At 43.4% G+C, this 144179-nt stretch overlaps 5 protein-coding genes and 1 long non-coding RNA gene across 9 annotated transcripts; 4 read left to right on the plus strand and 2 right to left on the minus strand.

The window, feature by feature from the left end:
• The first annotated feature begins 5384 nt into the window (after positions 1 to 5384).
• On the plus strand, positions 5385 to 31701 carry LOC126543153 (mast cell protease 4-like). Its single transcript, XM_050190290.3, has 8 exons — positions 5385 to 5536; positions 8420 to 8447; positions 8541 to 8614; positions 10755 to 10855; positions 17166 to 17304; positions 18532 to 18649; positions 27641 to 27795; positions 31449 to 31701. Exons 1-8 carry the CDS (start codon positions 5459 to 5461, stop codon positions 31611 to 31613), a joined length of 858 nt encoding a protein of 285 aa, XP_050046247.1. The 5' UTR covers positions 5385 to 5458; the 3' UTR covers positions 31614 to 31701.
• A 16568-nt stretch (positions 31702 to 48269) lies between these two features.
• LOC126543152 (mast cell protease 4-like) lies at positions 48270 to 70032 on the plus strand. The gene is made up of 8 exons (XM_050190289.3): positions 48270 to 48482; positions 52199 to 52223; positions 52315 to 52388; positions 56387 to 56490; positions 57737 to 57875; positions 64511 to 64628; positions 67061 to 67215; positions 69742 to 70032. Exons 1-8 carry the CDS (start codon positions 48405 to 48407, stop codon positions 69952 to 69954), a joined length of 906 nt encoding a protein of 301 aa, XP_050046246.1. The 5' UTR covers positions 48270 to 48404; the 3' UTR covers positions 69955 to 70032.
• Positions 64650 to 104680, minus strand: LOC129380639 (uncharacterized). Its single transcript, XR_008608820.2, has 4 exons — positions 103855 to 104680; positions 70905 to 70970; positions 69003 to 69091; positions 64650 to 66418 (listed from the first exon to the last, which is right to left on the minus strand). It is a non-coding gene; the product is annotated as an uncharacterized lncRNA (long non-coding RNA).
• On the plus strand, positions 71964 to 100036 carry LOC126543402 (mast cell protease 4-like). The gene is made up of 8 exons (XM_055062294.2): positions 71964 to 72222; positions 78746 to 78770; positions 78865 to 78938; positions 82348 to 82460; positions 83126 to 83267; positions 90640 to 90757; positions 95352 to 95503; positions 99804 to 100036. Exons 1-8 carry the CDS (start codon positions 72124 to 72126, stop codon positions 99993 to 99995), a joined length of 915 nt encoding a protein of 304 aa, XP_054918269.2. The 5' UTR covers positions 71964 to 72123; the 3' UTR covers positions 99996 to 100036.
• A 2193-nt stretch (positions 104681 to 106873) lies between the features above and the next one.
• Positions 106874 to 121124, plus strand: LOC126543155 (chymotrypsinogen B-like). Of its 4 annotated transcripts, none has more exons than XM_050190292.3 (8): positions 106874 to 107117; positions 109209 to 109236; positions 109338 to 109411; positions 111095 to 111195; positions 116375 to 116513; positions 117745 to 117862; positions 120089 to 120234; positions 120845 to 121124. In XM_050190292.3, exons 1-8 carry the CDS (start codon positions 107037 to 107039, stop codon positions 121067 to 121069), a joined length of 912 nt encoding a protein of 303 aa, XP_050046249.2. In that variant the 5' UTR covers positions 106874 to 107036; the 3' UTR covers positions 121070 to 121124. The 4 variants fall into 4 exon arrangements, 2 of the variants coding, with proteins under 2 accessions (XP_050046249.2, XP_054918270.1); XM_055062295.2 differs by having other exon boundaries at positions 106874 to 107042; XR_011890492.1 differs by lacking the exon at positions 106874 to 107117 and adding an exon at positions 107346 to 107393.
• A 2456-nt stretch (positions 121125 to 123580) lies between these two features.
• LOC126543156 (chymotrypsinogen A-like) lies at positions 123581 to 138421 on the minus strand. Its single transcript, XM_050190293.3, has 9 exons — positions 138361 to 138421; positions 138070 to 138164; positions 137181 to 137208; positions 137025 to 137098; positions 135820 to 135923; positions 134301 to 134445; positions 133174 to 133291; positions 132126 to 132274; positions 123581 to 127472 (listed from the first exon to the last, which is right to left on the minus strand). The coding sequence occupies exons 2-9, from the start codon at positions 138145 to 138147 to the stop codon at positions 127230 to 127232; spliced, it is 939 nt and encodes a 312-aa protein (XP_050046250.2). The 5' UTR covers positions 138148 to 138164; positions 138361 to 138421; the 3' UTR covers positions 123581 to 127229.
• Between the last annotated feature and the right edge of the window lie 5758 nt (positions 138422 to 144179).

The raw sequence follows: 144179 nt of genomic DNA on the forward strand, positions 1-144179 counted from the left end.
TGTGGGACGAGTGTTCGAAACAAACGGTCTGACAAACTTGGTCACCACGTGCCACTTCTCAGCGAACCCTTTTCACGCCGACAGGGGCCGGTTACTGTATTTGCCGTAATTGGCAGGTGCCGCTGTTCAATTGAACTATTTCGACCTTACTTGAAGCACTGGGTGTGTACCATTCGGTATGTTCTCGTCTTTGGTGAACATTCTTTATGCAAAATAGGGTCACCGAGCATGTGCCGGTATGCGTGTGCCGCTCTTCAATGAACGTACGTGACGCCACCTAAGGAAAAGCGGTATGTGCCGCTGGGAACGTGCCTCACTACAATAAATATACAACACAGTAAATATTTAAGCCCGATTATGTATCTTTGCGTCTAGGTCATGTGAATAAGGTAAGATAAATAAAATGCAAAACCGAAATGCTAAGACTGTTTTTTTACCCAGGACGATTTCGAAGTGGAACAGGTTACCGCACGAATATGTAACAATTCTGTCTAACTATGCAGGTTTTCTTACTTGTTATAACATATCCTGTTTATGACTGAAGTTGTGGTTCAAGATCAATTTTGTCTAATGATGCGTTTGTTCCTTCCTTGTTATAACATGTTCTGTAGATGACTGAAGTTGCGTTCTCAGGATGTGAATGTTGTGATGTAAATTATTTTGCATTTATTATGGAATGACTTGTACTATTTGTTGCATATACTATTTCAATCCCCCCCCCTCCCTGTAATGCCACTCTGGCGCAGTGAGTTCTGTAATAAATATATAAATAAACAAAATAATCCAATGGATTTCTTGAATACTCAGGGTAATAGAACCCGCGTCACCAGAATTGCTCAAGGACAGCAGCCTGATACTCGAGCAGGCTGAGCCCTAAATGCACTGGAGTCGGCACTTCATACATAACTTGTTTCGGCGGTGGCAATGCATTGTGTTGAGATATACAGTGCTAAACGCATTACCGCCGAGACTCATCGCGGGATGGGTTGCAGCGAATTTTTTTTTCATTAAGAAAGAACTAGTTGAGGTTTATCCGGTACTGGCATGAAATGAACCCATGTCATATATATCCAGACAATCTTGTCTGAATATATGTGCACGCAGATAGCAGAAGACGGAATGGTAGTGCGGCTAGATAACGCAGTATGTCCAAAGGGAAACAGCGCCGCTAAAGTTCATGCCTTATATGTGTTGTTTATCACCGGTGACACTATGGCGTGTCAATTTATTACTTCAGTTATAATCCCACAAGCACGACAGTCATTTTCACATAGATTTAACCCAAACCTTTTTCGAATTCAGGTCAATGGTAAGCAAATAAAATTGATATCAAATTTCCATGCATGCTCGCGCGAAAATCAGTAGTGTAAATTGGATGATTATTTCTTCTGAGGCCGTGGGTAGATTCATGGCAAATTCCACAGATTTCATGGACAGATGTTTCGGCATTTGTAGAGACACTAACGATACGCCGTCGAAATAAAAAGGAATATGTTCGCAGCTGACAATGCCAAGCGTAAAGACGAGTTTTTAGTCGGGATGCTTTGCGTCTCACTGCCCTCCGGAAATCAAGAATACGAAAGCAACCTCGAGTTCACCGACGTAATGGCTTAGCACATCGACCATACAGCATGTCGTGAGGAGGTCTCGTAATAAAGAGGCAGCTGCGCACACTCTTTGAGCGTCACTACTCATTTCACCTTGCAGCTGCATCCTTCGCCAGGAGTGCGCTACGAGCACGCTGGGCAACGTTCTTTTGAAGCAGGAACCACCTGCACGCACTTGTCAATATAGAAGAGCGCAACTTGCGGCACAATCCATCTATCTTGTGTGACACGTAGGGGTAACGTCGTGACACACTCAGTAGCATTCACCTAAAGCTTGCCTTTGTCACCTCCATTCCCCCCCCCCCCCCCCCCCTTTTACACTCAGGCCGCCCTACAAAGGTGCGAAAGGAAAGGAGCGACAGCTTTGAACGTGATGAGAGAACGAAACGATAGGGCTACTAAAGTAAGAAAATACTCGCACACTTTGAAGTTTCATTTTTTGCGAACTCCACTTCAAGTTATAAAGCGCAGACGCGGAATAGTAGCACAAGACATTCTTATGTGGTAACTGAGGCTCCAAGCTCAATATTTTTGGAGTAACTACTTTGACCTTACCCTCACTCTTGATCCCAGATTTGTGTAGAAACAACTCTAATACTGCTTTGCGCTCACAAGTACACTTCCACGACGACCCGATGACCACGCCGACATGATGACAACGAAGATTACGATGACTTAACGTCGATGAATGCGACACGATGGCACGGTTATGTACGAAGCTGCTCGTTTTTTTAATGGCACCTGAGACAGTGAACAGCTGTTTTTCCCTTATCAAATATACGTATGACGGCTGCACTTAAACAGGCTGCAACGAAGTACTCCAGTATCATGTGCCTGTTTTAATGCTCGAACGCATTGCCTGCTGGCACCCAATAAAGGCATGCGCAGAAACTGACACTCTCCATTACGGCGCTATGTGTCTCTGGCGCGTGTTTAGTGACGTATACAAACTATATGTGCCACACTCTATGAGCTTCCACTGCTACGGCGGTAACAGTATTGCTGCAACCATGGCACGGTGTTCAAATACGGCAACACTCACTTCCTCACTAAGGTTGCTTACACGCAAAGGGAACGGCTTTCTCACTGCAGGCCGCTTAGTGAAGAGTGCGGGAGTAGCCACATCGTTATGCTTCAATTATACGGATGGTAAATATTCCCGTGTCCTTCCAGAAAATACGCAAAACTGGTATATGACCACTGCAGATGAAATGACCACTGATTCGGCCCTGTCCGGAGCCTCGGGATCGGTCTTGTCCTGAAAGCGCCGGTCACGAGACGGATGCGCAGATGCTGAATGGAGTCTGGGATTTTCAATGTAATTGGGGTTGCGGAATGATAAATTATAGCTTCGTTATCAAGAAATTATTGGACAAGACTGTTATAGAAGTTCAAGAGGCAATTTCAATCACCGCCCTGCGCTGTGCGCGACAGAAGTTTTAAACGGCTCACTGTCCTAAGGCATTTTGTCCTGAAACGCTTCAGACGAGGAGTAAAGATGAACTTAGTATCTGAAAAGATTCCTAGAAACGTATGCTCATGGCTCACAAAAACACATCTACATTGATTTCAATAGTTGGGATTGACGTTAGGCCTCCCTTGTTTTTCAAGGTTATGCAAGTGCTGTTCAGTGAGATTACCTAAAAATTATTTTCCTCTTCCAATTTTGGACAACGTGTTAATTCTAAACTGCACTTGTTGTTTGGAGATGGTAATATTACATGACTTTCGTTGATTGCGTGTGGCCATGACTTTGAGATGACCGCTTCAGGACATTTGCATTGCATTTTCACCCCAAACATGTATGTTGGGAATACCTTCCTCGGGAAAAAACTTCTCTGCTAGGTTACTCATCAGGCCGCTCTAAAATAATAAAGAACGGCATAATCACTTCTTGCCTTAAAGCGGCTATCTCCAAGTCTTGCCCACCTGTAACCAAAGAAAGTGTTGCGTCCCCCAGCCATCTTCAAATCTTATCCGCCTACAATCAATGAAAGTGTTGTGTCTCAGTTGAAAAAGCTGAAAGGGAGTTCGTACAATCCGCATGTAATTGTGGGAGACTGGAAAGATGAATAGAGGCAGGACCGCGACCCAAACTCCAGGAAACAGACCGTCGAAATGTTGCCCGGTATACAATACGTGCACAGATTGGCACATGGCCCTAAGAATATAGCAGGGCGTTACAACATTGCGAGAGTCCTTTCTGCTCCTCGAAAGTTGACGGAAATCTGTTCCCAGGTGCACAGGCAGAAGGAAGAAGGTGGCAGAAGGAAAGAAAGAAAAAAACTTATTGCAGTATCAAGCCCACATGCCCGTTTGTTCCTGGTACCAGGGGAGTTTTCTACAAGTTGTCATTATCTCGTGGGGCATTGTACATTGTACAGCGTTAATGGAATATTAGAATAACACCGAAGATTACTTGGGGGAGATTCCCTTGATAACCTCCCCAAACATTACCGCACATGTGGTAAAAACGATAAAAAAGTAGATCCAATACAAACCGCTCTTCGACGAAACAGCAAGTCTGTTCAGACACAGGGATCAACTCGTACCTGAGTTCATGGAAACCCTGCATATGCCGACATGGGGAGATAAGTGCGTCAGGATGACTTCCGTCTGCTTCTCTGATAGGTAGTTTCCGTTCTTGGCCAATTCAATCGGCTACAGCGGGTAACACGTCATGTTTAAAAAGATAGCTCAGTGTCCTTCTGTTTCGGTTTTCCTATTTATTCGCGCATGTGTTCGGAATAGAACTTCAGTTGTGACTTAGCGCTCGTCGTTGTTCTTGTCTCGGCTTGTCCTCGTCTTTCCACGCAAGCATTTTCAGCATGCACTTCAGCCTACTCGCTCAACCTTCTGCTCTCCTATGTTTGCTATACGCCTGGAAACATTGTTTTTGTAATGAAAACACTGCACCTTAACAGCGTGCTTGTTTTCAAGAGTAGCTTTGGAACAAGTAAGGCAGCTACAACTTCTTCAAGTTGCCACCTTTTGAGCTACTGTCACGTTTAACAGATTCAGGAGTGCATTAGTGAATTGAAGACGTATCGATGACTGGAGACACATGGCTTAGGATTTTTATGGTAAACATCAACTAGCGCTTAGTGCATACATGACTTAAAGAGCAAGAAAACAAGGGACAGATGAAAGGAAGACCAGGGAGGAAGAGCCCTACTGTTTTTTTGCACTTCAATTGCGCAATCCCCAAAACTAGCCTAAATTTCACCTCTTATAGCACTCAGTCCCAAAATATATAGTAATAAGCACTATCTTTATATGCAGCTGGTAGCCTTTAATATCATATCGAATAACATATGCAGTAACCGGGATACCTCCGACAAGTTTAGTCCATGGCTTGCGTGCTTAGAGCCCTGTCTATCTACATTTCGATTACTAATTGTCTTGACGGGTTCTGGTGCTAGCCTCGTAAATTCTTTGTGAAACTGCTCCGTGCGTAGTCAATAGGCGACAGGCTGTGAGAGAAAAGTCTCGTAAATCATTCCAGGTTGTCACAGACTCTTTCTACAGTCTAAAATTTATTGTTGACTGAGAGTGTATATGTGCACAGTGAAGATGCATTTTTTAAACGTTGTTTGGTATGTAGTGTTTAATGGCGCAAAAGCAACTACAGCTATGACGCGCCAGCCAAAAATTTTTTTTAAAGGGGGACCACCAATTGATTAGTTTTGCCGCGCAAACTTACGGACATTTTATTGAAGCGCACACAAGTGCGCCCTAACTACCACACCCCATGCTACTCCGTCGGATGGTAATAAAAGGCTTTACATAACATTGGGTGTCTCGGATCGCGAAATACGAAGACGTCTTCGAAGAAAGGTCACACTGGGGCGATGAAATCGTGCGACAAATATCGCGCTCAAATAGGTTTAACAATAGTAATTTCTCTATGGTCATGTTTTACGATAAAGGTAAGACCGTCTTGGATGCATTTCTTTCTTTGTTTCACCTTTTATATATACAAAATGTAGTTGTGCGGCCGCTGTGCCTAACAGCATAGAATATAGAGAACTCGAATCGGAACAACTCAATGCAGACCTGTGCAGAAAAGTGTTCGAGGTTAAAATTACGAGCGAAATTGGCGATTCCATATCTATTGCAATCGAATTAATTTTTCTATGGTGCTAAGAAATAATTAATAAACTGCCAAGGTAGACTCGAAAATAGAAAAAACAACGAAACCGAGTCAATAAACGCATGTGTTTGTTTTTGATATAATCACTTTAAGCATCCGTATGAATCCTTCCGGCAACGCATGGCAGCTGGCCGCTACGGCTTAAACATTTTGGTTATATATGCAAAATTATGACGAGGGTAAGACTAAACGATACCAAACACGCATTTTATGATCGCTAGCCCTTATTTACTGAAGTGCCGTGTACAATGGCCATTAGGCGAAAGTGGGCTATTCTAAGCGGTGCCCAACCAGCCAGCCACCAGAACATAGTGCAACGTCGCCACAACCGACCAAACATCTGTTTTCTTAAGATAAACACCTATCTAACAAGTCTGTACCCTAATTGTATCTTTTGTGCCATGCAAAAAGCCAAGCATCGTTGAACTACTATATGAACTTGAGCAGCAATACGACGCAGCTTCTACTCGGCACCATCGTCCGGAAGTTAGTGCAAGGTGATATCGTAACGTTCCCATTCCATGAGCGACTATGGATACCGTACATTGTGCTATTCTAATTTAGGCAACATAATACGCTTATGGTTAACCCCTGTCAATGGGAATAAGACACGATAAACTATTATTATATTTGAACATACCTGTACTTTAAGGATAAGACTAATTAATCGCTCACATTAGTTGTAGTGTTTGGTGAGATTATAAATTATTTTTCCTTTGCGAGGCTCTCGGTGCTGCTCTTGGATCTTGTTACGGTACTGATATCTGATCAACCGCTAATACATGGCTTCAGCATGAAACTTGCGATTACCGTAATCTTTACGTGAAGATCTCCGGCCACAACACAGAAACCCTAAGTTCATTATGGCAATTGAGGCTTTGTGTGGGCGTGGTGATGCGAGTGCGTGTGGAGCAACCATTGCATGCGTAAATGCTGGGTTCAACCATTTACCACACACATTGCCATGAAACCATCTCTGTGTGAGCTTTAGTAACTCCACTGGTGTTGAGCCGAAATAGACGTGAACAGAATGCTATTGTGCTGTCTATTCAGAGGTGAGCGAAGCGCCGAACTAGGAAGCTCTTTCCCAGCCACCTAGAACTTCACTGAAGTGGCGATAAAAGACCGGTTCAAAATCTAGTTCTAAATATGTCTAAGCAATCAGCAGGCAGCAAAATGTCATTTGGTGGAATTTTGTGAGGAAGTCTCTACGGCCGGGTAATAATCATTCCTGTAGAATAGGCAAACTTGGACGTTGACGATTCCGAAGAGCTTATTTTTTTTATTGGTGCATTTTACGGAAAACAAGGTACGGAGTATGGCAAAGTAGAAAAAGAACCTTTATATAACAATAACTAGACCATCAAACAAAGCGAAATCTCTTTAGATGCCTCAAAATGCCTAAATGAAGTTCCTGAAAAGGTTCTCTAGATTGCCTAGCTGCGGAAAGAAAGTCAACCCCTGAGTTCCTCTTTAGGCAGTATTTAGCAAGGAGGCCCCTTTGGTCGGTGGCAAATAAAGGTACATCTTGTTCCTAATGTTCACAATGTCATGTGTCTCTTTGTTTGAAGAGTACAAATAACTTTACTGTTCCTTCTCCATCATGCCTGGACCACTCCTCGACCAGAAATTTACATTTAACTGTCCCATCAACAATATTGCTTACTTCAGGCGTCTTGCATATGCTTTTATAAGAGTTTCTATATTTCAATTGTTATGCATATCTGCGTTGTGAAGAAGAAATGAAGGAATATCATATCTTTCACATCTTGCCAGTAACAAAGTTCAATGCAAGCCTTAATTCAGATGGTGCGAAAGTTCATTTTATTACACACAACATGTACGTCAGCGTCCCTGCATGCATCGAAATCAACAATTATTTTAACCACATGAATTGTACCAGAGTTACAATATATGTGCTCCCTAGAGAATTGTGGCTTACCTAATATAATATCCATGACTGGATATGCCTAACTTTTGGTGGTAGTCCTTCAGACGCACAGAAAAATCTGGCAAAAGAAGAGATCTCTCTCACTCTTTGATTAGGCAACTACATTTCAAAACGCAGTAGTAGGACCATACTCATAATAACGATATTTATAAGGGGATAACCCTCGACTGGTTGTGCTGCCTGTATTTACTCTTATCAAAAGATTCAGTGTCATCCGAAGACTAACTTAGGTAGGTTAGCCTAACGTAGGAATATCCAGCGTACTCCGCATACCTGTGTTTAAAATGCAACCAGTAATGCATGTAAAACTTCAAGAAAATTAGGTATTAGTCGGACAGATGAAAGCGTATCATACGATTTAACAGGTTACTGTTCGTATTTCTCGCTTTACCTTTGATTTAGCGGAGTCACCTAGCGAGAGAAAACATTTGATTCTTTCGGAATAATTGCTTTAATGCATACTCTGCCCGAGAAAAAAGGAAAACATTATTTTAAACATTGTGTCATGCTGCTCTGTATTTCTGATTGCTTTCTAACATGCTTAGCACAAGAGTCGTAAAGGTATCCTAATACAACAAATGTACGTATTACGATAGTTTTCTGTAGGTTTGGGGAAGCAGGCAAAGCGCAAAAGTTATGGAATTGTGCGAGATATATGTTCAAGCACAGAATATTGAGTTACCTGTTTTGACTTGCCACATATTTCAGGCCCAGCGCTTTCCAATCAACAGCAAGGGTGCGTAATAATATTTGATTTTCTATGTAACTGGGGATCGCAATAAATTAATATTGATATGCATATCTCCGTAAAACCATGTTTCTTGTTTAGAGTGCGGCCTTTCCCAACCTCTCGGAAGAGTAATCAACGGGAGCATTACATGGAGGGCTCAAGTGCCATGGCTGGTAAGGAAGAGGAAGGCTGACTTCCTCGTAGTTTAAAACTCAATTATATTGTGAAAAATCAATGTGCTTTTAAAGCAAGCAAAGAAAGTTCTTCGCACTGGTAAACTTCTCGTTGAATGATTAACAATTAAACATTATTTAGCAATCTATATGTTTTTAGTAAGTGATAGAGAATCACCTTTGGAGATTAACATTTACCTACACAGAAATCAGTGAATAAGAACGGCACAATTATTTTTCGCAGCCCACTTCGAAGTATCGTATGGTGTTCCTAAAGACTTTCCTTCAACCCAAGTTGCTTTTTGTCTTGAATGCAGGAAATAAACCAATCAATCAATCAATCAATCAATCAATCAATCAATCAATCAATCAATCAATCAATCAATGAAAAATTACATTCACCGTATACACTACACTGTTATGGTGAAAATCGGGGGCTGTAGAAAAAGCACCTGTGCAGCTTGACTAAGTTCTAGGGACGCGAACTTAAGCAGGCAGAGGAAAATTTTTTCTGTGATTAAGTCATAGAAATATACCAGCAGATAGAGAAGCAATCATGAACTACGATTAAATATGGGCAGTTACAAAAACAATTAAACAGCATGCATATTTCGATATGTCATTACACACTTCAGCAGTTCCCATACAGTTACACAACATGCCAAAGAATCTTTTCTTACTAATGGCTAGAACGTCAACATTTTTTGCTCTAGCTCATGTAGACATGGAGGCGAAATGCAAGAATCCTTCGTGCAGAGTCATTCTATACGGACGAACCTGGTGCAGCGCCGTGAACAGTGCACCTGAAAATAAAACTACGCGAATTGTACGCATATGTGCGAATGGGTCGTGAGCGAACGTGTCTTTGATGTGTACAGAAATTCATTCACTTTCCCATCACCACTCCTACGCACATCAACGCTCCCGCCAAATGCGGAATTGTGTCCCACCTTGCTCAATTAACCTCTTTCTTTGCACTCGGCTGCATTTGGTGACAAGTTTTTCGATATTGTGCCGCCTGGTTCTTCACTTCTCCTAGCTCTCTGCGCACTCTTCTTTGACTGTGTTACAAACTTCAATTCTATCAAAAGGTTCGGCTGCTTTTAATGACAGTTTTGATTCTCGACATTTTGTTGCTGATTTCTCCGTTTATGTTATTTCGTTCCGCTTGTCTATTCGGGCATCCACCCAGTGGCACATGCAGCCACATTTGGGAACGGGCCAATGTTGTTCACAATGATAAATCACATGCCCAGTGGTTGGCCGAATTTGGCCCGTATGCCCAAAGTGCGCCTATAATCGCCAAGAAAGCAGCAGATAGCACCCGGAAAAGAGGAGAAGGGGGTACAGCAAGATTCGTTGTAATTAGTAAATGTTATTCTCACTATGGGTTGTAGTCTAAGTTGCAAAGCGGGGAGACCGCGAAATGCCCAAACACCAGTGGTACGTGAATTGATTCCCGGCTTCGGCGGCGCTATTTTTTCGAGCTGAAATGACAAAGTAGTTTTTTTTTGTAATGCGAGGGTGAGTGTCTCAGGGCATACTGGCGTATGGTATGCCAGCGAATAAGGATCAATAAATGAATGAAAAGTAATTTCGTATTTATTTTTGCGTACGCAGTTAAAAATAAAACACGCACATGACCAATATACAATCGGGGCCTTTCTCTACACCGTATCTAATAGGTGTGATGTTCCTTGTGATAATAAAGAGCAATAATCAGTCACTTAACATCTGTTGGCAATGGTTTTAGTTCTATTGCGCACGTGGAATTCATGTATATAATGTAGGCTCCGCAGCATTTTATGGTTCGTTCTTGAAGTATCTGGAGTAACCAAAGCTTTGTATTTAGTTATTTATCCCTACGAACAAAAAAAAGCATTATTACCACAGTCCCACAACTGTAATTTTCCTACCTATATTGACCGCATGTCTCGACAGTTCACAGTTTAAAGAAGCGGCACATAAATCGAAGATTGCTAAACATTAGGAGATGTAGGCAATTTACGAAATGCACGGAAATAACAAGCATTCGTGCGCTGGTAACTCTCTTTCAAGGCTATAATTCTCGATATCATATTTTGTGCTGTGCAGTTAAATAGTATTTAAATACTGAATAAGAGATTATTATTTGTTTTAGGTTCACATCTTCGCTGTGTCAAGAAAGGGACATGGAACCCCATGTGGTGGAAGCCTTATAACCCGCGACGTGGTTATGACAGCTGCTCACTGCGTGTATAAGTATGTATAAAGCATTCACCTTTTTTATGCTTGATAAAAGAAAGCGCCTCTCCAAGTGAACCTACGTTTTTAGCCCATGCCCGGATATTCTTCAAAAGCTATTTGTCGTAAATTGGTGCTTTTCACACACCCCGTATATAGACAGTACTCTAAAATTACTTACGCGGCAGCGAAAATACATATTAAATAATGCAGCATATTAAACGAATGGAGCCAGTATCGTTCACCTATCTTTCTTCATGGCGGAGGTCACTATATCAAACGTGTTCTGTGGTAGTGAAACTTTTTATAAAATGTAGCACATGTGATATTGGATTTCACATACAAATTGTACCCCTCCGAAAACAGCGTTCGCCAAATAATTACTGCGAAAAATGGGAGAAATGTATAAAAAACGAAATACAAATAAATAAAACCGCGAAGTTACATCTCGCTTTTTTTTAAAGTTTGCTTAATACGCCACCTCTACGCTGTAATTACACAATGGCGAAGCACGTTTCACTACACGTTAACCCTATAGATAATACGAACAATCCAGGTAATTGTCTCACCGCGGAAAAAGAGCCGCCAACTACGAAATAAAGTGTTTTCTCGAAACATGGTTGTAAGGCTTTGTACACAAAAAATACTGGAGAACTTGGCTGCAGCCAAACTGCTATGCGAAAGCACAGGGTGGGAAATAAAATACAGAATAAAATTTACTCTCACTTAGCTATTCTTGATGATTGAAAAACATTGCACACGTTTCATATTCTTCTTTGCGCTTTTTGCGATAGCTGATGACACTTGCAACAGCACTGCTTGTTGGCCTAGTCGGTGCTTGCCAATTATGGTATGTATTCATGCGAATACAACATCAGTCACTCTCATGTAGCCTGCATAAATTCGAGTGAGGACGTCCAAACCATGTCCTCTCCTTTCCTTGTTGTAAAAGTATGTCACGAGAATTCAGTGGAAGGTTGTGGCTTTGTCATGTCGTTGCTCGGACGTTGAATCGTCGAGCAATGTGGCCTGCCCTCGCGTTCTCTACTAGCCCCTCTTGTGCGGCAAAGCATATAATGGTGCGGTGCAATTCTATATGATTGCCCAATATTTTGATAAATTATTGCGGTGCCGGCCCACTTAGAAACAGGCGGCAGGCGTCCTGAATAGCCAAGCCGATGGCTGTAGCCTCGTCCATGTATGCCGACTTGGTTTTGGAGGAGGCCGTTATTATGTAGTTCGGACACGTAGAGATTACGCTGAAGGTGTGTGAGCTGGTTCGACCAGCATCCGTAGAATACACTCCCGTACCCATGCCGAAACCCTTGTGAAGAGTCTTTACCCTTGTTTTGCGTTGTCAAAAATGGTACTTGGGATGCATGCTCTTGGCAATTGGGTCCAGCGCAGTTTGCGATGAAACGTTGAGGACTACCTGTGCGGTTTTCTCTCCGCTATAGTAGGGTCTCAGGGAAAAACCGAACCTCGCCAACACTTTCCTGCCCTGAAATATAGAATAAATCCCTATTTCTGAGAACTTAACGTCACAAATGCATGCTCGCAAAAGTACTGTGAAGACCTAGCCTCTCGTATCTCTCTGTATTACCGCATTTGGAAAGACTAAGGGTTGTTTTCAAGGCTTTTCTCATTATTGTGTTTGCATTTTTATCTGTTCATCCGTCCAAGTATGATATTGCTACACGCGTGTGGCATACAATTGTTGGAACGAGGCGCGTAGGTGCCATCACTCGAGAAAAGAGGAGGAGGAACGAACTGGGTTCGCTCAGTCAGTCTAATAGGTCAGCGCTGCAACCGCTGCTGTAAATATAACCTGTAAATAGTTGCTCGCCTTACTGACGTACTTGCTTCGCGTAACATAGTGGTGGGGGTGGAACATTCCCCGTCCTCACCACGGAGCTCTGAAGCATCCGCACTGTCGTTTTCTCAGCCATGGCTTCCAATGAAACCACACCGTCGCCACCTACACCTGCGGCGCCAAACTCAACGTACGTTACGGTTTCTAGTCTCTGTGATTCTGGGACATTCTCCCCCCAAAATGACGTTGACCTCGACGACTGGCTCAGCATGTATGAGCGTGTTAGACAAAGCCACCACTGGGACCCTAGCACCATGCTTGCCAATGTGATCTTTTATCTGGACGGGACACTGCGTGTCTGGTTTCACAACCATGAGGTCGATCTCTCCAGCTGGGACATTTTCGAAGAGCGGCTTCGCGACATATTTGGCAACTCGTCAGGTCGCCTACAGGCTGCGCGAGAAGAGCTTACCACCCGTGTCCAGTCGTCGAGCGAATCATATGTCTTCTACATACAGGAAGTACTCGTGGTTTGCCGGGATGTCCACGAGCACATGACAGAGGATGACAAGGTCGGCCATATCCTAAAGGACATCGCGGACGACGCCTTCAGTTTTCGCGTCAATAACGACGCTTCTACCGCCGCCGCATCGTCAAAGAATGCCGCCGCTTCGAGGTAGCCAAAAGCCACCACGTCGTCCCAGTTTTCCCGGCTCCCAAACGCCCCTGCCACGTCTTCTTGCTCCAATCTTACCGCCACACGGCCATTTGAAGATAACGTCACACGTATCGTTCGCCGTGAGATTGAAGCGGCGACTACGGCTCCCCTTCATCCACGACCTCCTTACGGTACCTTTGACCAAGTGGCCCCCACTATTTCCGTTATTCAAGCAGTTGTGCGGCAAGAAATTGCAAACCTTGACATCCCTACCGCCTGCTCTGTCTCCTGACCTGATTCGGCACCCATTCCCATGTCCAACACCAGTATTTCGCTCCCAGACCACTCAATCCAGCTGAATGGCGAACCCCAGACGACAAACCGATCTGCTTCCGCTGCCGCCGCATTGATCATGTGTCCCGTAAGTGCCGCACTACCTGGATGCCGCCATACTGGAGCTCATTCCCTGCTCCTCGCCTATACGCCGACGCTCGCCGTTATTCACCTCGCCGTCTGTATCCTACTTCTGATGCCCCTGACAGCCGCTCCTCCGTGCGATCGCCTTCGCCTCAACGTCGTCGCTCCCCGTCACCCCATCCTCGCCGCTTTTCTTCGCCAAACCGACCAACGGAAAACTAGGCCGTGCAACTCTTGGTGGTAGTGCTGCATCACGTTCGTCCTGTCCAAATCCTCTGTTGACGCTCCTCACCAACACGAACTTAATTGAAGTAGACGTAGATTTTGTTCCGTTGACGGCATTAATTGATATTGGAGCCCAAGTCTCCATAATGAGCGCTAACCTATGTCATTGCCTCAAAAATGTTCCTACGCCTGCCATCACTCGAGCCGTACGCGTCGCTAATGGCACTACTGTTGCCGTCAGGGGTATGTGCACTGCTCGCATAGGAATTGTTGGTCACCAAGTTCCAGTCTTGTTCACCATGCTGACCAGTTGCCCTCATCACCTAATATTCGGGCTCGACTTTCTGACGACGCATTCTGCCCTCATCGACTGTTCCACCGGTACGCTGTGCCTCGAGCTTCCTCTTTTTTCAGACGTCCGTCCCGGACAACCGAACGCCCTCTGCACTAGATAATTTGTTCGCTTACCTCCAAAGTCCTAACCTTCGTCGAATTGGCCTCAACATCAACCGTGCCTGGTGAAGACTACGTCGTCGCACCTATTGGTGATGTCCCGGCGCGCGACATCTCTGTGCCACACTCCGTCGTAACCCTTGCCGCTTATTGGATGTGTCTCCTCGCTATCAGTTTTAGCTTGACGAAGCAAGTGTTACCACGCTGGTGGTCACGCTGCGGTCAGTGACAGGCGACCACGTCACTGCTTTTGCAGCCGACGCGTCTCCAGATCCTCCTGGTTACCCGCAGGATGCCTTAAACCGCGACGGCGCATTACGTCCCATGGTCGCTCCGGACCTGACACCTGACCAAGCACTTGCTCGATATGGCATTTTGCTTTCTAACCACGACATATTTGACACTGACAATCGACCACTCGGTCAGACGTCCCTTGTTAAGCCTCGGATAAACCCTGGTGATGCTGTTCCCATTCACCGCCAACCATATTACGTGCTCAAGGCAGAGCGGCAAGTTATTCAGCAGGAAGTAAACAAGATGCTCGCCAGAGGCATTGTTGAGCCCTTGTGGAGTCCTTGGGAATCACCGGTCATGCTCGTCAAAACGAAAGATGACACGTGGCGTTTCTGCGTTGATAACGACCACCTAAACCGAATTACTAAAAAGGACGTTTATCCTTTACCACGAACCGACGACGCTCTTGATTGTCTTCACGGTGCCAAATACTTTTCGTCCATCGACCTTCGGTCTGCTTATTGGCAGATTTCCGCCGATTTCCGTCGGCTGTTCTCCACGAACTTCACGACCTTCCCACTGCCGGTCACCTGGTTGTGTCACCTACCTACGACTGGATCCGCCGACGCTTGTTTTGGCCAGGGCTTGCTCACTCCGTTCGAAGATACGTAGCTGCGTGTGAGAAATGCTATCGACGCAAGACACCGTCGACGCTCCCGGCTGGGCACCTTCAACCACTCGACATTCCCGCGGAACCATTCTTGCGCGTTGGTTTGGACTTACTTGGCTGTTTTCCTCTCTCTACCCCTGCGAATAGGTGGATTGCTGTGGCCACGGATTACGCCACGCGCCATCACCCGAGGGCTTCCTACAAGCTGCGCCACTGATGTCGCCAATTTTCTTCTACGCGACGTGATTTTATTACATGGAGCTCTGCGACAACTTCTCCCAGACCGTGGCCGGACATTCCTATCAAAAGTTATCGTGGACATCCTGCAGTCCTCTGCCACGAGGCACAGGCTATCCACGTCATACCATCCGCCAACAAATAGCCTCAAGGAGCGTCTCAATCGCACCATCACAGTCATGCTCGCGAAATATGTCTCTTCAGGCCACACTGACTTGTACCTCGCTCTACCGTTTGTCACATTTGCTTATAATTCCTCGCGCCACGACACAGCCGGTTATTCCCCATTTTTCTTTCTGTTTAGCGGAGAACTAGCACTGCCCCTCGGCACAACCCGTCCTGTTCACGCGGCACCGACCAGTGAATATGCACTTGACGCCATCGCCCGTTGTGCCCACGCAAGGGAAAATGGCCGCCTTCTGAAATCCCAAGTGAGTCAAAGGCGTTTGTACGATCGGCGACACCGAGACGTGCACTTCCTGCCTGGTTCTTTGGTGCTTCTATGGTCTCCGTCATGTCAGGTCGGCCTGTCAGGAAAACTGCTGTCTCGTTACACAGGCCCATACCGAGTGCTTCGTGCCGTGACTCCCGTCACCTACGAGATCACCCCTGACGGCCCATGTGCTTACCAGTCCAGTGATGTCGTGCACGTTACACGACTGAAGCAGTATCACCCTCCCAGTGACGACATTTAGACGCTCCGGGACGTCGCTTCTGCCTCCGGGGTTTATGCTACACGCGTGTGGTATTTGATTGTTTGAACGAGGCGCGTGGGCGCCATCACTCGAGAAAAGGGAAGGAAGAACCAACTGGGCTCGCGCGGTGAATCTAACCGGTCAGCGCTGCAACCGCTGTTGTAAATATAACCTCTATATACTTGCTCGTCTTAGTGACTCGTCCTTCGCGTAACAATATAGAATGGTGTATGTGATGCGGCTAATTACGAATGCGTTAACCAGGCTGATGGTTACTCACTACGTTGGGCCATTGCGGCTACTTGCCACTCTGCGTATCATTCTGACCGCGTTTTCTGTGACCCCTTTAGTTCTTGTAGGGTAGTACATGTCTCAGTGTTCTACTGCATCAAAATCCCCGATATTCTGAGCTTCTCCACCTTCAGAATCGGTGCCCCTTCGCGAGTCGGAGTTATTAGCACCCGGTCCCTCTTTTTTGTGCATCTCGTATTCACCCGAATAAGTTTCTCAGGCCCGCATGTCCTGTCCGCCGTCCTCCCCTGTTCCACGAATGCATCTAAAGCCTTTTGAAGAGTTTCATGCTTGTCCTCATAGGACTCCTGCTCAGCCCATAAAGTGATTTCATTGGCATGCGTCACACAGCCGAGATTATGGTGTTAATCTCCAGGGCTATCTTTCTTTTACCCCCATTAAATCGCAGTGGAGACGGCGTAGCTCCCTGAGGGCTGCTTCTGTCGGACCTCGTGCAGCCTAGTCCGACTGTGCCCTTGAGGAATGAACACACATAGTTATAAATTCGTGCTCCGCAGTTTACCAGTTCAAGTCCGTCCAATATAGTGTGGTGGAAGATGGTATCGAAGATGTGTTACTGATACCATGGTACATGTGAATATGTTATTTTTTACATATGTTACTCATACATGCAGAACATTTACTGGGGGAAGAGTAGTCGTCTACTACAACACGACTACACGCTATGATGATAAGCACATCGACGTGGAACAGGCAGTGATTCACCGGAAGTACAAGCACTTGGACTCTGGATATAACATCGCGTTATTAAAGGTATGTTTGCATGCCAAACGCATTCCGTATGTAACACGTTTCATAGCGCAATGAATAGCTACCACGGCACTAGGCTAAAAGTAAGGCAGTTGTACCTACTGAAATGCAGTGCAGTGCAAGAATTCTACATGTTTTAATTAGGATAACTATGAAAATTACACAGACACAATTTCTTGTGGATTTCGTAAGAGTAATGCGGAATTTGAGTGGTAAACATACCGAATAATTTTATTGGCATAAGGAAAGTTTTATTAGAGTGTATACAATGAATCATTGTTGCGAAGACGCGGAAACAATATTGAAAGTGTATTTGGTGTGCTCATTATGAAATTATACATGCTCAAGAGCAATGAAATCCTGCGACTTGCAGATGAAGATATATATGCGGCTGCAATATTTGGAACAGTGAGGGTGTTGTACTTATCCTAAACGGCAAGAGGATAATTTTATGGCGGGCGGGATTGGTATTTATATAATAATTTCTCTGTAAGACTGAAACGTTCAAACGGACCTTTTTTAAACAACAAGGCAATTTCCCACATAGATCGTAAAATCACATTATACGGAGCTATAGTACGCACATTTAACACTAATAATACGCAGCCCTGTGGAAGTAGTGGCGTGCGAATAATTTAATATCTAATAAAATCTAATAAAGAAGGACAAAAGATTGCACCTAATTACCATGCAGCATTGCACCTATATATATATATATATATATATATATATATATATATATATATATATATATATATATATATATATATATATATATATATATATTAGGAAACTTCTGTATACTTCATCAACAAAACTTTTTTACGAGATTCCACGTAGTAGAGAATTCTTGAGTTCAATTATAACGTAAATGTTCATGTGTAGTTGCTGATGGCTAGGAACAACCAGAAAAAAGATAATTGACAACTACCGTAAGCCAAAACCTTGACATATTTGTGAATGTTTATTAAGTAGATGCAGAGAAATTATACAGATTTAATATCGAGGCAGACAGAGGAAGTGCGGCACTTCGGCAGTGTTATATACTCAGATATTGTGGATAATGGTCTGACAAAACTTTCTGATTATGTGGCTTATCCTTTGAAGTCTGTAGTATTGATTATATTATGTGTTAAAACAGAAAAACCACTCACTGCTTGGATTCGGCACAGTTTTGTTTTGTTAAACGTTTGACCATTTTGTGAGATCGTAATATCCTTTCCTTTCCAGCTGGCTCGTCCTTTAATGCACTTTGACAGCTTCGTAAGGCCTGTTTGTCTGCCAAAACAAGGTGAACGTACCAAAGCAAGGAAAATGGTAATAGCAGGATTTGGTGATACCGATATGCGTAAGTTCAAACTGAACTCTCTGATGTGATGTGAATATTGCTGGCTTCTAAGACCCAACAAAAGAATGCAAACAAATGCAGGAATCTTCTTGACCTAGCAATAACGGGCGTTCCCGTGCGTGCTTTTTGTTAGACGCATTGAAATTTTGAGCATTTTGCTTTCGCTTCTTCTAGGTAACCATAGCAATGACATACTCAGTAAATATTCTGCAAGCGTCGCAATAATTGCAGTATACTAAATTTGGATCTTTTAGGTAATAAAATGCTTACCAGTCAATTATGAACTTTATGAATTTCTAAGCAAGCAAGGTACACTCATGTAGCAACGTCAAGGAAATGAATTTTTGAACTGCATTCGTGATTGTCTCGCTATGGTGGGCGCAGCTTAATAGGTATCACATGCCACTCGGGGAGACATGGCAATACCGAAGGCTGTGGTGACCGCTGCGGTGGCTTTGAGGTCATTGCTTTGCCTTGTTAAGGGTGAGATCACGTGATAATATTATTGCCATGGTGGTGGTACTTCCATAGGGGCCAAATTCAAAAACAGTCATGTGTCATGAGTGGGGTCCACGGTAAAAATCTCAAGCTGATGCAAATTATAGGGGAATCTCTCAATATGGGGTGCTTCTAAACAAATTATATTTTGGCTCGTAAAACCTCGTACTTTATTTTTTCATTCCATATCGTGCTACCACTCCACAAAAGTGTCACCAGTTATCACAAAGAACCGTAACCACTACTGAACATTTGGCGGGATATTACACCTGAGAACTTGCAGACAATTTTAAAATTGTTCTTTCTACTCTGCAATACCTGCAGAACCTCTGGGTTTGCGAGTGGTTGTGTGTGCGACGCACTCTGCAAAGTACTTCCCAAGCTGTTGCGAAAGTTCGCGATTTTACCTAGTGAAATTCATTTTAGCAGACGCCAACTACATTTACTGCCAGCAGTTATTACAAAGAAGTTGTATACGCCTAGGTGAAACGCCCATGGTCCGAGTCATAAACACTGTAATTAGCGACTTACGAAGCACACATGCGGAACGTAGCTCAGAAAGGCTTTGATGAAACCGATAAATTAACACAATGAACCACTGATTGCACCCCTCCATGATAGTGATCTTGCGAAACCACGTGTGCGGGATTTGAAATAATCACTGTGATAAACCCAAGCCAAACGCGTGCGAACCCTCATTAATAAATGCGGATGTAACGAATAAATGAGAACGAGTTTAATGAACCGTCGGAAGTAACCCAGCGATAAACACCTGGGCCAGACATTTCGGCTTTGCTGGTTTACCATCTGTACAGGGTGCATAGGCTGTGTTTTGTTTTACATTTCCCAAGTTTAAACCGGAAACTTTTTGCCGCCATATCAAGTGACCAAATAAATGAAGCGAATGCTTCAGTAAAATGAGTTCTTGGGTGAGTTGGTCACATATTGCAGGCATAACAGCAGCGCCAAAAACACACACACACAAAAGAAAGGAATACTGACAGATTGGCAGTGACAGCGATTGTCCGTATCTTCCCTGTCTGTATTTTTGGCGCTGATGTTATGCCTGCAAGAAGCAAATGCATACGTTGGCTGTTAGGTAGCTCTATTTTTTTCTCATAACAAATCTGTAATAATAATTTATTTCGAACAGATTTCAATAATTGTTTATTTCAAAATGTTTCGTAAACCTTCTCCTTGGGCATGCAGGTGGAATTTACTAAACGTGGTTTTTGGGCACTTGATGAGACATATCAAGAGAAAGACCAGTTTTGTGTGCGTGCGCGCGCGCTTGTGTGCGTGCGTGTGTGCGTGTGTGTCTCCTTCTGTATGTCCCATCTAGCGCCACAAAACCATGTTTATGAATATAATTTTTGCAACACATCTTTTGTGTTCTAGCTTGTTTTCTGCAAGCTTGAGTTTCTGCGATTCGACTGAAATGATGTCTTCATTTCTTTCCGTAATATTAAAGAATTTGTTTTGCCTATAATATTCCATTGTGGAAGTAACTTATGCTCTCCTCATAATTGCAGCTTTTATGCTGTACGAAAAACTGTTGGGATGTAGGTGTGACAAATCATACATGTGGAGATAAGCACGCTACGTAAAACAAATAAAATGCGACCACTGAAAAGACATATACGCCACTATGCCACACGTAGAAGTACCAGCTCTACGCGTTTATATAGCCATTCTCTTAACGGCATGTCTCGCCCTCACTGCAGCTAAAGCTTGTTCAGGCACTAAATACCTATTTGACTCGCACATACGAGTTCTATCTGGCTACGCTTACATGGCTGGTGAAGCTGCACGTAAAGGTAAATTGGAAATTGTAATGTGACGTTATGTTATTTCGCTCACAGCGTCAATGACAAGTTTGACACTTCAAAGTTACGTTAAAATAAAGAAATCTGCTTCGTAGCATAAAGCTCAAAAAAGTGATTTTCTAAAGGAACATCATGTCTTTTGGTTCTCCTTTTTGTGAAATTTTCTCTAATGTTATGAGAAATCTTTTTCCTTTCGTCACAGTTCATCGAATTTATTTTTTACACTGAAGAGTAATAACTACATGTTAGCCTCTCCTAACCTACAGCGATTTGCTGCGTTACCGAGCCTGCGATTTAAAAGCGCAATGGGTTTGTTTCTGTGAGAGAACGCCTCACCTTCGTGTCATTTGCAATCATCCGGCAAGAAAGTGTAGGCGTATCGGCATCTCTGATTGGGAAAATAACGTTCTGCAACTTGTATTTTCTACAAGGCTGAACACTCCCAGAAACTTGCGTGGCTGCATCTATTCAGCAGAGGAAAACGCCATATTAACCATTGAATCACAGACTGTATTCCTGGCTGCGATAAGAGGCACGACGCTTAGCCTTCCAATCAAGTTTGTGGAGCGCAATGATTTGTACTTACAAAGGCGTTATTCTGTGATAGATGGCGATTTATACATTCTTTTTATTCCCGAAGCACTCATATGGAAGCACGAGGCGCATTTACGCCGTCGCTGTTGGCGTCGGCGTAGTCGTGCAGCCCAGCTATCGCCAGATGAAGCCACGTGTACTGTACAGGATTAGCGCGCTTCGGAAGACGCGAAGAGCGTTGCATAAGAGCACTCCGCTGCACCTAATACTGGGGTCTGCTCGAGAGGTTCTGTTTGAGCTGGGGCAGCGTGTCGGCTACGACCGCTGGCATTATTCGCGTTGTGCGCATAGACAGTGGCGTTCCTGATGAGCCGCTGGGTGCACACCTCAACGTAGTGAACATCAAGCTAAATTTGTCTAATTCTCTTCGCGCGCTATAGGTGTTCCCTACTGGCACGCTCCTAATCACGTCAGCGCTTTCAGAAGCCTTCGGTGCAACGCTCAAATTTGACAACGCCTATAACCATGGAGGAAAAAAAGATATAGTAGGGGCATTACGTCACGCAGGAAGTCTCAGCAAGCGAACGCATCGTGAAACACGTATCGTCCCAACACGTGGCCTCTCGCATCGAGATCGCGGAGCAAGAACCGAGATTTGCTGAGACTTTGGGTCCCCAGTAACTATGCCAGTAGTTTTTATTTGGTGCGCCCTGGTCAGCTGCCCTGCCCTGGCTCCACCTGCAGAGCAAGAACATTAGAACCAACCACGCCACTGACGTGCCATCACGTGTTGGGCGACAACGGGCAAGCACATTTCGGCTTCAATGAAGTTGTGGTACGCTCCCGCCTCTCTTTTCCTTCATCCATGCCTATAGCTTTGAAAGCTCCGCACTCGGCGTAAGCGCGTGAACGCACTTGTGCCACTGTACGCGCGTTCGTCGTCATCGTCTTCTACAGCTGACTCTGATGATGCGGCTCATCATGCCAGCGTCCCCGTACTGCCGCTACCTCTGCGAAGGCGCTGATGGCAGTGTTCCGTTCCAGTAGCAGTCGGTGCTGTGATTTCGGCCTAGAATTCATTGCCTCAATATATCTTGACATGAAAACACGTATACAGCTGCGATCAGATTTCGCATTAGGGAGTATCGTAATCGTGGGAAATTTTTAAAGCGAGACTTTCTATGCCTCTTCCCTCGACTTTCCGGGCACTGCTCAGGCTGAGATGGCCGTGCTGCGCCCGCCATTGGTTTCCTTGCAACACCACTAGGTGGCGCTCGCCTCCTGGTCTTACGAAATCAGGAAATAAACAATATATGTTAACTCAAAGGGAAGCTCATTACTTTTCGAAGCGAGATCGGGTTGCCTTAGAACACGCACCTATAAAGCGAGATATAAGAAGGAAGAAAAAGCATGTGCTTGCTGCGGTAAAGCTAGGGAAACTATGGAGCGTGTTTTATTATAATGTGAAGACGTCAACCCAGTGGTGTATTTAGGCACCACTGGCCTCCTTGAAGCCCACGGGCATTAGTAAGGGGCGATTGGAGGATTTGGGAAGAAAAGTAGGGAAGCGACAAAAAACGGAGACGTACAAGGCACTGCAGCAAAGGTCTTGAACTGGTAGAACGTAATGTGGTATTTCACGCCTGACATATAGCATGGCACTTCAGTTCGGAAATGTCGGAATGCTTTGGTTTCCATGTGCGCCATAACCAGCAATTGATGTGGAACTTGGAAGACCAGCCTCCGACAGGGTCAATATTGGCACAGGCATGGTGGGTAAGAAAAGCGACAGTTCAGGTAAATGGCACGCAAGACCCGCACAGTTCCATTGCATAATAAGTGGCACCTTTGGGCGGGATGGTGAACATTGTGTCCTTACCGCATCCATATTGCTAGGTGCTTTAAGTAGAGGCAGAGCTCACAATCACTGACTCGAGAGCCAGGACTAGTTCGCGCATGTCTTTCATCGAGCTGGCCAGCATCTTCTCTATGTGTGATCGCAAGGCCTTGAAGAGAGCACGTAGCACCTGTTGACTGTCCTCCTGTGGTGTTTTTTCATCGCAACACGATTGGGGTCGCTGCATTGCCGACACATAACTTCGCTGTTCCGGCTGATTCGCTGATTCGACGTTACACAAGGAAACTAAGAAGAGATCAATGGGCAACATTTTGTGCAAGCCTATCCGTCTCCACGTGAGTTCCAAGGATATGGTGGGTCGTTAATAACTTTGCTGGAAACTTTCGACCAAACAAGCCATTTGAAGCCCTAGCATTGAAGTTAGGCAAGACGCTCGCTTGTCTTGCGAATGTCTTTGTTGAAATATACTTTTCCGGCAGGTCAGCCGGCACAACCAACCCGCCTCCACCGCTATCATCGTCTCTGATGGATGCTCCTTTCACACTCAGACAGTTGCAACTAGCTATGAGCAGCCTCCGACGTCGCTCTGCGGTGGGACCTGACCTTATCAGTAATCAGATGCTGACTAAGCTACCGGTGGAAAGACGACATGATTTGCTGGCATTTTTAACGAAGTGTGGGCCAGTGGGCATATCCCACATTTATGGAAGGTAGCATGGGTGGTACCGTTTCTGAAGCCTGGAAAGAATCCTGCTGCTCTGGACTCATACAGAGCGGTATCGCTGACCTCCTTTGCAGCGAAGCTTATGGAGAAGCTGGCGTGCACAAGACTCACTTGGTATGTCGAGGAGGGTCGAAAACTACCATCGTGTATGGCTGGGTTTCGGCAGCGTCTAAGCGCTCAGGACAATGTGCTGGACCTGCTAAGCCACTTAGAACATTGCAGTGCCGATGGCTTGTCGACACTTGCTGTTTCCATGGATGTTTCCAAGGCTTACGACTACGTGTCTCAAAGAGCCATCATCAGCCAGTTAGAAGTTATAGGCGTCACGGGTCATTTCTTGCACTTCATACAGACGTTCCTCAACGATCGTCGCATCAGAGTTCGTCTTGGCGACACTTTGAGCGATGAAATACGTATATTTTGCGGCGTGCCACAGGGGAGTGTTTTATCTCCCTTATTATTTAACATTGCCATGAGTAGCCTCCCAAGAGTACTAAACCATCGAACACCAGTAAAGACATTTATATAAGCTGATGATAGCTGCATATATCCGGCTACCAGCATCACCGCCTCAGCACGAACAGCCCAGGAAGCAGTAAAAGCCATTCAGGGCTACTTGGCAACGATTGGATTATCACTATCAGCAGCGAAATCGTCATTCGTACTATTTTCTGGAGTGAAAAGAAAATCTACACGCTTGACGCCGAATTTGAACGGCTACCAGATTCGACAAGTCACCAACGTCCGATTTCTTGGCGTTACCTTAGACCACAGGCTACTCTGGCGCCGCGGTGTTGACGACGTTGTGGCGTCATCGTCGCACAGGCTATATGTGCTCAAGCGAGTCGCTGCCATACGCTGGGGCAGCCACCCGACGTCGATGCTAGGGCTGCATACAGCGTTGGTTACCACTCGGATCCTGCATCAGCTACCTCTGATGTCACCTTCAGACAGCCAATACGAGCGCTTAGAAGCCATCCACAGAAAAAGTATCCGACTTTACTTTGGAGCCCCGCAGCCAGCGTCAAACAAGAAAGTGCTCTACGAAGCTGAGTCTCTACCCTCTGCGACTTCAGGCTTCCGAGGCTCTCATGATCCAGCTACTACAATTAACTCTACGCCCGGCAAAGCCCTGTTACGACGTACAGGTAACATGCCGTGCTTACATTTTTATGCAGCACTGAACACGCTTCGCGTATTAGTATTGCGTTGCTCGAGACAGAGGGAAAGGGTAGAACCACCCTGGACATTCGAGGACATTACATGCAACTTAAGTGTACCACGATTGCAGTCAAAGAGCTGCATTCCATCGGCAAGAGCCAAGTCATTAGTCCTGGAACATCTGTACACGACTTACCCGAATCACCTACAAGTATACACAGATGACTCTGTCAAGGCAGACGAAGACCGTTGCGCAGCTGCATTCTATATTCCCTCTCTAATAAATACGTAGTCTGGCCGTCTGGAGTGTACAGCCGCGTCGACAGTTGTGGAAGGCGTAGCAATAGCGTCTGCTCTGCGCAAACTTAAGACTTTGCCTGCGCAGAATGTGGTTGTCCTTACCGACTCAAAGGCCGCGTTACAAAAAGTATGCCATGGTCTGCCATTCCTCAAGTTCCCACGCAAATCACTAACCATCGTTGAAGAACTCAACAACCAAGGCTTCACAGTAAAGTTTCAGGGGATTCCCTCCCACATTGGTATCTCTGGAAACGAAAAAGGTGATGCGCTTGCATACGCAGAGCTCTATCATCCTCCCAAAGTCAAGGCTCCAAAGAGTAATCAAGTGAAAAAATCTGACATTTGAAAGCACTTTACGTCGCTTTGGGTTCCACCGCATACGGCCTGCCTAACCAAGAGATTGCACCGATGGGAAGCCTCTTTTTATATCGAATAAGGACAGGATCTGCTAATACACCGGCCTGGTTATTTAAGACGGGGTGAATCAATTTTCCGAACTGTACAGCATGCAACGAGACAGGAGACATTGAGCACTTTTTGTGGTCCTGCCAGAAATTCCAAGATGAGAGGGACGCTCTCCTAAAGAATCTGCAAAAAAAAGGACCTTCCGCATGCGTGCCGGCAACACCTTATATTTACCGAGTGATCAGTTATAGCCCGCAAAGAAACTTTACGTCTCCTTATCGAATTCTTAAAAGAGACTGGTTTGATGGACATATGGTGAAACCCTTCAGCGGTATTGTGCGAGACGCTCGGGCGGAGCAATTACCGGCCATGATCGCCAGGCCAAACCCGCCTGTTGCTACAATTCACCACCACCACGGAGACGTACAAAAGCAGAGTTCGCAATAGGGCATCAGAAAATTTGGGTGTGGTAGTTCATAGTGTTTCCTTTTTCTTTTTGATTGTTTAACCTAGATAGGACATTAGGCAGCATAATAGCAAGAGCTTGGTGGCGCAACCCACCGCCCCGTTCCAAAGGGGGCGCTCATAACATACATCTATCCGTCCATACTAGGGAGCCTACATGCAAGCTTTTGCATGTAGGCTCCCTAGGTGTTGTCGCGCGCGCTGCTGGGTTTCTTGCAGCACTATCAGATGGCACTCGCCTCCGCGCATACCGAGCGGCGCAGTCGCGGCAGCGTTTCACATTTTGTGCATGCGGCACACGCTGTGACTGCTTTCCTATGAGACAAAAATGCAGGTACTGGGCTGTGGAGGTCGCGTGCTGGGATACCATAGTGTAAACATTACATTCGGCCATAGCCTGAAAAGAGCGCTTTGAGATGGAGCCTGAACAGCATGCTGGCCACGTATGCAGAAAAGTACGTTAACACGCGCCAGAAAAATTACTCCAAAGCGTCAACTCATCATCGAGGACACCCAGGCCTCAAAGAAGCGTCTTCTCTACGCAGCGAAACGTGGTTCAGACTGCGAATGACTGCGAATGTATGTATGCAATGTATACATACTATTACAATAAATGATTGATTTATGTACAGCCCCATCTTTCAATTAAAGTTTAACACTTCTGCCGCAATTCGATGTTCTATGCGAGGCAATGATAATGCTGAACCGTCTGAGAGTTTATCAGCAATGATGCAAAACAGCACCTCAAGCAAACACGCCTCCCTGCATGTTCAGTGGACTACGAAGACAAACATCAGTGGTGCACGCAAGGCAATGTTGGCGTTTACCGCCAACTCACCACACTCGTATTGGACTAAACGCCGAAGAAATTACACATTCGCCGCTAACATTCACCACCTGTTATCGTCAATCGCAGCGAGCACCGCAGAAAGCTTCACTTTCATCGATTACTACAGTGCGTGGTATCCGCATATTTTTGTAATGAGCTCGCAAATCTCCCCCAGACATTGCGTACCAAATGGGAAACTAGTATTTCTATATGTACTATGCACGTTTTTCTTTCGCGAAAAAAAAAAGGAGATTGCTATATAAGAGGCCAAAGGGTATGTAGTTTATATATGTAAGACAACTCTTTGTGGTCATTTTTAAGTATCAGACTATATTGAACGAGACCGTTCCTTTCTAATGCACGCTTTTCTTTATTTGGTTCTTTTTTTCAGACCATGGGCCGCCGGATCGAATATTCTACTACAGGGCGAATGTTTTATCGGACTCTAGTTGTGCCCATGCCATTTCTAAGCAATGGTGGACTATTTCGCCAAGGGTTCGAAAACTGTTCATGTGCAGCAAGAACAGCCGCGAAACGGCGTACCAGGTGTGCCATCAGTCATATGCTTTGTTGCTATATTTTTGATAGCGATGGTTGTAAAGCCGCCTAAGTTTTTGTATGCTATATTTCTCCACATCAACAAGAGTCATCGCCTTTGCGGTCATTTTTATTATTATTGCACGCCAAGTGCGTGTGTGCATACGAACTCGGACAACCTTCTACAAATTTGAGAATTTGATAGGGAACAGCAGAGTTGTCTAGTACAAAGAAGGCAAGCCGTACTTCGCGCCCAAGATGCCGTGTCAATACATGGTTAAACAGCATACACTTGACGCCAGAATGTCTTTTTTTTCCTGGAACAATAGGAGTAACGCAGTGCATCAGCCAACGCAGACTTGGTTGATCAGTGTGATAAGACTCAAGGGGACATGCATTCTTTGCCACAAAGAGTAGGACTTGAGGCTTAGCGAAATTCACTCTCTATATGATTGGGCATTGTTGAAGAGTAAAATTATAAATGCGCAAAACCTGAAAGGCGGAAGATGTAAAGCTCTGATATCTAAAAAAAAAAGAAACAAATGTTGCAAAAAGGAAGCACAGAAACGTGTTCACGGTTCTGCCAAGCTACAGGTCGGGGCAGTAATATTGCGTTCTAAGGTAATGTAGTTTCAGTCAACTTTTTTTGTCGGCAAAAACATATCCTCTTTTTGACTCATGCTCTAGAAGCTGCAAAGGAACAGCTTGAGGAGGCCTATGTTTTTATCCGCTAAAATATACTCGCTAGGAAAACTCTTAACCTTTCGCAGCCATGTGCTTTTTTGCGTTCTTCTGATAAATTTCACAGGATGATCGCTCCAGTTTTGGAAGACGTTTGCGAGCCTAATACGTACTCTTATAATGAACGTTAATGGCCACACGCTGATGCTATTATTGTCTCGATTTCCTTTTTTTGTGTATGGTGAATGTGGTTGAGCCATCCAAAGGTGGACTTCCTATTTAAGGCCACCGCTGCAAGCGCCACGACAAGGTCTATGTACGATTTCGTTTAGAGACAAGCATATGGCTTTCAAATTTTCCATAGCCTCACTGCAGTGTCTACCAGTAAGGTGGTCAGTGTCGTGTCACGGGACGTATTTGCGAAAGTAGCGAGCGAAGGCGCATGCACGCGGAGCGTACTCCTCCGTCTGCGTGTTATGCAATTCAACCGAAGATAGCCGCTGCTGCTTACCAGCTTTTCTGTTGTTTGGATCCGCATGGTTGAACCACTGCTTGCGCACAAGGCCCACGGGGGACGACAGATAGGCACAGCAGTGGTAAGATACAGTGCGCATGCTCAGACGAACTTGAGATTGTTTCTTCTTGCCCGCAAAGGCAAAAAGCACCAGGGGGTATTTGATGCTGAATGAAGTAGCTTAGCAGTAACGACACCTTGAGGAGAAAGCCAGCCCCCATAAGCCTACCCTCGCCACTTATGCAGGTGTGTTCTATGAGAAGTCGATGATTGTCACGTTTATCGATGCTTCCGTGAAAATATCGAAATCATTGATAGCTCTGTGCTGGTTCAGTGAAATAGTTTTCAATGAACTGATGCAAAGGAAAAATAGAGAAATAAATACACGTTCACTGACCACCTGACACAAAACTGTGACACGTTTTGTCCCTCTTGTGTATGATGGTCGCAAAGTGAAACGTTGATCGCAGTTCGAGGCGTTTATATACTATCGAGAACAACTCTAGGGAGAAGCACTGATTCAATATTTGGCACAAAGGGGCACTCTTCACAAAAAATAGCTCAGCGTGTTCAGGGAATAACGACAACTTCGACGCCCCCGATACGCACCACGCAATTGGTACAGAGTGTGCTTACTACGCATGCTGGTCTCTCACAACGCGGTTGTTGACCCTGATTGTTAATCATGTATAATTGTAGAGCTGATGTTAAGCAACTACTTCTGAGTAGCTACAACAGGTTATTATAATTTTAGGCGTCCGGATCGTTGTGAAGCTCTGAGATGTTGCCATGATAGATGAACAAAAAGAGCAGCTTGTGTCATATTCCAAAACACCTTAAATATTTCTTAATTTATTCCATTAAAATAAAGGCGAATGGTACGTAGCCTAAAAGCGTGCAGACTATCAGTTTATTTGACACTGTATCTGTTTATTTGACACTGACACTGATGCTTTAATATAACGTGGCGGTGGCTCAGAGATCTCCACCTAAAGTGCAATTCCTGCGGGAACTCTGCTGCTAAGGACGCCTTGATTAAAATCGAGTGAGCACGTTGCAACGGTGAATTTTCTATAAAATATAGTTGGTGCTTACAGCAATATAGTTAGCATAATACTGTAGAGAACCTAAATTTCTGTGGCCGTTTTCGATTAGCAGAACAATATTCACGGCCTACGTAGTAGTCTTGGCATTTGCACGTTAGCAAGCCTACGTTGAATATACTGAACAAAATATACGATCTTTGAGACCCGTTTTAGTGTAACTTGCTATTGGTCCCATAAAGCTGATGTCAATAGTAAAATAAGCAAAATTTAGTCACATTTCTTTGACGGATTTTGAATATGAACTCGCAAAAAAATTATGTCGTTACCAATTGGGAGGACGGAACGAAAGCTTGGTTTTCCTGAGAATTGATCTCTACTTGATGAATATAATCCTGTTATTCCATACCATTTTCATTACTCACGTAAACAATCGTCAGACATAAACACTTCTAGAGGAATATAACAAATCGCATGCGCAAAGACAAAGAGCGCCTATTTCAGTCGGTCATTAGCATGACATGCCCTGTTATTCAAACGGCAGCAGATAGAATTATAAATGCAGTACACTTTCGTCAGAGTTGGCACTGGTGTGTTCCGCATGTCATGTTTTACAAAGTCAGGCAAAGGACCGCACCTTCTGCTTAACCAAACGCATGAACATATCCATTTTCGCTGTGACTGAGCAGGCGCGCTTGTTACTTCAAATACATCTTTATAGGTTCGAATTAACAGCATGCAAATTAAAAAAGGTAGTGAAGGTATGCACTGATATTTTTGCTTTTCAGAGACACTAACTTGCGCCACCAACGCATTAGGCGCCTACTATTCACCGTGGTCGCTTTATGAAGCGATTGCGACTAAATTGGCAATGCTATTGACGTATATTAGTGATAACCGAGGCACCCAAGATTAAATAAAGCCGGTGGTGCTAGGTTTAAAGATATTCAAGCTTCACCATTATGATGAACCTTTTATTCCTTGTTGCTCACAAATTTCGTCCACCAGGTTCAACGAATTGACACTAAATAGAAAATGTGATTCACTATGTGCCTTGAACTCTACCATTGTGCTCATTGAGAGCTAAGTGCTCCACTGCAACGCACCTCCATACTTCAACTGACGTCCGAAAGATTTTCCCCGGCGTGATAGCCTGAAGCCTCGCCTAATGTACTTGACAATTTTCAGGCACTCAACATTATTAAAAAATTCCACAGCCGGTTCGCAGTAAAAACTCGGAACCACTATTGGAGAACCATGGAAAGCTTTACGTTGTAGCATCTTGTAAATGTTGATTTCGGTTCTTTCATTGTGTGCACTCTCAGCATTTGCTATCATGTATTTTGGTCTTCTCAAACTATTTTGCACTTTTGTATGTTTCTATGTAAAATACTCTTCGCTCATAGATTTTTTACTTTTTGTAGGGTGACTCTGGAGACCCTGTGACGACGTACGTTGGGGGGAAGTCTGTTCAATACGGAATCGTGACTTTCGGACAGAAGAAGAATCGCGGTCTGGCACCTGTTGTACATACGCGGGTTTCTATGTTTATTAAATGGATCAATAAGGTGCTCCAGAAACTAGACTAATAGAAGAGCTTCCACTTAGCCTCAAAATCATGGGACGCCTCAAATTTTCTTGAAATTGGCGCATGAATAAAGAAGCGGAGCAGAATAAGTTGCCTTTTTGTGTCAAGAAATAATCAAGTGGCGTGAAAGTGATAGTTTCCGTCTTACTAATTCATTTTGTTTTATCTCATATTCAGTGTACTAAAATGTCCTACTCAAAGTAGCAGCTAAAGAAACAAATAACATGCGACAAATTTAACCTTGCTGCGTTGAAAAAATGTTGCAGAATATCAGAATATTTATGTCAATACTCATGACCACAAGTCATTGCATGTCCATAGTATGCTCCAAACAAAGGTACTGCAGATGTATCAGCTACAGCATGCTAGAATTAAATGAACCAAGTAACACTCACCCATACTTCGCTACGCGTACTTCAAAACAAGATATTTATGCTTCAGGATCAACATATCCATTACAGTTATTGTCATTGCATCGCACTAAGCAACGTTTTATTTGTATAGCGCTTAGTGACAATGCGTGTCGTCTTCGTCCTTGTTGTGGTAGTCAGCGTTATTGTCAATTTTCTGGCCAAGTGAAAGATATTCTTGTGTGGAATACAATTGTTTTCTCAAGGATCTGTCTTACTCGGCGCCGTACGCGTAAGCGTGTACTGCTGACATCGTTCCCGGCACTGTGCTGAGACTACTGCACTTGCACTGTGCCAGCAGCGCTTCCGGCCATTCTTTCACATGTTCGCTGCCGAGTCACGTGAAGTCTAGCAAAGGTGATAGTATCGCCGAGGGTGACCGCTGGAAAGTATGGTGACAGAAATAGAAACGTTCCTTTGTTCTGCAAGGTTCATGAAAAGCTCATCAAAAGATCGCTTAGATAAGATTTATTGTGCATGTGATCTGCATTTCCTCATAAATTCTAAGCCTAATCTATCCAATGCAAAAATAACTTCTTCGTCAGTCATCACCAATTATTTGTCTTTTTTTTGCCGGCTTTCATGCTTGCGACATCACACACCGTGCCTTAGACAACGCCCCCCCCCCCCCCCCAATACAACAAAATTATCAAAACAACGAAACGTTTCCATAACCGAGGCTAAACCCCTTAGCCTTTGTTCTGTGTTGTGACTCAAGACGGCAATCATCCCTTTATGAAAATCGCACAATAACGAAATTTGCTGAATATCTAGTCAAAATATTACCAACCCCTTGTAACCGCATCAGAAAATAGAAAGTGCTGAAATTTGTTTGAAACAATTCCAATTTTTCACGCGTGTGTGGTAAGTGCCGTTTTTATTTACCGTAACAGCAAACTGCCGCAAGCTATCACATGTGCCGGAAGCTCATCATGACCACCATCTTGTTTTTAGATTACCACTTTTCAGTGGCGACGGCCATATCGTCGACTAACCTGATATTTCACAACGATTTTCCTACTGCGAGTAGTGTGTGCGTTCCCTTACTACGGCGCGCTTTAAACTTAACATTCTGTACGCAGCGGAAGTAAAATATAGGTTCAAGTGGCATGGATCTTCTGCATGGCACTTTAGAGGGTGGCTTCTCGGAGGGTTACCATGCCGGCGGCGCGATTGAGTAGCGGCCGTATTGTCATCAAAAGTGATTATCCAAGGATACGACCTCTGGATAAAGCACGCTAGTTTTAATAAGGACCACAGGCCTCGTGTCACATTCGGCGTCGCGAGAGACACATTTGCCGGAAAGCGTTCGTATACTCAATTTATCGCTCCCTCCCCTTTGTGCAGGATAGCCAACCACAAACCCGCATCTAATTAACCCTCCAGCCTTTCCTGTTTACAGCCCTGTTTCTTTGGGGATACGATTTCTTTCGCAAACATTCGCCTAAGTTGGCAGCCGACGAGTGGGCGTCTATGGTTGACATGCTTTTAAGCAAGCAGGCCACCGGATTCTTGGGGCCATGACTGCGTGCGTAAGAATACAAGAACACTCTAACTTACAGGCGCTACTGCGCCCATCAGGAGTCACGCAAAGAGCATCAACAATACCGCTTCATGCCACTTCTGCCATGGATGAGCGACTCATGGAACGCACTTTATGCTACCGGCAATGATATTGTGAGTAGCCTCGAGGAAGTAGCGAAGGCAGGCTAGCGAAAGTTTCACATTAAGTTTTCATTTTCCAGGAATTTGATATCTGCGCTTTTGATTTTCGCAACAAGCACATTTTCCCAAAACATATTCTTTGTTTTGTTTATCAGAGGTTTTCACTGTAGAATTATCACTTGCTTTATTGATTTACCGCTTTCCATTTCATTTTTTACAGCCCTAATTCTGTTTTTATTGGACCATGGAAATACACTTCCAGCACTTGCATCTAAACTGCTTTTGCCGCCTTACCTACCATGCTGTTACCCAAATTCTCATAGAAAACGCCCAAATATTTTTAAAACTGCAATTGCAGACATGCTTTACCTCCCCACAAAGAATAATTTCCCCTCTGTTGGCGCTGTACCGTTGGCTGCATCCTCCTCTCTAACAGAAATACCACTATTAGCACAGATATCTACTAGGCTCGCGTAAGGAATCCCTAGAAAATGCAAAGTACCACTGAGGAGTCAAACTTATCCTTGACTTCTTTTACTAGAAAATCATCGACGAACTGAGCTCGTCCCAGGACGGAAGAGGTCGGCCTTAATAAAATGTTGGCCCAACGGCTCTGCGATCCAGCTTCTAATACCACTAAGATGATGTGGCCGAAGGTATCTGCGCACGAATTGCAGGTGCTGTGCCCAGCTTCCCCCATGCACCTATTCCCATTGTGTCCGAGGCACGCCAAGCAGAGAGGAGTATCCCGATTTCACTCGCGGACCTTGACAGTGTATTCGCGAACTATAAGGTTTTCGTCGTCATTGGAACCAGAGCGCGCAGATTTTCGCCACGTGGTCCACGATGCAAAAAGTGAGCTGCTCAGCCGCAATCAGCACTACTGGTACGACGTTGTGTTTCCTCAAAGATGGAACCTGAGGAGCTTCATCCCCATCATCAAAGCCGGATAGTTTCCACCGGACATATCGTTACGTCCGATCACACTTTCGAATTGCAGAAGCAAAGTTATGAATAGGATGCTTCTAGTCCTCGTGGAATGGTATCTCATGAACGCTTTACCACATACCGTGAAGAACGGAGAGCATTTGGCGGGCACGTCCTTTCATTCACAAGGCCATCAATCTTTTTACCTGCGTCCAAGAGCAAAATAATCTCAAGTGTGTACTGTAGCGCGATTTCGGAATGTCATAAGTGGATGCAATAACGTTGCCCATAAAGTAATCCTAAGCTCACTGAAAGCCGAGGGAGTTGGCGATCGCACAAATAAACACAACGCATGACTGTTTGCCTGCGAGATATTTATTCACGAAGAGTGAGTATGGTAAAACTTGGGTACGCTGCGACTGACACACTAGGATGACACTGATGCCACAGCACGAAACATACTAAACCGCATCCCCATTTATAATCGTGGTTTGATATCGCCTAGAAGCTCAATCAGCCACTCTTATCATTGCAGAAAAACCTATCGCTCATAAATTCAAGGTGTTGCAGATAACGTCATCTGCAGCGGCCGAAGATGCCGCCCTCCGTGCCACTCTAAGTTTTATCCCTGGCCAAATAGTAGAAAGAGGGGTCATGGTTATGTGACACAAAAGCTGCTCTTTATGCGTGAAATATAGCGCGAAACCAAAACTGCTTGATGTTCCTGAGTACCGCTAACTGCACTAAAAAGGCTGTAAAATTCCTGCAGTTCTGGCCCGAATCGAATAAGCATCACTCATACTCGGATAATCTTGTCCGAATATATCTTCAGACGTGTGCCGCGCGTAGCCTTCGGGGCGGGAGCACTACATGGTTCAACGTGCCAAGATTTATGTGCAAGAAGAGACTGCAGCTGCAGTGTACGCATTATACAAGCAAGCAAGTGCATGCCTTATCGCATGGGCAATAGAGTGAGTAGATCTATTGCTTCGATTACATTTGCCTTAGTGGTGACAGTCATGCGAAGGTGGTTTGCGCGAGCATTTTTCAACTCAGAACACCTAGCATCTGAAACTTGACCTTCACTTGACTTCACTTATGTCGCGTTGTGCCACTCCGCACGTCTGCTTGCTGCGTTATCTATATTATCACCAAGACGTGCCAAGTGCACCAAAAGCACTATTTGTGGTGTACCCTCGAACCCACCATAGCAAGACAATATATTCCATAACCGCACATAACTCGCACATTTTCTGTGCACATGTCCTTCTTTCTCTCATAAAAGTTCGGTGGAGTGCTCTATCTGATTACATTGTCTCCTGCACCGACCGCAAACAATCACACGACAAAACCTCTGTGCTCATTTATGATACCTTAATTCGGCCAACACTCCCAAACAGATACATCACGCATACTTTCTTATCACGTCTACATTATACATTGGTAACTACTTTATTATTTCCTAACCTTTATATATTTTGTTTATGGTAGCGTGCTGGGGGGGGGGAGCACTTTTTGCCGCTGAAGACATGCCGTCAAAACATGCTGCGTTATGATCTGCAGTTATCTTCGATGTAAATTTACTATCGGTTAATGTTACATTTGTTCAAATATTACAACTATTTTTCAGCCATAAATCACATTGGATACCAATTTGTTCATTACGGGCTTTTATGTCCCCTCATTGTGTTATCCATGTGAGACCTTAAGCAGAAATAGTTAAAAAGAAACGAAAATTCAATGATGTCATTTTCGTTAAGCGTAATCGTCCTTTATTGACAGTCTTTGACAAAAGCTAGCGTCCATTTATCTTTAAGTCTTTGTGGTCTATAGACAATTAACTGAGAAACGTTGCTGGAGGTACTACGTGATACATATACTAGGTTAAACCAGCAAACAGCATAGATACTTGTACTAATAATGTTCAAGACAAAGAATATATATGCGATCCTGTGAGCGTTACCTTGTGTTAGGTAATGGGTTGCCTGGTTTTAAAATAAGCTTTAAATCAAATCAGTTCTTTGGAAACGCGAAGGTGGAGGAAAGCTCGTGAAAGTGAACATTCCTTCATAGGTTCGCGCTACAGCTGGGTGGACGACAATACTCTTTTTTTTAATTTCACAAGTTTCGATACGCTTGATACATTGCCTACATCAATAGCAGCGGATAATCTATTGTATGTCGACATTATGCGAGATAAATAACTTCAAATCTATCGGCCTTTTCTCGCCAGTAGATCTGCGTGGCCGACAAACTGTGCCTCCCTCGTAAGCTGCTTGCTCTTGCTTATCACAGGACGAGCTCAATCATGCACTCTAGCAAGCGAGCAAGCAGTGCGCGCACAGAGCGGAAAATTTGTGTTGCAGTATTCTCGCGTATGTTTATATCAGAAATGCAATGACACTTTTTATGTCTATTTTGTTAGCAGCCACGCAGACAATTCCAGCGCCTCGTGTGGTTTGCTGCTGAAAGGCTTTGAAAACATCTGAGGCGAATGTGTAGACGTGTATTGTTGAGCACTGTACTAATGACTCTAGACCAAATACGAGACGAGTGATCGGGTCAGGTAGGTGCATCTTGAAATAGAATGCTTGTTTGCATCAGGTGGTGTTTTATCTGATTGGTATGTGTCACTCTTGGGCGCGACAAGCTGCATATAGATGGCGACTAACATAAGCAGATTTACTGACGGAATGGCGACAGTCCTTGATGGAAAGTTGCCATTGAGCTAACTGACTGGACACCATATAACAGAAAAAAAGCTGTGACCATCAGAAACGCGAACCTGTATAAACTTTCTAGCTTGCTATTTGCTATAGTTGTGCGCGTTTATTTGAACTCAGTAAGAATAATGTGCATCTGATTGTCTTTTGCACTGACTAATTTATGAGATTTTGAACCATGATACTACTACGCTTCACATAAACGTAGCTCCCTTTCGGAGTACAGGTTTTCCGGTGCACCATCTGCAGCAAGTTTTGGGCTGAAGTTGCCATCAGTGTAAGCTGGACATTTGGTAAGAGGAAGCTAAGGATGGGCTTCGAAAGAAAAATAAAACACGAAGAATAAAGTGCGTTTGACAACCTTTTTTATGCGTTTCTATAACTTAGTTCCACAAACTGCATTGATAAATCAATCAGTTACTACAAAAAATGTATAAGGAACCCCAGCTGGCGCAGTTATTATGGGTCTACCTGTATCGAGTCTTAGACTAGTTTTCACATTCGCTACGTTAAATCTTCGCTACATTCGCTACGTTAAATTTATATGTGTTTTAAAGAAGCTAAGAGGATTTTCACAAATGCAAATTTATGTGACGTAGAGCAAGTTTCTTCTTCCTAGGAGGCAAAGAAAAACCCATAAATGTAGGCTGAGACGATTACAACCAAAAAACGAGCTTTGGGGCAATCTTTATCTTGATATCTGCCTTATAAGCACTATTCTTTCACCTCCAAGGCATGTGACTATTAGGGATAAAATATACAGAATATTAGGTGGAGCTGCAGTAGTGAATGGCTTTCCTAAAAAGCCAATAAATCCCATATCGCTTGAGCAGAAGCACCGTAAGAGAGAAAAAATAATAGAACAAAAGATGGCTTGCGATGCTCCTTTAGGTTGCATTGTTCTAGCTTGGTTCTAGGTAAAGTTTTTACAGTTAAAATTCATAGTTCATTTCCAAGGCAGAAAAGACTAATCTTACTAAGTTTAGAGAACTTCTCCTGAACTACGCCGGCCAATATATGAGAGCACAAAAATTGTGACGTTTTGCTGACATACCAGATACGGATATCGTTCTGGTGCGGCATTCCAAAACTAGATTTTTAACATCATTTTTTGCATCGAGAAATGATTTGTTTGCAGAGATAATGAAAAAAGTTCCTTCTAGGGGTAATATTAGTCCTTTAAACTGATTCACCACGTGATTATTCGAGCTTACTTGATAGACGATTTAGGACCATGAAATGAAATGTTGAAGGACCGGTTACAAGGGCGTCAACCACATTACTTTCAGCTAGGCGATCCCATGTATGACATTACGTTAGACATCGTTCAGTGGAAGCCTTCGTTTCCGTTGGGGTTGTGCCTCTAATGGTCGAGCGACTGCCGCTCACCCTCTTGCAGGCAAAAAGTTCAATGTCCGAGCCCACGTGGTGTGCAATTCCAACCATAGCCAGTAAAATTTTCAAGAGCTTGCACTAGTTATTTTATTTTATTTGACAAACATTGTCTATTTTGCACAGGTTGTTACAGGGAGTGGGTTATTAGATGAGCACAGAAATACACGTTATATTTGTATATTACAACAATGAACAAACAAATCAATGAGCCCCTTTATTTCAAGAATACACGTTACACGGCGACAAGGTATATATGGTTATTATCACGCTGTACATATATCATATCTTACTATGTGAGCACGTTGGCTACAAAGTCAATTTTCGCGACATCCAGTTGCAAAACATTTCATGTCCTTAGATAATTATGGACAAAGGAAAATTTGGATGCATCATAGCCTGTAACGTGTGGCCTAGGGTGCTTATCGTGACAAGTTCTTCTGGTATGGAGATTGGGGCGGTTTGAGTGCTTGTGTATAGGGCTATTGATATAATTGTAATAAAACATGAAAAAGAATTTAGTTGCAGCCATTCACCGCGAAGAAGCAAACGTAGATATTCCTGCTGCATTTAGGACACCAACCACATATTCCTAGGGGGAGGAATTTGAATAAACGAACCGTACTGGCCTATTTAGGATGCTTTCATATCTGCATGGTACACCGGATGAGAATTCCAAACCATACTAGCGTACTCGATAATTGGTCGCAGTACTGTTCTATAAGTTATTAGCTTGACAGAATGAAGGACCTCAACCCAGTTGTTCTGATAGAAAGTGAGCGTTCTGAGTTCTTTGGTTCATAATTATCAATGTGAACGTTCCACTTGAGCTTACGTCTAATCGTTCTGAATTAATAGTTTCGGCGTTTGTTATTTTTTTTTATCAAAGCACATGAATTTTTAGCTTAATGTAATCAAGATCTTATGGCTCATACTCGTCTACTTTGTTTTGTTGATGTTAACCATGTCGCACCTATTGCCCTGTGGAGCGATTTTAGCTAGTGATGAGTTAATTTGTTTCTGCTCATTTGTACTGCGCGAAAAGGTGCCCACCATGAGATCGTCGGCAAATAACCGCACATTCCCTTCATTAGGAACGAAAGTAGCAACGTCATTATATATAAGTGTATATGACAAATAATAGTGGTCCAAGTACCAATTTCTGCGGCACACCTGGGTACGCAGTGGTGCGTCTGCGTTAGCAGGCGTTTGGTGTGTTGCGAAACCACGAACCTAAAGATATGAGGGTTGGACGTTCCCGCGTGTAGCCGTGCGCGGCTTAGCCGTGTATGGGGAAAGGGGACCATGCGGGTTAAGCCGCTGCCGGGCATTCGGACTTTTAAGGTACCACGACAGAGGCAACACACTACTTTGGCCCCCTCCTACTTTGGCCCCTGGAGGAAAACGGCAGTCCCCATTTCCTCTCTTTCCCCTCAAACCTTCGTCTCTCTAATATTTTGGTCTTTCCTGTCTTGTTCGTTCTTCCATATACTTCATTTTGCCTTGGCGGCAAGGGTTAGCCTTGTGTGGCTATCCTACCTTTGGTACACCATATTTGGTTATAGTGACAGTGTATGACTGACGTTGTGCAGACTTGTACGCAAGATCTGCCGCGTGTCCACGTGGGGCTTCGTGGTGCTATGCAGCACTATGAGCTATCAGCACTATCAGCTATGAGCACTATCAGCAGCTATCAGCTGCCTTGATTTGGCACTGTGTTCACCGTCTCTATTCACTGATCTCCCATGGAATGCAATCGCTAATCCCTATGAAATGACCATATGCCCTCATACATAAAACTAACATACACACTACCTATTCTACGTTCCTGAGCACCCTGTTGAAAACTCCACCTAGCAAATTGGCCTCTCGTTACCGAAGCAGCCAGTCTGGATAAAGTGACTTTAGATTACCTATAGACAAAGCGAATGAGAGGATTACCGCTTGCATAGTTGCTGCGGCGGAAGAGGCTATTCCCCAATCTACTGGATTCTTAAAGAATAAACCAAAACCCTGGTGGACGAACGAGCGCACAGAAGCTAAAAAAAACTTTAAAAATGGCATGGTGTATTTTTTGAAGGTACCCAAAACAAGATAATCTCCTGTCATTCAAAAAAGTGAAAGCGAAAGCAAGGTACATCCGCAGGCAAGCCGAAAATACCTAAAAGAGAAGAGAATGCAGGACGAGGTTCTCAAGCTTAGGGGGGATTAAGCTCCCTAAATGATCCCCATACTGTCAGCTCCAAGCGTGCAAACAAGTCTACAGGAACAAGCGCACATATTATACCTAGACTTCTGCACCATATCTACCTCAGCAAACTATTCCGCAACCTTCCTAAAACACAAACAGTCCGCAGAACACCAATAGCTTCCGGCAAAGGGAAGTTCAGATAGACCATTTAATGCCTCTTTAACACTTCATGAAATGAACAGAGTCATCTCTTCGGGCAAGAAAATAGCTCCTGGTGCTGACAATATACATCACACTATGCTCACCCACCTTTCCCGGAGAGCGGTGGAGGCTCTGTTGCGTTTCTTCAACGCGTTCTGGGAAAGGGGTAAAATGCCTGCAGAGTGAAGAAAGCAGTTATTGTTCCCTTCCCGAAAGCGGGAAATTCACCAAATACTCCCAGCAGTTATAGACCTCTAGCACTGACAAGTTGCCTGTCAAAATGATATGAAAGCTTAATATAAAAGGTTCATATATGTTCTCGAAACATAATTTACTACAAGAAAGGCTGCACAACAGCTGACCATGTTGCTCATCTCGAACGTGCTATATGTGAGGCTTTACTTTACAAACAATGATGCCTTGCAGTTTTTTCGACCTAGAAAAAGCATACGACGCCAAATGGAGGTATGGTATTTTACAATATTTAGGAGCACTATGTATACGCGGCACAATGTTCAACTGTTCAGCCGATTTTCTATCAAACCGGACATTTCAAGTCCGTCTGGGTGCAAAATTGCCCAGAGTCTTCGTCCAAGAAAATTGCGTCCCACAGGGTTGTGTATTAAGCACCACGATTTTCGTGGTAAAGATGAACTCCATAAATTCACTTACACCGTCCAACATTGTGTACTCTTTATACGTCGACGACCTTGAAATTGCATGACAAGATGACACAGTGGGCAGATAAAAATGGATTCCGGTTTTGTACACAAAAAACTACGGCAGCCGTGTTTTCCCTAAAAACGGTGTTACACATGGACCCTGCTCTAGCTCAAATTAGATGAGAGCCCACTTTCATATCAGAGCCCAAGTTTGTGTTGAATAATTTTTGATTATACGTCAAATGTCGTCGCCCACATAAACAGCCTGAAAACTAAGGCAAACTAACAATCCTCCTCCTGCTGCTCATCATCATCATCAGCCTAGTTACGCCCACTGCAGGGCAAAGGCCTCTCCCATACTTCTCCAACTACCCCGGTCATGTACTAATTGTGGCCATGTTGTCCCTGCAAACGTCTTAATGTCATCCGCCCACCTAACTTTCTGCCGCCGCCTGCTACGCTTCCCTTCCCTTGGAATCCAGTCCGTAACCCTTAATGACCATCGGTTATCTTCCCTCCTCATTACATGTCCGGCCCATGCCCAATTCTTTTTCTTGATTTCAACTAAGATGTCATTTACCCGCGTTTGTTCCCTCACCCAATCTGCTCTTTTCTTATCCCTTAACGTTACACCTATCATTGTTCTTTCCATAGCTCGTTGCGTCGTCCTCAATTTCAGCAGAACCCTTTTCGTTAGCCTCCAGGTTTCTGCCCCGTAGGTGAGTACTGGTAAGACACAGCTGTTATAAACTTTCCTCTTGAGGAATAGTGGCAACCTGCTGTTCATGATTTGAGAATGCCTGCCCAACGCACCCCAGCCAATTCTTATTCTTCCGATTATTTCAGTCTCATGATCCGGAACCGTGGTCACTACCTGCCCTAAGTAGATGTATTCCCTTACCACTTCCAGTGCCTCGCTACCTATCGTAAACTGCTGTTCTCTTCCGAGACTGTTAAACATTACTTTAGTTTTTCAGACCCACCCTTCTGCTTTGCCTCTCCAGGTCAGTGAGAATGCATTGCAATTGGTCTCCTGAGTTACTAAGCAAGGCAATATCATCAGCGAATCGCAAGTTGCTGAGGTATTCTCCATCAACTTTTATCCCCAATTCTTCCAACTCCAAGTCTGTGAATACCTCTTGTAAACATGCTATGAATAGCATTGGAGATATCGTATCTCCCTGTCTGACGGCTTTCTTTATTGGGATTTTGTTGCTTTCTTTGTGGAGGATTACGGTGGCTGTGGAACCGCCATAGATATCTACCAGTATCTTTACATATGGCTCATCTACACCCCGATTCCGTAGGGCCTTCATGACTGCTGAGGTTTCGACTGAATCAAATGCTTTTTCGTAATCAATGAAGGCTATATATAAAGGTTGGTTATATTCCGCACATTTCTCTATCACCTGATTGATAGTGTGAATATGGTCTATTGTTGAGCAGCCTTTACGGAATCTCGCCTGGTCCTTTGGTTGACAGAAATCTAAGGTATTCCTGATTCTATTTGCGATTACCTTAGTAAATACTTTGTAGGCAACGGACAGTAAGCTGATCGGTCTATAATTTTTCAAGTCTTTGGCGTCCCCTTTCTTATGGATTAGGATTATGTTAGCGTTCTTCCAAGATTCCGGTACGTTCGAGGTCAAGAGGCATTGTGTATATAGGGCGGCCACTCTTTCTAGGACAGTGTTCCCACCATCCTTCAGCAAATCTGCTGTTACCTGATCCTCCCCAGCTGCCTTCCCCCTTTGCATAGCTCCCAAGGCGTTCTTTACCTCTTCCGGTGTTACTTGTGGGATTTCAAGTTCCTCTAGCCTATTCGCTCTCACCATATCGTCGTGGGTACTACTGGTACTGTATAAATCTCTATAAAACTCTTCAGCCATTTGAACTATCTCATCCATATTAGTAACGATATTGCCGGCTTTTTCTCTTAACGCACACATCTGATTCTTGCCTATTCCTAGTTTCTTCTTCACTGCTTTTAGGCTTCCTCCGTTCCTGAGAGCCTGTTCAATTCTATCCATATTATAGTTCCTTATGCCCGCTGTCTTACGCTTGTTGATTCACTTAGAAAGTTCTGCCAGTTCTATTCTAGCTGTAGGGTTAGAGGCTTTCATACATTGGCGTTTTTTGATCAGATCTTTCGTCTCCTGCGATAGCTTACTGGTTTCCTGTTTAACGGCGTTACCACCGACTTCTATTGCGCACTCCTTAATGATGCCCATAAGATTGTCGTTCATTGTTTCAACACTATGGTCCTCTTCCTGGGTTAAAGCTGAATACCTGTTCTGTAGCTTTATCCGGAATTCCTCTAGTTTCCCTCTTACCGCTAACTCATTGATTGGCTTCTTATGTACCAGTTTCTTCCGTTTCCTCCTCAAGTCAAGGCTAATTCGAGTTCTTACCATCCTATGGTCACTGCAGCGCACCTTGCCGAGCACGTCTACATCTTGTATGATGCCAGGGTTCGCGCAGAGTATGAAGTCGATTTCATTTCTAGTCCTATCAATGAAGCATTGGGGCACCGACCGAACATGCCTGTTGCGTATTTACCGTACTGTCATGCGCAGCATTCTTGACTACCGCTGCATAATTAACGGGTCCACAAGGGAGTCGTACATCAAACGTCTTGATCCCACAAACAGTCACGGACTACGCTTAGGAATCGATGCGTATAGGACATCACCAGTAGAAAGCCTATATGACGACAGTAACGAACCCTCTTTGGAACACCGAAGATCCTTCCTACAGCTTACCGTTGTCATATATTCCACGCTCTTGTCACTTACTCCATGAATAGAGTATACTTTATAAAGAAACCACATAGCTTAAAACCACTTATTTTTCGTCTTCATGAAATGTGCCGAAACGGAAATGTTTCGAGCCAGGCTCTCAGGGTCACCAAAAGACCGAGCACACTGCCCCCGTGGTATGATTTCAGACAGCTCTGTGATTTCGCTCGTACATACGACTCGAAAAAAGAAACACCGCGTTAAATTATAATACAAGCTTTCTCATAATTACAATTAAAATACAAAAACTACACTGAGTTTTACACTGACGGGTGCAAGACAAATGAACATGTCGAAAGTGCAGTCGTCTTGGAGCATTGGGAAATTTGTCTTAGTTTGTTACAGTTTGCTTCGGGTTTTACAGCCGAAGCATACGACCTGCTTATGGATTTGCAAAACATAGTAACATGAGATTATTAAAAAGCAGTGGTCTACACAGATTCTCGCAGTTCACTTAATTCCCTCCATAGAAAAGCAGAGTCGGGAACCCCTTCTCGGCGGCATCCCGAGAATGCTTGGCGAAAGTGAAAATCATGGTACATTAATTCTTCTCTGTTGGGTTTGAAGCCACGTCGAAATCGCGGGAAATGAAAAGGTGGACAATCATGCAGCAATGACCGTCCATGAAAGTCAAACAGAATTAAATCTTCAATTCAAAGACACTGTCCGAGTAGTCCGTGCTTCGATCAACTCAAAGCGGCAAAAAGAATAGAACTGTCGAATTAACACTACAAATAGTAAAGCCTATACTACAGGAGTGGAAGCCATCGTACCACCAGGAGCATTTCATGCAAGTTATCCTGTATCGCGTTCGTATTGGACACACACATCTCACACTTAACTGTTTCATTAAAATATGAAGAGCAAGCGGTTTGTAATCATTGCCAATAAACTCTAACCATGAATCACATTTTGATAACATGCCCGCCGTCGGAGAATAAAGACAGAAATATCTTTCTGACCTTACGTTAAAACGCACTTGTCTCTCGAGACGATATTTTTAGGTTCCTAGAAGAAACAATTTCTGAAATGAGCTCTTAAGTAATAACGTTTGTTGTATGAAGCACTTCCATAAAATAATACATTCTCACCTTGTGCATGGCGCATCATAGCCGTAGTTGCTTTTGTGCCAGAATACCGTACATACCTAACTGGCTAAGCTCCTCGATCAGTCTGGAATGTACGACTTGAATAGGTGACTTGGAGAAATCAATAAATATAGCATCAGTTTGGAATCTAGAATGATTTAGTAAGTCGAAATTCTTTGTTATTTCTATTTATTTATTAACTGTTTACAGTGCTTCTCTAAAGCCGTGTTGCATTGAACAGTATTTTTTTAAAATATGCCGCGAGGGCTGTGCGTTTGATGTGCTCCTTTAATTGAAACAATAACTTATTAGTGTTAAGAGCCGTTATATTTCAAGTATGTTGTTTTTTGCGCCTGAATGGGGGTTGACTCGGCCCATTGTCAATGGACAGGAAGTGTAGCTGTTCTTAGAACAATCGCGCAAAAAGAACTAATTTTTGTGCATATCACTTCATAAGCGCAATTAGTATCTTACCAGGACCCTGCACATTTTTGTTATCGATTTGTATAAGTCAGTTCAATACACCTCGCTAGTATAATAATTTCTCGAATACACACATCAGCCTGAGCCAAAGGCTTATACCTATAGGTGCTGAACTTGGGGGCTAAAGGTGAAATTAATTGTGGAACGTATTCCCTTTCAAGGCGTTCATTTGTGACTACTGAGAAGCTTTGGAAATGTTAAATTTACCAACTCTCTCTTCTGGTTTTCAGAAGTATCTGTAAAGCTTTGGTGCTTGTTTCTTCATAAAGTAGTTGAATTAATAAATACTCTCCACCAATTTGTTTACTTCTTCAAATATACCTTCTCTGTATTGTTCTTGCTCTATTTTCCAATTTGCGCTTGAGCTGAAATATACAGCGTGTTATCCAATGTATCCCACGCCTAGTCCTCCTAAATTTGGTGGCACAACAGAAAAAAAATTACATGCAAGTTAATTTTATTATCATGAACAATTTGCTCCGTAGGCGTTCAACTATAAAAAAATACAAGATGTATCTATTAAGGATCAGAATGTTATAGTCCTAGACAAGAAGGGATGCACTGTATTACAGTAATATATTCATGCTAATAAAAATTTAGTATACTGAGAGCTTGTATGGATTTAGCATGGGAAAAGCAAATCGATAAAAACTTCTACCTGCTTCAGTAAGCTTGGTACTCTATGTACGTACATGCGCTACTAGGCTGCACGTAATGGTTTGAAGAGCGATTATTTACGTCGTCTCCAAAGAAAAAGCATCAAAATAACGTGACTAAGGCAGGACATTATAATAATATTAATGGCAATGTAAGCTTCAGGCGGCCCTCACAGTTTCCATCTCAGATGGGCTATAAGGTGTTGCTTTTTATGGAAATTAATAGCATGGCACCATGAAGTAAAATATTTTTCGTAATTTTTGAGTAATATGATGTACCCGCAATGGTTGCTTAGGGGCTATGGTGTTGGGCGGATAAGCAGGAGGTCACGGGAATGTGCCCCGGCCATGGCGGCCGCATTTCCATTGGGACGAATTGCGAAAACACCCGCTTAGGTTCAGGTGCAGGTTAAAGAAATCCAGGGGCTCGAAATGATTCTGGAGTCCCCCACTGTGGTTCATCTGATAATTAGATTGTGATTTCGGCACGTAAAGTCCAATAATTTAATTTGAATAATCTATGGGTTCATGGTCAACTTTCATTTTTGTCCCTTAATGTTTTCCTTACTTTTTATTCGAGGAATTCATATCTTGCATCTCGGATTCTGCAGATTTGGATTCCTCATTCAATTAACGTTTTTTCGGGGAAACGTGTGTTTTCTCCACAAGAGGGACGCCTGGCCTACATAAAAGCTTCGTTTCGCAGCCTCACGTAACATAACTATTTGCATGCCTGCAACTAAATATTTCCTGAGCTATCCAATTCTGTTTTATTGTATAGATATAGTGTCGGTCACGTTAGCGCCTAAAACGGTAAGATGCAGCGTACACATACCTACTTTATTGACTCAATATTGCTTCTGCCGAAGCTTTGCTGTTATAGTAAAATAGATTTTTTATTATTTGGCTACATGCGCTGTCAGTCAAACCACTCTTTGAGTGCTATTCTGGCACAGAGGCATATTCGTAATCAGCCCCTATTCTACGTCGTCTTAATGAAAGTTTGAGCAATGGCGTTTGGTTTCGTGACTAGTTGTCATCACTAGGCTGAAAAGTAATGACATCGCAAATGGCGCGAGCGTGCTTTACAGACTCGTTTTATTTGACTTCCTATTCAGCAAACTTCAGCACGGCATCGATTAAAAGAGCTACAGAGGAACTTCGCAAAGGCACGTCAAAAGTACGATGTCAACTTGCCTTACTCGCCATTTTCAGCTCAACACATTTGTAAGCAACACAGCCCAATGGTATATAGATTTTTTCGTGCTCCTTGACAGCAGCGCTGTAGAAGTCAGAAAATACTGCTTTTGTTCCTACCCAAGCGCACGTGGGAGTTGTTTGATTCGTTCGGTTCCTGCGTGCAAGTAGGTCACACTGCGAGCTGACATATGGGAGCCTTCTCGCTACCAACGATATATGAACATCGCGTTTTGTAGGCTAGGACCGCACAAGATGAAGTTACATAGAAGAAGCTGATTGCTGGGTCCGGCAACAGCAAACATGTGCGTTCATAATAAAAGGGCAATACATACTTGAGCATTACCCTTTTGCCAAGGGAGCGGCCGTATTACATCAACGGCACTTGGAATAAACGTAATGGCTCGCTATCCAAAAGCGCCAGTCGGAATTACCTTGCTGCTTTTCTCTCTTGCTTCGCTATGGCCAGAAGCTCAGGTGAGAAGTTTAAAAAAATATATATATTGCTCCTTTTGAATTAGCTCGTGCTAAATGCTTCGCTATGCTGCTTTTAAATTTTTGCTGAGTATATGAAGATGCGTGACAAGGTTATCTCAGACATCTGTTAATCTGCGCTGTGATATACCTCTGGAGAAATTCACTTAGAAACATACGTTGTGAGTTCCGTTATACATACTACTGATACTAAGGTACTTCACGGTGCTGCTTGCACTCGCTCTATCAATTTTCTTCCCTCATTAATGAATGTTAGTCAATTAGGTGATGTGGGCCGGAAAGTGTACTTTCTACTTACTTTTTATGCAAGTCAAACCGACGTCCTAAAAAGTTCAGTGGTCTTCATATAAATGGTGCATTTTCCGTGAAGAATATTATAAAGCAATACAATTAGATAGTCCCTATTTTACCTACGTCGTTGTGGTACATTATGTATGGTGCGACGCTGCTTCGCCTGAGGAAATTAATTTCACCCTTGACCATGGCGACTGCATGTCGATAGATGTAAAAGCAAAAACGAATTTTCATTTGTTGTCTTTCATTTCTGTAATTAATTTACCCTAAGGGACCAGAATTGGGCATTACATAACAATAAGAAACTTCTAAAGGTGGTAATATGCATGAAAAACAACGCAGAAATAAAATACACAAACGTTTTCCGTATTAGGGGAATACAGTGCATCTACTAGTAGTAAGAAGTACTGACTATAACATGCAATAATACAAGGTCGAGCTGCAACACTATCAGAATAACACAATAACTGCACGAAAGGGATCAAAGCAAGTAAAGACGCGCAAGCAACATTGTTTTCTTTTGTATAAAGGATAAGCTGGGACGGCATGTTTGCTTATTAGGAAAGGCTAGTAGAGCCGATTGGAAAGATCATTCCTTAATGATGCCAGTAGATTAAGGAAGGGCGCTCCACCAGTTTGTTGATAAACTGAAGGAAAGCGCAAGTATTTTGTCCCAGGGAGACGCGAGTATACCATGTGTTCGTGGTCAATAGGGGCGGAAACAGGGCTGCTGGATGAACGAATTTGCCTAAAAAAAGGCACTGTGACGGAAATAAATGCAGTGAAAATGGGATAATCGCGAACATTTTCTGCATATTGCAAGAGGTAAAATGCCAGTGTTTTTTTTATAGTTGACGCACTGTCATGCTAGACGCACTGTCACACTGACAATGCTGGTGTATTGTCAGTGCGATTACTCCATTGGTTAACCTATCCAGAGCGTTTTTTTTGGAGAGCTCCCTCAGGACCCTCTGTGCATTTACGGGAGGCTAAACACCCCAATTGAACTTTAAGTTTGTGTGGTGACTGCTTCACCGCCGGTTGAAAATGGCAATGCTTCTAAGATGGCAGCCTTCAAAAGACAATTTGATTCGTGTAACAAATGCATCTGCAGAGGTACAGCGCGTGTGTTTTTGATAATATTCGCCAGTCGCGAAATACGAATATCATATTGAAAGAGTTATGATAGTGCAATTATATGTTTCGTTGTCACCACCTGCTTGAACATGAGTCAGTCACATATGTCTCATAGGCCCACACATTTCTCGATGTTTATACGTGTATAAACATCGTGTATCTTATCAATACGTGTATCATAGGAGCAGCTTCGGGAACCAAAGTTGTATATTCCAATTCTCTCCGCAAGGCAACACCAAGGGTTTCTCCTGTACCTGTTTAAAATAAGGTTAATCAGTTTTTGATACGCCAAATCATAGCCTAAAGCATCTTCATGTGCTCAGTTTCGCCGAAAGCCTATTTCAGCAAGGCGCAGTGCTCATCTAGAAATATAAAACAATGTCCACGAGATGTTGAGGCCTTGTACATACAAAGTTTTTTGAACTAGTTTTACACAGGTGGCAATTACACGCCGGACTTATGAAATTTATTTTCTTTTGAGGTGCCAGAATTTGCTTAGTGCTATCTTTGGTTTCCGCACGTACAACAATTGCGGAGACGAAAACGAGAGCTAGATAGCAACTTTCACCAGGAGGAGCACTACACATACGGCCTCTAGAAGAAAAAAAAATGTTACACAAGAAGAACCGCTATATAATTATGAGGCACGCCGAAATGCGGTATCGAAGATTAATTTTTACCACCTGGGGTACTTAGCATGCACCGAAATGTGGGCAGACGAGCATTTTTTGCATTCTTCGAAACATCGAGGTGCGGTGGCCACAACCGGAAGTGTCAACCATGATCGCGTGCTTAGCAGCACAGGGTCATAGCCATTGTGACAGCACTACTTGCGTTTTGAAGTAAGAACTGGTCTAAAACTAAACATGCATAAATATAGGCTAAGATGCACTTTACACAGGTAAAGTTACGGCTGAGTGCTCATCCAACGTACCACGACAATGGATCAGGTCATTGGTACTACTGTATTTCATTTGAGTAGTTGTAGCACTGGTGGCAACAATTCGTAGGAAACATTTACGATGCTTTTCTTCGGTTACAAAATAAAATATCTTGTTTAGTTTCTATGTGCTATATCGCGAAAATACGTGAACACCGTGTTTGACTATGGCTACAAATTTTAACCATCACATTGGCAAGAAAAAACAAGAAATGTGAGTGGTCTTTGCCAACGATTTTTGCTGCTTAGTGGCATCTCCCATAATGTACACGTTTTCTCTCAATATGTTTTACACTCGCAGTAGGATACACTTAAGTAGGACACGGCATAACATAAAGCTTGAGGATAGATGCCAATTGTTTGTTTAGCGTTTGGAGTTACTCTATCTAACAAATAAATGTGCGTCAGAATGCATTTTCAAGCGCTGAAAAGATGAAATTTTCGATATGGACTGGGACAGGCCTTAAAGTACTTAGTATATTGCATGATGTCGGGTTAAACGCAAGTTGATGGAGTGGGCAAAATAGCATACTATGGCTGACAATAACGCATTGAAAGTATACAACATAAGCAGTGTTATGAACAAATACCACACATCTGGACGTAGCACATCAAGGCACGCCTCTCAATCACTCAGTCAATCCCTCAGCCATTATGAGCAAATTGAAACTTTATAGAAGTTCACTTTAGTGAAGCACAGGGCCACCGAAAGAACACTGACGCATTGCCTCTGCTAATTCGAAGTGGTAAACACTGCCTGGAATAATTCTGCCTTTCGAGGTCCATGTTTCGCGTGAGGACAACAGTAAAAATGTATCAATTAGGTTCCTACAAGCCCATAATCAGGCCGTTCTGAACATTGACAGATTAGATATCATTGCTTACTTCTGTTCAACTCATGAAAGTCGACATTATATCATGCCCAACCCTCTTCCTTCCAACTGGTGCATGATATAAAATAACCAATATAAGCTTTATGTCGAATTTACCGCAATGAAACTCCTGCAAATGTTTCTGCATACAAAAAGTGAGCGAACAACGAAAATTGCAGGTGTTACATGCGCTCTGCGGTAGGCTGTTGGACAACTATTACAATGTTATTCTAGACTTGAATTATACTCTTTTGATTTCAGCGATTTCTGTTTGAAAACTATATGGAAAATAAACAACATCCTGTGTTACTGTGAATTGAAATTTTCTTTGATAATAAATATCACAATGCCGAGAGTCAGTCTATTCTTTTGGTAAAGAGAACAACAAACGAGCAAATGCAGGACAGAAGGTTTGACTGAGTTCATATCTTTTGCTTACTTTGGATTCGTCACAGGCAAGCACATTCCGGAACTACAAGTGTGAGTAGCTTTTGATATGCAATATCAACTTTACTGCAAAAAAGCAACCAGACTTGACAATTTGACCCCAAACTGACTGTAAATATTTCAGATTGCGGCCTGTCAGAGCCAGTTCCAAAAATTATCAACGGGTCCTTCGTGTCAAGGCCTCAAGTCCCATGGCTGGTGAGATATGCGCGTTTGAAGATACGATTTAGTTAAGCTATCTGCTGTCTCCCTGCCCTGAATGGTTTATGCCGAATATACAAAAACAACTTTCCATATAAATTTCTACAACATTGATGGAGTCTTTTGATAAAATGATTATGGTTTTTCGTTAAAGCCTCGACTAACTTTTTGCAGTAAACTTGAATTTGAAAAAGGAAATATGCGAACGTGAACCAGGAGGGTATGCGAACTTGCAAAGACCAAGTTTCAATAGCATGTCTTGAGGGAACTTGCTTTTATATCTCGGGAACAGCCAGACATTGCTTTCTCCGTTACATAGGGCTACTTTCACTCCCCTCATGCATTCATTGGCTGACTGAGCGATTGTATAAACATGAGTGATTATGTTGTCCTTGGTACCAAGTGGGTATGGTTATACTTCGAGACTACGGGGCCTTCTGAAATAGTGCATTTTTAACACAAAATATTTTTACCTTCGGCTCTGCTTCATAACCTGAGGACAACCATGTGAATGCGCTCTATTTTTTTCCCTGATAGCAATAACTTGTGCATACCTGTGAAATTCGAAAGAGCTGAAGTTTCCTGAGGCCTAATTTTCAATAATAAAAGTACCGGGTGCACAAATTTTCGATATTGACAACAGAGCCAGATCCCATAGCCCAGTGAGTGGGAAAATTGCATCTTATTGGAAGTTATGCACTTTCACGATGTCCTCGAGTCAGCGTTTATCTGGATGCACTCGTTTCCACGTTTACTATTAAGTACAGTACAACTGTGGCATGTCCTAGCATGGCCAGTCAAGAGTGCGCGTCTGGCGTGAGGGCAGGCGCGCGCTCCACACAGGTCGAAGTCGCATGTTCTCCAACGCTGACGTGGGTCGGACAAAGCTTTGCTTGTTTGGTTCGAGCGATCGTAGAACGAGCGGACGTCTATTGCTGTTCCGAAAGTCATCTCGTTTCCGTCGTTACATAAACGGCTTGCTTTGGCAGACCTCGTAGGAAGCTCACAAAGCCACAATACCAGCCGGTTGGCACCCGGTACCCTTATCGCAGATATTTATTCAAAGCAAAGCTTGTATTGGCTCACAAGTGGCGTTGTGCTGGTCACACACACAAAAATGTTGCTCCAAGAACAGACCAGCTGCGGGAAAAGACAGTTTGATGAGTTGGTACCTGCGCCTGCGCCAGGGCGTGAGTCATCAGCAAGGATTCCAGCTGCATAGGCGCTCGCTCACGCCACGCGCGTAACCAATCAGAGACGTTTCGCTTCCGCCGAAGAAGGAAAGGGCAGCAAATGGTGTCCCGCGCGCTGCGCCAACTTCATTTCCATCATGTTCAGTCTTGGAAAACGGATGGGACGCCCATGCTTTCTGCGGTCCCCGAGGAACAGGCAGCCTTCGACGAGCAGCAGCGAGAAGTAAGGGATCACCGTCAGCAGGCCGATCCAGCGTTTAGAGCCGCCCGAGCGCAGGCAATCCGACAGCAACGAGAAGATCTCGAGCTGAGGGAGTGGGAGGCCGAAGCAATCCTGCACCATTACCTTCTGGGTTACTTAACCGTGAGGAAGGTAAGGTGTACGCAGGACTAGCTTCGCTTACCCGCATTTTGCGATAGGGGAAGGGTTGGTCATTTGTTTCACATTTAGGATGCAAGGATATGTATTAGTGCCTTCACACATACCACCTCTTATAGACACTTCCAATGGTCAAGTGCCAGAAAATTATTTCGCCTAATCGAAATTAATGTAAAATTCCAAAATTTATTTACCTTATTAGAAGTACCGTATCTCGTCATCCAAACGTGTCTCAAGGTTGTCTCGCAGAAAATAAGGAAATGTCTGAAAAAAAAAAAGAATTTTACATGTCGCATCTGTTATTTCTTTACTAAGCAAAACAGTCATAATGTTAAGCGTACTAGGTGTGGCAGACCTGAGTAAACAATCCTACATTGCTAAACACTATTTCCTTGTTCACAAAGGAGCTTCGAAGTGAATTCATTCATGTGTGACTCGATATGCCGTCATAATAGCAACAACGAACTCCTAATGATTTGTTGGTTGATTTATTTTCTACGTTTGATGCTCTGCAAGTTTGCTCTAGTAGGTATAGTAGTAGTATATGGCTTAATTTAAAAATATGCAGTAATGCTTTATTTTCCAGTCGTTCTCAAAAATGCCGAATGGTGCCTGACGTCACACTTAACAGCACTACCGATCTGTTGTGTAATGCAAGGTGCGTGTGTGGCGACGTAACATTTCTTATCAAAGAAACAGCGTGAAGACTGGCAAACCGCTTATGTTCTCATATATTTTGCTCTCAGCGTATCTGTTTGGATGTGGTATTTTTCATCGTAGAATGTTGCATATGTTTCGGTTGCCGCGAGAGACTATCCGTTAACACTCAATTCTGTCTTCAAAAGAGGTGACTGTGAAGTGCTTCAGAGTGGAAATTATACCTGCAATTATCTTGTGTCCTCATTTTCACATTTTTATAATTATGAATAGTTATATTGTCTTCTTGAATCAACCATGCTTAGGTTTACTTTTTCTTGTTTACTTCCGCGTGATAAAGAATTATTCATTTGCAAATACTTGCCACCAATATTTAAGGTATCGTTATGGCATTTGTTTACAATACTTGACGTGTATTTGTTAACCCTTCTGATTCGCGGGATAGTTTACGCCCACTACATAGAGTTATAGATGCTCTGGAAAAAGCACCCCTTCAGGTAAAGTTCCTTATGACACCATCGTTTGACGCTTCAACCTGAACTGACAACATATGGTCTTAGTAAATAGCTTGGCGTTGCGTAAGGAATGTCACTATTATCCCGCATTAACATTTGCATCTGAAAGGCTATCCTTACGCCCAAAGATTGCATTTTTAAGAAAATGTATGTGTTAGTATACTTCATAACGCCTTAGGTGCAACTTATTCACCAGTCTAAGGTGACAAAGGGATTTTATTTCGCCGATTTGGCAAGTAACATTATTGCGTTTGTTAGGCCTTTGGCGTGGCTTAGCATGAGTACGCTCCTATAGGAAAGGACTCAATTGTACTGATGCTCGACCCATGGATACGTGGACGGAAAGCGCACAAAACGGGTATTGGGCAGAAGTTTTCAGCAGGGGTAGTATTGTTTTAGACCTTCAAAGGAGTTCGGGCTAGATATTACAGTGCCGAAGGTAGCGCTTTAGAAATTATGATATGCACACCCTATAAATAGTTGCTATATCCATCCACATCGATACTGATCCTTAATGATGTCCTCAACACTTTCTAAAAATAACTTTATTGATGTTGAGAGCCCACGTTGGTGGTCTCATCTCGATATTATTTATCGCTCACCTAAGGTATAATAATGTATACAAAACAAGAAAATGGGTGACACCATCGACCCAACCTAGGACGCCCTCATGAATACTGAACGCAAACAGAAAATCTTGCTAGCTTAAATCTTGTTACCTCTTAACCCAAATCAGCAGGTTTTCACATATTGTATATTCAGGCATCAAGCAGAACAACAAAGTCAATGATGTTTGAAACGTTACAAACACATTATTTCCGCCATTATCTGGTAAAATGTATAGCCAAAAAATAATTTCTCGATAAAACTTCTGTGAAAACTTGTAACTACAGAGTAGTAAGTGTCTCTCACTAAGGTAAAGCTGTTCTTTAGAATACGGGATTCAAAATATACGAAAGCGGTGTTGCTAGACATGAAGTTAGCCTGGTGATAAAATATTGAAGCAACCTAGCTGCAACCAAATAAATATATTAGGCAAAGAATGAGTAGCTGACATTTCCCAGAAATCAGTTGTCGCTCATGTGTTACCTATTGCCACAATAGTTTGTTCATTAGCACTGAACAAAAACTATGTGATGCTTTTAGCAATGCTCTGAAGTATTTACAGAGCTCAATAATATTTTTTAGCCTTTAGCTCGTTTTCGTCGCTCTGCAAAAGGAAAATACTGACACAGGTGTTCTTTTTTATAGGTTCACGTCAAGCTGATACGTAGGAACGGAAAAGTAATAAATTGTGGCGGAAGCCTCATTACCCGGGACGTAGTACTGACTGCTGCGAACTGCCTAAAAGATGGGTAATGCATATACGACAAGTAGTGCATGAATCACAGATAAATACTACAAGGTGGCATATCTAAACAGGCATTCTAAGTGTAACTGTTGCATAGTATAAGAAAATTTAATAGTACCTAATGCGGTCGAACACGTGGCTGAATTTTATTTCATATAAATGCTTTGTGGCTTGTCTCTCATATATTTATGTCAAGAACTCTCGACAATCGCAGCACAAATATGGAATTTAACGCATATCACTACATCTTCACTCCAGTTGTGTGATACTTATCAATTTCATACAACTCGATGAGGCCAAATTTTTGCGCGCATCGTATCATAATTGATGCTTGTTGTCTTTGTATTTGCGGCTTTGGAAGGTTGCATCCAGTGTTCTCGTGTAGAACAGTACAATGCCTGCTTTGTGAAAGCCCACAAAGTGAAATGAAGTTTCACTCCGATAGCATTTGCTGAGGCATACGTACAATGAAAAATAAAAGCGAATCCTAGCTTTTGTGCTAGATAAAAGCCAATGCCTTAGAAAGACCTGCTATGATTATCATCTTGGATGAAGGCAAGAATATCTCCATTTGTAGGCATTGTACAGTGTTACAGACCCTCATATGCCCCGGAGAAGTTTATAACAAAATGCCGGAGAATACAAAGTGATACGATAGTAAGGCGGTGCTACCACAGTGAACCAGCTGCACGTTCAATATATTCATTGCTCTTTTTCTGAGTGCCTCCTTTATGTGTGTGGGTAACATGCGTTCAAGATTACACCTTTTAGTCTCCAATTTCGTTACACACAAGTTGCTGGACCCACATTGTATATCCTTAGAAGAAATGATACCGTTGCTGTGTTGACGCCATGTGAAAGGCAAAGCGAGAGGAAAAGGACTGAGCAGCAAACATGGGGACGCGGTTGTGGTGCCTGCTTTATCTTATTGGGACCATACGTTATTTTTCTATTTTAGCCTCGCATCTAGAGACACCAGTTTCTTAGTCGAACTAGCATGCTGGTCTTCTTGTTTGTGCAAGGTAACTTTGGCTTCATGCATAAGAGCATAACTAGTTCATCCTTCAAAGACCCTAATACCATATATCAATTTCTCTTTTGAAACAGCAAAATCTGGCCTTCTATAAGGTGTAAAAATGTAGCAGATACTTTTTGTGTTAGTTTCAATATGCGTAGAATACTTGGCGTCCAATGAAGTGTTCTCTGAGAATTCCACAAACTTCTTTTTTTTCAAATTTACGTTCTTCTAGGCACACATTATACCGCAAGATTTTGGCATACTACAACAGCACCGCACCATTCAGCGGCCGTTCTCTTGAGGTTACTCATGCGATAATTCATAAAAAGTATCGACATCCTTCTAAGGGATACGACATTGCTTTGCTTAAGGTGAGTCAAATCTTTAACAAAATATGAGACGCTCCATGTATTTATAATTTTACGTGTTCTTCCGAAACAACAATTTATAAAATGTTATTAAGGACGGCTGTGCTGGAACAAAACTTATTTTATGAAAACAAAGTGCCTAGGACATGTCTTCCTTTTCGGTTCCTCAAAAGATTGTTCAACATTATACAGCTTTGGCATATACAGTCCCCAAAAATCGTGGCATAACCATTCACACAATGACTGTCAATGGCAATGCGATTATCAATAAAGCAAACTAGTTGTCTGTAGTCTCTCAGATAGTTGCGTTGCTTCTGCTGCATTTGACATACCCTGTGCCGGTGTCGTCCCATTTTCAGGCCAAGCTTGTATGGGCTTACAAGTGACGTTGTCCTGGTCGCACAAAAAAAAAAACAGTTGCTCCCAGACCACAGCAGTTGCGCGTAACCAGTGAAACCCATTTCGCATCCGCCTGCTAGGGAACGGGCAGGAAAGGGTTTCGAGCGCGCTGCGTCGGCTTCATTTTCGTTCAGTCATTCTCGGAAAACGTATGGGATGGCCACGCGATGTACGTTCTCCCGAGGAAGCGCTAGCGTTCAACGAGTGGCGGGGAGTGAGCGAGTGAGTGTCAACGTTCATATTAGAAGGGCTAAGGGATAAGGGAGGCTAAGCTACGTTGGCTGCCAGGCTGTACATCACGATGGCGTCTTCAGCTCGTGCCAGGACCCGTGTTTGGATGTCTCGGTCGGTGCTGGAGAGAAGGGCCTCCTATTGTTCGTCGGTGGGGGGTGGCGAGACGAGGTCGGCAGGCGGGGGGTCTTCCTGGCAGCCCCAGAGGTTGTGGTTCAACGAGGCAACGTGGCCGCACAGGTAGCAGCGTGGATCAATGACACCATGGTGGATCTGCGAATACGCTAAGGGGCACGGAAAGGTGCGGGTCTGGATGCGACGCCAGGCGATCTCGGACAGCTTGGGAAGACTGCCATGTGGGGGTGGGTAGGCGTACCGTTCGAGGCGATAGTGCTGGGTAATGCCGTGGTAGGTAACCAGGGGCTCCGGCTCAGAGGGGCCCACCGCTCGGTCGACGAATCCTCTAGCAAGTTGGTGAGTCGACTCGTTGCCGGGGTGGCCCGAGTGGGCGGGGACCCAGACCAGTTCAATGTGACACGCTTCGTTCTCCAGTAGGAGTGGGCGAAGGAGCCGTAAGGTGCTAGGCGAGACGAGACGTCGGGCAAAATTTGAGATGGCGTGCTTGGAGTCGGAGAGTATGACGCTGGCTTCGATAGAGGTGGCAGCTAAAACGATGGCCGCCTCCTCAGCCTCGACGACGTAGGGCATTCGATCGGTGGCGGCCGTGATTGTCGGCCCCGAGGGCGCCGAGGAGGGCGAGACGGAGACGACTGCGAAGGCGTCCCCGGGCGATGCGTATCGTGCCGCATCCACGTAGGCGATGGCCGGGTGGTCGGCGTACTTGGCGTGAAGCATGGCCGCACCGGCTGGGCGACGGGCGTCGTGGTGTCCCGCGAGCATATTCTTGGGTAGCGGCTTGATGGAAAAGGCTGCCCGAAGAGCATACGGTAGTGAGATCAGGTCTGGCGGGTGAGAAGAGGTGTCATGACTGATGGAAAAGAGGGTGTAGCGACCGGTCGGCGAACGATGAAGGCGCTGCACCTGAGCGGTGCGGTGAGCTTCGATCAGTTCGTCGAGCGTGTTGTGGACTCCCACGCGGAGGAGACGCGCGGGGAGAACTCGCCCGTAAATATGCTATCCGTCGGCGCGCCGATCCAACCGATAGAGGCGCCCGAGCCAAGACAATGTAACACCGATGAGAAGAAGATCCCGAGCCGAAGGAGCGGGAGGCCGAAGCAATCGGACACCGTCACCGGTGGGTTACTTAACCGTGACGAATGCCAGGTGCACGCAGGGCAAGTTTCGCTTACACCCATTTTCCAGAAGGGGAAGGGTTCCTCAGTTTTTTTTCTGTGGAACTGGCTTACCAAAGTCACCCTTAAACATTATGGCATGACGAGGACTGTACGACGGAAGTGAAGACAATGGGGTGGCAATGAAGGAATGACGTAATCGAACGGTAAAAGCAGTGTGATAACGATGGCATCATGACATTAAGATCACGCTTCTGCAGGGATGAAGAAGACAACGGTATGACGACGATGTTATACCGACTGTACGAAGATGATGACATGGAGCGAGTGGAATGACGAAGTCGGAATGACAATAATGTAACGACCACAATGGCAGGACGACAATATGACATCGAGTGCTTAACGACGACCTCATGACGGCAATGACATGAGAACGGTGACAGGATGATAGGATAATGGCGATAGTGCAACGATGACTATATACCACAAACTCTACGGCAACAATGGTGTAATGATGACGGCGTGGCGAAAGTCCAATGACGAAGCTGAAGTGATCAAAGTAAACGATTCCGACGGCATCACGACAACGGTATGGCCTCTCATGCAACAAACAATGATGACAAAACTTACTAATTGATAACGACGGAAAAACGATATCGTGACGACGAAGGAACGACAGCAATGATATGACGACAACTCTGCGATGACGATGGCGTTGCGACGATGGCATGGCAATAGCCGAATGACAAAGCTGAAGTGATTGCGATGGAACGGCCTCAACCAAGCGTTTTTTACTTATTATAGTACCTGTATTCAACAAAAATAAAGAGTTCGTAGTTTTTACTTCGTTTGCCTGCGTCCTTGTTTATTTACACGAGACACTTTGGCAATGTAAAATTCATTAAAAGGTAATCATGAACAGTATGACAACTAATGTATGACTGTGTGACAAGTAAAGCTTAACATTGACGACATCCTGAGAGTCGCATGTCAAAGCAAAGGGTAATGACGATGAAACGACCACATATGCAGTGCCCACAGATGGCAGACAACTTAGGCCATTTGGTGGGCGTAATTGGCCCAGTGGTAGATAGATAGATAGATAGATAGATAGATAGATAGATAGATAGATAGATAGATAGATAGACAGATAGATAGATAGATAGATAGATAGATAGATAGATAGATAGATAGATAGATAGATAAATGGATAGATAGATAAATAGATAGATAGAGACAAAAACATTCATAATAACAGGTTTAAAACGTCTGAAGTTGGAAGAAAATGATAATTTCATCAAATCTCTCTATGGTCAAAGGTGTTAAAGTTAAAAACCCCCAACGGAAATTTCAGGTTTAGGAATGTAAAGGATATTAATGGACAGAAAATCATTTTTGTTTCGATGTAATTACCTACACTAGCAAGGCACTTTGAAGACAAGCTCTAAACTTGCTTTGCATGGTCTTGGCATACCTGGGATCTAGGTACCTCGTAACCTCTTCTCAAGTTGGACGGCTCCGTGACATATATACCGTATGAACAGGACGATAGTGCAAAACGATAGTGCTTCGAGCCAGCAACAGGCGGCAATAGTCATCAACAAAGAATATATAAAAGAAAAAAATGCGAACAATTACCCGTAAGCGGGTTACCTGTTGTGCGGCAGTCAAGTATCACCTAATGCAAGTGCCGCGTCCTCAATCACAAGGCGCGATGCGTCCGTGTTCTAACGGTATACCCAGAGTCAAACAATATGAATCCCGCGGTGTATGTATAAATGAAGGAAAGACCAAGTGAAGCATCCGCAAAGATAACCTAATATGCAGCAATAATATGGCATAAATGGCTATGGGACTACAATAAATACGAGGTGGTGAGACAAATTTGGAATACCTTAACGGGGCCAGCAGAAATGTTCGCACATGCATTTATGTGCTTTAAATCAGAAGTCTCGGCGGGCATGAATATTAACCAGAGGTAAGTGGCCCGACTGGTTTCAGGGCCTAGAGTAAGACCAGCAAAGAAGCAATGCAAGTGCACATAGGTTGGGCTTCTTATAATGAAAGATAAGCGCCGAGCAAAGTTAGTTTTGAAGAAAGGGTAAGGAACATTGAAGAGAAAAGCCAGCTGGCTAAACCGAACAAATGTGTGTACTTTAAAAGCGGGGATAGGGAATGCAGGCAGAAGAGATTTGGCAATGATATACAAGGTAACATTGAAATTGCAAATAGGGAACAAGGAATTGTCACAGAGAAAATTCAATATAGCCTTTAAGAGCAATGATAGTATAGCGAGCCTATTGGAAGGAAAGATGGCTGTACAGTGCAAGGGAACACTACACGGGGAAAAAGGACAGTACTAGGCGTTCGCAACATAGCAGTGTCTCGTTCTATCATTCTAGTAGAGCGTAAGCTGTTATGGGCTCATTCCAGTAGCCCTTTCGATTGGCAATGGTGTCCGCCGCCGCCTCCACCCCAGGTGTCTGGTGTCCGTGGCAGCTATCGCCGGGAATGAGAAAAAATACCCATTTCCCGCTGACATTGAACCCGGACCAGCGACGTGGGTGTTGGCTACTCTACAACTGAGCCACGGCAGCTTTTTTTTTTATTACGCAGTAGCATAGTAAATTTGAGGCAACTGAAAACACACATAAAAGGAAGGCAAGCACGTGCAAGCTTCCAATAAAGGAATCTAGCCCGGCGCTGTTTGCTGTGCAGCGTACACACTACGCATGTAGGCAACAGTTTCCTGAAAAATTGACCGAGTGCTTCGCACATGTTCCGCATGCCTGACGCACACACTACTGCCCCAAAGGCTATGCAGGCCGAGTACCATGTACATGTCATATGGTGTGTCAGAGGGATATTTGAAAGGTAGGAAACGAATTGTTTATGGTGTTACATCTAAATCCTCTTTACGTGTTCTTTGAAGAATGTCCCAGAAGAACACAGCATCCCTGCAATCTACGAAACAGTGGTGAATCGTTTCAGCATCTGGACACAAGCGCCAGTTTATCGACTAAGGCACGAAACAGCCCCATTTTTCTAACGAGATTTTGACAGAAAGGGTTGCTGAACGTAGCTCGAAAAAAAGTTTTGATGCCTAGAGGAATGATCATTCGATGCATGCGCTTAAATACATCTAGGTGATGACATTCCAAATAAGGTGCATAATAATGCGGAAAAGGAATCAATTTGCTTTGAGTGCAGCAGACATTTCTTTACGGAAGTAAGTGAACATATAATCCATACTAATGTAAGCCTTAAGAAAGTGGAAGCCTTCATCAACCTCTTTCATGAAGCCCCAAGGAGCCCTTGGTGCATCTCTAACAAATGACGACACAACTATTTCTGGGAGGTAGATTAATCTAATTTGGAAAATGTCTCTTAGAAATGGAGTGTTTACATTACGAAAGAGGAGTGACCGGGTGAGAAATTTCCTAACAAAAACGTGAACTCGGCCAAGATGTCAGTGCGCACCGAGTAGCGTCTGTATGAGGGCACTTTGCATTGAATTTGCATATTATTACACGAGGAGGCACCTCATGTAGCAAATGCAAAGGTACACTGTTAAAGTAACGTACACCCTTTGGGGTGTACATTTTCCACACTGCAACAATGGTCATGTGTCTTGCTTGCATTTCCTTTCTTGAAAACGATGCGCTCGCTACTTTCCTTTCGAGAATGCTCTGTCATGCTGATCACACGCATGCCATTCTGGACTTAGAAGTACCGGAATCGCAGCTTGGAAGAATGGAAATGCAGACACGGCATATGACGACTATTGTTGCGTGGCAAGATACGACCCAAAAGGTGCTATCTTGTTTAAGAGTTAGCGGTATAAGGTAGACAGGGAGGTCTTGAGGAAGAGAAAGAAGGATACAGAGATGCATAAATATTGGTCTAGTGAAAAACTTGCACAGCATACCTAATTACATAGAGCAGCCTAAGTGACTATTTTTCAACGCCTCCTTTGACAGGGAACGTCATTAAATTAACATCATCATCATTAGCATCGTATCGAGCTTTTTGACACGCAATGTGACATGCACGCCGTGTAGCGTCGATGCGTGAAAACTCTGCATTGAAGTTCCGTCATAATCCACCAGGTGTCCCGACAGCAGTTACATATAGAAATTTCATGCGGCCCGTAGCTGGACCTGGTTAGCTCAAGCAGGCCGGCCGGATATTTGTATGCAACCTTTATGTATTTGTACAACCTTTATGCGAAGGGGATGCCAGTAAACTGTAATTACCATCGCCATCAACACCAAAATACGATGCCATGGGTGAAGGGATGTGATACGTGAGCCACATAGTTTGTACACCTGTATTTACTCTTCGGTACACGTTATGGCGCCTCCTCGCAAAGTGCGAACGGCAGCGGAAGAAGTGAATCGTAGAGCTAAGCGCGTGGCTGCAACCAGGCAACATCAGGGTCAATAGACCGCTGTGCAGAGATTAGGACAAGCCGATTAACCTTGTATCACTTTTCCCGCATTCCGTGGTTTAGCTTGCATCGTCCTGAGGATTATGGTTGCGTGCACATGGAGGTATCTGGGCGCGCACATTTTCATGAAGGCTTGGCCAAATCAATACTACTGGTTGCCTCTTGTACAGTTTAAGATGCTACACTTCGTAGCATTTTGTTAAGATTGAAGCAAGCGGGAAGAAATATAGGTTGTGTGCCCGAATAACGAATGTTTCCTTCGAAACCGTGATTTCCACAATACTTTTGTAAATGTTTGGGTGCAGCTTTCAGAACCCGTGCCAAAATTTGATAGGTTCGTGAGGCCTGTATGCCTCCCGAAACCTAAGCAGAAAACCAGGCCAGGAAGGATGCTTCTTGCTGGATTCGGCGTCGCCATTTATTGTAAGTATACACGAACTGTATCAAGGTCGAAGTTGTTTTACAATTACCTTACGTTTTTTTACCCACACGCAGTTGTGATATGCCGGAAATCTGATAAACTGTAGCACCTTTTTTTTTCATTGCGGGACCTATTCTAGGAATAATTTAGCCCCGAAGTACTGTTTTGTATCACTCAGTAAGATCTTCATTAGGAAGACGGTATTAGTTGAATAGTCACAATAAAGAAGTTGTTTCCTAGACACTTGTGCAATCATAGTTCCTAATATGAGTTTCCAAAAATACTCGAGAAGGTTTCTCAGTACTTGCTACTAAAAGTTTGAGAATACCTAAAATATATTACCGGATAAAGTGCCGAAGGGTACACTTACCTAGTAGGAAAAATATAGCGCAGAGTGGAGTTTTACTGCGAACCGCAGGGTAGCTGTTATGAATGCTAGGTGCCCGACAGATTACTCCACTTTAGTTTAGGTTTCTCACGACGAACATTGTAAACAAACGAATATAAAGATAGGTTAAGTATAATATGGTAATTTATGGTGTATTAGCAGCCGTCCTTTACAAAAGCAAACGTAACCTTTTAATAGGAACTCCAAACGACAAAAATCCTATATAAATTCAGGTACAGTTTTTTTCAGTACACATCAGCACCTTGCACTGAAACGAGCTATGTGGTGGAGATTAAGCCACAGGCCGTTTTATTTTACCTAATGCTAAAGAAAATCCGAGTAAAACCACCCAGACTATCTATTCCTCCACTGAAACGATATGCAACAAAACAATGTAGTGCCTATTTATGATGTTTGGGAAACCACCAGCCCAAACGTTAAACAGAGCAACTACAACAATAAGGTCTGGGTACGACACAAGAAGAACAGAGGAAATTCGAACTGCTACTTATTACGCAACTTCTACTTTAGGCAGTATATTATCCCTCTATTAACTTGCCTCGACAGCTAGAGAGACGAAACCAGTACAGAGATGTAAAACATAACCTTCATGTTTTTGGCTGTTCTCCTCGCGGTACTTTTGTCGCTGGTAATTACTCTTCATTGACAGGGCCAATATATTTCCAAACCGAATGAGTGTCAGTGCGCTATGCATCTTGTGTAGGAGTGATGACTACGCAAAGCATAGCGTTTCAAAAAAGGAAATGACTTTATTTGGCGAACAACCTGGAATATAAATTCTGGAGTTTTATGTGCCGAAACCACGATGTGAGTATGGGGCACGCCATAGAAGGAAGGGGGGTAGCCTGGAAGCTCCCTGCCTTCTTTAATGCACAGCCAATTATTGGCTGCATTTGGTACGCTTGCATTTAGCTTTCATTGAAATGCCGCCGCCGGAGCAGAGATTCGATCCTGCATCCTCGGGCTACGCAGCTCCAAGCCAAGCCCACTCCACTACGACGGCGGGGTAGCAAACAATTGTAGCATAATTCGGCATGGTGCAGGTAGTACAGATGTAATTCTCCTTTTCGATGAATGTAGAACTTCCTTTAAACAAAAAAAATGATTACTGGATTGAGCATATGGAGATAAGGGCGCGCTATACGAGGGCGAGTTATTCAAGCAGGGGGCTACATGTGCAGCCTTCTATCATACTTCATTGATACAAATTTTCGCTTACCGGAAGATCATACTCGTTTTGGAATCGCAGAGCATGCGAAGGATATTGCTTCGTGCCTTTTGGCTTCTTGTCTCCCTGCGCGCCCAGTTTTGTATTTTTCCCTGATGGTTAGTCACTGCTGATGTCATTTGTGTTGGGTTGTTTCCTCGGTCTGAACCAGTTTGCTATGGTTAGTAAAGGCAACAGAACGGACATCGAGATGAGCTGTACACGTGTCCGATAGATTGTTCTTGAATATTTCAACGCAATATAGAATATTTGTATTACCAGAGTCATAGGCAAAGACATAAGTGTCTGGTAATACCGAGGCACATGCACTGACCTTGAAAAAATTGCTTCTAGAACTTACCGTGAACAAATAGGGCGTCATCAGCAAAAAAATAAAAGAGAAGTTAATGAAGTTTGGTACGTTGATCCATTCTCTAGAATCATTATATTTCTTGCGAGCCTTCTTCGAGATGCCTACGGGAATTCTTCTAGTTAGCTTGCTGGATACGCGACACACTCAGTTAGCTTGATGGATACACGACACACTCATAAAGTGAAGTGCATAAATCAAATAAATGAGTTTGTACTTCATGTCTGGCATTTGCACCGCATCAAAGATTTCCCTCTGAGAATCGCATGAAATTCGCCAAACATATACATTTTTAGTTAATTCATGTAGCACGATTTCAAATTAAAAATCAACAATATATTTCACTCATTCTTCTCCGGAACAAGTAAACGGCCGTGATTTTATTTTAGTTTATTTATGCGTTGTTCTTTGTTTATTACAATTATGCATTCCGTTTCCTTTCATGAAGATGGGAAGAAAGCAGATCGAGTCCTCTATTACCTGACAAGGGCGTTATCAGACGATGATTGCCGTGCGGCCCTGACTAAGCAATGGAATCATTGCGTTCATGTGAACAAAGAACTGCTCATGTGCTCCAAACATCACACTCAAAGGATGTATAAGGTACGTAAATTCACTTTGTGATGATTCTAGAAAGTGCTCAATTTTCAGTAATACATTCCACATTTTTCACTCGCATGGTTTATTGACTTGTGTCCTAGCAAATACACAGCGATATACCAATGTGCAAAGGTAGCAACAGGAAACGCCACATCTAATAAGATGCTCCCTACCATTTGTAAATTAAGTACAATTCTCAGCGCTTCTTTTCCTCAACGTCTACTTGCAGTGGGCGTTCGAACGGGTTTGCGAAAGGAACTTCATCGCAAATACGACGTTTGACTTGCGTGCTATGTTTTATCTGTAGATTACAAAACTATGCTTAATATGAACTGATAAATTAACTCACAAAACTTTACCCACGAACCAGGATGTAGTTACGTTTAAGCTGAACTAGAGGCTACCGTAAACAAAAATGTCATTTCTCAAAGCCGAAGTACCACCTTACCCATTCTAGAACAGGAGAGCGTTCACGACGTAGGCGCAAGAACGACAAAAGGCATACGTGCAAGTTCTTTCGTTGGGTCCTCAACCTCGTTTTACTTGAAGAATATTATATTTACCAGCTCAAATCTAACACAGTAGCACATCCGATCATCTCGGTCTTATATGCGAGTCATCAAGAACGCCGCTAACTAATCGTGCATTACTTTTCCACTTCGTCAGCCAATTTCATTTCATGCCTACATATTTCGCAAATGTTATCAAGCCGCTACATTTACTGCGCTTCCTTTTTTACCGTCCCTTCTAGCACATCCGGTTGTGGCTTATATTTTCAGCGCATTAAATTCTTTACTGAACGACTTTTTTTTCTTATCTGAAGTAGATATACAGCTGCACCTTTTGATCGGCTAATCACTATCGTTTTCATGTGGTATTGTTAAAATTGCTCTGTTGAAATCCATCGCACGTTGATTAGTCTCGAGTCCTCTTCCATAATATTTCTTATTCTTTAACTTGGAACCGTTTACGTAAGAGCTTTTAGAATACACTGACTGTATACATTTTCTCAATGCTCGTCTACCCTTATCGGGACTACATGGCTATTTTAAGCGTAGCTGAGTACGTTTATTACGTACAAAGCGTTCCGATACATCAAGAGTTTCCCATAATGTTATAAATACTTCCCTTACAAGGCTTTTAAACAATGTCGCCGCATTTTGTTTATTATTTTCGAAAAGCAGCAATTTGCACTGGTGCTTGGAGCCGTGAATTTATGTTCACAGTATGACCCAAAACCCACATATGGGTTTCCGTGTGTATTCGCAACAGCTTAGTATCACATTATTGCAAGCCTTCACCAATATCTGGAAAGCGGGTGTTATCAGTCGATACCACGATCCACCACATTTTGTGATCATGGCCTTAGCACAGCACATTTCCGGTAATGTTTGACTTTTCCTAATATACAGCACCATAGTTCGCAGCCGGATGTTACTCAGAACGTCGGAGTGAGCGTAGAATTGTGTACAATAAGCTAGCAACACTGCCCATAAAGGTCTCGCCATTGGGAAGCTATGTGCCGACATGCAACATTTCGTTGTACTTGTTTTGTAACTAATTATGGCCAATTCCCTGCGACTAAATTGGTATTTCTGGGACAGCACAGATAAATTTTGTGCCTAACCTGGAAACCTTGCAGGGTCATCACGCATTTACCCGAATTTCATTATTATTATTTTTTACCTGTGTAACATTTCACGATTGGCCTTCTTGAATATAGTGACCCTAACTTTCTACTGGGCAGAAGAGCAGCCAACAGACAGTTCTTCATACGGGTGCATACCCACCTGCCCGTTTTGTCTGCTCGGCAGGACAGTAGAGAGCACATATCTTGAGGCCCAGCTACAAGGAAACTTGGATCAGTGGGCAGGACTCTCTAAAAGGAATAGATTAAAGAGAAAGACAGGTAAACTGAGTGTTAGCCAGGTAGGCTAGGAATGGGAATCACGCGAAAAGAAAGGGCGCATGCACGTGTATTTCTGTTAGATAACATATCAAGCTATAAAATGTTATTACAAACAATCTGGAATTTCACCTAGGTAAACTGTGTCAGTAGAAGAAAATAACAGTATTTAACACGTGATAATGAAGGTAAAAGTAACAACATGCTAAAACGTATGATATTCAGCATAGGTATCTGTAGTATAAGCAAGAATGACGTATGCAGAAAAATCACAAACTGGGGCAAAATATGTTAAGTCATGTGATACATTTTCTACCAATTACAAAATAAAGGTACTTTGTGGATGATCGAAATAACAGAATGCAGCTTTATGCAAAAAGAAGCAAGAATACTTATAATTTCTAACTTTCTACATGAAATGAGAGTGATCAAACGTTACAGAAATCCTATGTCGGATAAATGGTATTGAGGTATAGTAGTATACTATAGTACAGTATAGCATAGTATTGAGGAATGGTTAAGAGCAACTGTATTTTGGACATGCTTATGAATTTCGCAACATTGACAGAAGTTTATATGTTTCTAAAAGATTCTTGTTTAACCTCATGCAATTTTCAATGCAGGAAGATACCGGCAGCCCGGTTACGGCGTACACTCGTAAGGGGAGAAAAATCAAATCATTTCAGTATGGGATTGTGTCCTTCTTCGACAAGACCAACCGTGGACCAGCGCCCACTATACAAACCAGAGTTTCGATGTACATCAACTGGATCAGCTATTCCCTCAATGCCATGGAAAGATGGGACCGTATTGTTGAATCCAGGTCGGATGACTGATGTCATGGATTCAACTATGGGGCACATACTTGTGAGAAACACATAATAAGAAATATTAAAATCACATTAGCCATTGTCGCTATGTTTTTTTCGTGTATTTTAGTTTTCATATTCACTCAATTGTCATCAATGCTGTTTATGGTTTTGCTACATTTCGAATAGCTTGTATCTACAGAAAAAATTTCACAGGAAGCTTGACCGAAAGCAAGAATGCTATAAATCAATAGCTCTGGAAAAGAATTACTCAATTGGCAACATGCTCCATTTAAAAGAAATTGAAATAATTATGTTATGACGTTTGACGTGCCAAAACTACTTTCCTATTATCAGGCACGCCGTAGTGGTGGACTCCAGAAATTTCGTTTACCTAGGGTCCTTTAACGTGTACCTAAACCTAAGCACCACAGGTGTTTTCGCATTTCGCCCCCATCGAAATGCGGCCGCCGGGACCGGGATTCACTCCTGTGACCTCGTATTTACCAGCCCGACGCCATAGCTATTAAGCAGCCACGGTGGGTGTATATATAATAAATGATCTTCGATTGAAGAGATAGAGGAAGCCATCGGAAAATTATTTGATCACATGCTATGCTGATCAGGTGATATGAGTCGCTGACTTCAGACAAAAAATAATTTTTATTGTAGGTGGAATGCATAAAATACGTAACGATCGTTATTGTACACAAGTACCGTTGACACGAACTATTGGAACATCACTTCGAGACGGAATGTCCAGAAAAATATCTCGTGCAGGTAAGTAATAATTACTACTATGGTCCAACGGCACCCTTTGGTCTATGAGTGACAATTCAATCAATTCATCACCTCAATTCAATCACCTGGTAATAGTTAACTGCCGAAAAAATAGCCCAAATGCATTTAAACATCTTAGCTTCCTGAGAAAGCTGTCGCTGAGCCTATTCAACCAACCATTGTGATCTCGTACTCACCCCAGTATCTCATACTATCCAGGCCATACATCGGCGTCTGTCGCTTAGTCTCTAGCACGACCATGTCTGAAAGAAAGATGGTAAGTATAGTGGTTTTCAGTTGCAAATCTAAATGCAGAGTAATCTTTACGAACTGATCGCAGATCTTGACAGAATGTCTGACTATCTCATGTACTTCAACAATCTGAAAAAAATGGCCGCCAAACTTAGTTGCTTTAGCAAGAATGTCGGGCGATAAATGCGAGCTTCTCGACATTGTGCGCTTGAAGAGTTTGAAAGATATTCCGTGACCTGTGCACTGGCACGGAAAGCATTCAACCCAAAGTCGAATTGGCACCTATGTCGAAAACCTTGAGCGTAGACACGCGTTTTCCTCAATCATGCTTTGGAGAAATTGCATATGTTTTTGTTTGCAACTATGATTGCTATTTCTCCTAAAAACGTGCAGCACGGTCATCAGAGATAGAGATCAAATTCGGTAATTTGTAACCTTTAAAAAGTAGAGTCTAGTGTAAAAATGTGTAATGATGTTTCCAAAGCATTTAAATTGCCCTGGAGTGTATATTAAGCACTTAAATAGATTAAAAGATGTGCGTAATAAAGCACTAACACTTACAGAAATATTACTTCTGGTTGCAAGAAGGAAAACGTACGCTAACTAGTGGGGCTCTCATCTACAGCAAAAAACTTATGTTGATCTACAAACTGCTGCCGCCTGAGAGGAAGAGAAAAAAGTATGCGTATGGCTTACTGTGACGTCTAAAAGGCGGACATCTTTCAGGTTCACGATAAATTTAGTGATTCAAAGAGCTCTTCCTTTTATTGGGCGTGTGTGCCCATCTCATGCATCGACACGCAAAGGCTACTTGGAAGAAAAGCTCATAAAATGCTTAAGGCGCTCATCCACAAAGACCTTCTCTTTACTGGTCTGGGAATAGTTCACGTCAAACTGATTTTCTGTATATTGATGATAGAATATGCAAACATACTTTTGTATTTTAAAGAGTGACGTACATGCGAAACGCTTGGCAGGAGACTACTTAAATTTATAAACACATACCAGATTTCGAGATGCGCTATATAGGGACTGGATTGGTAGCTGGCGAACCAAATTTAGTAAAACAAAAAGACCACGTAAATGCATTACAAGAAGACATAACAATTAGATAATGACACGAAAGTGAAAAATTCTTCGCGAATTGTTTATCTTTGCATCCCGATGTTTGAAAACCCTAACGTTACAATGGGATCTTTAAAACTGTGCCTCTATGTTACGTCCATCAGCTCACTTCTTGTGTCTTCGTCGATCAGTGCTAAGGTAAGTGTGCCTAAAGGTTTACAATTCTTTAATGAAATATGAAAATTAGTCCATGAAGCAATATTGGTCCTTGTGAAATGCCTTGAGATTCAAGAATGTGTCCTTGATTTTCCCCTAATTTCGTGCCGCCTTGCTGTCGTCTCTCATGACAGTGTTTTCATTTTGTTAGATGCATATATCCAACGCAGTCACAAGAAATGGCCTTGCTCTGAATATAATGTTCAGTTCACTGCCTGCTGTTTTTAGGAGTACAAGCTACATTTTATTTTGCCAGTTGCTAATAGAGCACTTCACTTTTTTTGCGCTATGAACGACTTAGAACAGGCTGTTGCAATACAATCTCACCTTAGCTGAAATGAGTGTATTTCGAAGTGAATTAGAGGTAGTGAAAAAAATCATTTATGGATGCTTTACCTTCTGTGCGAAATATTCCCATACATTAGGCTTTCACTTCATAATTATGTCATTCCGCTAATTTTTTATTTTTGCATTCGAATTTATACCAAATGCTAATTAATGATTAGCTTTTGCTTTAGTCCAAATATTCCCTTTGGTACGGTAGCAATTTGTGCATCGAAAAGAAGGATTCTGATGCACAGCTGCGTTTCATCTCACATATGTACTAAATGCGGAATATCTATCCCATTTACTGCTGCAAGCATGTTCTGCACATTTTTTTTTTGTGCAAAAGCAGAGCGGTTCAAAATAGCGCCGTTGAGTGCCCTGCGCTGCCCATAAGAGCGGCGGAGTAATATGGGGCGTGTGAAAGGAGACCTCCTTGTACACCCTTCAGCACAAGTCCTACTTTTCAGTCCCTGGCCTAACTCCTTGCAATATTCTTTTTAAATATTGCGCGAAATAATAAAATAGAAATTTCTCATCCCGTAAAATGCGAATTCAAAAAACATCCTCATGTATAAAAATGCCTTGTTTAATTGAGAACAGTGGCGTTTTATGATTTTTCTATCGCCTGTTGTATCCTATTGAAGCAGTAATAATTCATCTCAACGAAGATGAGATATATACCCCATTTATATGGGGTATATATCGCTCCCTGTAATTATACAAACAGAATAACGCAGAAAATACCTTGCACTTCAGATCACCACAGATGTACTATACGGCAGCAGTTTTGTGGGTGACGACGACCACGAAATATCTTGCCTTTTATTAATATGAGGACATTTATTTTCATTATTAGAAAGCAATACATCACATTTTAAATTTGCCAGTATTCCTTGGTAGAGGTAAGGTATCGAAACAGAAATGCTACAGTTCTTCGAGTGCCACCGTGTTCACCAAATGTAAAATTCTGGCTTAGCTGAAAAGCACAGAAAAACGACTATAGGTAATGTTCTTTGCACCGAATGACACTGCTTGAGATCGCATCCTGAATGACCCTTTTCGCGGCGATCCAGTTGACACTGCTATGTTTGATCACGTGGTGACGTGTCCACTGCTTGCCTCAACTGCTTCCGTTGCCTCCACGTTTAGAATGGATGTGTATGACGCCAATGCGGCTTAGCAAACCACTGTTTCGGGAGATATCGAAAACTCTTACTGCTCGGACGACAAGACCCTTTGGCCACAGCTTCCGAGAACATGCAAAAGCGCTTTCGGAGCTGATTAAATTTTTGTCGAAACGACGCCAGCAGAGTATATGATTCTTGTTCTAAAAGCGGGGCTAAATATGTTTTCCAAATTTTCATCTCATGGACTGAATCAGGATTAGTGCGTTTTTCTTTGCTCCGCACAAGGCTTGAAACGTAGCTGTTTTCTACATTGTAATGCCTTGTAGCAAAGATGCATTATAACGACTAACTGGGTAACTCTTGTAGGCCGCCGTAGGGGGGTAACATTCAGCTTCCAATTTTTGTGCACTATCAGTATGTGGCTGCGTGAGCAGGCGTTTGGTGTGCAGTGACACCGCGTATCTGAGCACACGAGGGTTGGAACATCCCGCGTCTAACCATGCGCGGCTTAGCCGTGCCCGAGGAAAAGCGGATCCTAGGGGTTGAGACAGTGCGTATATAGTGCGAATACATTCTAGTAAGGGCTCATTGACTCTTTCTTGACAAGTTGGCGATAGAGCTGGCGCATGTTTACGTGCCAGTTGGAGTAGATGGGCGTAGATACTGTGTGCGAAACTTACTCTAATATAGGAAGCGGTGCTACTCTCTTTCTCATTGTTCAAGGAGCGGTACTTACTCTTGCCGATGTTCGGGGGCTGCCCTTTCTTCTAAGGTTAGCTATACAACGCTAGCGGATGAGAAAATTTCTGTAACTTCGAGAAAATTTGTACATATCCAAGTGCCGGTAATACGTACAGACAGTTGCAGCAAGCGGTCCGCGAAGTTGGTACCACAGACTCATTCCATTCCTTATACGCCAGTCAATATTTTTGCAGCCAAGTAGTGCACAGGTGTTATAGCCGCACCATTCAATCCATTATCATTGGAGAACAGTGCGTTAGTGAAAACTCACTTGCATCAGACAGCTGATCTCATCGAAGCAAGGTGGAATCGCTAAAGACTTCGTGCTCGTACGCTGTCGCTGAGGTCGAGGGCTGCGCACCGCCTAAAGCGCCATCTTGTTTCGCTAGAAGAAGTCTCTCAGCGAAAAGAGTCAATATGCGGTGGCCCACTACGCACTTTACACGAAGTAGGCGATATGCACTATTTTGAACATATGTTTCACGTGTAGCGTACAAATGACCAGGATGTTTACTTAGAACGTACAATGCTGAACAACTTATTTGCAGGGTCGCACCATGCCTGAGAAATGGCGACAATTTCGCACAACGCTCTACAAAGCCAAGCATGCTTCACAAGACATAAATGTCTATTGAATTTGAGGCTGCTAAATTTTATCGTCTCCATCAATATCTGTACATTACCACTGATGGTGATTCAAAAAACTAATTCTGGATTTTACGTGTCTGAACAACAACATGATTATGACGGAAAGCATGGTTGGTCACTCCGAAATAGCTTTGCCAGCTTTGCATTCTTTCACGTGCACCCATTAGAACGTACACGGGACTTTTTTTGCATTCCGTCAACATCGTAAATTTGCCACCAAGTACGTGATTCGATTATGTTCTTCCAGCGCAACGCCAAAGTTGCTACGCCACACCGGCGGCCAGATGAGAAAGGTAGTCACAGCACAATGGAAGCACGCCTACCCGTACTGCATGAACATTTATTTGCCTATGCAAAAATTGACAGAAATTTTCATAGCTCAAACAAGCCTAAACCAACCTCATTTCTTTTATGAAATGCCTAATTGCAAGTTCATGACCCAAAATTGCCCACAATACAGCTTAAAATTAAAGGTATATTTTTACCATGCAAAATTACATTTGAATTGCATGGAAACATTCGAAGAAAAGTAGAATTATAAAAGGACTTTAGCACATAGCTTTAAGAAATCGACTATATTTCTCACAGCATCAGCTAGCAAAAGATTTTATAAAACTTTATGTAGTTATTCCTGCTGAATTTATAGCTTTAACATGAATGCCGCATCGCTTAGTCACCTTGATTTAGATTTTTAACCTAGACCTTTGCTTTCTATTGTCTCTAGGAGTCTGACGTAATTTGGAACAATACATTTTTCCTCTTCTTCCGAAAGCTTTCTGCTGTGGCTGTTATTGGCTCATAGAACACATAACATATAGCTTCATGGTATCTTCATTCTTAACACTGCTGGTACTTTTTCTCACCTAATCTACCGCAGTATTGGTGCAAAAAAAAGGTATACCCTGTATAAATTTAGTATTTTACTCCCACTTTGTTCTTTCGGCAGCAAAGAAATGTTTACGCTCACTGACAAACAGTTCATAATTGCATGTTTTGTCGTATGCGCTACAGCATTTATTATTTGCTTGAGATATCAAGACTGATAAATTTCTTGTTCAAAACATCAAAGAACGCTGATAATCGAAAGTAAACACTCCGATATATGTGCGTACGGAATACAAGTGCAATATTTATGAAAATAACCGGCTTATTTACGGACTCTTTCCACGCTGCCTGAATGAGCGGCTACCATAAATTTCAAGTGCAGGACTAAAGCTGCAAAGTAGTCTACTGCTAGAGAGCACATAGACTTTGGATGAATACGTAGAATGTCCTTTCTTTTCGATTGTGTTACACTACAAGGAGCCCTACGCGTACCAGATTTCATACACCTAAGTAAGGGTTGCGAGATGTTAGTTTTGTGCTACAGCTCGGTATTCTAAATACTAAATATTTTACGTAAATACTCTCTAACATGGCGACAAGCTTTTGAAAGAATACTGCGCTGCGCAGTGGTGTGGGACAAGTTTTCACAGAAGAATGTTTCTGCCAATAGCTAAGTAGAACGAATACTTTGTTTGAATACAAGGTAGCCAGCACACCAAACTTATCTTGATTGTAATCATTAGTTGAATTCAGAGAGAGGGTACGCTTGTTCAAGATGCGTGAATGCATACAATAGATAAACGATAGCCATGGTGTCTGCCTCATCGATTAGTATTTCGGAGCCGTTCTCTTATATCATTCTGTGCAACCTCATCTTGGATTGATAGATATTTTAATTACTACTTACTCGATTGATTTTAAAGATCAGCTCATACGGTGTTCCCATTTATCGTGTGCTGTTTTTTCTGTAGAGTTGTTGCAATTTTTCTTGTTTATTTTTTCTCCTCTTTCAGGCTCCTTCCCCCTCTCCCAGTGCAGGGTTTAATTACTATTGATTTGATTGCCTTTAAAGATCAGCTCATATGGTGTTCCTGGTTATTGTGTGCTTTTTGTTCTATAGGGCTGTTGGAATCTTTCTTCTTTGTTCCTTCTTTTTCACTCCTCTTCCCCCTTTTCCAGTGCAGCATAGCCTACCGTGATCAGCCTGGTTAACCTCCCTGTCTTTCCATTATGACTTCTCTCTCTCTCTCTAAACAACCGTATAAGCATAGAAAGTGTATGCGGCATAATTTAGTGTAATGCAAGTAGATTGAGCGAAAACTAGCCACCCTTCCTGTAATGGTCCATCAAGACAAAAGTATTGAGAGTTTCAACGCAAGAAAAATATAGGATAGAAAGTCCCCTCTATGGAATTTGCGTATAGTACGTAGAATTCTTTTTAATCGCTACTTATGAAGTTTTTAATGAACCCTTGAAGCCAACACTGCCGTATTTTGAGCGATAAGCAACTGCAAAGAATACCATGCACATTATGACGATCTCCCCAGTAAACGTATTGTTACTACCAACCTTGTGTTTGGTAAACCAAAGAAATGTTGCTGTAGTAAACTTTCCTCGCATATTATGCGCGCTGGCTCTTCCATGTTCGTTCCAACGCGTCCTCTTTAGAAGCCTTATCGCCATTGTTTCATATGCAGTTCTCTCGTTGCTTGTGCTATTGGCGTGTTCCTTCTCCGCGCAAGCTCTCGCGTGTGCTCTAACTGCGCTTCAGTAAAGCGGAATCGACACGTACCTAGCGTCTCCACGCTCTCGCCGCGAGGGATTCATAATGGCGTTCTGACGCAACAGCATGAAGGGGTCCGCCTAGAAAAAGAAATCCGATGTTGGCGTCGGACGTCGCTTAGCGAAATATGATACTGAACCTGAACTAAGCAGGCCCTCCGAACGGCGCAGAGGCGTTGCTCAACTAATTGAATTCCTGAACGCAAAATACGTCATAAAAATCGTAAAATACGACCTAAACACAACACGCAGGCATGGTAGCGCCGGAAAACATAATTCTGCTTCGCGGAGGTTAAGCACAAACCCCTTTTCCGAGAGGCGCGGCCCACTCGGTTCCTTGCGACAAAGCCATTGCGCTCGGCTCCGCGCATCCGCAGGAAGGCTGCGCTTGCCGGGAAGCGTGACAAGCAGCCAGGGATCTTTGAAATGTATCGCGTTCCACTCTTAAAGGCGAAGCTTAACCGTCCTCCAATTTTAAGCTCCTCGTCCATGCACGCAATGGTTTAAATATCGGGCTTCGGTGCTCGACGTTGCGTGTTCGAACCACGTCGTCCGACAGTTTTAATAGAGTTTAAATATTCATTCATAGAAATTACTTCCTTTAAAATGATGAGCTTACAAAGTCATGAAGCGATTTGAAGCCAGATGAACGAAGTTTAGGCAAATGTATATGTTAAGTGTCACTGCAAGGCAAGCTGGCTGAAGAACTACTGCGTCGGAGGTTCAGGCGCCGACAAGTAGGTGGCGGCATGCATACAGAAGTTTGTGCATTCACAGAAATTTATCCACTAAAGCATAAATGGCTGTGAGGGTTGCTGGGGACACGAAATGAAAGGATGAGCGGAACGGAACAGATAAACACCGGGAATGAAACAAAGAAATCCTAAGCATTAAAATATCTGCAATAAAAGAAAGCATAATCTGTTGTTTTGTGTAACCTCTAAAATGCCTGCTCTCGTGTTATTTCTAGGTGTTGGAAAGCGCTGTTATCACTCATGTTTTCACAAAACTGACTAATAATTTGCTTTTGATTATCTTTGTGCACTCTTTCGCAGGGAGAAAGCCGAATCAACAGTAAACGTGCGTAAAGGTTAAATATCTAGATTTCAGAAGAAACTGCTGATGCCGGATGTCCCCAAGGTTGAACCAAATTTATAAATATTTTTTTTTGCAGAATGTGGTATATCCGAGCCTGTCGGAAAGATTATCAATGGCAGTGTAATATCGAAACCTCAAGTTCCTTGGCTGGTAAATAAGTATTTCGCTCATGCGTCTTTTGTTGAAGCTTGTTTATAGTGTATAACTTCTGGAACTTGTTTTGGTGTATTCATTTAGGATAGTTAATGCCAACAAATAAAAAAAAACATTTTTATGGCGTTTATCAATAGGTAAGCCAGCAATTAGGTCTCTTTAAATGTTTACAACGTGGTCCGCATGAATATTCTGAGAAAATGAACATACTAGTCCGTACTCCTCTAGTTATCGTTTTTGTCAATAAAAATACAATACTTACACGTGAAACTAAGCAGGGCCAGGCAACACTAGACAAAACAAATGAAAATTGCTTACAATGGTAACCTAACTTATCTGAGTCCGACAAATGTCAGGTTTAGATCATAGTCATGGAAAATATTTAGGTAGGCAGCACTCAAGGTGTGATTCCTAGAGCTTCATAGATTTGTAGGGTTAGTCATTAGACACTCCTTTAGTTATAAATGCCAAATTTATATATTTGATTTAAAAAAAAAGCTTCTTTCTGCCTTCCTAGTTATCTCGACTTTCCTAACATATTTCGTATTTAACAGCTGATGGCTAAAATATTATTCTCCGGATTGGAGCAATGGAAAATCAAGACCCAATATGAATATTTCGACCTCATAAGTAGGAAGATGCGTATATAGACTAGAACCGAAAGCCTTGTGCCGTCATAGACATAAAGCAACTTTATCCAATTATAGACGTGAAACATACGTTTGGTTACTATAGCTATTAACTGGTAAACCTCGACACTTTATTCAGCCGGGGCACAAACTCGAGCGCACGACGCAGGCCACGATGATAAATACATACGTATGAAGAAGATGAAAGGTAAATATAATGCTCACAGTACTGCTCCCGTACACGGAAGCGGCTAACCGGGCTGGTGGTTATGCCGGTGAATGGCGTATGAAAGGCTACAAGCACCATAAGTGCACAATCTCTGTAGAACGGCAGCGGCCACGCGTGGCAACGGAAGTGATTCCGAAGAAACAACAGTTCTGGTTCGTTTATCTTTTGAGCATTTGGGGATTTTCACGATTTGATACTAAGGGTTCCTTTCATTGGCAAGTTATAAGCTTTGTTAATTAATGTTCTCACTTCAGAAGCCCTGAGATTCCAAAGGTGCGTTCAGAGTTAAGCTTTACTTTCGCCAAGTGACCGTTATCGAGTAGTTAGGCTTTCTTTTTTTTGAGTGAGTTGAAACGTCAAGGTCAATCTTGTTAAGCGCCTTTAGTAAGGCGCGTGTGTATTAACGTTTTTCAGAAGTGTTTCCGAATTTTTCTTCTCAGCATACGCTCATTGATTTTCAATAAGTGCATCATTCCCATTAAAAAGCATTCGTACGATTCCATGTCGTTTTGGTGGCATTAAATTGTAGTTTGTTGATGTACAGCCATTTAGATAATAAATTCAAGTAATCATTTATTTCTCTTTTTAAGCATTGCTGGGAAGAATTTGCAAAGAAAAGATTACTATAATCCGCGTACATGATGATATTAGGTGTATGAACGTGCAACGCGTGCGCAAGTGGTGCAGAGAATTCAAAGACGGACGTACAGACGTCCAGAAAGAACCGCGTTCTGGACGGCCAGCATTGTTGCGTCCCCTTGCGAAAGTGGAAGCAACAATGCTGACAGGTCCAAGTGTTACGGTTCGGGAGCTTTGCGAGATGATCCCTGATGTGAGCAAGGCCTGCTTTGACAAAATTTTCAACGACCATTGAAGGTATGCCGAAGTTTGTGCAAGGTCGGTTCCGAGAATGCTTGCGGAAGACCACAAATGGCAACGTGTTGAAGCGGACCACGAATTTCCTCAGGCGCACGAAACTGATGGCGAGAAATTCTTGGACTCTACTGTCACTGGGCACGACACCCGAGTCGACTACATGACACCGGAAAAGAAATAACAATCCCGTCAGTGGAAACATCCAGAGTCGCTGAAGCCGCGGAAGTTCAAAGAAACACTGTCTGCCGGTAAAGTGATGGCGAGCGTTTTTTGGTACAGGAAGGGGCTATTGTTGTGTGAATTCATGCCTGCCCGTACAACAATCAGTGCGGACCGTTACTGTGAGACGTTGCAGGACCTTTGCTGCGCTATTCGAAACAAGAGGAGAGGCATGCTCACGAAGGCAGTGCGTTTCCATAAGGACAACACTCGTTCGTATATCACCCGTGTAACAAACGGTCTCATCAACACATTTGGATGCGATACTGTCACACACCCGCCCTACAGCACGCACATAGCCCCAAGTGACTACCACTTCTTCCCTGAACTGAAGAAACACCTGGGGGGAGGAAGCAAATAGGAACTGGAGAGGAGCAAAAAGGAAAACCTTTAAGCTACCTTAATGGCCCGGTGGGACGGTTCTACGATTCAGGCATAAAGATGTTACACCGCATGCAAAAATGCATTGATCTCAACGGCGACTATGTCGAAAAATAGGGGAAGTCTAAGCTTTACAAAGATGTAATTGTCGATGCCAATAAGCATGTTTACGTTGTGAAAAATCACAGGGAACCTTATTTTACGAATAGCCCTCGTATATGGACACTCCAGGCGCATTCACACTGTGGTCGTCAGCGTCTCCGTGATGTTCCGTATAAAGTCCAAGTGCTATAACACCATCGCGCCGCGCCGTATGCTGCATGTGCGAGCGAAAGAATGTTAGAGTGAGTTGGCGATGGTGGCTCCATCTCGCTCGCACAAGGGAGGAAAGCAGGGAGGTAGCGCACCGTCTTCTATCGCGCGCAACGTTCCGGTGAGGGCGTTCTACTCCTGCGGCAGCTGCGTACGGCGTAGCCGCGCGGGCCGTGTCTACGAAGGGATCTGCGATGGGAACAGAGTACGCCTAGTGCTTATAGCTTCGTGTACACTGTTTTCGCTGCTTAGTTCGCGTTGAAGCGAGAGGAATCACGAGGGTAAGTTCGCTCGCTGCTGACGCGCGTTTCTTCACTGGAGAATATTTACAGCGAGTATGCGCGGTCATTCAGTGAGATGTATTCACGTCTGCTACGTTACACGTGACACCGTGCTTGTTAATTTAGTCGGCGAATGTTTGCAAGTTTGTACGGCCGATAAAACTACTAATCCTACTTCGTGTAGCTGTCTAATAATTTGTTGTCTCAATCGAATATTCGCCTTTCGGCCGTTCCTGCAACATTTATTAAATCCTATTTTTAACCACTCTTATAATTATTAACCCCTTTTTGAGACATTAACCGTGTTGTGTGTTCCTTAATCTTATTCACAGTATTGCGCTGTTTGTAACAATACGCCGTGGTACCCAGAAGCACGCCTAACCACCATGCTGAAGAGCTCATTACCGTTTCGCGTTACCCTTTGAATAGGGTGCGAGAAAAAAACTGCTATTTTAATTAAGGGTACTTCATTTTTGCAGGTTACCGTCATTGTCTACAAAAAAGATGGGTGGGAAGAAATTTGTGGTGGTAGCATCATAACACGAAATATTATTCTCACAGCCGCTCATTGTATTCCAGACCCAGATACTTTGTAAGTATTCGCGCACGTAATTCATGGAATATTTCTTAACATTTGTGTTTTGCTGGTTTCAAGTTTCGATACTTACAGCTGGAACTATCAGTGTACTTTATTCACTTTACGAAAAGCACGTCTGCCCCTGCTTGAGGAAATTCTGCAATGCGAACGGCCAAAATATTATCTGGGAACAACATAATACCCACAGAATGCACAATATATATATATATGTAGTGGTCGTTCGCTGTAAATACTCGCAATATTAGCCATAGTATCCGCAAAATACGAACCCAACCTTGATATTGTGCGGATATTTTGGCGCTTTCTGTGGCCTTCATGCTGGTGTTTGCCCTTTTGGGGTTCGCAAGCAAAATAACCTGGTCATGGTGGCACTGATGTTCAAATGTCAACTGACCTTGTAGATAATTCCGGTTTTTCATTGCTATTGGTCCAGCTGTCGCGAAATTTAAACATTGGTCCTTTCCCGGAAAAGCTCGGGAGCTCCCAGGCAGTGTATGTATTGCAACTCATTCTACGTAGCCGTTACATTGTCGCAAAGAGCGTGCCTTTGGGGTTGTTTCCAGAACCATCAGAAAGAAATTTTGTTGTTGCGGGAACATAAAAATTATGTTTGAAAGGCTCGCATATTCAACCCTTCACATTCTGTCTTTTCTTCCAAGTGAACTCCATGTAGCCAGAATTCATGTGCACTACAACACCACAAGACTTCTACGAGGCCCATTTATTCAGGTTAAGTATGGTGTTTTTCACAAACAACACCACTTCAATGGAAGATGGCAATATGACATTGGACTAATAAAAGTAAGTGTGATAATGTGCTATTTTTCTTGCACTTGGTAAGAACAGGGAAATTCATTTTTACGAAGTAATTCCTTTTTCGACGCGGTTCGGGGTAAACAATCCAACGCATTTTTTTCCGCCAAAGCTGTCATTTGATTAACATTATTATTTGTCTAAGTGGCTTATACATATAAACTGTTTCTGAGACAACACCGAATTTTGAAAATTTGCCTGTTAGAGATTGCACAACGGTAATTTTGTCTTGAAAAGGCGGAGACTGTGTACACAATAAATAGCAATGTCTAATTTTTGTTTTTTTTTCACAAAATTTCACAATTTGGCTTTCCTCCAAATACATTATGGCCGGTAAATTTCTAAAGCATCAGTACGGCGCCGGTCTTCAGATATCCACCGTCAAACTTGCAATAAGTAAGCAGTGTCGTTCCGCTTACTTATATATAGAAATATACCCCTGCGAATGTGCTTACAGACCGTGCAATACAACATGCGAAATGGTGCATTTGGATGAATGGTAGTTTTTCTGGTCAATGGAAATGCTCTTTAGAAGAAGCTCTAAAACATGACAATCGCTCCTACACGAATGGCTTGCGATGCATTCCACAGTTCCATTCTTCAGGAGAAACACCTATTTTGTACGCAAATCATCAGTTAAGTACTCTGTAAACTTCGATGTCATCAACGAGAGGAAATCATGATCCCTGGAGGAAAGGTGCAGTAAACGATCAAAATAAATTTTGTCATGAGAGGACACTCAGGCATCCTAGATATTCAAGACATCGACATCGTTTTGTTAGATAAAGAATAAGACACTCCAGCGCCAAATTTTATGGTTCTCATTCAGTCACAAAAACAACCACCCTGAAAGCAATATTGAAGATCGTATGGTACGTCGGTCAACACAGCGTAATCGAATGTGCTTCAATGGGAAACATTTTCAAGTATTAACCTAGACGGGATTAGTGAAAGAAACGTCGAAGGGCGAAGTGGCATGCACCTTCAAAGAGAAGATTATGTAGCGTAATAGCCCTGTGGAAGGGAGAAAAGGACAATGAAGCTGGAAGAAAGGGAGACATAATGAACGCTACATTCACAGCAAAGCTTTAACTACATTGTTTCCTTTTAATTAAGAATGGCGCAGACATTGACAGCATGAGAAACTAGAATGCTAGGCCATCTTGTAGCAAAGATCAGGAATGAAAGTCTGAAAACTTCTGACATCCGCAGAGTTTTTCTTTAGTACATACCGCTGAAGAATTTACCGGCTACAATTTGTAATATTTGATGTGTGCCATTAAAAGGTGAATCAAATAAATTTTGTTAGCTAGTTGAATGTGCATTTTATTTTCCCTTCAAGTAATATCCTCTTCTCCTCCTTTTCATCCACTGTCATAGCCATTAATGCATTATTTATATAATTCAATCAGTAAGTACAAGTAATTTCCCCTATGTTGTCCTCGGTGTCTTTGTTGGTGTCTCATGATACGGTCCTCCTCTTCGATTTATTCAAAGCGCGCACTAAAATTGTGCTACCTGCGACAGACAATTTCTTTTTAATTTTCTGTACTACAAACAACATCAGCTACATATTGCAGAATATCACGCAGTCTAAACATTCAACTGGCCTTTCAACAACATTGTTGTCAGAAAAAAAAAACACAAGTGCGAAAACAAGTCAAATCGAAATGTTAGTCTGTGTCTCTAAATTTACCTTCATTTAGTTGCCTGCGCAGCAGTAGTAATCATAGGAAGGCTGACTCTGAGCATCACCAGATGCTTTGGTGACTAAACTTGCCGGCTTTTTAGTTTTCTTTATAGTGCATGTGTTGGTCGTATATTTGCAACAGCAAAAAATACTGCATTTGATTTAGGAAGTTCTAGTTTTACATCTCCGTAAATGTGACCTTATCGAAGTTGTTTTACAACTATATAGCGAGTAGGCGGTGTATGATGACACTTAACCAAATTGTTGAGCTCACACTTAAGGGTTGAGGCTGACATTTCGGGCTGAGCGCCAGGCCTACTACTTTCCACGGTCTTTATGGATTCCTGTCAAACATTACTTAATAATTACTGTGTACGCGCAGCAGGTAATGTCAATGGCATCTTTCACAGCATGCTCCTTGTGAAGTTAAAAAGAAATCAGTTTTGGGCAGCTCACGCACACACTTCCATTAGAACAGCGGTTCGCGAGCTTCCAGTAAATCTAATAATGCTGCCTCTATCTAGCGGTGAAGAAAATGCTATTCCGTGGCATACAAATGAAGCACACCTGCGCAGGGCAAGAATTCAACTTTTTCTCAGAGACTTAAATGTTCGTTCAGGAGACGATAATGCACTTGATCTAAACGTGCATCTTAAAACACCAAATCCGTCAGTTGACAGCAAAAATGTCCCTAGATTGTCTTTCTTGAGGTATCAACTCCACCGTGGAGCAACAATTTCTGCATGTTAAACAACTAACGTTTCTCCGGCATCAATGAGTAGGTAATATTTCGTATTCATTGCCATTACTAGCGACAATAAACGGCGTGCGCCTAAGGGGTTAGGATCGTCTACTTTGCAAAGTCTACAAAATGGAGCACAACAAAAATTTCTAAACAAGAATCTCGCCGTACTACTAATTATGATGTCACAAAATGTTGCTGGAGGTTGCCTAGCTGCAGTGGGAAGTAATCCTACAGTTTCCCTCTAGGCTGTAGTTACCGAAAAGGCAACGACGGTTGTCTTTGGCACACAGGCATTTCTAACTTCAAATGTTCACAGTGCGATGTGTTCCAGTGTTTGAGTTGTAGAAGCAACCTTTCTCGCTTCTCTACATCGTTAGTATACCTATAAAAGACGGTACACTGCTGCCTTTTACAAGTACCTACCAAACACCAGTCTTGAACAAAATTTTAAACTAAACCGGCAGCTAAAGAGTGCTGTTGACCTACCGTATCTGGCAAAATTTCTGGAGAAGAGTTTTTATATTTTATTTTGTATATACTTGGTAATAAAAAGAAGAAATAAATCAATAAAAATATTCTAAGCCTAATCTGAAGTATTCTGGCAGTTGTAGGGTTAATACCGTATATTACTGGTGATACAAATAACATGTTCTCAAGCTTCGAACGCTCTGTTGCTGTCCTGTTCTTTTATCGCGCATGCATCTTCCTCGACTCCACGTTTCGCATAGGAATATATATATGTGTGTGTGTGTGTGTGCGTGTGCAAAAGCACCAAACCGAGCCGTATCACCAGTGATCGACGAAAGTGACTTCCGTCTACGTTGTAGTGACAGTAAAGTACCAACTATGTCAAGATTGCGAATCATGAAGTTAACTTTCTATTGGACGAACCTGTGGCAACAAAATCAAGTGACACCCCAAACCCAACAAGAGCGTTGATCACAGTCGGTGGTCATCGAAATTTAATCTGCGGGTCAGGTTAGTCGACCTTTATGCGTGACTAGTCGAAGCCCCCACTGTAATCGCTGGTGCTCACATATGTTCGGGAAAGTACAACATTATTCACGTCGCGCTTATAATATGCTTAAATGATGTTCCGAGAGAACATAGACAGCTGATAGAAGCAATGATAAGATTCTAGTAAGTTCAAAATCAAGCAGGCGCGCCTGGAGCTGAGCGATAGCTCAGCTCAAGCGCCGCTCAAGGTAGTCGGCTGTGCCAGGGAACACAATCGCATGCCTCAACTGCCTCAGTGAGGGAGCATGCCTCAGTGAGGGAGCAATCTTCATTAGAACTTATGACAGTTATCTCTAATACGAGTGGGTGAGATATTACAAGCGAAAAACCTACAATTAACGGAATAACTTTTACTGAATTTCACCATGTGTAACAAAACTCTACTTTCCTCCCCTTCTCAATGCTATTACGCTACATCGTCTTCTATATGAAATTTCATGCCACTTCGCCCTTCCACGTTTCTTTCACCAACCCCTTCTGGGTTAATACTTAATACTTACTGTTGTGCTCAATGTTCTGGCAAAAATTAGGCACAAATATTTTGTTTATAATATCCGTTGTGCCAATTTCTCTATCGTGCTTAGGTCCGTTTTGTGGGGTAAATGGTTAAATGTATTTCTTTGCTGAGACGCTCAAAGGTAATTGGGTCAATTCAGTTCTGCTTTTTGAAAGAGCCATGTTACGTGAGTGAGATTGATGCAAACGTCTAAGCACCTCCTTTTGTAAATTAGAAAAAGGAAAGAACACTGCAATCAACGTTCTTGTTAGGCTCGAAAGTGTGCCGCTCATTATCACAATAACCATGTCTGTTCCTGGCATGGTCCTCCAAACAACGATAGCATACCATGCACTGTATTCATTAGCACCTTATAAGGGACGGCGTTTACTTAAATGCGCTTTTTTTTATCCCTGATGTCTATCGTAAGACCCTCGTGCTCACGCACACTAATTGATCGGTAGGATTTTCCCTTCCTTACCTTGTGCTCTCATCAACAGCGTGTGGCCAGTTTTCACACTGTTTTACTACACTTGGGCGATTGTGCCAAGCCTCTTGGTAAATTGGATGTTGCCTCTTGTTAGCTCTGTCTTCCGTCTCCCTCTTTGATGTCACAGGTTCCAACGCCCCAAGGTATTTATCACCATAGAAACGGTACTGCTGCCTTGTGATAGGCTTGCCCTTGTGGCAATACACTGACACGACAACCGCATGCATAGCTCTGCCGAAGCCTCGCCATCTTATCGTTTTGCCCAGCGAGGCATACCTTCCGCGTATACAAGCATCGCGATCTGGTCATCGTTTACATAAGATCTCTCTTGGCACACTCATCACCTTTCGCGGCTACGGAGTCTTGGCAAAAGGGATGTGGTATTTGCCTACTGGTACCTTGGCCTTTTAACATAAACCGAACACCGCAAAACGTCTATGTTATTTCATCGGCCTGCTTAACTTATACAGGCGTGTCCTGCCTAAAGCCGCTGTCTATGAGGCTTTTCTTCCATCATGTCTTGGCATTTCTACGAGGTAACCAATCCGTCACCTGGACGTCAGTTTTGACGCAAGCCTTCGAGGACCCCACAGCCGCTTTCTGAGACGCCACTCTCTTGGGACTCTTCTGGAATACGTCCAGCACTGCCACCGGAGCAGCCCTCGCGCAACGCGTAGAGAAAACCTACAGGCCATTCACGTTCGTCCCTAAGAAACTTACCACCCCCAAGACAATCCTTACAGCCCGAGCTCTACCGAGGAAGCTATGATGCCGGCACAGAGCAACTGCATATACGTATATGTTGTTGCCATCAACGAAGTAATTATTCACCTTCACAACATACTCGAAGTACAGCATTACATATTCTATACCAATCACAACCCTATCACATACACCTTCTTTCAATGCCACTATAGACTTTCCTTGGTCCAGCAGAACTATCTGTCATTTATCAGCGCGTTTGCCCAAGGTTACCATAAACATCCCGACTTTCACCAGTAAGGATAATGCGGTAGCCGGAGCACTATCAACCCCATGTCTCCGACATCAATCTTTCGTCTCTGTCTGATGACGTTCTCGCCTAGCCTAAGACAGCCTGCGCCAAACAGCAGAAACTCCTCAAGAGTGGATGTTCGCTCAAGCTCCAGCAGCCCCCCCTGTTTCGGTTAAAAACAACTGTCTACTTCGACATAAACAGCGCGTAACCCGAACACCTCGTGCCTTAATACAGTGTCGTGGACTCTTCAACGAGCTGCACAACTTCCAGCATTATGGTATTCGCACATCTAAGTGTCTCGTGCCTAAATGCCTCATGCAGCATGACTACGTACCTTGGCGCGCACTTGCATTTACTGCTAACACGCCAAATCACCCGGTCTGTCAGTTCGCCACTAAGAATGCTTCCAACACGTTATACATCAATGACCCCTTTCCTCCAGCCCAACCTTATCGTTACTGTCTCCCCAAGATAGGTCGTTTCACTCGATGGCGGGAAGTAGGGCCACTCGAAAGCATCACCGAAAACGGCGTCGCGTTAACTTTCTTCTCCGGCTGGATAAACCGTTTCGATACCCCTCCTTGTCCTCGCGTCAGATGCGACCAAGAAAGGCAGTTTTAAGCTCAGCTCTTTCGTACCTTCAGGTTCGGCACAGGTTTTGAGTGACGAAGACCACAAGTTGCCACTCTGGCGCCCTAAGAATAATGGAATGCTTTCACCGGCAACCCAGAGCAGCTATTATGAATCACCGTTACACAACCTGGCTCGACGCTCTCCCTTTGTCACTCTGGGTCTTTGCTTCACCTTCAAATCCAATATTGTAGCGACACCAGCAGAGCTTTGATTATTGGGAGCCAATGCACGTTCCCAGGGAGTTCCTTTGGTATCGTCTTACGCGGCCGTCTCTGATCCTTCCGATTTAGTGGTCCGGCTGCACCGCGCCATGACCACCCTCCATCAATCGCAAGTGGCGCATCATTCCAGACCGGCATCCTCCATCTTCAAGGACACTACAACATGCGCAAGCACCTTTCACTGAGATAAGGCCTTCCATCGTACTTTCTAGCTATCATAGACCAGCCCCTACCGTGTTATCCGTCGCGACAAGAAAACATTCACTCTGCGCATCAAAGAGAAAGACGTACGCGTTTGTATCAACTGACCAAAGCTGGCATACATTCTCTCCGACTGGTTACGTACCATCAGCAGCCCCTTTGCGCTTAAAGAACTTTTAAGGACGTCAGATCACATTCACCAGACTGCTCCACGTGGGGAGTGATGTGATGCCATATTGCCTCAACTGTACACTTAGCCCTGCCAAAACTTTCGCCACGCGATCGCTTCCTCAGGGAGCCACGCCATCCTCAATAAGAGCTACCTCCATGAGCAGGCTGGGTGCCACAGAAAAGCCATTGACACTCTATCGGACATTCTGCGTGGTTTACAGATTCCCAGGCTGCATCTGAGGCGGCTGCTTTCCTGTGAGACTTGAGTATGATACATTTGGCGTTCATTATTTCTGGAGAAATAAACTTGCGTATGTTGGTATTGTGCGTTTGGTTACGTCACTTCGCAATCCCACTGCCTATCAACTGGTTTCAGAAAATTTCATGCAGGTAACTACTGTCTTTTGCTGCACAACATTTTGATGGACATGTCTCTGGAGCTCATGAAGAACAAAATTGCTGAGCAAGGACCAGGCGATATAGCCATCCTCACAACTAGATTACCCTTCCGCCCCTTCTGGCGCGTTCTATTTTTTTCTATATAAATTTATTTTTCTCTCTCTAGCCACACAATATATTTGTATATACAAATGCAGTTCAAGTTTTTAAACACGGTATTTAAGTTCCGTGGTGCTCCTCTTGAAAATAATTAAATCCTTGTGCCCTAAGTATTTTTACCTTCCATTTTTCTCCGTACAGCTTGAGAAACCGCTGCCAAAATATGATAGGTTTGTTCGCCCAGTGTGCCTACCAAAGCAAGGCCAGAAGACCAAGCCGGGACCAATGCTGTTCGCTGGAACTGGTCGTATTGGCTACAGTAAGGACCTATTTGCATATAACGCAGTATGCAAACATAAATCGTGCTTCATATTGTCTTGCGTGCTGGTAATACTTCGTCTTTAACCTCAAATTGGTAGAGGTCATGGCTACACATCTTTTATCTTCCTAAAACACGGCACTTTGTGTCACCGTGATCAGATAAACAAAAAAACAGTGAATTTTTTGTGTTCTAGAGAGGCGTCCGACATGTATAGGCGTTCGACAGGCCTGAGGCTATTACACGACTTGAAATCTTTTCCCGTCGCTTTCCGTATCCTGCGCTCAAGAGAAAATTTGTTTGGAAGAATTTGTTTCTTGAGATTATATTGCGCTTAAATCGTTGGCTGACGTTGTACCATTAGGAATGCATACCACTTAAGATAGGAACGTAAACAGTCACTGCACTATATCCGCACCCTTCAATGAGCATAGCTGGAGAACTCGGGTTGCTAGCATTTTGTTGAGAATAAAAAGAAACAATTTGGTAGAATATGCAATACAGTACGGCTAGTCTGCGTCAAAGTAGAGCAATTCAATGCTTTTAAAGGCAAGAGACACTCTAAGAGAGGTACATATTGTGATACGAACAGGATATATGAACCCATATTAAAAAAAAAAAAAAACCCTGGCTCAATTCTAGTTGAAATCTTGTTAAAGCGAAGCGTTCTTTGTGTACTTGACTCATGAACCATGCGTAAGTGTATGTGAAATGTGGTTTTCGAAGTATAAATATTTTTTTTTGGAGAACAGCAGTTTAAAGGAAAAATAATTTTGTTTTCAGGGAACTGAAGACAGGCTGTATATTATTAGACATAGTTACATGCAGGGCGTCATACTTATATTATTCATCTGAATTTTTAGTTGTGTATACTGTATCCTGTGGCACTAGTGGTATTTTTGATACATTACTGGTGTAACTGCGGATCAAAACGCGCCAAGCGTGTCAACGCACTGGGTTGCGCGCGAGAAAATGAACTCTATACGCCACTTTACCGCGCAGGCGTCCGTGGCCAATGGTTTCATCATCGGACTTCTGTGCTAGAGGTCCTGTGATCAAATCTTGCCGTAGGACAATTTTATAATGTTTTTCTTATTTATGTAACACCACACTTTGCTGGAAACGATGAGGTTACAAGGTAACGAAGCCGTTTGAAACCACAAGAACGAAGCTTAGGCAATTCCATGTACTATCCATACTGGTTGAATGGGGCTGCTTGCAGCTTCTGTAGACGCTAGTGCCACAGCTCCCATTCCTATTTATCGTACGATCATTCATGCTTGAAATGGTAAAGTACTTCTTCGCCGCACCGTTCCTAGAACGCACCAGCTCTTTGAGCATATTTGGCGTCAGGGGCTAGATACGCACGAAATAGCGCCCGGACCTCTCCAAGACTGCTTCGCCTTAAATGTCGGCGAAAGCGAGATGAATGTGTGCGAAGATTCCAGGTGGAGGCTTTCGGCATATACTTTCACATAAAAAAAGCTCGTCATGCAGACATAAACTTAAAAGTTCCTTCGAATGCCCCGCAGCAGCTCCCAACCAGATGCTCTAACGAGGCACGCTACTCGACCACGTATGAAGGGAAGGAGACGGAGTTTTGCAGCATAGGGGCGTCGGGTCTCTTCTGGAGAACTTCTCCCAAGGGCCGCACCCCGGAATAACATCGAAAAAGTAAAATGTCAAAGTATGCCATTCAGAACGTCACCATTCAAAGTAATGGAGTGTGGCGGTTGAAGACAAGACCCAACATTAAGACGGAACCAGTTCTCACAAATTTGCAAGGGAAATTCCATTTTCATGCTCATTTCGCTTCATTAACCCAAGTCTTGCTCAATCCGCTATTGGCCATGAATTCAGAGGACAACAACAAGAACAAAATGGAAGCCCGCCGTTTGTCCCGTCGTGGTAGCGTAGTGGCTATAGCGCTGCGTCGGATGCGCTGCCAAGCCCGAATGTGTGGCACAAAATTCTGGCTGCCGCGGCCGCATCTCGATGGGAGTTAAGTGCAAAAACGCCCATGTGCCGTTCATTGGGTGTACGTCAAAAGAACTCCTAGTGGTCGAAATGAACTCGGAGTAGCCCACAACAGCGTGCCTATTAACCATGTCGTGGTGTTCGCACGCAAAACCCCCGATTTACTTCAATGATTAAGCCCCCCGCCTGTAAGTCGTCCAGTCCACATGCCGCGATAGCCCGACAACTGCAACGACACGACGTTCTCTATCGACTCCTGTGACTACTGTCAATCAAAGGTTGCGCTCACGTCGTTCAGAAGCCTTACGGAGCCCGCCTACGTCATTCAATGCGATTTAGGGGGACTCGTCTAAGGAGAAATTCTCTGTATCGATAACAGTGCAAACATTCCTCGAAAACTGAAAACACAAAGCGGTAGTAGCCGAGAGTTATGAGCCACATCATACTCGCGTGTTCTTGGGCCACGCCAATGGAAAGTGTGTGGCCCTGCCGATCAAGAGTTCTCAAGCTGTCTTATTGACACTTACATTGGGACGTGCATTAGATGCCGCTGTCATAATTTGTGCTGGGTTACACTGTAAGTTGCGACACACTGACTTCAACCACATAACGCAGTAAAAAAACGGTTAATCATCTCCTCGCTCAGTCCAACATAGCTGAGAAATGATATGTATATACTTAAATACGGGCGATATAAAGTAGCCTTTGTTAGTTTCAATTTCTCGGCGTGTCCAATTTTGATAGAGCCGTTTTCTCAAAGCTTTATATACTTATATCGAGCACTCGAGCAAACCTACATCGTTGTAAATACTGCTCGGCACTCTAAATTTTGAGCAAGTATTGCTTCGCCGCATGAACTTCTTTACGGGGGGGGATTAGGTTCGTCTTGTTTTATTGAGCCGTAAATTTGGTCAATATTGCTAAAATTGTCATAATCCAAAACACCTCTTTTTCACACGTTAACGCGTTACTTCAGTACGCAGCTCTTTTTCGAGCGTTTCAGTTCCCGGGCAATCTCCTACATGTAGAATAGTAACCGAATGTGGTTAGTTAAGGTCTTCAAAAATGATGTACTCCATTGCTGTTCCTTCCACATTTTTTTCCCCGCATTTTCATCTGACTTGACAAAGTTCGTCCACCCCATCAGTCCATATATTTCGATGCCACCCGCCGTGCACGTTATTTTATACTGTTGTTAAGCGACGCGCTAGGAGACGATAACATTTCTAACATTGAGCCGTCAGTGACATGGACGTGCAAGCGAGCACCGCCGTGAAAGAATATGCTTGAAGTGCACAGTGTAATTTCCTTAGACAGGCAGGATGACGACCAAGGTATATTCTCTACGTCAAAGCAACCTCAGAAAAACGTTTTCAGGGCAGCGCACGGAAACCTACTTTGCATATCTTCCATCGGGCCTGCGGCACTTCCAACGACGACAGCAGCCGTGTGCGCCACTCTCTCTGGCAAGGCTAAAAACACTGAAACAGTCTCATCAGTGCAGCGCCAGTATATCATCTGCATTTGTCTAGAAAGAGACCTTTTCGACAGACGTCAAATGTCCAGCATAAAGCTCGTCACCCTATCGCTCAAAACAAGCGTGCTATCTACTGTAATACCTTAAAACCGTAGTTTTTTTAAAGGCTGCATTAGAAAATTAGGTGGGAACTGTATTTACGAATTCTTCCACGTGTTTTATGTAGTAGTCTGACCCATTGCCATACGATGTGACAGCTTTTACTATTGTCCCAATGCATCTCATAGCCGATTATCATCATGGAATCATTGTGCAGAGTAGATTTTAGGAAGGGTAACAAGCAGTTTGCGAGCTGGAATAGAATACAAGTGCCTACGCCGGGTGAGGAAAGTACCGAATCACAATAATATGATCAATTGGTTTGCAATAATATCACGCACTGTGAGAAGATGTAAACATTAATTTGTGGCGATGCTTTGTGCGCCTTGTCACTGTTTGAGAGACCACACGAAGCGTCGCACGCGCTCCAAATAAAGCGCGGTCTTTTAACGAACTCAGTGCTGCGCGCGAAAGAAGAAACAAACCACATAATATATTGCATTTATATTGTACCCACATTACATTCAATAGATACCTTGTTTGCATCATTACTATGCAAACACAGCTTGGGTATGGGGTTAACGCTGACATGTGCGGTCATCAACATATAATAAAACTGCAGGTCCCAGCGTAGTGATCACGGCATACGCAAAAGTACCTTGCAACGAATCCGACCCAGACAAAGCCTAAAAAGTACCGAGGACAGTACCCGCAAAACAAGTTTCATAACGATACACCACGACTTCAGCGTCGACTCGTTACATCTAACACTAGCTAGCCGAGATTAGAATAGGCTCGGCTGCCAGAACAGCGTAACTGCGCAAACTACGTGTTGTAAGTTCAGCTGCATCTTCCATCGTAGAAAAAAATATATCGACATCATCCTGTAAGTTTGCTAGCAAGAGGGACAAGCTAAATTTCGCAACACCTGTTTGATAATTTCAGCGTCCGCTGTTATCTGTACTGAAAAGTCCTATACCTACCTAAGGGCACAAAATAAAAGCAAAACAAAATATTCTCCTTTTTTTTTCATGTTCTCAGAAAAGCCGCCATCACAAGTTATTCTGAGCTATACGGCAAGAGTGCTGACAGACGAGGATTGCCGAACCGCTATGGCGAAAGAATGGCGAGAAATTCACCCGAAAAATATTCGCGTCATATGCGCCAGCAACCCTTGGAGCATGGCATATGATGTAAGTATACGCTCAGGACAATAAATTGTTGCAATTTATTTAGCATCATCCATCCGCATAACTCGCAATAGCGCATAGTGAGATTCATATGGAGGGTTTTTATATTGTTTCCAGGTCTAACGTTTTGTTACTATTAAAACGCTTAGTTCGGCGCAGCACAAGAGCAAGGAAACGACAACAAACACTGCCTTCCAGTGGTGGCGCGGGAAAGCTTCGATCAATTCACCTGGGGACAAAAAATAGCACATTTGTGCAGTGTATAGGCACCCCTACAATATACCTTAAATTCAACATACGCAAGTACACTGAACATTAACTTTGAGAAGTGCTTACTGTTTTTTCTATTGCAGCTAGTTTTATTAGGCTTACGAGCGTACATTTTTTTTCACTAACGTACATTCTTCGGATATTAGCACATAATAAAAAAATAATGGCCACTCTAAAAGCGATAGGGAGTAAGCAGTCTCCTGTCTTTCCTATGCTGTGTAGACGTCGATCACGCGCATGACATTAGTTATTTATCTCTATTCCTATTGTTAATTTGCCGATACGCGACGCTGAATAATAAATGTCTTACGTGATTATGACTCTAAAAAGCCATAATGTCGATTTGTGCACGCCTACATGCATCTGGATATATAGGTGAAGAATGGTAAGCAGGAAGTTTAAGCATACCAGGACAATTACAAGGGAATAAGATACTTTTACATTTCCGATGGCGTAGTTTGATAGTTGCAGTGGCGCATAAAGGCACTAATCGTACCTGAATCTAGATGCCACATAGGCGGAAAAAGGACAGCTCTATTAAATTAGACAAGCTTTAACATAGTGTCATCGTATAAGCCATAAGTGATAATAATTAGACAATATAATGCAAAAAAAAATTCCAGTGGGTGAATAAGTGTGGTAGGAATCAAGGCTGTACTACGCATACGAGTACACAAGATGAGAGCTACATGGTTTGCCCTTTTCATATTGGTTTTAGGTTGGCGGCTATTTCGAAGAGAACACGCTGAAAACAAGCATCATTACCAAATCATGTAGTTTCGGGGTCTGAGGGTGTCATTTAGGTGTGTGTGTCACGCTGCAGTGGCGATGAAGAATACTATAGCAAAACTGAATTTCGAAACAAACATTTCATTGGGTGAATCTGTGCCCACAAAAGTGATTGACGCTCGAAGCACGGCAGTGGCGAAGTGGTGAATTGTAGCGCAGATAGCGGCGATCGGAGTCGGCAATCGTCGAACGCTGATCTGCGGGTCAAGTGCGTCGGCTTTTATGCACGACTCGTCGAAGCTTCCAGCGTAACGCTGGTACTCACATACCGTCTAGAAAATACAACTCTATTCGTAATGCGCATACCGTCTGATTACACAAGGTTGAAGGAGAACGTGCACACAGATAGAGACAACGACAACATTCGCCGTGAGCTCCAAATCATGCATGCGCGGCTTGCGCGTAGCGATAACAGTTGATTTGTGCGGGACGGAAGTGCAGTCTTCGGTAAAAGGGCGTATAAAACACGTCTCTCTCTTTCTCTCTCTCTCTCTCTCTCTCTCTCTCTCTCTATATATATATATATATATATATATATATATATATATATATATATATATATATATATGTATACATCTCTTCGTTATGTAAAGTAATCGAAGGCTGCAACCTTCGATTACTTTACATAAGGAAGAGACTAAGTGCCTTAACAGTTATCTCTCACGTAGACCGGCACATGTAAGCATATTTAACGCCAGCAAACAAGGACGTGAGGGAGACAACACAATGAGCTAACTTCAACAACTTGAAGTTAGCGCATTGTGTTGTCGTCTCCCTTACGTCCTTGTTTGCTGGCGCTAAATATGCTTTCAATTTACCAACACGCCCAACAAATGGCAACGGCACATGTACCCGACTGACACGTGGTGATACCATTCCGGAGCTTGCGCAGATGAGCTTTGTGCCTTATTTCTTTTTTCGCCTCAGTGTTCCCTTCAGTTGATAGTCGGCGTTCGTGTTGTCCACTTCTCTACTCTTGTGTCCTGTCTGCACGCCTCACCTCTTTTTTGCATTATGAATCCTTACCAACTAGCTCAGCTTTCTGTCGTTCTAAGTATTTTCAAGTTTAAAAAAATTAAACCTAGAAATACGAGGTGGAACTAAAACGAATAGGGCGACTCTATATTGACAGAGCCGATAGTGCATAGCAGCGCATGTAGAGTTCAGAACGCTTGGTCGGGGTAACGGGGTCACGTGCTCTGTCCTTTGGTGCCCTGCCCCAACCATTTACCCAAATCGGCACCGAGTGGTTTTCCCGATGGTCCGTCGGCAATTGAAGGATGGTGCCTCGTATCAGCCCCCTTGCGTGTATACCTCAGTTTAAGGTGTTTGCCCTTCTCCCTAAAAACAACATGCAGAGAAAAACAAAAGGGAGAGCGTCACAAGCATATAGCAATCGTATCCTGCGCAAAACCACAGAGCCCAACACTATGGGTAGAATAAAATACCGGTTAGAAGGCAGTACCTGCAATCTAAGCCATCATGGTGATTTGATTTATGGTGCACCGCCCTGTCCGCCGCTCTTAACTGCGGAAGCCCTTTGGAAAGCCAGGTAGCGTAGCAGCGTAGTAATCGCGGGCCATACGTGAACGAAAGCTGTCAATGCGACACTTTAGGCTCGCGTACACTTCTCAAGTGAACACTGGCTCTGAAAGTGGTTCCTACAATGGTCAATTGGCCACGATCTCAGAAACGGGTTGCTGCAACGGTTGCAACAGTAGCGATGCCCTCAGTTAGAGAGTTTTAGCTTGTCAGGTATTCAGATACATGCAGGTGGACGGGACTTTGGCGCGGAGGCGAAAACGTGAGCGGCCTGCATGATGCAGTCACCTGGAGGCGCAGAGGTCAACCAGACAAAAACAGCTAATATTGCAGTAGCCAAGTGTGTTTTACTTTCCTCCTGGTGCAAATTTTCGGCCGCAACACGATTACGCACCTGCCGTTAAATCTGCTACAGCTGCAAAGTAGAATACATTTGGTTACTGCAGTATTACCCGTTTCTTTATCTGGGCTCTGTGCCACTAGCTGGCTGCGCAATGCAGGCCGCTCACTTTTACGCCTCCACTTCTTCGCCCCAACGCCCAGTCCGCCTGCGTTTACTAGTATACCGGACCAACTGAAGCTCTCTAATAATGGGTACGGCGTTCGCACTTTTTGGGCCGACGAGCTGCCCGACCCATACAGATCAAGAGCCCACGGTGGTCAAGGGCTTTTAGCTTTCGCCGTCAGAAAGACAGCAGGAAATGCACGTGGCGAAGCACCGATGTTCACTCTTCTCGAGGTCAATTTGTGCACTAATGGGCACTAATCGCGTCGTGATACGACCCCCGCGTTTGCTCACAGCCAGCCGGCTCCCAGGTACACCGGGTTACCAGTAATCGCTTTCGTCCTGCTTGACCGCACATGAAAGCGGGCTGTCACCGTCACAGGCACCTGGTGCTGACAACCAATTATCCTATTGTGTTTCGCTCGTCAAGTGAGGAACGTCAACCGCGTACCGTTTGGCGTCTCTATACGCTTTCTTTGGGGCCCTTCTCTTCCAGAGGACCAAAAGGGCGGAAAATGCCGGTTTTGAGAATCGCGAGCTAAAATTGAATAACTTGTGCGTTTCCTGAAGGAGGCTTAAAAACTGAGTGGTTAAGGGGAGTGGAAGGAGTGACATGCTATGTGACAAGGCGGTAGCCAGAACCACAAAGTTCAATTGGTATTGTTTAGTTCAATAGGTGTATAGGTTTAGGTAAATAAATAGCTTAAGCCAGATTTTTTTGTCTAATCTATAAAACGGTTTCTCACGAGTATTTGCCCCTATTAAAAACTGTTGTTGATCTCAAAAAGAAATCAGAAAACAGTGTTCCTAGAGGTTTAGGGAACAGACTTTAAGTATGTTTGGTTCTATTTAATACGCTTTATCTGCAACCCTCTGCCTTATTGAAAACGTTGATGGCGTACGTAGAAAATGTGCAATTCCACCTTTCTTTTGTGGAGAGATGTAGCCATAATTGATGTGCAGCTTGGCCCACGTCCAAGCCCCACTTGCCTAAGTTTGCCAGCAAATTCAGTTTCTCTAACAATGCCCTAAACTGAATTTGAATTGTTGTTTAAAATATATCTCAATTCTAATCTTTCGAGCCATTTGCACAAACATTTTCTACCTATGCTGAGTGCATCTGACACAAACAGCTAGTCTCGAAACAGATATGTTAATTTTGCAGCTTCTAAAACCGGTGACTATGGTTTCATGCAGGGTGATTCCGGAGGCCCTCTCACTGCTTACATGAAGAACGGAAGGTCAGCTCAGTTTGGAATCGCGTCATACGTTCGGAAGAATTCAAATTATGGACTTGCACCTGCAGTGTTCACAAGAGTAGCTCATTATACAAAATGGATTAAAAGGTCATTAAAGAAAATCAAACGATGGAGAAAGATAAGTCCATAGGTCTGCATTGCCTACGTAGAAATAAAGGAGACGTGAAATCATGTATGCTTTTTGTCGATAATGTTCTGGCTGCGGTCTAACTGTCTGCGGCCTTTACGTTTTTGACAAGTAACTTTTTTTTGTAAATAAACGCCGAAATCACTCTTCTTCAATGCTTCCAAATCCTAACAAGATTTTCATTTTCAAGGACCTCGAAATATTCTACACCAGCTCGGTACAATGCCTGCTCAACAAACGATATCCTTCATTTCCAAGTGATAGCTTTTACCGGGTATCCCAGTTAACTTGGACTAATAAGAGCGCTAGAGTAATCGTACCGACTGCATAGTAACGGCAGTCATGTGTTCCTACAGCCAGCACTTTTTCATCACAATTATTAAGTAATTCCTTTTAATTAGTGTACCTTTAATTATTGCTTCAATTGCAAAGATGCAAGTACAAAGTTGTAGGGCTCCTTCAGTAATCTCGCAATCAAGCATTTATTTCGTGCTGCAGTGTGCCTGATTGTTTTTTTTTCGAAGAAAATAAACAAGAGCCTACTAAATACACGAAATATAGTATGGATGTGCGCTCGCGCGGCTCTACTCAAGCGCTTTCAAGCAACCATTGAAGGATACATGGCTTCATTCGTTTATTGCAGCATCGAGCAAGTCTTCGTTATGTAGGATGGCTCGAGAGGCTTTGCGACCTAACTTTTCGTGGTGCGATAAGCGTCAGCATTTGCGGACGCAACACTGCTGTGCCCGATCACGAGGCCCTCTGAATGGCTTTAACCTTCGCGTATCATGAAACGAAACTACAAAAGAAATTCAACCAATGCTAAAAAGAACAGTGCGCCAAAGAGCACGAAAATAGAAGAAAAAGAGCAGCCCCAGGGAGAACGGAAAAGGGCTACTCAGGAGTTTGAAAATATTTCAACAAGTAGGAACCGAAAGCACGTAAGCCGTCTCAGCCGCCCAAAAAGAAACATCCAAAGGCGAAGTGGTTAAGCCAATTACCCTTTCTGTATCTTGAAATCCGGAAGAGGCAAAACAAAGCAGTTTTTTACCTATTTCTGTCTTTGTGGCTACCTTTTTTTATATAGAGATAGGTTGACATCATGAAGGTGCGCGATAATGTCACAATTTACACAACTTTTGAGCGGTTACTTTCGTCTGTCAAAGATAGCGCGTGCTCGAACACGTGACCATCTGAAGCAATACAGTACTTGCTTCTTTCAAACAATTGCGCTATTGCAGCTTTGACCAACGACGTTGAAATCTCGCGGCATGCTCTGCTTATTTTTGCCTTTATGGCGTGCCGCCTTGTTGTTTTGCTGCTATAAACGCGATCTTTCACGCAGCCCCACAAGAATAAGTCCAGTGGTGTCATGCCCGGCGACCTTGCAGGTCTGGCTAAAGGTATGTGCCGGCCAATGCACTGTCCAGGAAAAACCTTGACGAGCCACGCTGGAGACTGACTACTATTTCTTGTAGGAGCACCATTATGTGGAACCCAGATGTTCCGAAGGTGGGCAAGTGGAAAGTTGCAACAGACGTCGTTCACAGGGCCCTCGAGAACGTCGTTGGCGTAGAGTTTTGTCGTTTAGTGTTTTTTCAAAAAAGATGGGTGCGATGATGTTGCCATCAAAAACACTTCACGCTTCATTAGATGTCCGCTCGTATTGGTGTCGGGTTTGTGCCAGCCAGTGGAGGTTCCTATCACTCCAGCAGTGCGCGTTGTGAAGATTAACCTGCGCGTTACAAAATTTAGCCTCATCCGTCCCAGGCACGCGAGCGAGAAAGTCGGGTTCTTTTTCACATTTTGTGTAAATCCAATCGGCAAATCAAGTCTGTGCTTAAAATCTCGGTCTTCAAGTTTTTCATGATGTAGATGATACGGGTGGATATGAACTTTGTAAAAATCCTCCACACTGATGACCTTCAGGTTCCGGCCTCCAAACTGGCATCGTGCTCACCACCGTGAGGGTTAGCAACAAAGAATGCCAAAACATCCATTTCCGCTTCTTGAGCAGTCAGCGTCGCAGTCCTGTGTCGCTTTCTTGTGAAGTTACCCGCCTCTTAAAGGATTTTGTACGTGCTAAGTATTGTTGACGGGCTAGGGCTTCCTCCACAATGCCACATCCGGAATAACTTTCCTGCAGAAGAGTACGCATTTGGGCTATTTCGTTCATGATTACGAGCAGTAAAACCGTGCTAAACAACAGGATGAGGAGAGGGACAAAGACACTGTGTGTCTGTGTCCCTCTCCTCGTCCTGCTGCTTAGCGCTGTTTTACTGCTGGTAACTTGACTGCCTTCCTCTTGTCACCGTGCACCGCCTCCAGAGCCAGGATCATTTTAGCCGTTTGAACATTCGTGAAGGGCATGACTGTCTACTTGTAGAGCAGCTCACTGGCGTGGTACTGTTCAGATCTCCCGTTATTATCTACTCACTGACACCAGGATACGGAAACTCCCTACACCTCGCTTGAAACGCTCGGTCCCAGGCCGATACGAATGACAGTGCCGCTTCCACCACTGGAAGCGGCGCTGGAAATGATTCAAAGCAATACCACCATGACGTCACTGATGAGGTCAGAAGTTAGAGGGAGAGGGCGAGCTGCCTGGAGGAGGATGCCACGAAGCAGCCTATAACTGCTCTCAGTATTTGAACCACACGCCGAATGAGGTAGCGTATTTCTGTAGCACTTACAAGCGCACATAATCTACCTGTCATCAATCTTTGCGACATATTCACCTATACAGAAAAGCAGGGCGAGTATCGGGACACTATACCTATAAATATACCTACACAAAGAGGTATACCAAACATGAATCCCATTACGAGTTTAGGAGAACCAACTTCATCAAGTTTAAATGTAGGACGAATTACGGGACACAGCTGTTAAGTTGGCAAATCTCTAATCTGTTAAACTTTTATCCTGCTCTGATTGACATCATGGAAAACGGTTCTTCTTTGCCTGCTTTCCGAAACCAGGCAAAGAGATTTTGCTTAAATTGTGTATCAACCAGTTAGAAATCTTTTTCCTTTGCTTTTTTTGTCGAGTGAACATATTTGTCATGAAAATTTTTTTAATTTTTTTATTGTCGTATAGGAGATCCAGTTGGATTCTTTGCTTTGTTTTCTTTTGTACAATTGAACATGTTTGTAGTTATTATACATTCTTAATTAGATTGATTTGAAAGTACAATGTATGTATACTGCTATATATGAATTGTTGTAGTCTTCCTGTAAAAAAAATTGTTTGTACTTCGTAATTTACCATGTCGAAACTGTGCCTGCGTGAATTCAAGGTGTCTAAGGCCTAGTCAGCTTTAGCCCGTGTCACCTTTAGCCCTCTTCACCCGGACAACTGTATATTGTCTAAATTTCAATAAAGTCAAGTCAAGTCACACAGCAGCAAAGCATGGACTCAGCCATTTATGGTGTATGGTACCCTTCTTAGTGCATGGTACTGTCTACGCTTCAAAATTGAGATAAAATAGCGAGCTTAAACCTACTTCGGTACCATATCTTTGTAGTGGCGCATCAAAACGCAACAGGAAATTACGTGCGTACATCCTTTTCCAATCATTGCTCTTGATGTTTGATAAAACAGCCCAGCTGTGTCTTTCCTTTTTTACTTTAGCCTTGGCTGTATCTGTCGAGAAAGTGAAGAGTGCACAAAATGTATGCCCCAACAAAAAGGCACTCAAGCCTTTCAGTACAAGTATTTCGACGACTGCGAATGGGCGCCGTCATAAAGAATGGGTCGAGCGACTCTGCTCCTACGTCAGTCCACTCAGGCTTGCACAGAACTGATTTACTCATGCAAAATGATACCTGCTCTCAAAATGTAGGGAAATACTTGCGCTTACCTGCTGTGCTTAGGAAACGTGCAAAACTTCGCAGAAGTGGAATTCCCGGTGTTAGAACACCACAGAGCCGCGCAACGCATGTGACGCCCCGTTTTAGCTATCTTTGTCTTGTGCTTGGTTGACCTGGTTTAGTGCCTCATTCGTTCCTTGCACGCCGGAACAAGCTCCTGTGTCTTATCTTTCCCATCTTCATGGTTGATAGGACAACCGAAGCAGATAACGAAGCGCGATGCAACTTGTGACATCGCTGATCGAGTGGCAAGGGTGAGGGGCGGTGAACTCGACGGACGCACGAAGACAACCACTTCCCGCGCTTCGACCGATTTAAAATTCACAAAAAAAAAAACAGAAATAAAAAAAAATAAGTTAGAATCTCCGGCAACCGTTAGAAGCGCGCATGTTCTTTGAAACTGAAACTAGCACTCGCCTTGCTTGGGTTGGTGACACGTCAAGCAAAAATGACAGCAAATGCTAGCCGTACAGATCCACCAAAACTCATTAGATGGACATAGCCTGCGCAAGATTTGTTTCTATTGCTAAAAGGAACAAAAAAGAAAACATGCGTTCAGGACGCGCTTATCTATAGAACAAGATTAGTGCCCAAAATTACAGTTCCAAGTGCGCCGTCGCGGTTTACCGGCTTTGAACAGTTCAACAGTTCAGCAGCCTCAACAGTTCGTGTAGGCTGCTCACGCGCTGTTCGTAACGCTGCAGAATGCAGAACAGTGACGTCAAGAAAGCTCTCGTTGAAAAGGGCTCATGATGACGTACCGCCGGTGCCTGCGACGCTTCCACATGTCTCATCGGACCGGAGCATATTCTCAAATATATGTACCGGGACCAGCGTATGCTCGCATTATTGCAAAATATTGCCTTGAACATGCGGGTTACCTGGAAGCAGAAAGATGAAAAATATTGCCGATGGAACACGAAAGCGGTGATTGCTTATCGAAGAGTTGAAATTAAAATGAAAGTGCACGCGTCATCTCTTTTTTTGAACTACGTCTCAAGATAAAATATTTTTCTTCTATCTGCGCTCTTTTTTATGTAAAGAATGCACAACATAGATTTTTGTCACAATACGTATAATTGCTTCCTGCTTGTTCTCTTTCATTTTTCATTTGTCTTTATGTGTAGTTCATACCATTCACACTCTGCCAATCTTTCTCTTACGCAAAATTTATATCTAAGAGCGTAACAGCAACAACTTCCTGCTGTAACCACCTCCGTTGCAATATTGCTTTTCTATGCAGAAAAGAGCTCAGAGCCGGAGTAGTCAATGCGATGAACTGATACGTTGAACATATTTTGCTAAATGAGGGAAAACTTGGTTCCTTCAGTTTGTGGCTAGCTCTCACACATTGCGGTGTCGAAAGTCACCAAACGACTAGTTTAGGATAGGAACCAATATTACATGCTAGAAATTTTCAATCTATCAGACTGAGCTCACGTTTTTTAAACATCGTTTAGTGATTCAAGACCGGAAAAAAATGCAATAAAAGGATGTGAGATTACATTAGGCTATTTCAGAAATGCCTTTCGCAAAACGTGCTTCAATACGTTAAGCAGTCCCTGAGTTATTTGCGATCAAACATCCCCTACGCGGTGTTTCCGCTGCTTCTTCAATGACTTGCACTGCGAAGGCTACGGCGAAGCGGGGCGTGCCCAAGGCACTCCGCCTACTGAACGTCACCATGACGTGCAGTTAAACTTTCATTTTTGGTGTTCGCGCAGATGCCGCCACTTCCGATTTTTGGCGCCTACGACTCGCCCAACGCGGCGGTCCTCAGGGAGCCGCAGTGCGCTGAGCAAGCGGACTCATCGCGTCCCCTCGCGGTGGCCGTGGTCCCTACGCTGAGTAGCCGACCGTAGCTACGTGCAATTGTAGTGCTTATGTGCAGCGTTTGCTTTGTGTATGACAGGGCTTGAGTACGTGCCCGCGGTAATATGATGCAATGTGGCCACGCTACGCGGTGCGGACCGGCTATGTACCGCACCACATCGACCAATGGATAGTAGCCACTTCCAACTTGCGCACTTTGAAGAGCTATCAATAGCTCAGTACGAAGCGAAGTCAGCCAAGACGGCTAACTAGGAGCTGCCAAGAGTGAGCACGCGCTGGAAAGAGTGCGCGTAGTCTCACCTTAAGTTCTGCGTGGTTCCAGGCTAGTTGAGTGTCCAAAACTAGTAGAAATTCACAAAGCCCGATGTTTACCAGAATGATACGCACTGCGGCCAAGGTTTACTTCCAAAGCGTGAGCGGACGATAATTGGCTTATTCAGAACATGCATAACTCTTATCGAAATCTGAAAGATTTTCGCTTACTTTAGCCTGTTTATTAAGCTGCATCTATATATCTACGCAGTAGCGCTAGGAAGAAGTGCATTGATCCCAACACCCGTCTTGATTGATGCCAGCTACTGGTCAGTAGCCGCCTCTTAAGCGAATCCGCTATAGTACGAAATAAAGCATACAGAAAAGAGTGAGTAGCAGGCTTTTGTTCAAAAGTGATCGATTGAGTAAAATGTGACTTCAAGCTCCCCTTGAGAGCTCCACGCGCCGCCTACGACTGCAAAACTTGGCTGATGTGCTCGCACTAGCGTGTGTTTTCCGCGGGCTATGTTATTTCACCGAGCCGGAGGGGTGGTTCAGGAAAGCCTTAATATTATTTGCGACATAACTTGCGCACGTCTTCTTTTTTGTTGGTGCTGTAGTTTTCGCTCCTCGATACAGGTGCCGAAAACGTGCGGGAAAATGCACGGCCAAGGCTACAGTTCAGCTGAAGTTTCAGTTCTTTCCAGGAAGGTGAAGCAGGATCCTTCTTAATATGTTCCATAGACATCCGTTAAATACGCCGTTACGCCTGTTGACACTGTACATCTTCTGTGGGGGCGTCTTGAAACTTGAAGTTTCAACTGCGCTCCGTATGACAGATCAAAAAGGAGCAGTATTTAACGAGAACCTGAAACGTTCAACGCCACAAAATACAAGCCAAAACATAGCTCCACTCGAGCGTACAGTGTCACTAGGTTCAATATATTATCTAGGCGACTTCACCGCGCCAAGTGTTAGTCGATGAAAGTACCACCTGTGCGCGGGAAAATTACTTTTCGTGCCGGCTGTACAGAGTGCATGCCTTGTTGTCATACCACATCACCCAAGAGGTCTTTCTTCTAGACAGATGACCGTAAGGATGCACGCAAAATTTTACTTCTTTGTTTATGTGACCAGCGCTATCCTTCACTACTCTCGTCCTGCTCAGGTAAGGGAACACTTTTTACATGGGCCACCACGCGTTCTCTTCGAAAAGCACCCAATCACTAAGGAATATCACTTGTACGGTGAAATATCTAGATGCAATATGTAGTTGAGCCTTAACTACTGCCAATGTTATTGCGAAAGCAGCTAGTAGCTCGAAACCGGCTTTTCTATGTCACTCGATCCTGTTAGAAGCGTTGACGAGAACGGCGATGACTGTTGTCATTGATGTGTGATCGTCGCGCAGGGTGATCATGCACGTTCGGCATATACCGCAACGGTGAGAGTGACCATATACTGCGCCATATCACTCTTGCCAGTGGGCACGAAAAAAGCGCACTCACGACCGACACTCTAATAAAGGCACTTACGGGACTTCAAGACCGAATATGCCGGTCTGCATAACAAGACCGTTTTGCCCGCAACTTATCATTGGTCAGCGGCCCTCCACTCTGAGTTATTGAATGATAAATGACGACGTAATACCTGTATTGATAAAATATTTGTCTCTCGGATATACGCAAGCAATTAGATGTCCAGATTAGCGAATGATTACACTAGCTTCTTTGTATTGTCCAGCAACGTATTTATATTGCGCAAACACCGGATTTTTGAACGAAAATCTATTACTGTCGAGAATGTGCACTAGGGAGGCGGGAGTGATCATTTTTTTGTCTGTGGTAAATATTCGTGCTGGGTGATTCGTGCACAGTATGAGGCACCACGTAGACTCTGAGAAATATGATTTCAGATTCTTGGTGATGAAGGAGTTCCTTTATATTTTTACAAATGTATTCACCTAACGAAGTTAGGTATTTATGTAGTATTTGCGTAATGTACTCTAAAAATAATGTAAATATTTGAGTTACCCATGAGTGTTCGTTGCTTTGTAATCGTTTATTTATTTCTTTTTCTTTTGCTATTTTCTACCTCGACCAATCTCGACCATTTTATTGGGCTACAGCTCCTTCATAGTTTTCTTTTTTCACTACCTCTGTGGAAGATGTCAGAATGAGCAATCTTACAAAATGTTACAAATATTTTTTTTGAAGACGTTACGGCAATTAACAGGTGTTTGTCGGTTGTTGCATCGTTCTTGCGACTTACTCTAACAACTCACGCGAGATTGTATAGCTTGATAAATGAATTTTTCATTCTGACGTTGAAGCTACATAAGGTGAAAAATAATGCTTGTTGGTATTTTTAAAGAAAATATATGTTATTGCAAATGGTTTCATACGGTATCATGTGAAGCCATATTTTCTTATTGGGGATGTGAAGCGCTAGCTACGCTTATGCTTTTTGGTGCCGAACTGACGGCAAACAAATATGCTCAATATCATAATGGGAATATGTAATGTCAACATAAACCATGAGAACCGAGCGCGGTTTGCTTGGCCCGAAGTGATTACAGCAGAATGGCCAAGAAATTTTTAGTGAAATTGAAGATTTATTATTTGCATTTATCATAAATAAATAAAATCCCGCTGCTGAAGAACCATGACTTTGAAGTAGTGTTCGTTCACTGAATTTGTTCTATGTATCACAAAGCGATCGAACAGTTTTAGGACGTTCATGGCAATGTAGGCAGTGTTTATAACAAGAACGAAAGAAACGGGATAATTAAACGTGTAGTAACATGGTGCACATATAACGTGTAGAAACTTCAGATGGTTATCCCTCATGTAAATTGGTTTTCTGAGCAACCTTCTGGGAATAAGGCTAAGGTCAACCGAACGGTGCCTTACGTACAGTGCAATGACAAATTGATTGATGGCGAATATTGCCAGAGTTGCAACTTGAAAATCGGCACCACACCGACAATAACTTGATAAGTTATTTGGGCTTTAAAATATCAATATCTGTAAGCTTGTGTAGTTGACTACAAGTTGGAAATAACAGCAGTTCGAGGGAAGTTTGAAGTCGGAGGCAGTTGATTCCGTTCATCTTGAATCTGTACGGAAGCACGCTCTAAAGAAATAATAATACAATAACTTTATTGTACCGGAGCTCAGGCTCCACATCTTATCGATGTACACTTTTAGGGCTCCCTTCTGGCTGGTATTTATTGTGTAAATTTGCTGTTATTCCGCAGGCGAGGGACTTTCCAGTGAATACAAAGGGTGAGTACAACCGCAGTTGCTTCACTGCAACTAAATGTTCGTCTTCAAATATAAATATTTGCTTGAAAGTGTAAACTGGAAATATTTTTTTCTTATTGTAGAATGTGGAGTGTCCGAACCAGTAGGCAGAGCTGTAAATGGGAGGTATATAACACACTCCCATGTTCCCTGGGTGGTAAGAAGTGGCTTTTTATACTTCGTCCATTGTATTCACATTTGTCCAACAACTCACTATTTGTTGGCGCTATGAAAATATTTTTTTAAAACTTTCTATTAACCAAATATCGCCTGAAGAGCAAGCAAAGGCTTCTCAAAAGAAGTATACAGGGGCTATTGCATTTTGCCAACGATAGCACTGTTTAATTATGGCTTTATCCCTTCTCAGTAGCATGCGCTGTAGGCATGACGAGAATGTCGTAGATTTCTACAATATTTGCTGTTCGCCTGGGATGGTTTAATAGTATAGAAAAACACATACCTGAAACTATAACTCAAAAGTTTGTTGTTTCTGCCACTGCAGTTTGCCTTTTTTATGATAGAGACTAGGTTCTTGCTAGTTAAATACTTTCAAGTACATCTCAGAACTTCACTGTCTCGCTCAATATTTCTGTATCCTACAAAAATAAATGCGATCCACCATCACGCAGAAATGTATGAGTATGAGTATAATTTGGGTAAGACACGTAACTAGCTACTGGAAAAGGTGAACAGTAAGTTGAGAATTTCGAATTCCATGAACGATGAACACCTCTAATTTTTTTTTACAGCGTGGGTGGCAGGACATGTAATAAATTGGCAACGCTGTGCGAACGCGTCTGAATGAATAAATTCGCACGGAAAGCGCAATCAAAGATTTATTGGTTGCTCGCTGGCCAATAACTGCTTAAGGAATGCCTTTATACCGTTCTGCAATACAGGTCACGTTATTTTGCAAAGCCTGTGAGTGTTATTGTCGAATCTAAAGTAGCAGAAAGTATTAAATTTCCCTCCACAATGGCTGATCACTAGAAATTGGAAATCGTTATAGCAGTTCCCTTATTTGAGCTACACAGCGCTGGAACATCAGATATCACATTCGTGTGTACAAACGGAAACTACAATTTCGAGCCTGGGGCATGCTTGAATCTAAACGACGTGACAAGAAATGCAGAACTTGCTGGAAGAGATGCGAATATATTTTTCTGCATGTAATACCATCTTCAGGATGCCATTTGCATGACAGTACATATTTGAGCTCGGATATGAATAGCTGCACGTGCGAAGACATGTCCGGAAGAAAGCGTTTTTTCAAGCCCGGAAGTGTTTTTTTCACATATTTCTTCGAAGAAATGTGTGAAATTTACCCACTCGTAATAGCTATAGAAGTCACGTGATCGACCCACAACCAACGCTGGCAACGTGAGATACCAATTCGAACAGGTTTCCTAGAAATTGCGTTGTGATTTCCCACGCATGAAACGTTCGTTGACGCACTACAATGCCGTACCGTAATAAAAAAATTCAGCACTGCGAGAGTGCAATATATTGCTTGAAGAAGAGTTATGGAATCATTTTCTCGCTCTTTTTGTGAATATGTTGTGGTCAATCAATTAAACACTTTTATCTAGTTGGGAGTTCATGCTACGATAAAGACCATGAAACCATTCCGAAAAAAAAAATATGTTGGCGATACATTCGCGTGCATATATGCCCTACAACACACAAGAGACCAATTATGCATTTATTCTGAAATAATTCACAGTTCTAATCTTTACACGATCGTGTTGTTCTCACTTCATTTTTGTGTATTTTTAATGACTGGCACATGTCACTTGAAAATATTATTCAACTCTGAAACGGACTTCTTTATTCATTCAAGGTCTTCCTTAGTAGGGTATACCATGGATATCTGCGATACTGTACTGGAAGCATAATAACAAAGAACGTCATTGCAACAGCGGCTCACTGTGTTGAATCAAGGTAATGCACTTTCACTTTCCTATAAGTAAATATCAATCGAAGTAAAGCCCAAATGCATTATTTATTCTATGAATGACCAACCTTTATTGGGATAATTTGACAGCGGAAGAAGGAAGGGGATTTTGTATAACTATTCGTGATGCTTCATGTTTTTGTATTCTGTTGATGCACAAAATTGTTACTGGTCATTGTCAGACACGAAGGAAGGTGGTCACAAAGAGGTACCAAAAGAGGCTCACCAATGCGTTGTGGTCGTTTTTTATCTACTGTTTCGGCTGTATCACCTCCCTTAATATATTCTGTAAACACATTCTTACTTTTTACTTTTTCCATCCCACAGGTAGTTTCAAGTGCTCTGTTATTCTGTGCCTATAGCGACATTAGAGACAAACGCAAAGTGAATTCAAACTGAAAACGCAGTCTGTCAAAGCACCATATATGTTAATTCTGTGCTAAGTTGTCCTTACTGCAAATGAAAATGAAAGCTAAATTATAATTTTTTTAACTTCGAGCCACAAGCCCAGCAATGGTACGTTAATGCGACATAATATGTTTCCGTTTTTATCTCATGTGGGCTACCGCCGCACAGTACATGTTTGTAAACTGGGTATGTTCGTATTTTGGCATTTATTGAATACAATGTAGGCCATGGGCGCTATAACGTAAAGCTATACCAAACTTTTCTATTCCAATTCTGCAATCAGCTTTTCAGAAGTGGTGAAAACTTTTGGGCCACCCTCACTTCGTCTCTCTGTCACATAACGTCACGAAAACCACACCGGATATGATGCGTGCCCTGTGCTTATGCCAGGTTATACCGAAAGGAAAGAAAATAATTATTTCTCATTCGACGCTTTTTTCGCCATTAGCGTTTTCCTTTTGATCAAACGTTTTCGGGGCCGCGTCCACTTCACCTGTTTGTCACGTGCCGTCAAAAAATGGCAATAACTCACCGCGACAAAAAGACGTGCACACGTTAAACACACATTAATATGGCGAACAAAGCCTTTCTTTTTTCTCAATAGCTGGAGGCGGCACCGTTCTTAAAGAACTAGAATGTCGCTGACCGCCGACCGCTCTGGCACTAGCTTCTCAGAGCTTCCGGGCAGCATCTTTTATTTTCGTATATAAGTTGTCTTCCGTGGCATTACAATATTATCGAGTGATTTTGGCCCGTATAAGACATCACTTGGTCAACGGTTGATTCTCTGCTGTGGATATGTTATGGCCGCATTTTTAACGTTCCGTTGCACGCCACCGCGATTTTCGTCCAGCAACCGCAAGCTAAACAAAAGAGGAAGGACCAGTCGCAGACACCACCCTCGCCACCGAGGGTGGTGCCAGTCGAAGACCGGCACCACCCTCTTCATCTGGTTATCTACTTTCACTGTGCGGGCTCGACCTCATCGCAACTCTCTCTACTTGAACGTGCTCCTCACCGCTTGTCTGCGAATGCGATAAGAAAATATGCTCAATATTGGCAATGCTGTTCGCTTTTAAAGCAAACAAAGGTAACCTCCTATAAGCGAGGAGCGAGTTCGATTGGGCTTTTGAAACAACGCTAAGAGTTACCGCCCGATGCATCATTCAGTGGTTACGTAAAGTTCACGTCAGGGGATTGGAATGAAAACACATTGTAATAGTTTTACGGTACAGGGCCCCTTGTTTATTCGGAAAGATATCTTCTAGAGCTAGGCAGGCGCCATGAAAACGTACGACGTGAAAGAGCTGGTGGGGGAACGTCTGAAACCCCTTGATATTCTAAAAGTAGCGACAACCACCGGCAGCGCCTCGCAATTTTTGGCAAAAGAACATTGCTTCTTCGCTCAAGCTCTACTGCCTGCGTTATATAATGCGGATGTGTAATAGAAGGCAGCCAATCCGGGAGTTCGGCGTCTCTTTTAAGCCGTCCGCTGCTTTCCGTATCCCTCTGCGTGAACAAGTAGAGTACCTGGCAATGGCGAAAGGGGTGATCGTTATATCAAGACCATCTCATGCCGAATGGCAGTTCCAGGCGCAAACGTGTGTACTGGTCGAAAACGCAAAATGATGCACGAGATGCGTTTTGTCTAGCAGCTGTTCCTAGCTCAATGCAGGGGGCTCGCAGAAGTTAGCTTCGAATCACGCAGCGCGACTGTGAGATGATAGCCTGTCGCTACTTTCCGAAAATCTAAGGGTTTTAGGAACGTCAATGCCGTGACGCCACCTATTTCTCGTTCACCCTTCTTTCTTGGGGCTTATCGAACCTCTTACTGGAGAATATATTGTATGTTTCGTACAGCAGAAATGTAGTTTAGCAACAAAGTTTAAGTTATTTTAGAGCGCAGCTCTTTGGCGTCCGTTCCTGGGTTTCGCGTCGTCGTCGGCGTTGTCGTCGGCCTCGTAACCAGCTCCGCCCCCCTTTCATCCCCCCAGCGCTAGCAGCGACCGACTGATACCGCTGGATGCCGCTGACGCCGCTAGAGAGTCAAGATAACGTGACTGCATAGAACACCGTCGCCGCCATGCAGAAAGAGGAGGAAAGGATCCCCCCCCCCTGTTCTTGTGTGGCGGATAGGGTGCTCTTCAGTTGCCGACGCGCCGGTTATTTCACGTAGGCCCCGGCACGTCGACGAATACGTGACCACCTTCCCACGGCTAGACCTGGTTCTTAGCGCTGCGGAAGCGAGGGTATCATATTGTTTGTGTCGGCATCGGCGGCGTTGTCCCTGAAACCAACTCCGCAGCTGGGGTTGACTCACTATCGGCGTCAGCGGCATCAGTCAGTCGCTGCTATCTCTTCCCTCCTCCCTTTATCGTGTTGTGCGCTTGCTGCGCGCGCTTCTGCCCCCATCGTTTGCCGCTGGGTGTACACGCCGCCCCCCTCCCCCCTCTTCCTGCGAGTCTCCGGTTGTCAAAGCGCCGGCTCGAACTTAATTCCTTTCTTCGCTCCTCCTCCAATGCAACCCCTGTGCGGTGGCAATCAGAGAGCCAGATCGGTGGCGGCGGATGTGTATATGTGCACCGCCCGAGCCGAAATTGCCGCTGCCGTTCGCCCTGTGCGGTGGCAATCAGAGAGCCAGATCGGTGGCGGCGGATCTGTATATGTGCACCGCCCGAGCCGAAATTGCCGCTGCCGTTCGCCACTGCGAAATTATCTTGCTGGTAGTAGCTGCCTACTTCGCCCCTACCGCACTCACGAAAGACGTCGTGCACTTCCTGCAACTCGCATTAACCGTCCATCGATCCACACCTATGTTAGTAGTGGGGGACTTTAATGTTGACATAAAGACAAACAGCAATTTCCTAACACTTATGCGGGAGAACATCCCGTTCCTCTCGCTCGTAACGCGTCCCACGGCTGTGACAACCTCGCGAGGCACTTGTATAGATCTCGTCTTTGAGAATCAAGCATTGGTGTACCAAGTCGAACCTATATCAGTCTATTTCTCCGACCACAAAGCTTCCTTCATGACTGTCAAGAACTGTTAGTGGAGTCTTTGTTAAAGGAATACGTGTGAAAAAAATTACCGACGATTACGTTACGTCCTAATGCGAAATTTGAGCGCAGCAAATAAGCTGTTTCACCTTTTCGATAGATTGAGGCAAAGAAATCGAGCAACACATGTATGCGCTATCACAGAATTTTTTTTTTATTTTTCACACGTATTCCTTTAACAAAGACTCCACTAACAGTTCTTGACAGTCATGAAGGAAGCTTTGTGGTCGGAGAAATAGACTGATATATGTTCGACTTGGTACACCAACGCTTGATTCTCAAAGACGAGATCTATACAAGTGCCTCGCGAGGTTGTCACAGCCGTGGGACGCGTTACGAGCGAGAGGAACGGGATGTTCTCCCGCATAAGTGTTAGGAAATTGCTGTTTGTCTTTATGTCAACATTAAAGTCCCCCACTACTAACATCGGTGTGGATCGATGGACGGTTAATGCGAGTTGCAGGAAGTGCACGACGTCTTTCGTGAGTACTCCTGGATCATCTCGACGGCGGCGACGGTAAGCTTCTGCTTCGGCGGCACGCACCTCTGGATTCTGACGGCGACGGCGCTGGGCCTCTGCTCTGGCAGCTCGTTTTGCAGCAGCAGCAGCAGCAGCAGACGGAGGACTTCCATCGGTCGTCTCGCTCATGGCTCAGAAAGAACTGGCAGATAATTTCGCAGTGGCGAACGGCAGCGGCAATTTCGGCTCGGGCGGTGCACATATACAGATCCGCCGCCACCGATCTGGCTCTCTGATTGCCACCGCACAGGGCGAACGGCAGCGGCAATTTCGGCTCGGGCGGTGCACATATACAGATCCGCCGCCACCAATCTGGCTCTCTGATTGCCACCGCACAGGGGTTGCATTGGAGGAGGAGCGAAGAAAGGAATTAAGTTCGAGCCGGCGCTTTGACAACCGGAGACTCGCAGGAAGAGGGGGGAGGGGGGCGGCGTGTACACCCAGCGGCAAACGATGGGGGCAGAAGCGCGCGCAGCAAGCGGACAACACGATAAAGGGAGGAGGGAAGAGATAGCAGCGACTGACTGATGCCGCTGACGCCGATAGTGAGTCAACCCCAGCTGCGGAGTTGGTTTCAGGGACAACGCCGCCGATGCCGACACAAACAATATGATACCCTCGCTTCCGCAGCGCTAAGAACCAGGTCTAGCCGTGGGAAGGTGGTCACGTATTCGTCGACGTGCCGGGGCCTACATGAAATAACCGGCGCGTCGGCAACTGAAGAGCACCCTATCCGCCACACAAGAACAGGGGGGGGGACCCTTTCCTCCTCTTTCTGCATGGCGGCGACGGTGTTCTATGCAGTCACGTTATCTTGACTCTCTAGCGGCGTCAGCGGCATCCAGCGGTATCAGTCGGTCGCTGCTAGCGCTGGGGGGATGAAAGGGGGGCGGAGCTGGTTACGAGGCCGACGACAACGCCGACGACGATGCGAAACCCAGGAACGGACGCCAAAGAGCTGCGCTCTAAAATAAAAAAAAAATTCTGTGATAGCGCATACATGTGTTGCTCGATTTCTTTGCCTCAATCTATCGAAAAGGTGAAACAGCTTATTTGCTGCGCTCAAATTTTTTCTGTTTAGTATCCACTTAGCACGATACTACATGTAAAGACGAGAGTACGGGTGAAGAGAAATGCTAGTAATGAAGACGTTTACTACGGTGTTTCTTTTTGTCTCACAGAGGCGACACAATTCTAAAGATGCACGTTTTCTACAATACCTCGGTTCCTAAAGGAGGTACATGCGTGACTGTGGAACGAGGGATTATTCACCAAAAGTATGTAAGACCTGAACGAGGATACGACATTGCCCTCATAAAGGTAGACCTGATGAATACTAACCCTTCATGTCAAAAGTCAGTCACACATTGTGCAGTTGTTTCCACTAATAATCCAAGATGATAAGTCTAAGCGATAGATGGAGCGCCTACCGTGTAGCACTAGGCAATCTAACCAATATGATGGAGCACAACAATTACAAGTTTACAAATGCAAATTTTTTAGAGGACTGTAACTATCACGTTTTAATAAAGCCAGATTTGCCAAAGTAAAAACAAGAATCTGAATGTTTTATAAATCCTATAATATCCGTATAAGTAAACAATTGATTGGGCTTTATTAAGTATTTAACGGTAAGCACGGAGCTGCAACTGTGTCTGGATGCTCTAACTATTCTTTATTACATCTGTTTATTACTTTATTTGCGGGGCTACTTTAGCTAGATAGAGCTAAGGCGAATATTTTGCTTAATGCCGACGTATGTAAAGAGACGGCACAACATCTGGAACGCCATAGAAACTTGCGAATTAATTACTAGATACAAGTATGTCAATGTATGTACGTGCCGAAAACATATAGTTCACCTTGGTTAACATTCATCAAGGAAAACGCGCTATAACGCTCTTATCCCACCTCGCGCACTAGAATGGATCATTGAAAGTCACCATTCCGTGGGGCATTCCATAGACGCTGCTGCACCCATGCCGGCATAAAAGAGGTTCGTTGAAGAGCGGCAGGCATATACAAATTGCATTTACTCAGTCACTGAATTGGTTCCGACGCTGGCTTTTGAACCTTGTTTCCTCAGCACAGCAGCCCTATGTGTTACCCATTCGACCACGAACTACACAGTACCCAAGCTGGGCGCGAAAATGGTTTGATGCAAACATACATAGACAGAAACATGCATAAAGACATGTTCAGATCAATATTTATCCCCAAGAAAGTGCATGAAATACCCAAAAAATGCTAACGTAATATTAGACGCATTCAAAGGGTTAGTTAGAGCTAATATCGGAAGTTCCGTGCTTGAATATTGACAAAAATGAAGCTTTGCTCCTACGACTATTTCTAGTATGTTTCTATTAAAATGCATTAGCATAGTCGAATGCTTAACAATAACAGCCTTCATAAGACGTTTTAAAGCCCTCTACTAGGCTATGCTTTACCAAAACAAATGCACCAGTGATATGTATTAAACATATATACACATGACGCATTACCCTATTCAAGAAACAAAGTGATATATGCTGTCCTTTTTTCTTCTCGGAAGCTTGTCAAACCACTTCCGGGTTTCAGCAGATTTGTGAGACCTGTTTGTCTCCCTCGTGCAAGCTCGAAGACCCCAGCTCGTTCGTTGCTTGTGGTTGGATTTGGTGCTATTGATTTCAGTAAGTGTACGATTTCTATAGAGTTCCCCTTAGGAAACACGATACTTCCACTCTTTTCAATATTTTCTTGTCTAGTCGAGATGAGCTGCCATAAGCAAAAAAGAGAATATCAGGCTGAACCTTAACTTGACAACGTGCAACATTTGAAAGTCATCAGTGCCACTTTATCCATCAGTGCAAGTGATACAGCATTTTAGACAATCACTCGATGATCGCGGTAATTTAGAGCAGGTAACGCCTGAAAACAACCTCCGTTATAGCTAAACACGAAATCAGCTTAAGAATAAATGAATGGCAGGGTTTTTGTTCTTTTGCGTAAGTTCCAATACTGTAAATGTATAGTGGCCTCTAGTCAAAATCTGTAATGAACTGTGCCAATTATTTCCCCAATATCTATCCTACGTCCACACAATGTCGTGGATTGTATGCTACGTATATTTCAAACCTTTCAATGCCGTTTTATATCATAAATAAATCAATTTCCTTTGTGGGCTGCAGTCTCTTATGGTAGTTAAGTTCGATAGTGGCGCTTGTGAAAGGGAAGCATGCTAAATGTGAGGCCATCAGCACATGTAGTTCTTCCCAGTGGATATGTATTTCCTCTTTGAACGGTGGTCTGCTTCTGATAAACTTATGAACAGGCGTTGAGAGGCGGGGCAGGTGAAGTCTCTGGCGGTGCCACAAAGCAAAAGACTATCTAACACACCAATGACTGGAAGCAACCTTTGCAGCTTTCCTAAAGGAATTCCGTTGCTTAAACACTGCTTATCCTCAACATTGTCGCTATTTGCGGGTTGAAGAACATGATTTGACTGCTCCTAGTGCGTGCCTACATGACAAAACAAAACGCAGAGTGGCGGCTGTACTCTTTCCTCTGTGACGTGGCGGATGCCTAATAAGTGCAACTGGATTGTTGTTGCTGGGGTCACTACATTTGCTGCACGGCCAGAAAGGAAAAAAAAAGCTTTGCTAGAGTATCATTCTTTCAATACGCATTAGCTATGTATAATGACATGAATTATGCGGTAACACGGTTTCCACTATTACTTTGTTATGCACCGACTTAGCCGAAAAGTAGTATTGATTACCCACACATATAACAGCATACAGCCACTTTATAAAAGAGTACAGAATACTTTTGTATTAGGAGTGTCCAAAACATAAGTTCAGCGCAGAACTCCTCAGTTAGAAAAATGAAGTTAATTACTCTTTTTTTTGATCTCCTAACGAAGTTAAGCAGCAGCGGATAACGCGATCTTTCATTGCCGTCAGTAGAGTAACAGCACACGTGCCCGACAACTTGGTGGCCCGAAAGCAAGCGCCCTTCGACTGTACACAAACGGGCCGCAAAAAAAAAAAAAAAAAAAAAAAAAACTACGCGGGCTGAATTCAACAAGCCCTTCAATTCCTAGTGATATTTGCAGTTGGCCGGCCGCCATTGATAATGATATGTTCCGCATAAGAATTGCTTAGAATTTGTTTTTACGAGCAATTGTAGCGTACAAGCTGTTTACGAATACTGGCCCAATTTAATAGAAAATTGATGCGCCTGAGGGCACATAATTCGTGCATAGAGAATATTTAGGGAGCGTTTGTTTTTTCGAAGCGAATTTACGTAGGAAACAGAGCCCGTGAGTGGAGCATGTCTAATGCCAGCACTAAAAAAATAAATAAAAAAATAATGTACATCTGACAGAGAACACTTACAGCTCAATCTATGTTATTATTTGCCGACAACCTGCAATATATGGTCACAAGACGCATACGCCTAGTTCTAATTTGTTCTTGCCTGTGCTGAGCCATGACAGGATGACAACTTATTTTCCACGACGCGAACGTACGCGAGAGATATCAACAAAAATCACTTGCGTATGTACGCAAATTCTCATATTTAAGCGTGCGTTCGACAACGCTAAGTCGTACTTATATAATTCCAAATGGCAATTTTTTTCCTCAATTTCTCCAGTAGTATTGCTCCAGCACACTTTTAGCCACATTTATGTGCGCGTTAAACGGAAAACACGTACGTGTTTCATCACGAGGCCATTAATATAACTTACAATTGATAAAGTTGACCAGTAACACAACCGTCTGGTGCACTTTTCACTGAGCACAGTGAACTTTGTCCCTCCGCACGGCAAACATTGCAGGGACCTGTATATTGTAGCGTAATGACATCATACGACAAATGTTCTTCATCTGTATATTTTACCTTCTGCTTTTTAGATCATACCGAATCGAAGCACCTGCAGTACTACGCAACAAAGCCTCTATCAAATGAAAAGTGTGATGTTGCTCTGAAGCACCGAGGAATGCATGCGACTAGTGCCCGCGTTATCTGTGGGACAAGTAGCCACCAGAGGGCATGGAAGGTAAATACATTTGTACTTTGAAATTTTATTAGCCTTTGTATTGCGTTGAGAGAGATGAATAATTATGGAAATTACGCTGTTGCAATTCTCAATACAGGCTATATCAGAGAGTGACAGCCACAAGCAAACAACGTTTTGTTGTCAACCTAAAGTAAAAAAATATTTACTACTCGCTTCATAAAACGCCTAAGAAATTTCATGGATATTATAACGTTCCACAACATTTACCGCTCTCGCGAGTAGTGCAAGATATTTCTCGTAAATCAGCCAAATACTACAGATACGCCGATATGTTGTGGCATCGATGGAATGCCAAATGCACACTGAACAGAGCTACCACGAAAAAATAATACCGTGTTGAGATTTACAGGCATCTCCCTAAATTTCGCGGTGATTGGATACTACCTGAGGAGCGTGCACAGGCGAGTAAGTTGGCTAAATAACTTACCGTGGAATTCATTTTTTTTTTCAAATCATTGCCATAGCTTCCACAGACTTTTTCATTTCCCTTTATTAGGAACGCAAACTCGAAATACTTTAGACTTAATACAGACAGATTTATTCAGTGAAAGTGGATGCTACAAGCTACAACTCCGTCTTGCTCGCGCAGGGTGATTCCGGAGGACCGCTAACGGCTATATCGAAGAGCGGGAAGTCAACTCTGTATGGAATGGTGTCCTTTGGGTCTGGAAAAAGAAATGCACATGGCCCGACGGTCCATACGCGCGTTTCCGTATTTGTTCCCTGGATACGGGAGTCGCTGAAAAATATACGGAGCTGGAAACCCGTCGTTGCCCAGCTCGCTGCAGAAGCAGACCACTCTTGCACGTGGTAAGATCTTTGCGATCCAAGACGTCTCGTTTATTAAAACGTTGCTCACCGACTTCGCACAGGTTGTCGTTGCCTGTTGACTGCTTTCGACTGCACTAAATATATCGTTACACTCGCACATTTTGTTGTTTTATTTGTTTGCGGCATTTTTACATCTACAAGTGAAATATTACAACAACAACTCGTGCTCGTTTGGAGTCACATTTCTCAAGTGCAGGGCTATTTCGCAGAAAACGAGTAATTTCAAGCGTCTTACTCCAGTATAATTTAGAAAGTCGTATGTGCATTATTTCAATTGTTTTATCAAGAAAAGCTAGCGTAGTGCCTGCACACAATGGATGAGGCAGATTTACGCTCTGCATTTTCGATAATGATGTTGTGACTGCTGTAATTCAGCACGTGATGATAATTTTATAACCTGATGATGGCATTCAGCCACTTTCCGAAGCATTCATTGGGATTGCTGCAATATACTACGTACATCTTTCAGATATTTTGAGCGCAAGAAATTCTTTCACATCATGTAAATGAGTTTATGCACCCAAAAAGTCAACATGAACTTGGCTTTCTAAAATAGGCATAGCATTACGCAGTGTTCTAGAAGCATCTACGAAATATAATAAGGCGAGAAGAATCAGACTGATTGAAAGCCACTTGAAAAACAAAGGACCTACAGCCAACAAAGCGACAGAACAAGGAGAAAACACGTAGAAAAATCTACACCGGAAAAATGTAGCAGATACGATGTGTTGAAATCTATATGCAGTGAAGGTTTCTGTGAGTGCACAAAGAGTCTAAACATGAGTTTGTGTTTATTGAATGTCTGCATAAAATGACACGGAAGGCTTTATTAAAACGTGGTAGAGAGGCTAATGCAATGCCACCACTGCTGCCGCGAAAGCGCGAAGCCGAGCTTTCTGGTTCTTTTTTGTCCTGCCCCACTGCCGGCACTCCCGCTGCTGCGGATGCGCAGAGGCAAGCGCTCACAGGTGGTGGTGCATGGAACTATGCTGCGCGCGCAGCGCGCCTAGTTCGCTGTGATTGGTTGGTCTCTTGGACAAGAGAACAGCCAGGCGCGGGCTGGCGAGGTTTGTTTTTACAAACATTTGCAAACAATCAGTTAATTAAGGGTTGGGATCAAGGTATGAGCAGCAAACAAAACTCCTTCTCCAAAAGACCCACTGAGAGTTTCGTGGTACATGATGCACGAAAGCTTGTCAGCTGTTTAACCCCATTTATCTGGCGAATCAAGACGAATGTATCTTCTTTTTCAGTGACGATGTCCGTAAACTGCACAAGCATTGGTACTCTTCCCATCGAATGTCGAGAAAATTAGATGGTGTAACACCTTCGTTTAGCCTACTGCTGTGTTCTCTCACTTATACCTTACTTATACTCAGGCACATAGATCTCACTTATGCTCAGGTACCTTGGTGTTTCAACAGTGTAGTAGTTCGTACCAGGTAAAGGAATGCTATAAATCCTCGAACTTCTGCATTCAATGAACCGACTTCTGAGTTGCGAATTACACATAGAAACGGCCTCTAACTTCTCTGCTCTCATCTTTCATTCACGAATGTTATGCTTGTTACACGGAGAAGAAAGGATATCATTGTTGACACGGTGTGCAGTTTCCCCCAAATCGTTTGATAGAGGATGAGTTCAAGAAATTACAGCGATTCTTTTCAAGTGACGAGTGGCACACACATGTGTGGAGTTCGTGCACGCAGCTTGTTTCTCTTGCGCCAACAATCTTCCCAGTAGATACACCAAAATTTTACTAAAGGAACGAGCATACCGCGGGTACCGAGCCTGTTGTCTGGACCCTCAGCTAATGTAACACAGAAAGAAGTATTGAGGTGGCTTGGTAAAGGGAATTTTTGCAAGTCCGTTTTTACTATCTTCGAGTGAGATGAAATATTGGGAGTCGTGGCCTGTTTGCTGTGGAGCTAGAGCACCAGCACAATTTGGTGTCACGGCAAAAATACTTGACGTAAAGAATGTAGTGACTATTTGAACTGACACTTCAAAACCTAGGTCGCTACAAACATAGGACTCGCCAAAACTCACTCAAAAAATACACTTTCTTTAACTTTCTTCTCACTCACGAATTTAGACCCAATAAATTCTATTCATACGGCCTGACACGAACTCACACATGTGAAAGCTATACTAAGCTTTGCTTACGCACAACCCCTAGTACCCAGTTCAGCTCGCTCATATTCACACTCATGACTCAGTCTGTGTCTGAATCAGTCGACTATTGAATGGGTTTGCCAACCTACACTTCCAAAGGAGGTTGATGTGAAGTAGGGCTTTAAGCGCATAACAGTAAAAGCAAAACATAACTCGTCGTGTCGTCAAACATACAGCGTTCATGATCACCAAAAAAATTGGAATGTGCCAATTTTTTCTGCTATTTACAACTTGAGGCGGTAATCCAGCGCTGTCAAGTTTAGCCGCGTTACTGTATTGTCACGTTGCCGCGACGACTAAGAAACAGAGGGGCAGAATAGGAGGCACTAAAGTACTGTTTATTGGGTGAGCCTGTGGTTAGAAATACAAATTACCCTCAGCACAATGATACCTTTAGTAAGGACGCACACTGTCTACAAATACTGCACCTCAAAAAGCAAGCGTTCCAACTCCCCTACACACGGGATTAACATATGTGAAGAACAACCGGTGAAGCTTCGGTAATTTATCGCCCAGCTACAGCGGAGAAACACCTCGAGCTCACCTGTGTCACTAACCTAAGAGGCGAAAATCACCTCTTTACTACACATATAGTAACGAGCACGAGGTATTTCGCGAATGCATATCAAGACAAATAAGCATGCGGCGCCTGATCAGTGTGATCGTGCTTGTCTCGTAAGGACCACGCTCTAAGACTGCGAAATTACACGGCTCGGAAACAGATGGCATGATGGCACGCAATGCACCGGTATAAGAGATGTGACAGCTCAGTGTACAATGTTTGCTGTCTGGAACGAGCTAACTACACACAAGCGCATGGCGTCGTTCATAACATGGTGGCAGACGTCCCAAGCATCTTTTTCAGACAGCCATCGTCGGATAGCTGTCTGCAATTGAGCGAGAAAAAAAATCTTCCGACAGCTCCGACAGTCCGCGGGCAGCCCGGAACTTCCAGTCTTTAAAATAAAGAAGAAAAAAAACGCGCTTCTGCCAACTGTCGCAGTAGTCCGCGTAGCTTCCGAAGCTGTCCGAGCAAAATCGAATATGGCACATCAGTCTCAAGCAAACCGGGGCTATCAGGGTCTCATCATCGAAGGGCCTCGGTATTCGCGTCAAGCGCAAAATTTCATTATACAAGGCTGAGGGACAAATTAGGCAGCATATAGAAGCAGCCATAACATTCGAGAAACTTTGGATAAAGATTGGCGCGTCTGCGCTGAGCGATGACATTTAACATTTCTAACTATTATTACAGCACAAGACCTTAAGTGGACGAAAAAAGAGTATAGGACCCCAGACAGCCCTGATTTCCAATTAAATGCTTAACACCAACAAAGCACTTATATGCCTTTTTACAATAGGAACGCGAGCACAGACGCACTGCAGTCGTTAAACATTCAGTTGGAAGTCAGCGCTGTTTGTGTCCTCGACTCTTCTTATGTCAACCTGAAGCGTCGTGCTGTAACATTTAATAACCATGACCCACCGACCAGTCAAAACGTTAACATTGCTAAGTTACGTTACCGTTCGTTAGCCGATGGAAGGCGGTCACCCGAAAATAAGAAAAAGTACGCGTCGCGATACTCACATAACCAAGAATTGCAGCTGTTCTAGCGCAATCAGGCTGAAGAAGCGCCACCGAGTATTTCTACGGTGGCTACCTTTAGTAGTTCCACAATGTAAGTCCACATTTTCGGTGTTGTTGCAGTAAAGATTATTCATAGCAAAAAAGGTGTAAACCCACCTTTGCTACCATCGGGCCTGTGAACCAATTGATTCCCTGAGCAAGGTAGCTCATGTGGTTTCGTATGCTTGGGGCCATCAGCTTTAACCACGTACAAGTATACAATGTTATTTTCATATCTAAGACACGTTTATGTTAGGCATAATGCGCGTAGAGCGTTGCTGTTCTGACATAACTATCCTTTACTAGAGTCTCGCACCATTTCCGCAAAGAAAGGAAAAGAACTGCAGCCATCGATCGCGGCAAGTTATCTGCTAAAATGCATTGTACCACACAATCTTGAAAAATAAATATTTTGTTCCAAATAAACTAAGAACAAACACCACTTTTTTAGCTGAAAGAATGAAACATACTTTATCGGTGGAATCTTTACACGTTAACAATACTTTACTTCGAATATACCGTGGTTTAAACGTGATCATACGAAGACGACATCATTATTAGCTACTGTGCTATTGGATAAAGGAATAATAAAATATTTTACTTCGAACGCGTGAGTATTTCTTACCACCTTACAAAATGCGCATTTCATTGAAGCGAGCGTCAGCTCCGTACTTCAAACCCGTGAGTCTCTCTGACCACCTTACAAAATGCGCATTTCGTTGAAGCGAGCGTCAGCTCCACTAACTCTGCGTAGAAATGCCGAGCACAACATACGGCCTATAAATTTACCGTGCTATGTCTTTGACAGGTCATTCCAGCGACCTTTTTCTTGCATCAAGAGAACTTTACGAGCCGTAAACAAAACTAGTTGTGCTGTACCTCGTTCATTCTGCTGCATCCGGGATCGCTCGAGGCCTGTAATATATATGTATGTCATTAGAAAGGCTTGGTCGACAAATGGTCGTGGTGAATAAACGTATTCACCATACGCTTCGCAAGTTCTCAGAAGCTCTTTTTAATTTCCTAGAAACATGCCGCACTCTACTTCCTCTGCCATATGCCGTGTGGAAGTTCCTATGCACAATATGTTTGGACGTGCAAGAGACAGGTACATAGCTTTCCTGATTACATTCTAGCAATTCTGCAATATACGTATTTCGGAATGTTCTTTTTAACCTTTTTATTCCACGCAAATAATAAAGGACTAATACAATCCCATAAATCTCATCAACACAATATTACGTATCTTGCTGATGAGCAAGCGCTCAGATCTCCCATAAAAATGTATATTTAGTGAAATTTCAAGCAGTACCATACCGCATAAACGTAGCTTTGGTAGCGTAGTTTATTTTTTTTTTCAAAGCGAAATTTACGCATAAAAAATGTCAATACAGTTTTATTGCTTAGAATTGGCACATAAAAAATTCACACTAGCATGTTCACGCGACCGTACTTCATTAGGAGCGGGTGATTGTAATCGGCAGATCGGAATATTGATCATTTCTGGGCACTAATTGTTTACACGCCGTCTAATTCAAGTAGGTTCATCTAAAGTAGTATTTTGGGAAGCTATACTTACACAGATAGCGTATTTCGGTGGGGCAGCAATTAACAGGCAAAAGCACTTAAAATCACCTACCCAGACTCCTTGCATTTTATGAACTGACAAAAGACTCACACATTGAAAAGTATTCGTTGTTGGTGTGTCTGAAACCAAATTCTAAACATTGCACCAATTTTTCCGAATGCAAAACGAGATGCTTAAGAAAATATTACCTCTATTCTCTCGGTGGAACTCAAAGGCAGAGTCTCCCCTACATTGAGATGCCGTATAATCTAAACGAACGAGGAGGACAATAGCAGGCAGTGTGAGGGGGCCATATTATTTACGTATTTGTCTTGCAAGATTTCCAAAAGCTTTCACGGATATGTGAAAAGCATTGAATTTGTCTGTCAAAATTTGTTGTATCTTATTCCGCAGCTACATGCAACTTAGAATAACAAAAATGTACGTCAGCATAATCTCAACATCTACCCATAGGTGAACAAAATACACTGGCCATACGATTAGCTGACGACAACTGAAACAAATGTACTTAAGGAGGGACGGCAACGTGCTGTTCCTATATCATCAAGCGAACGCAAAAAGCCGAAAACAAATCTTTAAACTACGCTTAATGATAATCCGCAGGTTAAATGTTTGACGTGAAAAAAAAATATTTCATCTTAGCATATCGAAAGCCTAAACAAGAACCATGCCTATTTCGACGCGTGCGGCAAGACATCTCTCAAACGTCACTGGTACATAAAAATGTGCTGCAATATCTGCGAAATTGAACAGTTATACCGCTGCTGTCTCCAGTTGGTTGCACAACGGCTCATCATTCCCTGGCCCTTCGGTGACGACCATCGGCCATTCGTCAACATGCTTTAGTGACTTCCGAATCCACCGAACGAACGTGGCCACCCTTGTATGCATAGCCGGCACAGGAAGGTCCATGTTTTCGGCTCCAATAGAATGGATACCGTATTGCGTTGATTTTCCGTTTCGCATGATGGCTGTCACTGGGCTCCCAGAGTCGCCCTGCAGTAATAGGTTGCACAACAGGAGGCTAATTTCTAAAATTACTTACATGTACTACCTTATGCCAGGACACAGAAGAAAAATAAAGCTGCGAATAGCAAGATATTTTATGCCCAAACTTTCCAGAGAGTTGACCATGGCTCTCCAGCAATAATACTAAATTTTGTAGCAATGCGTTCATCCCTAGCACAAGTAAAGATTGGAACCACCCTCGCAGCCATCCTGGATACCGACACCTTCAAAACCATCATTCATGAAACGCCACCTTGAATATGTTTTTCTAGATGGCATAATTTTTTGTTATGTTCACCCACCCCTTTCTGTAATGCCTTCGGGCCTTGAAAGTATCGTAAATAAATAAATACATAAATAAAGACAGCTTTAAGTATAGCCGGCATTTTACTGCATGACAATAGATGGCTGTTGCCCGCCAGAGAGAGTGCAAGCTCCACCTGGCAGACATTCGCCTAAGCTCGCGCAGTATAGATGTCGTCATGCGTCGTCTGCTAGCCACTAGGACTTTACATGTGTGCGTACCGAGTGCATTTACTCTAAAGGCAGCTTGGTGCGTTGTCGAGTGCAGTCGTAAGTGGGGTATGTATTTTTCGACGACGTAAAGAAGCTTTTGGCCTTTCTCTGAAATAAGGAGTGCCTGTGTCCAGCGCGTGATGCGTTATTATCGTGCACGCTGTTCGCCAAAATTATTTCGATTTTGTTGCCACCTAGTATTTCAAACACATCCCAAACAGCATTTCGAATCACTTTAAGTAAATCGGTTGGGGGCAGCAAGTGACGACGGCTGCGACTGAGCGATTTATTGTCGCGATGGGCTGATTATTTCGTAAATTTTGTTTTACCAGGGAGCATAAGTGAAGTGGCCTAAAGGTCAACCACCAGTACGAAAAGAGTAAAAAATCAAAAGCCTTTACATATCGCCTTATAACACACGTTCTAAGGGGTGCAAATGCAGACTGCAACTTCGAGTTTGAAGAAAAAAACAATTCTGGAGTTTTACGTGCCAAAATGACGGCGTGATTATGAGGCACACCATAGTCGGGGCTCTAGGCGCAATTTCGCCGCCTACGTTTCTTTCACGTACACCCAAAGCACGGCACAAGGGCGTTGCCATCGAAATGCTGCTGCCGAGGGCGGGATTTGTTCCTTCAAATTCTTGCTTAGCCGCGTAGTGCCGTAGCCACTAAGCGACCTCGGCGGGGTGCTTGGAGTGTAGGCTACCAGCCTTAGCTCTACTAGGGTGCTCCTTCAAAACGCGGTTCTGATGTCTTATGGAAGCGTCATTTTACCTCGTTCTCGAATTGAGGGACTTTTAATTACTGATACAAAAGAAAAGCAAGAATGCAATAAAACATGACGATCATGTGTAACATTTCAGTCGTTAGACTTCGTGACAAGTAGTTGAAGGTGGCTATCGTCAATCGCTCCTTATGGCAGTTTTGTTCGATTAACGCAATGTAGCGGCCAAATGAAACAAACAATATAACTGTGTCCTTCATAAGAATACTTTTTGGCAACATTGTCGTGCGCGTAGCCGTAGAAAGAGGGAATTGTTCTTTCGCGGTATTTTTTTTACTGATGCTGTAACAAAGATAACCATCTCCGAGGAGACATGGCCATCATACTAACAGGTTGCCAATCATAGAGACGTAGCCTTCCACTTTATGACTATACTTCGAGAATAAAAAAAAAAACGCAAGAAAAGGCAGATACGCATACGTGTAAGGGGTGAAGTAGAGCATACTTTGACGTTATAATTTAGCTTATATAACAGGAATATAGACTTCTCTGTAACCACCACAAGATCACTACCCAGTGTCAGTCTCTCCTTAAATGACACTTTGCGCTTCTTTTACTTATAACAGGGACGTTCAGCGTGTTTCGCAAAAGAAAAGTGTGGTATTAGAGGGAAATACATCCGTATAATGCTTTTGAATAGCAAACGAGGGCGCTCTAGCGTAAAACCATTCCAAACTTCTCTATTCCAATTCTGCAAACAGCCCACCACGATTGGTTAAAAACGTTTTTGGACCACTCCCACTTCACTTGTCTGTCACGCGACGTCACGAAAACCGCGATAGCTCCCCATATGATTATGACTTGCACACACTGATTACGCAAAATTTGACCGAACAAAACAAAAATAATTATTTCTCATTCGACTACTTTTTGCTATTAGCCCTCGGCCATTAGTCAAAAGTTTTCGAACTGCACCCACTTCACCTGCCTGTCATGCGACGTCACAAAACCGCAAAAAATTTACCGCGTCAACGTGACGTGTACGCGTTAAAGATGCATTAATATGCCGAACAAAACTGAATTTTCTTCAGAATAGCCGCAATATGGCTGCCGCCGATCGCTCATGCACTGGCTGCTCGCGCCTGCCGGAGAGCATTGGTGTATTTGCGCAAAATAACACTTCTTGCGTGGCCGTGTAACGTATTCGAGAACTTTCGGCATGTTTACAACCTTGTTCTGCCAACTCTCCTTTGCTGAGGATCCGTTTTAGCGTCATTCTTAGGCTTCCGTTGCATGCCAGCGCGATTGTCGACGAGCCACCGCAAGCTAAGTAAGAGAAAGTGGACCAATCGCAGACTCTCGGCACCAGCCTCTTCATCCGGTTGCCAATATTCAGTGCAGTGGCTCGGCCTCATCGAATCCCTCTCCACTTGAGCATGGTCCTCGCCTCATGTGAGCGAATTAAATAACACTAGCCGCTCCGTGCAAATAATGTGATTCGTTTTTCAAGCTAACAAAAGTGACCTCCTAGGAACGAGAGAAACATTTCACTAGTTTTTTCAGACAACCCTGCGGGTGACCGCCTGATGCTTGCGTCGGCGGTTACGCAAATGTGACGTCGGGATATTGGAATAAAAACATATTGGAAGTGTTTTACGTTATACGGCCCCATTAGGGCTAAATCACCGAGTGACTCGGCCCCGTGCACGTTCCAATACGTAACGCCAACTGTTTATCCCCACAAACAAGGGGACGGGGACGCCACATACAGCCATAGTCGCGCTGACAATACAAGTCGAACACAATCAACCAGTTTGGCTATTCAATTTCATGTCCTCAATCAAATTCTTGCAGTGTCTTCTTTTAAAAGTTCATGCAGGTCAGTGTTGGATTTGTCGGTCTTTTTCGTCCCGTGTGTACACTGGTAGTGAGGGTAAGGGATGCAGCTCACACACACACTAATCCGGGATGGTCATGAGTCAGTGTTGCGCTCATAAACTGGAGTGCCAGAGCATGAGCAGCCGTAATATATACAATTAAAACACACTGACGCAGCTTCGTTAGCACTACTGGGGCCCTATAACGTAAAACCATTCCAATATGTTTTTATTCCAATCTCCTGATGTCAAATTTGCGTAACCGCCGACGCAAGCACTGGGCGGTCACCCGCAGGGTTGTCTGAACACACCAATAAAATGCTCTCCTCGTTCATAGGAGGTCATTTTGTTTGCTTGAAAAACGAATATTGCCTACACTGAGCGGCTTGTCGTATCTAATTGGCTAACAAGAGGCGAGGAGAACACTCAAGTGGAGAGGAATTCGATGGGGCAGAGCCAGTGCATTGAAAATTGATAACCAGATAAAGAGGGTGGTGCCGGCATATGCGATTGGTCGGCTTTTTCTTACTTAGCTTGCGGTGGCTGGTCGAAAATCACGGCGGCATGCAACGGAAGCTTAAGAATGACGCTAAAAGGGACACTCAGCAAAGAAGAGGTGGCAGAATTAGGTGGTAAACGTGCCGAAAGTGCTCGAAAACGTTACACAGCCACGCAAGAAGTTTTATTTTGCGCAAATACACCCATGCTCTCCGGCAGGCGCGAGTAGCCAGCGCCTGAGCGATCGGCGGCAGCCACCTTTTATTCCTTTCGGAACGAGGCAGCCTGCGGCTATTCAGAAGAAAATTCAGTTTTGTTCGGCATATTAATGCATCTTTAATGCGTACACGTCACTTTGACGTGGTGAGTTTTCGCGGTTTTGTGACGTCGCGTGACAGGCAGGTGAAGTGGATGCAGCCCGAAAACTTTTGACCAATAGCCGGAAGCTAATGGCGAAAAGGCGTCGAACCAAAATTAACTGTTTTTCTTTTTTCTGTGAAATCATGCATAATAAGTGTGTACACATCATATCAGATGGGGAGGTATCGCGGTTTTCGTGACGTCGCCTGACAGACCGGTGAAGTGGGGGTGGTTGAAAAAGTTTTTGACCAATTGTGGAGGGCTGATAGCAGAACTGGAACAGAAAAGTTTGGAATAGTTTTACGTTATAGCACCCCTGTACGTGTAAAATAATTGGAATCGGGCTTTGAGGCAGCATGGTAAGCATGGTAACACTTACCTTTAATCCCAACCAACTGTCCCAACTTGCCGTTTGAGGCAGCATTTTATGCAAAACATGATTCTCAAGAATATATGGCTTAATTATAAAGGATCCATTCCACATCAGAACATTGCGAAATACTTCTAAAGTATTGATGCTTGAGGTAAGCAGCAACAGTGTCCCCCTCTTTTGCGAGAGGCTTTCGCTCTAAAATTACCGTCAACGGTGACAGCGATTTGTAGCCACTACTGGCATTTGGTTACATCAGAAATAGGAAATTGCGTTTCCAAAGTGTGAACATACATTCCAAGTCATCCCGAAGTGGCTATGGCTACAAATAACGAGGTCGCTGTTCAGAGTGTGTTGGCCTTCTTGATGTAGTCCTTTGTCACAATCCACATCCGAGAAAACTTGGGCAGTGTAGAACCGAAGCCGATCTGTTAATGTGTTTTCTGAAAGACCACACAAGGAAAAAAAAATCGATGCAGTTTAGGATGTGTATTCAACTGTCGTTCACACATTCGCATTACAAGACCTCGCGCAATTTCGGAAGGCTTTTTTACATACCATTTGCTTTCGTATGTCTTCCTAACGCATCTAGTGTAATTTATATTTTTATATAATTTGTTTCAGTCAGACGGAACTGCATGTTTTCCCTTTCTGGTCAACTGAAATAAGCTATTTGGTAATCAGCAGCCGCTCATTTTTATTCATTTGTTATACGTATATTTAAGGACAATCTAACGTAGAAGCTTAAGGAGAGGTATTAATAGGGCATGATCGATAATCCTGATATTATAAAAAAATACGAAACAACACCTCATACCATATAGAATAGTTCACGAACTACTTCGATTACATTACTTCGATTACATTCCTGAAAAAGTGCTACAGCTTAAAATGAAAAGCTCTTCCTACCTTTGATAAACACTTAATCATACGTTATTCTGGGAAGCATCAATAAAACAGAGTACGAATACAGGTAGTGGTTATAAGGGCATTCAGTTTTTTCACTGACTGGGACGAATTAATCTAGCAGAAATAATGTAGTCTGTCTTTACACCTGCATTTTGGTAAGACAATGATATGGTTATCCTGTTGATTAAGAATAAACTCAGAATAAGGTGAATTTTATATCGGCGTGGAGCTGCCACTTCCAATACAAATGTTCAAAGTGATTTTGCTTCCATGGCACTTAATCTGCCAGTCGATATTGGAGAATACAGAAACTTGATATTCATCTGTTGAATGTGACACCAATGAATGTCTGCAAAATGTTACGGCTCTAACAAAAAATGAATAAATAGGAGCGCTTGTTAACGCGTCTAAAGCATGCTATGCCGCCACGTACCTATACTTGTGGTACCATATCCTGGCAAGAGCATGGGACCTGCCTTTGTAGGGGCTCCTCTCTTAGGCAGGCAAACAGACCTGACGAATCGGTCGAACCTTGGTAAAGCACTTGAAAGCTGTAGGCAGTGGAATATTTAGTTATACTGTGCTTGCTTTTTGAAAACTTGTCTTATAAACTATACTGTAGCAGAGCTCACATGAGCATTTTTTTATATACAAGAGTTCCAATTATCGCAGTAGTGATAAATTTGCAGTCTTCTTTTCTAAAGGCTACTATAAGGATATTACGTTGTTTTTGGTGATTCAATAGAAAGCATGATATTTTTGAACTAAGTCAACCTGGACCAAGTCATCATAAGCGCCACTAGGATGGGCGCCTAATCCCTAAGCGATATAGCATAACAAGCTGAAATGTGCAAATGACAAAAAAGTTTATAAGCTTCGCTTGATTCGCCTATAAATGAAGTTTCCGAATTTTTATTGTACATAGTCAAAAACAACACATTTCTACCTAATGTACATTGACAAGTACTCTTGAACTTGCTGCTGAGTGGTATAACGTCTCACTATCTTCCTCTCAACAACAATAAAATAATGCATACTTTAGTCGCAAATACTCCAAACAAGTTTGCCATGTCAGACATTCATCTACAAATGATAACCGACCAGAGATTTCAGAATAAAAAAATGAGGATACTAATATTTATTCACAAATGAAAAACGTAGGTCTGCTGCCGGATAGAGTTTGAACAGGATGAATTTGTCAGCAATGCCATATGTAAACAACACCCGCCTTGTGTCATGTGTACATTAAACTGTTCTCGTCATAACTCACTTCCATATACATTGGTGAATTAGCTACAAAAAGAATTGGTCCTCTCTGTACATGAATATTGCCCGTGATGCAGCCATCTTGTTATATAATGCAGCTCTTTCCCATGCGAGTTCATACAGTCACTATGCAAGAATAAAATTGCTGCATTAGACGCGTAATGATTATATCATTCCTCTAGTCGGCAGCCAGCAACACCATATATCATCGGACGCCATGTGTATTTTACAATATTGTCATGGATTACGGAAATGACTTGACATAGTTTTCAATATAAAGAAAAATTTCATTACCTTCAATAGAGCGATGTCATAGCCTTGGAATACATTGATGTACTTGTTGTGTATAAGTCCTTCTTTCACATCAATACAGGGGCCTGAATAGAAGTCACTGGAGTTGTAGTAAACAACCAACTGTCGCACCGATCGCCCCTTCTCTCTTATTAAAAAAAGAAAAAGAAATTTTGCATTAAAGAAGTATTGGATCTGCTTAAGGCCACGTTCCACAAAAAGAATTCAAAAATTAACATATCCAAAATGTACCGCATCTATAAACTTCGCGCACAATTCTGCATAGTGTGCCTCCAAATGACTAACACAGAAGATATAGAGCACAAATAATCATAGGTTTTGATCTATTTTCTTGCATTTTGTTATTCTCATGTATTCAGGCCATGTTTACGAGCCCGTTGATGGGACATGGAAAATTTATTTGGCTAAGAAAGTTACACCGTACTTACGCAAGGGTCAGCAACACTATAGTAGCCTCGACCCCGTGGTTTTTGTATGACTACACAATTTCATATGGGAAAAATTATTTGTCATATTACAGAAGATGAACTCAAGTGTTATTGTCCTCTAGAGCTCTTAGCGGCCCACTCGTAAACAACTACGTACACTAAAACTGAGTGTGTAGTTCGTCTAGTGAATGATGTACGGCTTCTGAGTAATTTTGACCACCCGGTGTTCTTTCGCGTCAACAGAGAGAAGTGTACACGAACGCCCTTACATTTCAACCGCCGCTAGCAAGAATCAAACGTAGGAGTTGTGCGAGAAACTGGCCTTGAAATAAAGTTATTCTAATGGAATGGGGCTGTTTGCCTAGCACCACTTGATGTCACGTTCACTGTCACCCGCTCAGGTCTGACCTCTGGCTGAAGAAAAGGAGCGTACCTAACGGGTGTGTTGCGGCCTCAACAAGTCAATCGCACTAGTCCTACCAACTTCACCTTTTTCTTTGGTTTCTCCGCAGACTTTTTAAAAGAGGGTGCGCATTGTCGCGCCCATGTCAGCTAGTTCTAAAAAGAAATGTGCGGTGTTCCACTCATATGAGGGAAACCTACATATGCCACAACACTAAAACTGAGCTGTTGAAAGATGTCTCAAAACTAAATATTTACAAAATCGCCATGAGTTTAACCGTGAACATGTGCGCAAACAAACAAAGGAGGATAACAAACAGAGAGAACAAAATAAAGTATGAATATGACTTCTAAATGCAAGGTCTGGTTACGTTTTCTTTTCTTCTGTTTGGTTTCCATAATTTCTGACGTAGAACATGACAGTTTACATTCTGTAAATATGGGTATACAAATATATTCATCGAAAGAAAAAAGTGAGAAAGGCATAAACATATATCGGGAGGTAAATGTGCAATGATAAATAAGACATCTCTTAACTACAAAGTGTACATATGCTACTGCTTAAATGTTGCTATTAAAAAAGCCACAATATAGGGTGCATAAGCCTGCCAATTGTCCTAACTTAAACCAGGGCTTAATCTATTCAGCTTGAATAAACTTTGTCAACTTACTCGGTTAAGACGCAGTGAGCAGCGGTTAAAATGATGTTCCTAGTTATGATACTACCGCCACAACTTCGCACGTGAAAGTTGTCGAGTATCCGCAAGACAATAACCTAGGAAGAAATGAAAATTCATCAGCAAAACGTTTGCGCCAGGGGCACAATTTTAGGCAGTCAACCATGCGATCTTGAATTGGCTTTCAAAAAGCAGTCCTCTACGTTGTCTTCTTTTCGTTGCTTCTGAGACTATTTTGTCCAGGGACGTATCAAACGACCGGCGCTACGTATATGTCAAAAATGACTGGTGGGTTGGTTGTGCGGTGTGTGCGGGACGCCCTGTTTTTAACTTTATAAATGCGTGCTTGCTAAACAACTGTTTTTCAACCATGCAGGAGCTTTCATAAGGCAGGACACCAAGCAATTCTCTATTCGGAAAAAATCATCGACGTTCTTCAAAACTGCTGCCGATCTTTCTAATCAATTAAGTTGATCTGCAATGAGTGAACACTCCCAGTATCTGAACTCCTGGCTCTGAACACTATTCATTATTTCCCGATAATTTGCGCTCATCTCTTACTTCTTACATAAATAGTGTTCTTATTGTTCTGCTCAGTAAAAAGCTGGTTTTATCTCAGAGAGGTCACTGACACTAGCACCAAATTAGGCACAATACAGTACATCTACTCAGCAGGGAATTTCAGGGTGTGACGGCAAAGAAGCGTAAGCGAGCCGGCAATGCTGCTACCTACATGGGCACCATTCTTTCGCACGCAGTGTCCAAAATCGCATGATCTACGTAGCTTATGAGGCATTACGAGGAGGAATAGTAAAGGAAGCGGCATCAGGGAACGCTCACTTTCGAGCATATGCGTGCGCTCCGTGCTGCAAGCGTTTGTCGTCATGCCCGCGTAATGAGCGCGAGTGTTTACAGTCATTAAGTCATTGCTATCATATTGTGTCTTTCGGCGCGCGGCAATAGGCGTGTTCATTAGAGGCGAACGTTTACTGTCGTTTGATACAGCCCATACCTCTGAGATTGTTGATTTGTGCGTTATGCTTCATGTATTATATGACGCATTACGCTTTGTCGGGTAAGGATCATTTGGCAGTCCACCTGATCTAGCCGCTTCTCGTGTCGATGCCATCTCGCATGAACAAAACGGGAACGTCTGGCAGTTTTAGGACTGCAGTTACGAAACACAGTTTTTTTTTTACCACCCATGGCACATGTAGCTTCGATGTAACCTCTCCGTTGATAATTCTCGCTTCCGGAACAGACAAACCGCATGCTGCAAAAGCAAGAAAAGTGCCTCGTTTTCTTTCTTCAGTTATTGGATTTTAGGACGCCGATTTACGCTTCACTGTACTCACATTTTTCGTTGAGGCCATATTGTACCTTCTGAAAATAAAAGAAGGATAATGAATACACGCTATCTCGAGCTTTTAGGAATTAAAGTCCTTGGTTGCAACCTAACCGGGGCATATGGTGGCTTAATATACAGTTATTCTGCCGCCTTCTCTCTACCGAAATCGCGAATCAGCCATTCCTATACAGTATTATTAGTGATAAACACAGAAGGATTATATGAGAATAGAATAAGATTATTGACCGCTGCACTGAGCATGAGTAATCTGTGCACATAAGTTTCCTCTTATTTCACTACAAATTTTTATCCCTAGTAACAAGAAAAGATATAGTAGCCCCGTTAAAGGGCTCGGAATATTTACGGAAACACTTCTTCAACTGCAAAGATTTGATTTAGTCCCTTCCATGTAGGAGTGGTCCCAAATTTATAGGAAACATCCTTTGAAAAAAGAATCTGGGACTAACACCCTTATTTAAACAATGTCTGTCACGAACACAAATATTTTTCTACAAAATCAAGTAACTCACTGCTGTTTCTTGACGATGGAGCTCCGGCATAAAATGATCATATTTAGCGTGAAATTTTAGTATTGATAGGGAAGTTGCTGAAATAAAAATGCTAATCCTAAAGTTTTCTTACAAACCTACTACACCTACATAATTTTTAAGGATGTCTTGTAAAGATATGTGTAATAAACCTGTCAGTTCTAAATTACATAAGACGTGTTTTGTCTCTTCTTTTTGCTCTTTTGCTCTCATATAGAATAAAAATACGTATTACGAGCTACTTTTGCTTATTTCGTACGAAAGTCCCACTGAAACATTCGTAAATTCAGCAGTTCCTTATAGATTTGGGATTGGAAATGTTGATAGGAAAGAAACGTTCGTGCTTACTTGCAAAGTGCCCGTAATCCAGCTGAGGCAGAAACCCAATAATGTGCCAACAACAACTGATTTTGAAGCGCTTATCATTCCTTGGCGCTTGCGTTCTATAAAATGAACATTCGTGGCAAACTTCAGCGCTAAGTACTTCGACAATTTTCCAACAAAGAAGAAAAAAAAGAACAAGCACTACATATGCACACAGATACCCATCCTCGCCATGCATTATTGCTGAGGTAGCCCTAGACAGAGCGAAAAATTCCATCATCACATCTTCTGCGAAAGTATTAAGACATTACTTACTACAGTCGCAGAACAATCTCGTGAGGATTTGGCATGCGCAAACATCCGTGACTTGAAAACATTCTGGCAATTTTACAGACGAATAGACTGTAAATAAAGAATGACAGATTTTGTTTAATATTTACTTGCAAATGTAGTGCTATTCACTCGTCGGCGAAGGCGACAAAATAAGGGCGCTTCACGTTTATGCTCGTAAACATCAGTGTACCTACTTCGTTGCAACCCGATTGCCACTTTCCAAAGAACAGGTCGTTGTGAAATTTGTGTTGTATTTGGTGAAATGTCAACTCTATAACAAAAAGTAGGCGGTGCTCTATTTCTGAGTAAAAAATAGGAGACCGTACACACTGCTACGAACAAAAGAAAGAAAATGGTCAGTCTCCTGGAGGGCACAAGAGACCTTCGTTGATTTACATCATTACGAAGGAAAAATTGTAAACGCACCTGCTCCTATCTAAAGCAGTTTTCTTGGAATAAGTGCACAAATTCAATATCACACAATAGTCAACAATGAGATACTGAAACACCTTTAGAGAATTAAAGAAATATAGAAAATATATTGTGCATATTTTATAACGCTCAGCTTGATTTATGGTCTGACATTTACTGGCCTTTGGTCGCTAGTGGCATACTTATCACACGCAGTGCGGTTAGAAATGCTGATATTTACGTATTGCAGAGAGTTGCGGTAATCATCTGTGGTGAGCTGGACGCGTTTAAAGGCCAACGGCAACGGAATTCTGGACCGTTTAAAATCCACCATTTCAGATAATCTAGACATACAGTAGTCTTTTTGTGGAGTTTTGTCCTTCAAACGTAATTGGGTGCTTCTTGAAACGCTCTCCAAGAATCGACGTTTTTCATATTGAAACTGAAAAAAAGAGCTACCATTGCCACTCACCGGAAATGACTTGGTATTATGACTAGAGAACCAGAGCCCTGGTCGTCTGTTCCCGATGCCTGTATACCGCTCCCGTTTTCAGCGAATAGATCCCGCATGTCTACTGGCTACATACTTAGTATACTGTGCTAGCAGCTCCGTGCGCTATGCCTAAGCCTCTGCGAGCCCGCGATGTTCCTTTCGATGCGAAATATTCTCCGAGTGAAGCCGGTTTTTCTGTATCTGCTTGTCGACGGCGAGCAGGGCCTCGGTGCAGTCTAGGTCTGCTCGGAGAAGAGCGCATTGGGGTGACCATGCTAATGGCGCTGATATAATCCGGCGTAACACGGACGCAATTAACGCGAGGTGCAGATACGCTACGTGGTCAAAAATTGATGATGTATGGGGTTTTATGGCGCAAGGGCCAGATATGACCAAAGAGCGCCATACACATGGTGATCGGTTTTCAATGCATTGTTCGTGAAGTGAAGAAATGTACTTCGAATGGTGGATGTGGCATGGCTGTAAATAGGCTTAAAATCAGCCGCTCTGAATTGCGTAAAACAAAGAAGTATTAAAACAATGACGATGACCAGAGATGTGAGCTATGGAACTGTCATGTTACACGCGGATGATTAAACAAAACATTTAGTGAACGCAGCACTGATGTCTCACCATGGCCCTTGAACGCAAGGGCTTGGAGACACGTGCTATGCTAATGTAACAAACGCAGCAGCAGCCTCTGCTAAGAAGCCGTACTACGTAACACTTGGTCGGATAATGTGCAATGTTTGAATGTCATTTAAATAATTTAAAACTGATGTGGCGTTGAATAACGTGTTCGAACCGAGAAATTGTGCTGGATGTAATGGGATATTGCGTTGATACGCGAAGGGAAAGTGCTTTTTTCTCTCCCATTCTGTTTCCCTACACTCCATGAGGACGTGGATGACCGTCAGTCTTTTACCACATCTACCACATGTAGGAGGTTCCTCACCAGTCAGCAAAGAGTTGTGTGTACTGTATGTGTGCTGCCCTATTCTTAGTCGACAGAACGCGACATCAGTCTCGTAATTTTGCTATAGATGGGGAGGTGCGTACATGTGGCTTGATTAAGTGAAGCTTATTCGAGGTTTGCGAGTCCGACAAGTGTTGCCAATAATCTCTAAATTCTTTGCGAATAAAAGGTCTTAAATCTATGGAGGGGACACCTATGGAACAGTTCAAACCTTTTCTTGCTGTGGATGTGGCGATTTCGTCAGCGAGCATATTACCCTCAATACCTCTGTGCCCTGGCACCCAGCATATAATGACACGTTGATTACATCCATATACAGCGCACAAGAGCGTATCAAGGGCATTAATTACAGGGTTTTTGTGCTTTTTAAGCGATACTAACGCCTTGACAACGCTCAGAGAGTCGGTATATATAATTGACTTTCCTAGTTTTAATTGTTTGATGTGTTTCACAGCTGATAATAATGCATAGGCCTCAGCCGTAAAGATACTTGTCTGCGCATGCAAGATGCCAGAGTCGGAGAAGGACGGACCAACTGCTGCATAAGAGACGCCGGCTTGTGACTTAGATGCATCGCTGTAATACTCCGGGCAGCAATACTTCGATCGAAGTTCAAGGAAGTGCATTCGAATGCTCATCTCAGAAGCATGCTTACTGACTACAATAAACGCCGGGAGCTGCCACTGCCACGGCGGTGACAGCTTCGCTGGCAGCATTAGTTGGTGTTCTAAGCATGCTTACTGACTACAATAAACGACATGTCACATTCCGGGAGCTGCCACTGCCACGGCGGTGACAGCTTCGCTGGAAGCATTAGTTGCTGTTCTACAAGTGGGACAGACATTTCTTCACTAAGATTCCTTATACGGAGCGAGAGGGGCTGCCTGACTGTAGGCCGATTATTAAAAAGTGTGGCACAGGAAACATCATTTACAATTGTGTAGCAAAGGTGTTCGGGATTCGAGTTTACTTTCAGATAATATGTAAAGCTGCAATATGACCGCTGTAGATGGAGTGACCACTCGTTTGATTCTACATAGAGACTTTCTACAGGGCTTGTCCTGAAAGCACCGGTCGCTAGGCGGATACCTAGGTGGTGCACAGGGTCTAGGATTTTTAGGGCGCTCGGTGTTGCAGAATGGTAGATTATAGCACCATAGTCAAGACGAGAACGGACAAGGCTCCTGTACAAGTTCAGGAGACATTTTCGATCGCTTCCCCGTGTTGTGCGAGACAGAATTTTTAAAATATTTATCGTTTTCAAACATCTTGTCTTCAAATATTTCAGATGGGGGATGAATGTAAGCTTGGAATCTAGAATTATTCACAGGAATTTGTGTTCACTGCTCACAGATAGTTGCTCTTGATTGATGGTGAGTTTCGGCACTAGTGTTATGCCTCTTCTGCTTGAAAAGAGTATACACGTACTTTTGCGGCAATTTATTTTAAAGCCATTTGCATCCACCCATTTAGATAATTTGTTTAATGTGAGCTGTATCTGTCGCTCGCAGATCGCAATGCTACACGATTTAAAACCTATCAGTATGTCATCGAAATATACAGAATAAAACATTGTGCGTGGTATGACTGTATACAGGGAGTTCATCTTTACAATAAACAGTGTGCAACTAAGCACACCCCCTTGCGGCACCCCAGTCTCCTGAGTGAATGTTGTAGATAAAGTGCTGCCCACTCTCACACGAAACGTGCGGTTGGATAAGTAGCTTTTGATTGTGTTTAACATATTTCCTCGGATCCCCATCGCGGAAAGATCTCGCAAAATCCCGAAGCGCCATGTCGTATCGCATGCTTTCTCTAAATCTAAGAATACCGAGAGTAAGAACTGCTTATGTATAAACGCATCTCTGATGTTCGCCTCGATGCGGACGAGGTGGTCTGTTGTCGATCTACCTTCTCGGAAGCCTCACTGGAAGGGGTCTAGTGTTTTGCTATTTTCTAGGAAAGAAATTAAGCGCCGGTTAATCATTTTTTCATACAGCTTGCACAGACAGCTTGTTAGTGCTATGGGCCTGTAGCTGCTGGCTAAGGACGGGTCTTTGCCTTGTTTAAGTATCGGGATGACTATGGCTTCTTTCCACGAGGACGGAATATACCCAGCTATCCACATGGCATTGAAAAGAGATAGGAGTGTTTTCAGTGCTTCAGGGTGTAAGTATCTAATCATTTCGTACATAATGTGGTCGCCGCCTGGCGCCGAGTTTTTGCAACAAGCGAGAGACGCCTTTAGTTCAGCTAAGGTAAATGGACGATTGTAAACTTCATTCGAGGAGTCTTTGTGATTAAGAGGCTGTCTCTCTGCACGTTCTTTTAACCTCAGGAAAGATTCTGTATAGTGCGATGCACTTGAGACATATTCGAAGTGTTCACCTAGACAATCCGCCTTAGCCTCCAGGCTTTCACCGTGGGTGCTTACCAAGGGTAGAGGATGCATCTGCCAGCCTATTAATTTATTGACTCTTGTCCAGACTTTCGTCTCGTCCCTGTAGGAATTTATGCCAGAGATGTATTTCTCCCAGCTCTCCCTTTTAGCACGTGGACGTGTTCTTCTACCCTGCGCCTTTATTTGTTTAAAATTAATCAAGTTTTCAGCGGTTGGAAAGTCGCGAAGTCGTCCCCAAGCTTTCTTTTGGTTTTTCCGTGCTTTTTTACATTCTTCGTTCCACCATGGGATACGACGCTTATTCGACTTTCCATTAGTTTCACGAATGCATTTTCTCGCAGCCTCAATTATAAGGCATGTAATATACGCCACAGCATCGTCTATATTGAAAGAATCAATTTCATCCCGGATTGTATATGTTAGTTCGCGGAAAAGTTCCCAGTTAGCTGACTCGATCTTCCACCGGGGAGCATGTGGCAAGGATTCATCTTGTTTGGTCAAGTTTAATATAACTGGGAAATGGTCGCTTCCAAAGGGGTTCTTCAAAACGGACCACTCAAGGTACGGCATTAGCGTACTCGACACTATGCTTAAATCTATCGAGGAGTATGTATTATGTGCCACTTTGTGGTACGTCGGCTCCTTTTTATTAAGTATACATGCTCCTGAGGAAAAAACAATGTTTTCAATTAGAGGACCACTTGCATCGCAACGAGAGTCTCCCCACAAACTGTTCTGTGCGTTTAAATCTCCGACAACTATGTACGGCGCGGGAAGTTCATCTATGTAGTTTTGAAATTCGCTTTTATTAAGTTGATAATTTGGAGGGATGTATACAGAGCTGATAGTGACCAGCTTATCAAACAACACCCCTCGGATAGCAACTGCCTCTAGGGGCGTACGAAGTACTACTTCCCGGCAAGCAACACCTCTGTCTACAATGATTGCAACACCGCCGGATGAGACGAGAGTGTCATCGCGGTCTTTACGAAATATAGCATATTGTCGAAGGAAATTTGTTTGTGTATGTTTGAGGTGTGTTTCCTGAGCACACAGCACTTTTGGAGTATACCTGTATAGGAGTTCTTTGATATCATCAAGATTGTGCAGCAGACCTCTGACATTCAAGTGTATTATTTGTGTATCCATGTTGAATGTGGTGTATGTGCTGTGTGTTTAAGAAAGACGAGTTACCTCACGGAGCCCTTTGATGGCGCCAAGATACGGTGCTTTTTTTGGGAGCTATTGCGAGAATCTCGCCGCTCCTTAGGCGCTAGCGGCGCCGTCTGGCTGGTTGTGTCCATCGCCTCGGAAGAGGTGCTGGACAGGCGCTCTTGCGAGCGCTGCGTTCTAGAAGAAGGCCTCGTCCCTGTGGAAGAGACCTTTGAGGCCACCTGCTTTAAGGTAGATGGCGCCTTCGGCTGGGCTGGCGTAGCAGCACTCGCTGCAGCCGCCGGGGGGGGGGGGGGGGGGGCGGGAGGCGTCACTGCCGCCTCACTGGGTGTGGGTCGGACAGTCGC

This window comes from Dermacentor andersoni, chromosome 10 (assembly GCF_023375885.2).
Source record: "Dermacentor andersoni chromosome 10, qqDerAnde1_hic_scaffold, whole genome shotgun sequence".
In the NCBI taxonomy this organism is placed as follows: Eukaryota; Metazoa; Arthropoda; class Arachnida; order Ixodida; family Ixodidae; genus Dermacentor; species Dermacentor andersoni.

What these genes read in the sequence shown, in the direction of transcription:
- LOC126543153 (XM_050190290.3), top strand. Translation starts at nt 5,459, where the DNA reads ATGAAATCGTGCGACAAATATCGCGCTCAAATAGGTTTAACAATAGTA. An exon ending in CTTTCCAATCAACAGCAAGG is followed by an intron (nt 8,448 to 8,540) that starts GTGCGTAATAAT and finishes TTTCTTGTTTAG; the next exon opens with AGTGCGGCCTTTCCCAACCT. An exon ending in GGGCTCAAGTGCCATGGCTG is followed by an intron (nt 8,615 to 10,754) that starts GTAAGGAAGAGG and finishes TATTTGTTTTAG; the next exon opens with GTTCACATCTTCGCTGTGTC.
- LOC126543152 (XM_050190289.3), top strand. Translation starts at nt 48,405, where the DNA reads ATGGCTCGCTATCCAAAAGCGCCAGTCGGAATTACCTTGCTGCTTTTC. An exon ending in CGCTATGGCCAGAAGCTCAG is followed by an intron (nt 48,483 to 52,198) that starts GTGAGAAGTTTA and finishes GATTCGTCACAG; the next exon opens with GCAAGCACATTCCGGAACTA. An exon ending in GGCCTCAAGTCCCATGGCTG is followed by an intron (nt 52,389 to 56,386) that starts GTGAGATATGCG and finishes TCTTTTTTATAG; the next exon opens with GTTCACGTCAAGCTGATACG.
- LOC126543402 (XM_055062294.2), top strand. Translation starts at nt 72,124, where the DNA reads ATGTTTGAAAACCCTAACGTTACAATGGGATCTTTAAAACTGTGCCTC. An exon ending in AAGCCGAATCAACAGTAAAC is followed by an intron (nt 78,771 to 78,864) that starts GTGCGTAAAGGT and finishes TTTTTTTTGCAG; the next exon opens with AATGTGGTATATCCGAGCCT. An exon ending in CTTGGAGCATGGCATATGAT is followed by an intron (nt 95,504 to 99,803) that starts GTAAGTATACGC and finishes GGTTTCATGCAG; the next exon opens with GGTGATTCCGGAGGCCCTCT.
- LOC126543155 (XM_050190292.3), top strand. Translation starts at nt 107,037, where the DNA reads ATGACCGTAAGGATGCACGCAAAATTTTACTTCTTTGTTTATGTGACC. An exon ending in ACTCCCATGTTCCCTGGGTG is followed by an intron (nt 109,412 to 111,094) that starts GTAAGAAGTGGC and finishes TATTCATTCAAG; the next exon opens with GTCTTCCTTAGTAGGGTATA. An exon ending in GCTCACTGTGTTGAATCAAG is followed by an intron (nt 111,196 to 116,374) that starts GTAATGCACTTT and finishes TTTGTCTCACAG; the next exon opens with AGGCGACACAATTCTAAAGA.
- LOC126543156 (XM_050190293.3), bottom strand. Translation starts at nt 138,147, where the DNA reads ATGATAAGCGCTTCAAAATCAGTTGTTGTTGGCACATTATTGGGTTTC. An exon ending in ATGACATCGCTCTATTGAAG is followed by an intron (nt 133,292 to 134,300) that starts GTAATGAAATTT and finishes CACTGCCTACAG; the next exon opens with CTTTCAAGTGCTTTACCAAG. An exon ending in ACTTCGGGATGACTTGGAAT is followed by an intron (nt 127,473 to 132,125) that starts GTATGTTCACAC and finishes CTATTACTGCAG; the next exon opens with GGCGACTCTGGGAGCCCAGT.